Source organism: Anomalospiza imberbis, chromosome Z (assembly GCF_031753505.1).
Source record: "Anomalospiza imberbis isolate Cuckoo-Finch-1a 21T00152 chromosome Z, ASM3175350v1, whole genome shotgun sequence".
NCBI lineage: Eukaryota > Metazoa > Chordata > Aves > Passeriformes > Viduidae > Anomalospiza > Anomalospiza imberbis.
In genome coordinates, this window is record NC_089721.1 from 60,329,489 (window position 1) to 60,473,667 (window position 144,179).

At 42.0% G+C, this 144,179-nt stretch overlaps 2 protein-coding genes and 1 long non-coding RNA gene across 10 annotated transcripts; 2 read left to right on the forward strand and 1 right to left on the reverse strand.

Moving 5' to 3' along the window:
• Positions 1-4,031: 4,031 nt before the first annotated feature.
• On the forward strand, positions 4,032-28,174 carry SLC49A3 (solute carrier family 49 member 3). Of its 2 annotated transcripts, XM_068176879.1 has the most exons (10): positions 4,034-4,223; positions 12,619-12,777; positions 13,639-13,858; positions 19,592-19,668; positions 19,786-19,923; positions 20,486-20,602; positions 22,189-22,341; positions 24,170-24,327; positions 25,342-25,454; positions 26,859-28,174. In XM_068176879.1, the coding sequence occupies exons 1-10, from the start codon at positions 4,095-4,097 to the stop codon at positions 27,011-27,013; spliced, it is 1,419 nt and encodes a 472-aa protein (XP_068032980.1). In that variant the 5' UTR covers positions 4,034-4,094; the 3' UTR covers positions 27,014-28,174. The 2 variants fall into 2 exon arrangements, with proteins under 2 accessions (XP_068032982.1, XP_068032980.1); XM_068176881.1 differs by lacking the exon at positions 25,342-25,454 and having other exon boundaries at positions 4,032-4,223.
• On the reverse strand, positions 4,238-8,135 carry LOC137465117 (uncharacterized). Its single transcript, XR_010994561.1, has 3 exons — positions 8,030-8,135; positions 7,620-7,798; positions 4,238-5,017 (listed from the first exon to the last, which is right to left on the reverse strand). It is a non-coding gene; the product is annotated as an uncharacterized lncRNA (long non-coding RNA).
• Positions 28,175-43,969: 15,795 nt separating the features above from the next.
• Positions 43,970-104,034, forward strand: LOC137464419 (neuronal acetylcholine receptor subunit alpha-7-like). Of its 7 annotated transcripts, none has more exons than XM_068175747.1 (12): positions 44,170-45,056; positions 45,190-45,266; positions 61,547-61,686; positions 72,866-72,988; positions 76,194-76,238; positions 77,923-78,032; positions 80,400-80,479; positions 81,647-81,814; positions 83,496-83,690; positions 84,995-85,081; positions 97,565-97,674; positions 102,969-103,863. In XM_068175747.1, exons 4-12 carry the CDS (start codon positions 72,938-72,940, stop codon positions 103,488-103,490), a joined length of 1,368 nt encoding a protein of 455 aa, XP_068031848.1. In that variant the 5' UTR covers positions 44,170-45,056; positions 45,190-45,266; positions 61,547-61,686; positions 72,866-72,937; the 3' UTR covers positions 103,491-103,863. The 7 variants fall into 7 exon arrangements, with proteins under 7 accessions (XP_068031845.1, XP_068031846.1, XP_068031848.1 ...); XM_068175746.1 differs by lacking the exon at positions 45,190-45,266 and adding an exon at positions 57,639-57,826; XM_068175748.1 differs by lacking the exons at positions 45,190-45,266; positions 72,866-72,988 and adding exons at positions 57,639-57,826; positions 74,987-75,098.
• The last annotated feature ends 40,145 nt before the right edge of the window (positions 104,035-144,179 follow it).

Genomic DNA, 144,179 nt, shown 5'->3' on the forward strand with positions numbered 1-144,179 from the left:
TGTTGGTGACAACAGCCAAGAATTGTTGGTAGTAATACACTGAGAATGAACAGGATGTGGCTGGAGAAGAGGCCAAAAGGAGGTAGGGCAGCACTTTCCTGGGACAAACGTCCTTGTTCTGACTCCAGGAGATGAGCAGTGTGAAAAATGCATATTTTATGATTGGCTTTTTGCAAATATTAAATTGAATACTATATGTATTATGTTATATTGATTAGAAGTGCTGTATTAACATTTTAATAGTATGGTAAATGTATTTTTGTAGTTAAAATAGAGCCTATGTATGTGGGGTTTTTTTACTAACTCAAGCAAGAGATGAGATAATGAAGAAACTCTTCACACAGAGATGACAATGATGGGGGCCCATAAAGAATTACTGCCTCCTTATCGGAAAAGACAAACATTCTTCCACCTTCTCTCCGTCTTTATGGAACCACCAGGATTAAGGGGAAGAAGTTGACAAAAACCAGAAAAGTTCTTAATTTGCAAGGAATTTATGCATCATGTATGAGATACATGAATATGCAACAGGCTATTGCTTTTAAAGATTATTCCTTTGTTCACAAGGTATGCTTATTGGGCTTAAGTGCCCGAGAGCATCCGGACGTCCGTAATTCTTTGCTTTTTATTGTCTTGTAATTGTCCTAACTCTAAATTTTTATTACTCTAATTGTATTACTATTTTTATAACTATTTTATTATTATTAAACTTTTAAAATTTTAAAAACCAAGTGATTGGCGTTTTTCACAAGCAGAACACAGCACAAGTGCAGGGGTGAGGCTGAGAAGTGGGCATGGATTGTAAGAGAGGACTGAGACCACCAAAGATCCCCAAAGCCTTCCAACCCATTTCCAGAAAAGTCTAGAGGAATGGACTGCACAGGATTACTAATTTGCATAGAAAGTGAGAAACTTATCTCCAATATGGAAGATTTATCTGTAAAAGGTACCCCCATAAAGCCTGGGTGCAGGTGCTCCCAGAACCCTGAACATACAATCAGCTGGATCAGTGCTGGAGCCAGGACTGGTGATCTCACCTTCTCCCTTTTTTTCCTTTCACTCTGTCTCCTCCTCTCCAATTCATGCCTCTGTTCTCTGTTCTCATTCAACCTACCCCATTACCCAAACCCAGTGCCATGTGCTTATACCAATTTACACACCAAGAGTGTCATTTACTAATAAACCTTTGTAAGCTTTTGCAGCCCCTCTGACTTGTAATTTCTTTCAACCATGAGCATCTACAAATCTCGGGTACTCCCCTCCCCCTTAAGCTACAATTTCTGACCCTGCTTTGAACCTGCATGATCCTGTAATTACCATCCTGGGTGCTGAATACTTGGAAAGTGCTATTTGTGTGGAATTCTCATCTGACATGAAGTTATTTCACATCCATTTTTCAACCAAGGTAGACTTCAACTACTCCACTGCTGAAAACTTTCTTTCCCTTACTTACTGTGTCAATTGCATAGTTAGATCTGTTCAGTGTATCTTAGATATGCTCACCCATCAGAGACTACAGGTATCCCAGTACAAGTACCTACAAAACAAGAAACTGCTTAACTAAGAAGCAGAAATCTGGTTTATGCTTCCAGTTCATAGAAACAAGAACAGGACGAAAATAGGGTAGGATGTGCTTGGGTGTGGAAAAGAGAGGGTGACACAGCAGAGAAAGAAAGAAACTGATAGAAATATATTAGGAACAAACAGAGCACCAGGAAAAAAAAGAGAAGATGCAGGGCAGACAAAGCCATTCTCCTTCAAAACTAATCCTATTGCTGTCCTGGTTGTGCTCCCAGTACAAATGGTGCCCCTGTTTATAGGGGATGTGGTATAGAGCAGAGGAATGAGGTTGCAAAGAGCTGCTTGAAAGCTACTCCTACCTTTCTGCAGCCCCAGACCAGTGCTTACTGGGTGCATACAGCAAGGCAATACACCTAGAAGGATAAGTGGAGAATAGGATTAATTTTACTCCCAGGTGTGGGAGTAAATTGTTCTGCTCCAAATATCAAAGCAGTTCTCTTCTGCTGCATTGTCCTTTTCCCTTTCTGTAGCCCTGTTTGACACTGGATTTCTGATGTCTGCACCCAAATTGCAGAACTCTCATAGAAAGTATCTCCCTCACCATCCAGCTCCATTTTTTTCTGGGACCCTATTTCAAGTAAACAGCACATGTTATCTTGACATAAATAATACAGAAAGGAGCTAAATAGGGCAGACATGATTCTGATCTGTCCTACAAATATGTGCAATTTGAGCTTTTAATGTATTTTACTAACAAAATGAATCAGTAAAGGAATTTCACATCATGATTTCTGACAGCATTGTTCAGACATCTTTAATGATAACAGAGATTTTAAGCAGAAAAGGGTGCGAGCATGGTGATGTTCATCTACACAGAGTCTTAGTGAAGTTGATTTTCACTTAGGGCTTGTCTGTCAGGAAGACCAGGGAGAGGAGGGAATGATGGCTCTCCTGGTGAACACTGGCCATTGTGCCTTTCTGCTGTCCCACACACCTGGGCTCTTTCCAGCATGTTGGTGGATAAGTTTCTCTGCACGTGACAGCAATGCTGAGTCAGGAGGGCAGCTCAACTCAGATCACTGCATGTCTTTCCAGAGCAGGGCAGGAGCTGCTGTGCATCAGCCTACAACATACAAACAACAGTGTATATTTGTCAGAAGCTCATACACCAGGCAAACCAGGTCAGGCATTTGTAGACAGATGAACATGTCAATCAATAATATTACCTAAATATTCCCACTCGCTATCACAAAATGTCAACTGATATTACTAAATGTCAACCCCTAATTCCAGCTAAGAGAGACTAGAAGGCACAATCTATCACTCAGTAAAGCTGACTAGCTTGCTCACTAGCACACATGACCTATGCTTCTCTCTAGCATGAAACAGCAGGCTTGACATGGGCTAGAAATGGTTTCTTCTTCTTCTTCATTTTCCTCTCTCCATTCTCTACTCCTCTCCCACCCCAGCAAATTTCAGCTAAAATTGTTCATGAGAGAATACTGGCATGCAGGATAACCTTCCTTACCCACTCTTCCAAATATACTCAAAGCATTTGGAATAAAGTCCTTCAACAGTAAGTGACCTCAGCCTCTTACTGAGAGGGTCATAGGGTCTTAGCAGGCTGTGGTGAGGAATGGCACGAGGATTTCAAAGGCCTGAGCAAAAGGTTACATGGTGGATGTTAATATTTTGGGGCCATTTCTGGAATCCATCAGCCTGTTGGCTCAGTACTGCTGAGGCAGAGCCATTGGTGTGTGGTGGGAGTGTGAAGGTGATTACATTTCAGAGTTGACATAAAAATGCCCAGGCACTACCAGTGTTCATCCGATCTGAAGTCACAGGTCTTGTTTGGAAACAGTGGAGGCTTTTCTTTTGCATTCCTTTGCATTTTTTCCCTTGGTGAGTTTTTGGGTAGAAGATAACATCCAGTGGGGTGTCTCTACATGGGGGGAAGAAAATTGTGCTGTCTGCAGCAAAACCAGTCATAAAAATCCATAACCAACCTATACACCCTGCGGCTGCAAGACGTAAGGTAAGAGAACGTCTTACCATTCTCCCCTTATTCTCCTCTAGTCCTTTTTCCACTCCAGTAAGCGATCACCCCTCGGACTGTTCCCGCAAGGCTTCTCCCGGCTCATGCCACCACCAGCACCCCTGGTGCTGCGGCAGATGCTGCTCGGGTGCTGCCCGCAGGCGATAGATAACGGTGACTCCCACGGAAACGCGGAGCCGTCAGCGGGCATTAGCGATGATGGCGACGCTGGTGTTGTTTTTTTTTCGCGACACACGAGCAGGAGAGGCGTCTCCTCGCCAGGGCAACCCCCTTCCGCGCACCTCAGCAGCCCCTGCGGAGCGCCAGGCCTTCCCCTGGGCGGAGCGCAGCAGGTGAAGGGCTGGCGCCCGGCCCGGGGCGGCTCCGCAGCGAGGGCACGCCCGCAGCCCCAGCCCCAGCCGGGCCGAGCCGGGCGGCGGCGCGGCCGGGGCCGCCCCGGGGAGGCCGGGAAGGGCGGCGGGGCGGGGCGGGGCCGGACGGGGCAGTGCCGAGCCGAGCCGAGCCGAGCCGCGCCGCGATGGAGGGCGCCGAGGCGGCCAGCCTGCTGGGGGAGCGCAGCCCGGGGCCGCCGGCCCGCTTCAGGACGTATCGGCGGCGGTGGTTCCTGCTGGCCGTCGTGTGCCTGCTGAACTGCTCCAACGCCATGGTGAGTGCGGCCGCCTCTCCTGCCGCGGGCAGCCGCTCCCCGCAGCCGGTCTGGGACGCCTCTCCGGGGTGGTGGGGAAGGGGACGGCCGCCGGCAGCCCCGGGTGCCCGGGCAGCAGGTGGAGGCGCAGAGCAGGCAGGGCACACAGCCCTTCCCTGCCGCCTCGCCGTGCGGCAGATCTGGAGAGCAGTTCTGGCCGCTGCTGGTGCTGCTGCGGAGGGAAGGCGGGCTGACATGGCTCGCCAGAGCCAAAAGCACCTCCTGCTTCTTCCTAGAAGCAGCCAGGCAATCGTCAGGGCTCTGCTCCAGTGCCCTGTCCCAGATCCACCCCCTCATCCTTGGAGCACCGGAATCGGTTGTACGCGCACAGTTCAGAGAAGCGTCAGCCTGGCCGTGCCTTATGGACAGAATAACCGGCTTTTTCCTTTGAACTTTGTCGTTCTGGTTATGACCTTGGCCTTCATGCTTTCCTTTCTGACCGGTGGGATCCGGGGCACCGAGGGGTGGTGACAGGGGAAGGACAGGATGGGGCGGGAAGGTGTCTGGGATCTCCAAGAGCACAGCAGGAAGTACCGCAGCGTCAAGTCAGACTGGGATGAAGCAAAATGTGTCCTGGAGCACAGCAAAAGTTCCTGCCGAGTCCACTTCCTATGCCATGGGGAGACAGAGAAAGTATTCATCGTCTCTGAGGGTCATATGTTTCTAGCCTAAGAATAGCAGAGCAGTGTTGAAACGCCGTGGAGAGGAACAGGAGTTAACTCTGCCGCATTGCTTGCCCGTGACAGCAGATTTATCTGGTCAGGAAAAGAGGCAAGCTTCCTTTCAGGATCTGTTGCATGTACAGAACACTATAGGAGTGATTATGCACTAAAGAGATGGTTGTAAGACCATCTTTTTGCCTACTCTTAACTGACTTATTCTGAGAGACTTGAAAAAATTGGATGCCAGATCATACCCCACCTGTTGAGCAGATTTAATTTCAGTAGTTACAGAGATAAACCCATGAAGTTTCCTCTTATCAAGGCTTAGTATATGAAAAAGAAGCCCAGATCTTTGCTCATCAAGTCATTGAGGACATCGTTGATAATTATCAGATTGATGTAGAATTATTCATGTTCTTGAGGATTACCATGCTGTGAATGCAGGCTGTCTGGCAGACAAGATCAGGCACTGCAACCTGCAAACATTTAAATGCTTTGAAGGAAGATTAGGTATTTCATGATGCAAGAGTTCTGGAGTAAAGAAATGGAAAAACATAGTGAGAATTTGGCTGTATACGGGGAAAAAAAAAAAGTGCACCTTCTCAATGGAAAATCAGTATATCATTTAAGAGTGTAAAAAAGTGTACTGCAGAAAAGCCCCACTGCTTGCTTGCAGTTAAATTGGCACAGCAGAAGAACATTATGTGACAAGAAATAAACCCACCCTGCTAGAAGTGGACAATGATAGCATGGGTGAAGAAAACTTTACCAAGCCTTTTCCAGGATGTCTTGTCAGATTTTGACTTTGCGGAAATCTTAAAGGTGAAACTGAAGGGTTTCTTGAACAGATCTTTTCAGTACATCTGCAAGTATTACTGTGTCCTCAGTGTTTTGCTGAAAACTTTGTAGCCCTGGAATATTGACCTGTTCAGAGTGGAGTTAATATGATGTAGAGGCTTTTACACCAACGATAAATACAGCCCCTTACTTGTGCTTCTATTACTGATCTGAGTTTAAAAGCCTCTGTCTCTCCCTGCTGTACAAAGTGGGTACTACCTTAGCAGGAATTTGTTGTCGTTTCCTAAATAGGGCTATTCTGGGAATTCCTAGCTGACAGTATAGTGTAAGAAACTCCTGCCTTATCTTAGGAAGGCCATAAGCAGACATCAGCATAATATGCTTGCTGCCTGAAGTCATGCACAGAGAGGATGTTGTGACCACAGCTAAGCTTAGATGATTTATCCCCAGCTGTCTCTTGCAGCGCTGCTAATGGGGGGCTGACATAACTCTGCCTGTGGTTTCTCCCCAGATTTGTTTTGCCAAACTTACGCTGTGGTTATGGGTATGATTTTTTTTTTTTTCATTTGAAGGCTTAGTGTTTTAGGGTATTCATGCTGTGCTTGCAGTTTTTCATTTGAAGGCTTAATGTTTTAGGGTATTCATGCTGTGCTTGCAGCTGCTGTAGCACATAGCTCCTTCCTTTTTTTTCTCCTTCCTGTGAAGCTGAACAGGTGGGCACTTTGTATTTCACAGGAGGGACTTTCTCTTACTTTAGCACTGGGGACACAGAAAAAGACAGAAGAATGAAACCAAGAGTGTTTACTGCCCAGTTCTGTGTTCACTAGCATGAGCAAGCTGGGAAGGAGCAGGGGAGCAGAGGGTTGGTGCTAATTCACACTTGGCCAAGTGGCTACTGACTCACTAAGTGGAGGACTTACACCACCACTCAGTGTACTTGGGAGAAGAAGGAGAGCTGGACAAGTGGAGCCTGGCATGCTCCAGGGCAGGGTGCACACGCTCCTCACCCACGCCTGTCTGCTGCAGCAGTACCCCTGTAGATATGCATGCACACACAGCTGTTGCTCTTTTTTCCTGCTACTTCTCTTGAGACCTGTAGAGACTAAAAGAGACATCTTGGCAAGGATCTGGCCTTTTCTGAAGATCACACCTCTGCCCTAATGTCCTAAACTCCTCTATCAGCATGGGTGCTTTCAGCTAAGCACTGGGGCTGTTTGCTTCCAAACTGTGTGGCCCTTTTAGCCTTGAAGATGAGAACTGTGGTATAAGGGCTTCATCTTCTGGTTTCAGGGGAGAAGGAAGCAGCATACTTGTCACAGAAAGACCTCTTACATCACCTTGTAAGATGTCTTCAGGTGCATGAAAGAAAGCATGGAGTTGGCAGAATTGCTGTAGGCAAAGCCTGTGTGGGGACTGGCGAGCTGTGCTGGTCCCTATTACGAAGCAGAAATTCCCATTTCATGCAAGACAACCCCCTTGGCTCCTCCTTTTAAAACTGTACATAAAAGGTACTGCAGGGGCATTTCTACAGTCTCTTTCCATAGTCAGCTAAACAGTATGAGAGATAATGAGAAGCACACCATATAGCAACCTTTGCTAGCTTATACCACCACTGACATGGCAAAGTGGCCTGATTCCCACCCTGCCTGATTGCATATGCTTGCCTTTCTGCAAATATTTTGCTTTCCACTTTTAGAATCTTGATTTGTGTCAAGCTGGTGTTGATTACCAGCTTGCCTTTTGTGAAGAACATGTCTGGCATTGCTTCTGGTAGGGTTGTACCTGGTTATATGTGTGAGGCATCAATACATCATTGCTGCACTTTGAGATCCAAAAATCTCACATCTGTCATGTATGCTGTTTTCAGCATACATGACAGCTCACAGCTGTTGCTTACCAAAGTGTAGAGCCTATGTGGGGTTCTGCCTTCAGCCACCACCTTTCTACCATTGCAGACAGAGAACTGGTGTCTCACAGTCTACCTCCTGCAGAAATGAGAGGAAGGACAAACACTGGGCTCCCTTTGAATGGGTGGAAGCAAACCAGATCCTGCAGGTGAAATTGGTCCTGGAGAGTCTGTGTGGGAGTGGAAACACTGAAGGCAGTAGGGTGGAAAAACTGAACCAGGAGAAGATGGAGTTATAAGGGGAATGAGTACAGAAGGAAAACAAAAGGAGTGGGGTTGATTCTGGACGGAAGTGAGTGGGATACCTGTAAACCCTTTCCTATCAGCTAAGGGTTTACAAGGATATCAGAAAGGACAACAGAAGAACTTAAAAATGGAATCAGGATGAGAACAGCTGTAACCTGTTTTGATGACAGGAATGCCCATGCAGGCCTGCAGTTGTCATAAGATCGTGATCATAGAATCATAGAACGGTGTAGGTTAGAAGAGACATTAAAGATCACCTAGTTCCACCCCTCTGCTATGAGCAGAGACACCTTCCACTAGACCAAGTTGTTCATCCAGCCTGACCTTGAACACCTGCAGACATGGAGAGTCCATAACCTGTCTGTGCAACCTGTTCCAGTGCCTCGCCAACCTTAAAGTAAATTTCCTAATATCTAATCTAAATCTACCCTCCCTTAATTTAAGGCTAATCCCCATGGTTCTACCACTATATGCTGTGTGAAAAGTCCCTCTCCATCCTTCCTTTCAACCACCTTTAATGAAGATTAAATCTCAGTTAATGGAGCAGGGACCAAGCAAGTCTCTGGCAAGTGCAGGAGAATTATAATGTCAGCAAGAAGAAGATTAAAACAGAAGGCAAGAGACCTGAAAGTGGAGCCAGAACCATTCCCAACATCAGTATTAGTCAGATAGTTTGAGTGTCAGTGCCCTGGCCCTGGTGCAAGCTTCATTGTTAAAGAAGGTGTGGAGGGGCCCTCCTGTAACTGAGGATATGAGTCAACTGTGGGTAGAAAACATTTCTGTCCTTTTCTTCTAGTGTTGAGGTATGGCTCCTCAGTCAGACAGCTGCGTGCAGTGGGAGTTACAGCTGTACTCCAGTGACAGCCGGAACAGGCTTGTGGATCATCAGGGGCCCTTCTGTCCTCTTCCTCAGCTGCTGAGCACAGGTTTTTATACTGAAGAGTGTATGTTGAGGTATGCCTTTCAGACCAGACTAGCATGCACTGGAGCTTTTGCTATCTTTAAACCTAGAAACCACAGTGAGATGAAGGTATTTCTAAGGCTTGAGCTCAGAAGAGGGGTGTAGGAACTAAAATTCCTGCCTTTGGAGAAGAAACGATATCTATTATTATGCTGGCTGTTCCAACATCCTGCTGGATGCATATTTGAAAGGAGGGAAAAGTCCAGACCAAATGGTGAAGGAGCAAATACTGTCATCTAAAACATCAGTGAAATAATGAATGATATTGGATTATACTACAGGAGGAGCTGTAATTTGAAAACAACTAATGCAAAATCTGTGAGAGATTGCTGGGGAAGTGAGTTTTGACAAGTGTCAGGGGACTGAGCTCACAAACTCATTGTGGCTTTTTGGCTTGCAAAGGCAAGAGTCGCTGTGATTTAGTGACTCTGCATGGGCTTCCACGTAAATCTTTTGATTAACATTGCAATGGCCCAGAAAGTGAACTGCTGCTGACTTTCATCATCATCTCCTCTAACTTGTGCCAAACTGAGAATTTTGTCAAAGTTTGGCAAAAGATTTTCATTAATTGTAGCACTGGCAGGTGTTTGAAGGGATATAAGCTGTAGTAGGTGAGTGAAAAATGCTTGTCAGCATCGCAGTCAGGAATTGACATTGTAGCATGAATTGAGCTGCATTCAGAGAAGTGCATGTAAGCACGGATGAAACAGTGCAGTGTGTAGCAAGGACTCATCTTGATGCCTTCTGCAGCTCACACTGAGGCTCTGGTTTTGTGTGGCCTCTTAGGCACTGGAGCAGTGTGCAGCTTGACCAGACCACAAGGGTGTATTTCCTGAAAGTGAAGCTTGTGCAGGGACTGAAAATTGCGAGGACTGAACAACCCTGCAAGAGGTGTCTCTCTGTTTCGCCTTCCTTTATCTGTCCCAGGAGCAACAAGCTTCTGGGGTCTGACATCCTATAACCCCTCACATTGTCTCTCCCCTTGCATCTGTCACTGTGATCTACAGTGGTAAGCTTTGTTACAGGCCATTCAGTTAAGACTTGGACTTGATGATCCTTGTGGCGCCCTTCCAATTCAGAAAATTCTGTCATTCTGTGATTCTGTGGTTTTGGTGTGCCAAAGATGAGTGAAGAAAATGGCCCGTGGGGAGTGGTGGAGGAATCTCCATCTCTGTCCTGCATCTTTGGAGCTTACAGGACTTTGACTTCACCAAGAGAGAGCTGCATTTTCTTTACCTGTTCTACCTGAGGGGCCCTACCTCTGGGCAGCCCCTGTGTAGGTGCCAGCCTTGGCAATGCAAAGTTTCAGAGAGGCATGTTGGAAAAGGGCTCTAGGTTCCAGCAGAAGAGTTTATTAACTGCTGTGGGTGAAGTTACCATAACTGGGAAAACCAAAAGTAAAAGGTGGTATACTGACTGTATTTCCCTGTGTAGGCAAAACTCCACAATGCCGCCTCTTTGTTGCAGGGGCATTTGGTGGCCTCTTTGACTACAGCTGCATCTTGAGCTCCACTGCCCAGTTCTGAATTTCTGTGTTAGAGCAACACATGGTAAACAATGAAACATACTTTTTCTCTCCAGACCCATAAATAGACCTACTTCCTATTTTGAGGGACAAGCTCATTCTTGGACAAGCTGCAACTTTCCATCCTCGGTGCTCTCACATGGATATGCTAGGACTGGAGCTCTTGCTCAGGATAGGAATATGGGTGGGGCAGCCCCTATGCTTGGTTTTCTGCATAAAATGGTTTTACTAGATCTAATGGAATTGTGCCAGTGCTTTATCCCAGATCACTTAGATGCATACAGTCACTGAACAGAAAATGCTGTGCTCTGGCTTGTGGCATCACTTTCCTAATGATGTAATGCATGGTTGAGCATGTTTTGTGGAGGAGCAGGAGGGGTGAAAATGTACCTGAAGCTGGCTTACAAAATGTATCATCTCTTTAATTGTTTCCTAGTAGAGTGTTTAATCAACACCACCCCTATGTAGAAAGTGTTGAGGAACCCAGAAGTACTATTGTGGGAAATACACAGCTGGGATTTGTTAGGCAGCAGTTTAGCATCCCATAAGCAAACTAATGCTCACGCCTCAGTAATTCTTGTAACATCTAAACAGTTACATTAGCATTAAAAAATTAAACTCTCATGCCAGTCTGATGGAAGTCTGGAAAGTGGCCTGGATTCGTCTCTTTGTTGTCTAAGAATACAGTTTCCTTCAGCACCTAGCATCTTCCTTCACTGGGCTGTAGAAGCTGAGTAAACACCAAATCCATCCCCTACCAGACCTTTGAATGATGTCACATAAGTGTGTCTGAGCCCAGCATGCTGATGTGAGCTTTGAATTGAATATAGGAGGTACAGCATGGCAGCTCCTTTCGAAAAAGAAGAAAGGGCTGATGCTAGGAGTCCTTGCAAGGTTGCTGAGAATAAATTCTCTGTTACTACCATTTACTCATTGCATCCCTGCTAGGTGAAAAGCCTAGCTAAAGAATCATTTGCATGTAGCTATTGTCACACGGTGACTCTAGGGAGGAAAAAAGCCCATCTCCCTTCTGCTCCTGTCTAATGTGGTAGTTTTAATGGTCCCTATTATGTAAGAAAAAAACCCCAGGAACACTGGAAACAACAGGAAGCATTTTGTAGGAGCACACGTTCCTCTGAGATTATCCAAGCCTTTTTCAGTTACACATAAACACCCCATCTGATGCTGGCTGCAGGATGCAGACTGTGAAGAGGAAGCTTGTGATGACAGAGAGGAGTACCTGGAAAGTGACTGTGGGTGGAGTTCTTCTGTAGAAAGCTATAACTGAAGTTTTTGTTCACATTTCTGCAAACTTTATAACCTTGAGTATTCAGCAGCAGCAAGATTATCTTCTAACAGTGAGGTAGCCTGTAATTGACATTATTGAATGGTTAGGCCATTTGACAGGTTAGACCAGTCTTTTTGAAAAACATCAGGATGCATCTTGGCAAAGAATCTACAGAAACATCCTCTAACTTGTAGTACCTCATTTTCTTTCTTGTGGATGTGATCTTAGAACCTGTTTTTAGGATCAAGCAGTTCTTGTCATTCCCATAAGACACCAGAAGGAGACAGGAACCATGAAAGCAGTGTCTAAAACAAAGTCTGGGGAGCTGTGTTCAGATATGGCACTGGAAGAAAAATGTGGATAGTTGTTAAGTACCTCTTCTGTGTGTACCTCCCTCTTATATGTTCTAATACATTAAATAATGCAATCTCTAATACATTAAATAATGCAATCTCTAGGTAATTTTCTATCTGTTGAGTGTCTGTGTAGGAAGGCAGGGAATAATGTATCTCTTGGCTGACACATAGTAAAGTTGTTTTTACAAGACCACATCCAGGTATTACAAATGAACTGAAAATACCAGTCCAAGTTTAAGGGGATCTTAGCTGCAGAGAGGAGGTGGCATATTCTATTTTGTTTATGCTAGCACAGAATGAGTCCATCAGGTAAGTAAATGCATCAGGGCCAACCTGTTCAACATGGGAACAGAAAAAGGTACTGACTTGTACTTTTGCCAGCCTCCAGAATCAGGACTAGGGGATTGGAGATGAGGCAGTGAAATGTATGGTGTGCTCTGGGCCAAGTAACTGCAGACACTGAGGGTTTGAACTTTTATTACTAGCCTTAACATCACAATTTCAAGGAGAGACTAAGATAGCGAGCCTCCTCACAACTCAGTTTTGAGGGGATGCTGAATTACTCTTCTGTTGGGGGTGTTCATGCTTACCCATTTTTGGTCTTTGTTTGGCAGCTGTGGTTGACGTTCGCTCCTGTGGCTGATAAGACAGCTGTTTACTTCCACATTTCCCTGGAGACAGTCAACTGGCTCTCAATGGTGTACCTCCTCATTTCAATCCCATTTGGTCTGGTGGCAACATGGGTCCTTGACAGCGTGGGGCTCCGCTGTGCTGTGAGTTGAAGTGTTCTGCTTCCCTGAGGAAGTTTCACCTGGAGGTAGCAGTAGAAGCACAAAGCAGTAACGTACATGCTTTGAATAGGAGTCTTGCCAAATGCTGCAGAGAATTAGCACGTTGAAAGCTCTATCCTAGTTCAGTAAGATTATCTCTGTGACGATGCTGGAGAGAGCAGTGGGAAAAGTAAGAATAAAGTTGCATGCTTGCCTTTTCAGCTTTAGTTTTCATTGTCTTAGCCAACTGATAGGGACAGACACTGTGAGCTGACTCAGTGAAGAGCTTTCTGTAATTAGGTCAGATTTGCTGTGGAAAAGTCTTAACACTGTCTCTGGGCTAGTTTAAAGAATAGCAGGACAGAATGCAAGCAAGAGACCCCTGTCAGGTTAGAGCTTGGCCTCTGCTAAGCCAGCTTGTGATCTGTACACAATCCCAGAATTGTGTTGTGGAATGCAGCACTGAAACACTAGCATGCTAATAGAATAGAAGAACATTTGCAGGATCCATAAGCTGGATGATTCATTGCCATTATCTTTGGATTGTCATAGCAATGGGTGATGGTGCAGACTTGATAACAAGGTGTAATTAGTGAACTTCAGATTTCTCATCAATGTGGTTCTTATATGGGCCTGAGACAGCCACCTTGCTCCCTGTCACCTCAAGACACTCCCTAAGGAGGCGGGTAGGATCAGGAGCATCTTGCAGTGGCCCAGAGGGGTGGGGATGGTCTGCAGGCAGTGATTACTAACACTCAGTGTCTCCTGTAGAGCATTTGAGACCTTGCTCATGCTAATCTATTGTATTAAGTTCTGCCCTTCAGGCTTCAGCACACAAACCCTGTTTGTTTCTGCTCACTGCAGGTGGTCCTGAGTGCATGGCTGAACATGGTTGGTAGCATCACCCGGATGTTCAGTGTTCTGAAGATCCTGAGCTTGGGTTCCCAGAGTTACTGGTACCTGTTTGTTGGACAATGCTTCTCTGCATTAGCACAGCCTCTTATCATCTTTTCACCAACAAAGCTGGCAGCACTATGGTTCCCAGACCACCAGAGAGCAACAGCAAATATGATTGCATCAATGTGTAAGTTATAGCTGCAAAGTAACATTGCTGTCTCGCAGAACTTGGTAGCAAGAACTTGGTAGCCTTTCAGAGGCAGAGGAAGTCCTTTGAACTTCAGCCTTTAGCCTTTGCAAGTACAGCTCCACCCAAGAGTCTTGTAGTCATGTGCAACAACACAGGCAAACAAGAAGTGGATATAAGCCACATCCAAGTGCAGTGCTCAGTATAAGCCACCCAGAGTCCTAATTTCCTCTCTTCCAGGACCAGGTTGTCATCTTTGCCTAAATATCACATAAGTTGACAACAGCCCTTAATGCTACTAAGTGTTTAGTGGCCGTAATTTTGCAGTTTCTTAGGCAGGTGTCTTAAATTGTATTGTAGTGCCAATGGTCACAGTTGCCAAGTTCTGTAACTGGATAGAGATGAGGTGAGGCTGCTGTGGCAGTTTTGCCCACCAGTTCATCCAGCAGGAAGGCTGAGCACATTTTCCTAATTGGTATGTATGCACACACAAACAAAATATACTTGTCTGTCTGCACAAACATGCTGAGGATGCTAAATGACGGGACTATCCATGCAAAAGCACACTTGCCTTGCTAAGTGCCTGGAATCTGGGAAGCTGGAGGAGAGGCACCAGATAAGCTTGTTCTAACCACATTCGTCTCTTGGCTTCTTTGGGCACAGATAGAGACAGGATACTGCACTTGATAGACCTGTTTCCTCCCTTCATATGACATTTTACTCAGCAGCCAAAGAAATCTCTTCTTCTTTTCTCTAAGGACTTGAGAGGTGCTCCAGAAACTGGGCTGGTTCACTGGCTCCAGCTGTGAAGTCTCATAGTACCTGCATGTGTGTGGCAGCCCCATCTGTCCTTCCCTCGAAACAACCAGCAGCTGCCTTGCCTCCCCATTGCCTTGAAGCTGTAAGGAGGGGTTTAGCATGGGGAAAGAAGAGCACTCCTGTGCAGATTTTCCAATGCTGCTGCTAGACTAGAGCATGGGCACTGTTATTTAGGAAGAATGGATCTCTGGTGTCAGAACAAATAAATTATTTTTGCACTGCTTTTCCTAGAATAGGGTGGATATGGTGACTCACCTGGGTTTCCAGTGCTGAGACAGACCTTCACCTTTGCTGCTGGAGAAGGAGCTCTGTTGTCAGTGTGGCATGATACATGCGTTACCAAGGACCACTGGGCACTCAGTGCTTCACTGCCCTGAAGGACTGCAAACAAAAGGCTCTTTTAAGTGAGAGAACAGCCACAGAAGCTAAAGAGCATTTTGTTCACACAGCATCCTCAGTCTTTACAGAACCAAATGAATCTAACTGTGACAAAGAACAAACCTGAAGAGCAAGGAACGGTGGAATCCCAAGACCTGAAGCTATTCAGTGTCTGGCATGTTGGGATGTCCGAGTGCAGGCTGAATGGGCTGTGATTGTTGTCTGCTGCAACACCTGCACGTTGCTCTATGGAAGGCTTCCATTAATAATACCTGGTTTCATCCGTAATGTCTGCTGTACAATATCACGATTTTCATCTCAAGAAAATTTAAATACTGTCTGGAAGGAGCATCTACTGCAGCCCCAGTTGTTTAATCCAGTGGTTAATTAGCTCATGGTAAATGTCAACATCTCAATGCTCTTTATGCCCCATGTATTCAGTCTTGTTGCACCTGTCTGTCAGGTGGTTATGGACAGAATCAGCTCTTCTCTTCTTTGTCTTGAAAGACTGAAAGGCTCCCACCCAGCCACTTTACAGCCAAATTTCCCTTTGCTTCTTCCCACTTGTCTCCATTCTTCCTGTTGCTGATGTGAGCTTTTTGTGTCATCTTGCTCCAATTTATCAGTGCCCACTTCCTGTGTAATTAATGCTGAGCAGCAGTCAGCATTCCAGTACTGTCAGTATGAGTGCTGCATAGAGAAACTGGCTCTACACCTTCCTACTGTTAATGCCCAGGCTTCCCTGAGCTTTTGTGATAAAATATGCACCTTGCACCCAGGATCCTGCTGAGCAGCTGAAATTACTATGACTCAGCTGTCATAATGACTAATGACTCAGCTCAAGTGTTTGTTCTACCCATCACTTGTAGAGACTTACTCAGAGTGAAGCAGTGCAGGGCCAAGAACTCATCCCCTGTGAAGATCACAAGAAATTCTCCTGTGTCAGAAGGAGAAGGAGTTGTCTGAGTCCACTGAAGTGACCTCTGCCTCATCCATAGGAGTCTTCATTTACTGAGGTCTGTTGGTATGTCATTTTCTTCACCCTAAAGAGTTCCAATGCATCAGGGTCACTGACCACAAAACACACAGCCCCACTGCAGAGTACTGCAAGCTAGTCCACCAGGACCCCTTGATAATGATGTATAGTTGATTAACTCAGTGACCTCCTTTCCATTCATAATCTAGGCCAGGTAATAGCTCTTCCTAGGGAAAAGAAAGGCAACTGAAACCATGTAATTACTCAGGTGGTCTCAGTCCTTTCAAATTTAGCCCAATGCTCACCTATACCTTTCCAAGCCTCATCTACACTTTCTGGAACTGCTTCCATGTTGATAGTTCATGGAAACAGCTGACTAGTTTATAGGCAGTCCCCTACAATGTCTAGTTATATTTTACTCCAACAGAGAAGATGTAATCCACCTCCTTGGAAACTGCTGTTTAATTGTTTCTATGTACTTAGAAGCAGGTAATATTTCACCAGCATCATAAGCTAGTACTTTCCCAAGCACAGAGTAGAAATGCTACAGTTGTGTGCTATAGGATTATTAATGACGCCTCAGCATCATTATAGAACAGACAGGGGTGGAAGGCACCTCTTGGGATCATCTTGTCCAACCCCCTGCTCAACCACGGTTGTCTAGACCAGGTTGCCCAGGTTTATGTTGAGTCAGGTTTTGATTATCTCCATGGATGGAGGTGTAGCAGCTTATCTGAGCATCTTGTTTCAGTGCTGAACAGCCATCACAGTAAAGAAGTTTATATTCAAGTAGAGTTTCTTGCATTACACTTTGTATACCACTGAGAAAAGTCTGGTTCCATCTTTATAATTGCTGATCAATGTTCTTTTCTCCAGGCTAACCAGTCCCAGCCTCCTTAGATATGAGAGATGTTCCAGACCTTTAATCATGCCTTTGGCCTTTGACGGACTTGCTCCACTAACTTGGTACCCTGTATCAAGGAACCCAGCATTGGACTTGGCACTCTGTATGTTGCTCAGCAGAGGAGGAGGATCATGATCTTACAACTGCTCTTCCTGATGCAGCCCAGCATGCTGTTGAAAACCTTTCTGCAAGGATTCATTGCTAGCTTATAGTCAACTTGCAATCCACCAGGACCCCACGTCCTTCTCTCCAAAACTGCTTTCCAGCAGCTTGTCCAGGCTGATCAGTCCCACCTCTTTTAGTGGATTCTCACATGACAGAAGCTCCAGTCCTCTAATCATATTTTCCCATTTCTGGACTGGTAAATTCATGTCTGTCTCACACTGGGAACCTGAGAACTGCTCACAGTTCTCCAGATGTGGACTTGCTAGTGCTGAGTTGAGGGTAAAGACCCTCAGCTGTTGTCAACTCCCACTGACAACACTGCCTAATGCTGAGCCCAGGATTGTGGTGGCTTTCTTTATCAGAAGGCTGTGTTGCTGGCTTATGGTCAAGTTGGTGTGCACCAGGACACCCTGCCCTCTCCTCCTCTGGTCCTTCTCTGCAGAGTTGCTTTCCAGTTGGTGAGTCTCAGGGGCTACTGGTGGATGAGTTATTATTCTTCCTCAGGTGCAGCATATTATATTTCCTTTAGTCAAACTTCACTCTGCCTATTTCTCCAGTCTGTTGCAGTGCCTCTGACTGTCAGTATGGCCATCTCTTCTGCAAGTCACTCCTCCCATTGTCACATCATCTGCAAACTAGCTGTGGGTGCACTCTGTCCTATCATCCAGGTAAACTGTATGGCCCCAGTATCACCCCCTGGGGTGCATCACTGATGACGGGCCTCCAGCTGGTCTTCATGTCAGTGATGACAATCCTCTGGTCCCAGCCATTCAGCTGGATTTCAGTTCATCTCGCTGTTCACTTGTCTAGACAGTACTTCATCTGCTTGTCTGCAGTGTCAATTGGTCTTTCCTCATCCATCCAGCAATCATTTCACTGTATAAAAGCTACCAGGTGGGTTAAGCATTTTTCCTTTTCACCTTGTCATCCGTCATGTGCCTGGAAATGGTGGCAAAGATTGGCTGTTCCTTGACCTTCCCAGGGAACAAAGAAAAACTGAAAGGCCTGAAGTTCCCTGGATTCTCCTTCTTGTTCTTCTTGAAGATGGGAGTGACATTTGCTCTCCCAGTCCTCAGGAGCCTCTTGGAATTGCTATGGCCTTTTAAATGTATCCAAAAATGGCCTTGCAACGGAAACAATCTGTTGCTTCAGCATTGATGCATCCTATCAGTCTCATGGATTTCTGTGTGTCTGGCTTATTTCATGTTCTCCAACCTAGTCTTTCTCCATTGAGGATAAATCTTCATTGCTTCAAGCTCTGCCTCTGGTCCCAGATCTGAAGGTCAGTCTTACCAATCACAGAAGAGGTGAAGGCGGCTTTGAATACGTTGATGTTTTCTGTGTCCTTTATCACTGAGTCTCCTGCTCCATCCAGCAACAGGCTCACATTTCTCTAACTTTTGCTGCTAAAGTACTTAAGGGTGCCTTTCTCATTGCCCTTCATCAGACTCACCAGGCTGGCTTTGGCTTTCTTAACCTTATCCCTGCACACTATTAGAAAAGCAGCTTTACTTGTTTGACTATTTGCAGAATGTTGCCTTAACATTAAAAAATTGTTGTCTGTGATTTTGGATGTTCCCCAGGTGAGTCCCAGGAGTGCTGCTTCACACACTGCTCAGCTCCAGCCCCATAATAATGCAACTGCCTCCTCCTGTACAAAATCTGCATGATTCTCTGCTGCCATGTAATTTTTGTACTTGGTAGCAGAGATCAACTTGTGCACCTGCCTGGCCTTTGCAAAGGAAGTATAAAGGCTTAAAAGGTCTCAGGAATGACCTAGTGTCACTTTTCTCTTCATGGCCTTTTGACAAAGAAAAGTAATGGAATCTTGGTGACCCTCATAAAGAGCATTGTCAGCAGCTTGAGGGAGGTTGTCTGTTCAGATTTAAAGAGCTGTGTCTGGTTGTAGATTCCTATGTATAAGAAGGACATGGACGTATTAATGTAAGTGCAGTTAAGAAGCCACTAAGACACTTAAAGGAAAGGAGCATCTGTCATGGCAGCAGAGGCTAAGAGAGCTGTGGCTGTTCGCCCTTGAGCAGAGTAATCCTCTACACAATGTATACATGCCTAATGGCATAGGGGAATACAGAAAGAAAAACACCTCTGTAACTCCTGCTATGTAACACCATGACAGATGACATGGATTCGCCCATTTCAGTTTTGTCCCTTCAGCTTGACATTTACTGAGGCAGCCTTGTGAGAATGAGGACATCATAGTCCATATGATGTTGAAAAACAGTTTACAGAAGTTAGGAGTTGAAGGGAGATGGTTTTATAGAATGGATTTCATGGGGGTGAGACAACAGATGTGGCAACAGTAAGACCACACAGTCAATTTCTCCAAATGTTCCCCTCCTGGTTCTCCCTATATATGCTTTGTTCATTGTAGTGCTGCACACTGCAGCTGTGATGCTGGCAGGCAGTAGGGGTAGATACATGATTCTGACTGCTTGCATGAAAATAATGTTTCTCTTCTATTTCCTTCCAGCCAATCCCTTGGGCATTCTTATAGCAAACTTGTTGTCCCCTGCACTAGTTCCTGAAGGAAAGCACATTCCATTGATGGTAAATGAAAACTGCTTTAATCAGTCAGCTGGGCTGATTTGGGTCCAGCTGATTCATTTGTTTGGAGGTGGTGGAGCTGGAAAGACTGGTAACTTGTCTTGTCCTTCTGTTGCGTAGCTGGGTATTTATGCTGTACCAGCAGTAATAGCCTGTGCTCTGGCAACTCTGGGGATTCACGAGAAGGTCCCACCAACGCCGCCATCGGCTAGTGCCACCAACTCCAACTCACAGCCATTCTTCACAGGCCTCAAAATGGTAAGTGTTGCAGCATAGGGACTGCCATGCTGGAGTGAGGGATGCAGCCCTGCAAGGTGGGGATATGCTGAACAATCTGCTTACTAAGCAGACTCTGAATGCCACTCCTCTAAACCTGCCATCGAAGTCCCTTGAAGGAGATCAGTATTCCTTCCTTCCTCAGGGAGTGGAAGCTGCTCACAGCAAAGCTGCAAGAAATGCTATCTGACCATTCAGCTGTGGGCTGGCAGCCATTCAGATAGCTCAAACAGACAGACTTGGGCTTAGCCAAGAGGAGCACACAACCTGAATCTTCTGAACAGATGTGGTAACAGTTAGGATAGCACATAGCAAAGCAAAAGAAGAATTTGAGCACTGAAGAGTTCTTTCCTCCCTAACATGGTCCCCATTGTAACTTGTCCTCTGGTTGAACTGCCAGGACAAAGCTGCACCTTCATCAATGATCATGGCATTACCTTGTCAGTAATTTCAGCTGAGGAGTCAGAGCCACTGACCCTCAAGTCTGCTGTCACAGACAGGCCTTTTTCCTCCTCCACTTATTTACATTAATTTCTTTTTTTAGCTCCTCAGGAACAAGCCATACATCATCCTGGCAGTGTGTTTCGGAGGAGGAATTGGGATGTTCACCTGCTTTTCAGCTCTGCTAGAACAGATCCTTTGTGAAAAGGGGTATTCAAATGTGAGTCTTCTTCCTTTTCTCCCCATTGTTCACATTGTCTATAATACAATCAGATTGATATTCCCTCATAAAGGACTCAGAGCAAAATTAAGACAGTTGAATATGTTGCAGTCTCATATCTTATATGCTCATGTTATCTAATATAGATTAAGCAGCAGATTAATCCAGAACACAGTCAGACTCTTAGTATAATAGATGACCTGCATTTTCATTACTGCCCGTGGCCAGGCTCCCACTCACAAACAAAAAAATATTTAGGAAAAAAGAATATTGTGATTTTTCTAAGCCACTCCAGAGCACTGCTCTCTAGGCAGCCTTCTGTCACCTACTCCAGAGCAGAATGGGGCCCAGGCAGGTCCTAAAGTGAAGCTGAAGACCGGCTGATGCAAGCACCTTTTCCTCTTTGCACAGATTTACATGAAGCCAGGGCAGCAGAAGAGGCCAGTGGTACTGTGACAGCTGTTTTTTCATCCTTCTCATGACACCAGCAGGTGCTGCTTTTACAGTTCAGCACAGTATGTGCACAGCTGGTTCCTGCTGCTCTCTCCCTTCTGCTTATTATGAGCCTTTTCTTCCCCTCCCCACCCCCCCCTCCCCACCCAGTTCAGGTGTTTCCTCTCAGCAGACTGCTGCACTTCAGTCCTGGTGTTTGTATTGCCATGGGGGTCCTGTTAAAACACCTCTCCAGCTGTTACATATGCACATGAACATGTCTGGTCTCTGTCCACCCCCTCTTCAGCTCCCAGATCTGATATCTGGCTCAGGCCTCCATATCCAGGTCACATTTTGCACGCTCCATTGGCTTTTAACTGGAAACCTCTTAAACTTTGAAGCCTTGCTTTCTGTGCATCCTGATTTTGTCTCTCTCTGACTGGCTTGTCCTGGCCCTTTAGCCCAGAGAAGCTATTCCATATGCCCTTTCCATCCAGTGCCCCTGAGGGTCCTGAAAATGTTTTTCCAAGTTTGTTAAGAGCTTCTCTGCTTTCAGGATTGCTGTCTGCATTTGAATTCTTATGGAGCTGAAGAAATGCTACAAGCAAAGAGCAATCACTGGAGGCAACAGAGCATGTACCCTATCCTAGCCACTGCTCACTGCCTCTCTAATTAGACTTTGACACAGCCGGTGTCTCCTTAACATGTTTTGGTGTGCCAGTGCAGGCCCCTGGTAAGAAAAGGGCCAGGAGGGTAATTATAAACATCAGCAGGTACCAAGGCAGTTGGGCCTGTTGCCACCAGTGTGGAGAAAGCACCTGACTGCACCTGGAAAAAGCCCAGTGGCTCCAGGCTGGAATATTTAATGACAGGGACCTGCTATGACTCTGCATCCAGCCTCCCTTGACAGCTGTACAGAGACTTGTCATCCTTTGGGAGTGCTGTCACCCTGCTGTCCTCACACACTTGTAAAAGCACCTGGACTCTGTCATTTGCTACTCAGAGCCCTCTGAAGGCCTCAGCTACTGCAATAGGCAAGGAAGCTTTTCCTACCTCAGTAAGTGAACCACTGGTAGACAGCAGATGGGTCAGTGACATTAAAACTTCTTTCCTAACTGCTCTAGTTTCTCATTACTTGTTCTTCTGCCCTCCAGGATTTTGCTGGCCTGAATGGTGCACTGTTCACAGTCTGTGGTTTGTTGGGTGCTTTCCTGCTAGGCATGTACGTCGACCGGACAAGGAAGTTCATAGAGTCCACCAAGATCAGTTTCTGTCTGAGTGCACTTGCCAGCATCATGTTCGCAGTGGTGAGTTCTCCCTTGCATTGTGCCATTCCCATGGGCTTATTTCTGTTGCCATCTGAAAAATCATCAACTTAAACCAAGGTCATATGATGTCATAGTGTTTATTAAGCCCTGTGTTATGCTTTCGGATCATCTCTTTGGGCTAGGAATTTCTTGTTTTAAAGAAAAACCCTTTACTGAGGATTTGACAGTCAATGTGGAGCCTGAGACAGACTGATTTGGGATAAAGATAAATAGGCATAATTTTACTTCTCTATACTGGATCACCATGTTTGCTTACTGACTCCTGAGACCATTCTTTCAAACAAAAAAGAAAGGGAATTTTAAGTATTTATATCACAACAAATGAACAAGAATGTAATGTTTTTCAGACTCCTGCCTTTAACAGTGGTGAGTGTTAGGGCTGTAGCATTAGTGGAAAGGACCTAGTTGTATTCTAGTTCTGAAGCAGTTCCTTGAGGGAGACGAGAGAGACAGAAGAGGAGAACACTTGAATTCAGCCAGGAGAGGAATGCACAACCTGGAGACTTTATACCCATGGGGCCAGATTACGAGTACTGCACTTGAGCACAGCCATTGCCAATGCGAGCCATCACACAGCAGGAATCTGATCACAACACACAGCACCACAGAGAACCCAAAATGGTGCAGGTTTCTGCCTTCCCAGCAGCCTTATGCTGTGCATTTCTATTGTGTGATGAAAAGTCCAGACTTTCAGTAGAGGGTGATCATACCTTCCCTGGGGCCAAGGCCACAGAGATGGTAGCTCCATTTGGAAGAGACAGATAAATGCAATCCTTTTGTCAATGTAGGACAAGGTGCCGAAAGCACACCTTGCATTTTCCCCTTTCATATTCTGGCATTTGTTTTGAGGATGACGTGAATACAAGCCAGCTTGCCTGGACTCAGGTGAAGCACTGAGTAGGTAAGAGGCTATGTTAGGAGCAATAAGCAAACCTATTCCTCCTGCCATTCCCTTCTCACTTTCATCCCATACAGATGAACTGTTAGTTCAAAGAAGTAGAACAAAAATCACTCATTCAAATCTGTTTGATCCCTTTGTGCTTTGAACTCAGATTCCAGACACATAGAGTTTTCCTTGACTTAACCAGTTTAGCTGGGCCAGGTTTGCTGCCATGCCAGGACAGACACCTCGTGTTCCTTTGTGGGAATATATTACATGGTCAAGGAAGGAGGTACCAGCAGCATGGCTGCAAAGTCATGCTCAAAGTCATGCTCAAAGCATTGTCCGGGCAAGGTCATGCTCTTTTCTCCAGAGTTAGGGACAAGGCTGTTCTAGGCACTAAACTAATCTCTGGGTTTTGTAAGTATTTCAGGTGTTTTTTGTTTGCTTTTTTGTTTGGGTCTTTTGATGTTAAAATCCTAGTGTTACAAATGCGTTTCTGACTGATTTTCCCTATCATGGAGCTGCAGCAACCCAGAATTCTCACAAATAACCTAATGCAAACATAATTTCCAAAATGTTATTTTGCTTTGGGACAAAGGTGTGTGTTTCACTTAGCCCTAGAGAGATGTTGAACATAGAACTGTTAAGTTACTGACCAGTGAAGTTACTGTAGTACAACCACACCAGTGCTTTTCAGATAATTCTGCTGATCCTCTCCTTACTTCAATTCAACAGATAACTCTCCATTTTGTAGCCTTCTGTTGACTCTAGAGGGCTGAAAGTAAAAAATTGATTTCAGGAAAAGGTAGGGAATACACTGGTGAGTCACCCCCTGGGACTTCCTGCAGGTTAAAGGTTCTGAGACTTTCTGCACAACAGTGCTGACATTGAGACTTTGGTATTGTTTTTTTTTTTTGCCTGTAGACTTCTCGGTTCAGACATCAGGCCATCATGTTGGCCATCACCAGCTCGCTCTTCGGTTTTTTTGGTTTTGCCATCTACCCTATTGCCATGGAGCTGGCTGTGGAGTGCTCCTATCCCGTAGGAGAGGGCACATCTACAGGCCTGATTTTTGTTGCAAGGTAAGCAGGCAGATTAAATCCAGTTGACAGATGAGCTTGGGTTCCAACACTCACACACACACACAGGAGTGTGGGTGCAGATATAGACATCAGTGCTTGCCGTCCTGCTGAATGTCTTTCTGGTGTCTGTGCACATGTCCCTGAAAGGGGACCTGGCTGGCTGAGCCATAGAGTTGAAGAGCTAAATGTTTTAGAACAGGGAGGACTATGTGGAAGAGGTGCAAGAAAAGCAGTAAGGAAGATGAAGGTCTCCCTTGGCTGGCACAAAGTATGATTTAGCCATGCCCAGCACCTCTTGCCTTTGAAGTAGATGGGGGCTGCATGCCTGAGAGAGGCACCCATTCCCACAGCAGCACAGGGACAAGTTCCCAGTGCTCTGCTGAGGGAGATGGGGCTCAGCAGTTAATGAGGGACAGTGACTGTCCTTCCAGTTACCAATTTACCTGCTTAGGGCTGGCTCTGGACTTCAGCAGGAATGACTTGCTGGAGCTCTAAGCAGTGACACCAATGATCTGATGCCATGTGTTTATGTCAGGTGAAGGTGCAGCAGCAAGAAACGTCAGTGAGGGGCATCAGACACTGTGTTTGAAGGCTGTTCTCTCTCACTGGTTGTGGACTTAGTGACTGCTGCCAGCCAGCTGTGAATGAGGAGGAAGCTGAGGCCATAGCCTTTTGTGTATCCTCAGTCCTGCAGTGAGAAGTGTTTCCAAGTCTCTGCCCAGTGAATATGCCTCAGGTTTTTAACAGGTGTAGTTCAACACCTGCTTGCCTTCAGAGAGAGTATATAGTGATCCTACTGCACTGGCCCTGTGTCTGGAGTTGACCTGGACACCCTGTGGGACAGAATCAGTTAACCAAATGCCTGTGCCACAGGAATCCAGCAGTAGCTTTCTGTGCTAGAAGAACAGTGCTGCAGAAAGAGGCATCATTCTCTTCTAGCTGGGGAAGGTGGCCCTGTCTGCAGCTCTGTACCTCAGGCAGGTAACATAACTGCATTTTGGCTTCTCCCCACAGCCAGATTGAGGGTGTGATTTTAATGATTCTTCTACAAGCTCTCACTGTCCATATTTCTGAGGATCCATTTTCCACCTGTGCCCTTGACCAGGATGGAGCCCTGGACTGGACCAGTAAGTATGTCCTTGGGAAATGATGCTGGACACTCTGTTGCACCCCATGTGCTCTGCACTGTCCTCCAGGTCTCAGTGGAGCCCTGCAAGTCTGATTCCTATTGTAGCATATCTTCCAAACCCCTTTCTGAATCTGATGGTGCACTCCTTGCTGCTCTTGCTAAACCAATCCTGCAAGATTGAGATAGAAAGAGCTCTAAGGTGCTGTGAATGCCACTGCTGGCTCTGGGTTAAAATTTCTCTTGCAGAGACTTGAGTTTCATAAAGCTAGAAAGCATCTGTTCTGAGGGGAAGACACTGTCCATGTAGCATAACCAGGGCTGGTTTTCATATCAGAGGTTACAAGTGCTTTGACTGAAAACTACATTCCTTTATTCTGCATACACAGCTGCCTGTATTTGTAACATACTCGTATAGCTTTGTTCTCACTTACTCCATATTTCCCTTCCTTTCTTAGCTGGTCAGAAGAGACAGCAACTGAGATCAACAGGAGCACATAAGTGCTTTCAGTGCAGGCTAAACCCTAGTCTTGATATCTCAGCTGGTTCATGTTTATGTAATACTGACACTTAGGGACACCGTAAGCAAAGGCTGACCATCACCTATTAAATATATCCTGCTTGGCTGAGCTGAAACTCCCCAGAATAACCTCTACTAGCTGTAAGGGATCAAGGCTTCATAATAACTGTCCCCAAAAAGCAATTTGACTGCTTCATCTCTGAAAGCCTGCAATTTGCCATTTAATCAGATCAGAGCTGAATCTTGGGATTAGGTACCCATTCATATTCCTTTTGTGGAGAAGCGGATGAAGATGTTCAATTGGGACAGTGGTGAAATTAGAACTCCTTCCAGGCTTTGTTGCATAGTCTTTTAGAGATACTTTTTTTTCCCTTCAGAAAAGATTCTTTAAACACAAATTTGTCATTAATTAAAGTTCATGTAATGTATTTTTCTACACTTCGCTCTCAGATGATATTACAATAAGCACTACCTGTGAGAACCTTTTCCCTTGTGGAGCTCAATTGATTTGATTCAATCTTTTTTGTAATGTTTTTTCACTACCCCCCAGGACACAAATGCGTACACTTACAGAGGGACACACACTCCTACAAGTACAACGTGTGCTCTGATTTAAGACCTCCACCCTGGGGGGTCATGCAGGACAAAGTGTTCTGGAAGCTTTCCACATTTTACATAAATACTTTTCTTATGCCAGTGTTAGGTAAAGCAATATTTGTCTGTTATTAAACTGGTAATACAATGTCCCACTGTGGTCTGCACCCTGTCCTCAGGGTTATCTGTTGGGAGGAGGTCAGAGTGTGTCATTTTGGGGAGTTGACCTGTATATTTCTGCACCCATGGGGAGTTTTGGTTTCACTGCCTAAAAGTGTATCTCTCTCACAGCTCCGGTACTGGTGCTGGCTGGCCTCTGCAGCAGTATGGCTTGTTTCTATGTCATCTTCTTCCACACTGACTACAAGCGGCTCCATGCTGAGACAAGCAGTGCTGATTTGGTCAAGGTAGAAGATACAGCGACAGCACATGTTCCTGAATCCTAAACAGGCCAAAAAGGGGATGCAAAGGGCCAGGAGTCAGACTAGTGGGCATGGACCAATCCTGAGCTGGTACACTGGGATATCTGTGTCATGTTGCACAACAAGCGAGGACTAGAGCAAATAGCACCTTTGCTGTGCATCTCTCAGTCTTGTGTTTATTTGGGGATCTGGGCTGTTAAGAAAGGCTGTCCTGCCAGAAAGGTCAAAGTGGCAATGGACAACTATGCACGCAGCTAACATTTTTAGCTGACTGGATTCAAGCTAAAGAAATGTCACAGTAGCATCGTATTTCAGCCATTTAAAAATTTTTATGTATGTGGAACAAAGGTGAAGATTTCAGAAAGATGGAAGCTGTGCCTACCACAAACACAGTGGAAAACTTCTATTTAAGGACTGTGGTACAGAATAACAACTCTTCCACTCATTTTGGAGCTAATTGTGCCTTATAGCTAAAGGGCAGTAGAATCTAGAGCATCGTTCCATTCCAGGGGGGATATGTATGTGATGTGTAATACAAGTCTGTTACAATGTCTGTTACTTTGTCTTCTACAAGAAAAGAAAAGCCTTGCCTGTAGTGCTGCCTATAAAAGAAAGTATCAGTAAGCAGTGGAAGTTAAATACAACAGCATTTCTCACCTCTCTGCTTCCCTGCTAAATGCTGAGACATTCAGGATTAGCTTGTTTTACTTCGGATTCTGTTTCTTCACCTCTCTTGCAATTTCAGTGTTTTAAGTTTTCCACAAGAAGACAAACTTGCTGGTTTAGTATTTGTGTGATCATTAATGTGATGCTCTCCTATAGAGCATCATTCATTTGAGAATGACACTGTAGTGCTTGGCATAGTGGAAGCTGGCAGAAGAACTGGCAAAGGTGACACTTTAGTGCAGGGACTTGTTATAAGTTTCTGCAGGTGACAGGGGGTTTGGGGACGAGACCAAGAAACAACATCAAAAAACACCTGTTCTCTCTGCAACTGACATCTGTTCTTTAGTACTAAATGAGATGGGAAGTGATAGAAAAGATCCCATTTGGAGTTCAGTTACACTGACAATTACAGTGGATACAACTGGATTTTTCATTTTACAGTACTTCCACAGTGTAATATCATGCTTTGAGTTCAGGTCTGGGAGTACTCCATGAGAAATTCTTACTTTATAATACTTATGTGGTTAAAAAAAAAAAAAAAAAAAAAGATAGTTGGGATTTTGTGATGCTTCATCTTATACGTATTTCAAGGGAATCTGAGTACTCTCTGATTAAGGGACCTTGTTGCAGACTGAACCTGAGACTAACTTCATCCAGTCCAGCTAGAAGACAATCCCAATGCCAAGAACACACTGTGCCTGAGGAACACCATAAAAGGAACTCTCTCAGTTACTGAATTCTTTTCCCCATTAGCAACTGGAAGGCTCTCCCTTTGTAAAACACATTTGCATCCTTCTAAGGAACCTGCTTGTTCCTACAGCTCCAGCTGTGCTCTCACTAGTAAGTACTGATGTTTGTCAAAAGGGGCAGGAAAGAAGTCTGAAACCAAAGTGAAACAAGATTGTTCAAACCTGTCAGAGGAACGAGCTGTCTTTTGCAAAACTAGGTGGTCAGTTCTGCAGCCCTGGAACTAACACACCAAACAGATTAACACCAAATTTACCTGCCACTTCTGAGTTATATTGTACTGGGAAGCAAGAAGCACTTGATACTTTATAATTTTATATATTTACAAATGTTTATGTTTTTTTTAATAAAGGGTGGTTTAAGAAAGGATTAATCTCTTCTCACTGTATCGACTTTTAAAAAGTATTTTATAGATGCAAGAGTGTGTTGGATCTGCTGTGCAGCACAAAGCAAAGGCCCCTGTATTTGCTAGATGTGCTTACACTGACAATGTGTGAAGTATAATCTCAGATTAATCTCAGATTCTTAAAATGACCATGTGAAATTTGCTGTAGATTAAACTATGGTTAGCTCTATTTTGAAGGATAGGTTAAAGGAATAAGGAAATACTGCTAGCAACTGTCTCCAAAACCTGCTGTTGCCCAGGTGAGAGAGTCTGCCTTGCACCAGCTGAGATACTATATTATCTTCATCCAAGCACATCAAAGAGATGATAAAAAGGGGAGACTTTTTTGTCTGCTAATGCATGAGACATAGAGGTGTGTGAGGCTCTTTTTGGATTCCTAATGAGTAGTTGCTCCCTCACTCTATGGTTTGCCATACCCTGACAGCGTGACACAAAGATGTGATGGCACTGCCAAGCAGTGAGGCCAGACAGCTCATGCAGGTATCTGCTTTGCAGCATCAGCTCCTTCTGCTGGCTCAGCTAACTTCACATTTTGTATTTATAACAAAAGAGGCTTGAGTGTCCGTCCTAGTCTGTAATTACCGCCACAGCTGAAGGAGACTTTCTGCTGTGTACTCTTCTTACAGCTCACTTGTAGATGTGCCTTTCCTTGGAAAACCTATGGAAAATGTGAAGCTGAAATCTTAGGAAAACAGAGGGATTTTGATGTTAAGGCATGGGCCAGGTATGCTGGGGACCCATGTCCTTTCCCTGCCAAAGGAGTAGCCTTCCATGACCCCAGCAGAGACCTCTACAATTAGGTCTGTAGGTGTCACTGAAAAACTGCAGAAAGCCTCCTGCAAAGGTGAACCATCCTGGCTGTGTTTGGGTCTCACTAGAGCCCTTCTGGTTTTGTGAAGTCAGAGGAGAGGTGATGGGACAGTCATGTCACTGGTCCCATCACAGCAGTGGATCAGAGAGAAACCCTCTGAAACAGGCAGGGATACACAATCTTGCTGTGGCTGCAGTCTCAGGTCTGCAGTGCAGCCTCTCCCTACAGCAGTCCTGTCTGGGTGGCGACAGCAGACACCACCAGGATAGATAGGACAGATCTCAGATTGCAGGAAGAGACACGTTTCTCCTGGGGCATGGACAGGCAGCAGACCTGCATGCAGAACATGTGCTCAGGTGGTGCACCTCCTGCAGCAGGTGGCTGAGCTGCAGAAGGCAGTGAGAAGGCTGCATAACATCAGGGAGACTGAGAAGGTGTTAGATAGCTAGTCCCAAGCTCAGCCTGCAGTGGCCCCATAAGCCGACAACCAAACAGCCAGAAAAACTCCCTCACTAGCACATATGGAAGGGAGGAGCTAATAATGCAGAAGAATGGAAGCTTGCAATGGCAAGGACCACAGGGGGAAGAGACTTCCCTGAAGCCTGAAGTGCCTTTGCATAACCACTGTGTGTCCCTGTGGACTTAAGAGGAAAGACCTGTCACATCAGGAGAGGCACTGGAACTGAGTAAGGCAGCCCCATCTGCTCCCTGTATAACAACTAGTAAGGCAGCCCCATCTGGCCCCACATCACAGCCAGCACAACTAAGAAAAGGCAATGGGTGATAGCAGTAGGTGACTTCTGAGAGGTTCAGAGGTACTGAGAAACCTAACACACTCTCTAGAGAGGTGGTGCTTACTGGGGAGTCATAATGGGGATGTCACTGATAGGCTGCTGAGCCTTGTACAGTCTACTGACTATCACACACTGCTGTTTCATTAATTCCCCCCTCAAAGGGAAGGTGTTTAAAAGGGCCAGTCAGATCTGGTAAATCAACAAATGGTTACAGGCTGGTACCACAGTCAGGGTTTTGGCTTCTTGGACCACATGACTCACCTTGATAAACTGGCTGTACTGAGGGCTCACGGGGTCCGTCTGTCAGAGAAGTGGAAGAGCATCTTCCAAAGCCATAGGCTTGCCAGGCGGGTGAAGAGGGCTTTAAATTCAAGGTGTCAGGAGATGGGAACCTCAGTCTCTTTGGTTTTTCCAGTCTGGTGGCAAGTCATCAAGAGATGCGCAGAGCTTGGAGCAGGTCAGGAGGAGAATACATGAAAATTTATTAAGGAATTCCTGACACTCCAGTCAGTAAGTCAGCTTCATCAGGGACTGAACTTAAATGCCTTTGTGCCAACACACACATCACAGGGAATGAACAAGAGGAGTTAGAGATGGGCTAACAGGCACCACAAAGATATGGTGGGATGACTTCTATGACTCAAGTGTTGAAATGAGAGGTTACAGACTTTTAAAAAACCAGGCAGGAGAGATGAGGAAAGAGTTTTGCTCTCTGTGCCAAGAACATGCTGAAGTGGATTGAGTTCTGCCTTGGGATGGTGAGGAGCCAACTGAGAGCCCATGGATCTGGATTAAACGCTGGGCAGGGACAGGTGACATTATAGCAGGAGCCCACTACAGGCTGCCTGACCAGGAACACTGAGCACATGAGTCCCTCTATAGACAGATAGGAGCAGCCTCACATTCACCAGCCATGTCCACAGCAGGGACTTGAACCACTTTGACAGCAGTTCAAGGGAGAATACAGCAGGACATAAGCAATCTGGGGGGTTTCTGGAACTCAATGATAATTTCCTTCTCCAAGTGATAGAGAAGAAGGAGACATGCTATGCAGGATCTTGTTCTCACCAAGAAGGAGAGGCTGGTGGGGAATGTAAAGCCCAGGACAGTCTGGGCTGCAGTGATCATGAAATGGTGGAGTTTGAGATCTTCAGGGCAGTGACAAAGGCACACAGCAAGCTCACTACCCTAAACTTCAGGACAGCAGGTCCTGCTCCTTCAGGAGTGTTTAGGGATAAAGTCCTGGAGGGAAGAGAAGCCCAGGAAAGCTGGTTGATATTCAAGGATCACCTCCTTCAAGCTTGGCAGCAATACACCCCAGCAAGGAGGAAGTCAGGCAAAAAACACCAGGAGGCCTACACAGATGCCAGGAACCCCTGGACAAACTCAAACACAACAAGGAAACACACAGAGGATGGAGGCAAGCACAGGTAGCCTGGGAGAAGTGCAGAGAGTTTGTCCAAACTTCCAGGGATCAAGTAAGGAAAGCTAGTTTTTGGCCTGGTTTTTGGTAGCAGGGGAGACCACAGAGGTGGCTTCAGTGAAAAACTGCTGGAAACTTCCACTATGTCCAGCAGAGCCAATCCCTGATGGCTCTGAAGATGAAAATGCCACTGGCCAAGGCTAGAGATGATGGTAATGCCTCTGTGATAACATTTTTAAGAAGAAACCAAAACAAGGGTGGGAGCACAGTTTTTATTCCAGCCAGAGAAGAGGATGAGGTGAGAACATGTGAGGCACCAAGGTCAGTGAAGAAGGAGGGGGAGGAGCTGCTCCAGGCACCGGAGCTGAGACTCCCCTGCAGGCTGTAGTGAGACAATGGTGAAGCAGCTCTGCCCCTGCAGCCCATGGGGATCCACGGGAGATCCACCTGCAGCCCATGGGGCAGGTGCCAATGCCAGGAGTGGGTGGATGCCTGGAGGAGCTGTGATCCCGTGGGAGACCTGGTGGAGAGAGGGGGCCCTTGCTGCCAGGCTGGAGCAGCCTGTCCTTGGAGGACTGCACTCTGTGGAAGAGTGACCCACGCCACAGCAGTTTTGGGAGGACTGTTTGCCCGTGGGAGGGACTTGCATTGCAGCAGCTTTGGGAGGACTGCTGCTCCTGAGGTTTGGAGCCACGCTGGAGAAGTTCACAGAGAACTGTGTCCCATGGGAAGGGACCCCACGGTCTCACAGGGGAAGAGTTCCTCTCTGTGAGCAACAGAAGAAAACCTTGGGTGATGAACTGACCAAAAACCCATGCCCTATCTCTCTGTGCTCCCAGTGGGCAGGAGGGAGCGGCTGGGAGACAAAAAGGTGTTTTTAAGGGCTTATCTTACTCTTCAATATCCTCTGATTTTTTTTAGTAATAAATTCACTTTGTATCTCTAAGCCAAGCCTATTTTGCTCTTGAAGTGTTTTCTCCTGGTCCTTAACTCATGAACTCATGAACTCTGCCCAGCTGTAGCAGAGGAGGGTGAGGGAGCAGCTTTAATGGGTGCCTGGCACTTGGCCAGTGTCAAACCATGACAAGTCCTCATAGACACAAATCTGACCAGGGACAACAAGGGCAACAAGAAACTATTCTATAGGTATACTGCCTAGGTACAGTAGCTAGGCTGTCTCAGTCACTGTCAAGTAACAACTGTTTTGGCAATGACAAAGGCATGGTGACAGAACTATTGCTGGGGATGGTCCTGATGTGAGAAGGAGGCCGGACTGAAAATGTCCTTCTAGCAGCACAGCTGTAAGTCCCCATTCAGATGAAGAAAACAAGTGGGTGGTATGTATCTCAAATCCCCTCTAGTAACTCAAGCACCATGGGAGCCAGACTTCCAGGATTACTATTTACAGTTTCCAAATGATGTCAAGCACTTCAAAAGGATGACATGCTGACGTGGTTCTTTTGGAGATATTCCCAGCCTAGCCCTCTCCTGGACCGTGCCAAGAGTGGCTGCTCCCTCTCCACCCTGAGGTCGGTCTGGGTAGCGGTATGAGCAGGGCTGATTAGCACCCAAAACAGCTGGGCTACTCTCTACAGTTACTGATCTTAAAAGGCATCGAGGATCAAAATAAAGAAACAGGAGGGGTCCCTTGCATGAGTTCCCAAGAGGTTTATTCTCAAGAGGAGTCAGAGGCAAAGAACCAAGAACAACAGAGTACAGTAACTTATAGAGGAGGGAGGTAACCATGGGAGGGTACAGACTTCAACCAGCTTCAGGGAGCCAGGGGAGGAGTACAAGGTGGGGAATACAGTGCCTAGACAAATAGGGGGTAACAGGAGAGGAGAACAGTTTGAATACACCAATGAGGTCTCAGGGGATATACAAGTGACATGGAAGGTTCTAGGAGCAAAGGTGGGGCGACAGTGATGGACAAAGGAGGAGGGCAGGGTTACCATGATGGGCATGGAAGGAACAAAGGGCAGGTCTTTGGGAAGATGGACAAGGGAGGTGGGAGGATACGACTCAGGGACAAACCATCTACATAGCGGTAACGGAACAAACCATTACAAATTTGTAACAGAAAAGCACACCATGCCATATGTTCTCTGGAGGATATCCAGCTGCATGTGTTCCACCATCAGATAAGAGACTGCAGAATATCTTTAGGTAGGTCAGGGTTGGTCACTTTTGGGTCCAGTTGCATTCTGCAAGAGTCCTCTTGTCTCACACATTAGCATAAAAGAAGCCAGACACAATGGAGGAAAATCAGAAGACATAAGACAAGCTTACTTTAACCTCTCTCCTCAAAGTGCTTTTGTGCCTTAACACCATTCCCTCCATGACTAGCAGCCACTCAGGGCCACAGGCAGCAATGCTAGAGAGGTGGCATCTGCTACATGGTACTCATAGCTTACTGAGCACTGAGCTACATACTCACAGGGTGGGAAATGAAGATATGATGAACAGCATGGAAGAATGAATCACTAGCAAGAACTGTGTTGTTACAGAATAGATCTGCAATTCCTCACCTGATAGATAAATACACATATATTCAGATATCAGTCCTGGTTTGGGTTGCTGTGTTTCTCCAAGCCTTCCTCCACAGGTCTCCATGCCACTTCCCTTTGCAGGCTCCTGCAGGTCAGATTCTCAGAAAAGTTTGAGAAACCTGACAGCCTTCATTGAGCCTTTTCTGGCACTGAGGAAACACAGAGGAAAAGAAACTATAAGAGATGCTGCTGTACCTATCATACAACCTCTTCTTAACCCACTTTTTCCTTGCCAAGCAAGTTGTGAGTAGAAAAGTGGAGGTCCCACTCAGGGGCTGCTGTTTCTGGAAGCATGAGGTATGCCAAGGGGAGACATGGAGGGACTGAGGAAGCACTGATGGGCAGTGCTTGGTGTCAGCACTGACAAGACAAAAGCACTCAGGCTTTTTAGGTCAGCTGGGGTATTGACAGAGGCAGACTTCATTCTACCTTCATCATTCTACTTCTTCATTCTACTCATCTGGGATGAGTGAGCTGTCCACCCTGCAACAGGGCAGTCTTCATTTGGGCAGAGGGGCTCTGCTTCCCAAAGGCATCTTCATCCCTGAGGTGCTGACTCCACATGGATTCAGAAGCTTGCAAGTGTCTTGAAGGTGTCCTCAGCTTCCTGACTAGTCCCACCAGCAAGGCTGCAAAGGAGCTGGGGAGTCAGTCTGAAGCTGTTCCTCTGCTGACAGTCACCAACACTTCCCTGGGTTCCCCCATGCTGTCACAATGGTGAAAGCTTCTGTGGCTAAAGCAGCAGCCCCTCCACATGGATGAGTAGCACATGTATGCACACTGCTTTGTCTCTTCCCTCCTTTCCTTGTCCAGCAGTCTTCACTCCCATTCTTGCCCACAGTGAGGGAAGACTGCACTTCCTACCTGTTCTGACTTGGTGCTTAATGTTTGCACCAGCAACACAGACTATGCATGCCCAGCACAATCCTGTTGATCCTCCAGATGTGGCAGGAATGGGGGATGATGATGCAACTCGGGGAGTTCCTGGCCTGGCCTCCCCCCGAATGAGTGCTCCTCCCCTGCTTGGAGGAGAAAGAAAAGAACATAGAACTGAGAAAGTTACACATCCAAATATCAAACTGTTGAAGCATCCCTTGCCTAAGTCTATCACTTTGTCACTCCACAGTAATTTCAAGATCTTTTTGTAGTTGCCCGTAGGCTAGAGAGAGCTTCCCAAAGGCTTTTATTAAGCCAACAGCATTGCTACTACAGCCAGAAAGGAATGACATGCAAAGCTGTTGTTGTTTAGCAGTATTGCTCTCAGTGCTTGGCCCCAGAGATATCAGAGGATTTTCTCTGGCTGGGGCACTCAGGAGTCACTCTCACAGCAACAGAGGTGATCTGGGAAGGAAAATTCCTTCATGAGGGACCTGGGCATTTATTCTAGCCCTCCTAGGGTCCTTTTCTATCATGACACCCACTGCTGCAGCACTGGTGATGGAGCAGCTCAACATCCCCAGCTGCCTCCAGACCTCACAGCACTCAGCAAGTGTGGCCATGGAGCTGGACAGGAGGTGGACAACTGTTGTCCCATCTGCCTGGACAGATAGGATGAGGCCAGCTATGCACTGCTGTGGCTGCTTTGCTTCTGCTGAGTGTGCCTTCTGCAGTGGAAGCAAGCCTGAATACCCTCTCTGCAAGAGGAGGGTGACCTCCATCCTGTACTCAGTGTGGGGGGATGACAGCTTTGAGGAGCATGTCATTCCACCCCACACGGCACCATCGGACATACTCCACCTGAGAAGGAGGTCCCGGGTACCCAGCTGCCCCCATCTGCACAGCCCTGCAGCACCCTGGCCATCAAGTGGGAAGACAGCCGCCTCCAGCGGCTGAAGGTGAGTACAGCAGCTGGAACTGCAACATGTATGAAGCTGTACTCATTGGCATATGCCTTCATTCAAAGAGAAATTTAAAAAATAAAACAAAACAAACCAAACAAACAAACAAAAAACCAAACAAAAAACCCAACAAAACAAACAAAAAGAAAAAAATACAAAAACCACTAAAAACCCCCGACAGATATAACACAAAAATAATGGACTCTGCTCCAGGTTTGTATTTCTGCAGTTGATACCGGGGCAGATGTTTCCAGCCAGGGGGACTCCACAGTCAGACTCCAGCACTCAACCTCTCAAGTCCTCCTCGTCAGTACACCCTGTGCCCCACATCGCAGGGCTCTGCTCTCCTACCAGCTTGCACTGCCCACTGCAGCCTCACCAAAGCAGTGCCCAAATCCATCCTTCTGCCTGGAGTGACAACTTGCTGCTGCATTGGCCCAGGGTTGTACCCTGCCAAGGCAGAAGCCCCAAGAAATTCAGCATGGGGAAGTGCAGTTTGCAGTGAAAGAGAAGTGAGTGAGTGTTCAGAACAGGCAAATGAGAAAAGAAAGGCCCAAATGATTAATATTTATTTAAGACATTGTTAACCTTTTCCTTTCTTGGCTGGTGAATAAAACTGTATTGAGTGGAAAGGCAGAGGAGCTGTCCTGGGGGAGCCAGGCATTGTGCAAAATCTTTTGGTGTGAAGGTAGCACCTATCTTACACCTATCATAGCACTTATGTTATCTAGAAAAGTTGCACAGAACCTGCCAGGTAGTTGTAAAACTTTATGGCCATTGTGAGTCTATTTTGCAGGAAAGCAGCACACCTCAGTGTTTAAAGCAGTCCATTTAGACAATCCCCCTCGTAGCAAGAACCCAAATTTTGGGTGCTTTGAGTAGAATTGGCAGGACATGGAATATTGTGGAGCCAGCAAGAGCTATGGCACATTGCAGTATATTTGGGGTTTGGTGAGACATGTATGAAACCTTCGGCTTGGCCTTGGAGAAGTCTGAGAAAGTCTTGGGAGGGTTTAGGGTTTATGTTGTTTGTGGACATTTTAGATGAATCTTTGGGGACAGTTGGCTGTGATTTGAGATGTATTCCTAGCCCAAGAGAAAGGTTTCAGGGTGTTTAGTAGCTGCAGACCTGGACACAGGGTATCGGAACTTTTGGGGGCCATGGACAACATTGCAGTTTGTTTTGTGGCTCCTGGAAGGGACTTATGGATGTTTTGTGGACTACAAAAAAGGTTTATGGGGTATTTGTAGGAAATTATTGTTTGTGGGTCTTTGAAGAAGGACTTTCAGGGGTTCAGAAGATGGGGTTGGGAACTTTGGGGGTTGTGAGGCAGGTTTGGGGGGTTTTGAGGGTACTTGGGTGGGGTTTGCAGGTATTCATGACATCTAGATGACATTCTCCAGGTCCCATTCAGAGGACCATTCAGAAGTATTTGGATGCCTTGAAAGCAGTTTTGGGAGTGTACTCTGACAGGATTGGAGAATGCTACAGATACTCAGGTAGGTTGTGTGGATAAGTGGAGGTACCCTGGCACAGGACTTAAGAGGGTTTTGGGCTGCTGGCATGGGCAAGGGCGTCTTTGGGGACGTAGGGTGGGGGGAAGCTGCTGAGCAAGGTTCAGAGGGAGGGGACTAGAGTAGGATTGGGGATGCTTTGGGGACCTGGGATAACTCAGGCATGCTGGGGATTAGTCAGGCAGGGATTTGGGGTCCTGAAGCTCTTGCATCCAAAGGAAGGCTACAAAGATGGTTGAAGAGCCTTGAGGAGAGGCCATATGAGGAGAGACTACTTGATCTGTTCATCTTGGAGGAGACTGAGGCAAAACCTCACCCCATTGTTCAACTTCCTTGTGAGAGAAGGTGGAGGGGGAGGCACTGATCTCCCTGGTGACCAGTGACAGTACATGAGGGAATAGGGTGAACTTGTGTCAGGGGATGTTTAGGTTGGATATCAAGAAACGGTTCTTCACCCAGAGGGTGCTTGGGCACTGGAACAGGCTCTCCAGGGAAGTAGTCACAGCACCAAGCCTGACAGAGATCAAGAAGCATTTCGACAATGCTCTCAGGCACATGGTGTGATTCTCTGGGATAGTGCTGTGCAGGGCCAGGAGCTCGGCTGGATGATCCTCGTGGGTCCCTTCAAACTCAGAACATTTTGTGTTTCTGTGATTATGTGAGGCCGAGTCTTGGGGGCCTCAAGCAGAGCTCTGGGTGTTTGAGGTGTGGGGCTGGTTCGGGCTTTCCTGGGGGCCCCAGCGATAACCAAGAACCCCGAGGTAGTGTGGGGAGCCTTTTTAAACTGAGCACACGCTTGGCGATGGGCTGGCCCAATGCTGCAGGGACATGCTCCGGGAAGGTCTTTGCCGCTCCCCCGGCTCCCGCCAGCAGAGGACATCCCGCCGCCGTCCCTCAGCGCCTCAGCGCGCTCCCGCCGCAGCAGCGCCGGCTCGCCGCGGAGCCGCCGCGGGCAGGCCCGCTCCCCGCCCCAGGCCCTGCTCCCCGCCCCAGGCCCTGCTCCCCGCCCCAGGCCCTGCTCCCCGCCCCAGGCCCTGCTCCCCGCCCCAGGCCCTGCTCCCCGCCCCAGGCCCTGCTCCCCGCCCCAGGCCCTGCTCGGGGTGCTGGCGGCCGCCGCGCAGGAGCAGCGGAGCGGCGCGAGTCATCCCGGGAACAGCGCGGGGAGGCGGAGGTCCCACCGCGGCGGGGAGCACGGAAAGGCGAGGGCGGCCTTGGGGCCGCGGCTCCGCAGGCCGCGCGGCCGCGCACATACCCCTGGGTGTGCCCGCAGCACCGCGGGCGCCGAGGGTGGACATCGCGCGTGTGCTGGGCGCGGAGAGAGGCAGGGATAGCGCAGGGACGCTGCTCCGCAACGAGAGGGAGAGAAGGAGAAGGAGAAGGGTAGGGAGCGAGAAGTGCGGCTGTGTCCGAGAATGGAAGGGAGGGACTGGGAGAAGAAAACGGATGGTGAGACAAGAAGTGGGGATAGAGAGAATGAAATAGGGACGAGGAAGGGAGGAGGAAGAGAAGAAGGAGGGGGAGAGGGCAAAAGGGAAGCAGGGATAAGGAAAGAAGTCTGGGGACAGGGAAATTAAGGGCTAAGAAAATACACAAAAAGGATACAGAAACAAGCCTGGCAGTAGGAGGAAGAGAAATTGGAAAAGAGAGGGCAGAGTGGAAAAACCAGGGGCAGAAGCAGAGAAGAAGAGGGATGGAGAGCAGGAAGGAAGCACAACGGGAAAGCAGGAGGTGGACACTGATACAGAGAAAGAAATGTAGAGTTGGGAAATAGGACCGATAAGAAGATCTGCAGGTCTCAGGGATGCACTTGCTGGTGAGCACAAACCCCATCTTGGCCGAGTCCCTGTCAGCAGGGCCAGAGGCTGGCATTGCTCCCTCACCAGCTGAGCAGCCACCATGCCCAGTGGTGCAGACCCCAGCACCCAAGGAGGGGAAGTCACCCTCTCAGCTGAGCTCTGGTACGATGCCCTATACCTCTATTCTTCTCTTCTTGTGTGTGGAAAGTACAGAGCAGGGACTGAAAAATCAGAGCCTGAGCCCTTGGGGATGAGAGGCTACTGCAGGCCTGCCTGACAGGGCTGGAGCTTCTTGCACCTTGCTTTTGTTGTGCAGCTTTTTCCATGTGTCATTGGATCATGCAGAGCTCAGGTCTCAGCTCCATTGTTACCTCAACCCACCCACAAGGCATCTGCTGCCTGCAAGAGTGGGGAGCCATGAGATCCCTAGTTCGTGCAGACCTTCCTGACACCATCTGCCTCCTTTTGCACCAACAAAAGGAGTGGACTCCTCCATAGCTCTCTTCCTTGTCTTCCTCATCCCAGCATCCAGCAGAATTAGGATCACCCCAATCCAGCTCCCTGCTTAACCAGCCAAGTATTCATATCCTGCAGTACTTTCCTATCCTCCAGCATCCCCAGCCTCACCAGCAAGGTCACTTGGCCTGTGCATGTGTGGCCTGGTGTTATCCACCTTCACTGGAGAAGAGCTGAACCCACTGAGTGGTCTCTGCAGCTTGACATGCATGGTGAAACCCTGGTCATGTAACTTCTGAACAATGCACTATATCCATTCCACCACTTGACAATTTTGGCAGACTTCCCCAAATCACTCATAACTCATCCAAACCATTCCTGGAACCTTTCCAACACGTCCTGCATTACAAGGGCTTTCTTCATCCTTCTTTCTCCATCCTCTTGCTCAGCTGTTAAAGTGTGACTGTGGCCAGTTGTCCTATATCTCTGTTCACTTGCAGCATGAGGTGCTGAGGTTTGGCTTGGAAGTCAAGTCAGTGCTAGGAGGGCTGACTGGGCAAACTCAGCAGCAAGCATGGTGAAAGGTGAAAGGTGGTAGAAGAACTGTCTCACCTGCAGACAAACCCATTCACAGAGGAAGGTTACCCAGCTGAGTTGTACCATTGTGACCCAGAGGAGACACAGCCTCAAGAAGAAAAGGAACAAGTCACATAACTTCAAAAGATCAGAACACAGTCTGAACCACTAGGTAGAGCTTTGACATGGACCTTGTCTATAAGCCCCAGTCTGCAGCAGTCCATCCCAGGTTTCACAGGAAAATGGCAGTGAGAGAAAATGTCTGCCTCCCAGCTCTTTGGTGAAAAATCCTGATTTCTATATTCGTGTCATCTGTTTCTGCAGGAGATGGGGACTCCTACAAATGGAGCAATGAAAACATCCAGAGCTGAGGAGCAGATGTGCATCCTTACTATAGGACCTTAGCCAGAAGGGCCTGGTTTTATCTTTTCTGGGAAAGCCTTTTGCAGTGGCAGCACAGTTCAGGTGAACATGGGAGAGGAGGAGCACAACAGACTTGCACTATAATCTCGTTCTGGCTGTATCCTTCCTAAACAACAGCCTGTGAGAGAAACACACCTCCAGGCCCCTGCACTGATGACAAAGCCTATGTGAACAGTGATCCCAACAAAGAACCTGGTTGCAGCTTAGTAGTGCAAACTCTAGACTCCATGGTGTATATTTGGTTGTCAGACATGCTAATTTTTACCACGTGACATGGTTAAATGACTGTCTGTGGAACAAAGCAGCCCAGGCATTTTGGAGAATTCACTTGTAGCCTAATTTTGAAATATGGTTAAGAGCTGAGGAGTGTAGAAAAGGAGTTGGACTGCAAAGCCTCTGGTTTCTGCCTGTCTGCATTTGCAGGCTCAAAGTGGGATGTTGCAGCACCAAGTGTCTTTCTTGCAGACAGCCATGATATAGGTAGATTTGCCATCCTTGTGAGATCAGTGACCTTCAGCCTGTGCCCCTGTGAGTCATTTGCAAAATAGAGATCTCTGTTGAGGCAGCTGGGGCACTCAGAAGTCACTCTTGCAGCAGCAGAAATTATCTGGGAGGGGAAAACCCCATCCGGGGAGCAGGGAAGGTTTCCTTCCAGAGAGACGTGGGTATTACTTCCATCCATCCTTAGACCAGACAACAACTGTGGCCTCACTTTTCTAGTGCAACAATTGCTGCTGCAGTGTCACTGAAAGGCGGTGAAGTGGTTTGTCATCTCCAGCTGTCTTCAGACCCCAAAGCACATGGCAAGCATGGCCATGGAGCAAGACAACTGCTGTCCCATCTGCTTGGACAGCTGGGATGAAGCCAGCTATGCACTGCTGTGGCTGTTCTGCTTCTGCTAAGTGTGTCTTCTGCAGTGGGCTGGAAGCAAGCCTGAGCACCCCTTCTGGAAGAGAGGGTGACCTCCATCCTGTACTTGGTGTGGGGGCATGACATCTTTTAGGAGCATGTCATTCCACCCCACGAAGCACCATCAGACATGTTCCACTTGAGAGGAGGAGGTCCTGGGTACCCAGCTGCTCCCAGTCCCCACACTCTGGCCATCGGTGGGAGGACAGCCACATGCAGTGGCTGAAGATGAGTATAGCAACTAGAACTGCAATATGTGTGAAGTTGCACATACTGATGAAAGCTGTAATTTTTAAAGGAATTTAAGAAAAACCCAAATCTAAACCAAAAATAATGGACAAAACTATGCTCCACGTTGCTCTTCTGTGGGGATGTGAGGGAAATAGACAAGGAGAAAAAGGAGAAGTTTTGGTTCAGGTGCCCCCCAGTCAGCACCACTGGCTGCAAGAACAGGCATCTCTGCTGTTGGACAATACCTTTTTCCTGATCCAGAGATGGGCCAACTGAGAGGTGTTTTAAAAAACTTTTATTCCATTTTTAGTCTCATGAAAATGGTGAGACAATACAGATGTTATAATTCACACCATCACAATCAGAAGCTATTTCCTAATTGCAATACACTATATGCGTTTCTTGGCCTATCAGGTTTTTGCCATACCATGCTGTAGATACCTTAAAGCCAATCATCTAAAACTACTCCTCGTGGGTCCTACTACAATGCATTGTTCATAGTTCTATTTCTCCAAAGTACCTGGTCTTATTTGCAAGGCCATCCTTTGAAACTTTTTTCTAGCTCCATTTCTCTCTCAACAATATCTGTGTGGCCTTTCTGTGAGGCCCTGAGAACTCTCCACAGATCCATTTCCCACACTCTGCAATGGACTCTGCTTAAGTGATCTTCCCTGCAGGGATCTGTGATCATGTATCAAACTCACAGAAAGTCTGATGCATGATTTCCTGAGCACTTAGCTGTCCCCAATCTCCATTGCCCTGCAGCACTATCAGACCTAGGTTAGAACCTCCTTCTGCTCCTAGTTCCCACAGCACTGCAGTAGTCCTGCCATCAGCCATGTGGCCACTGCCCTGGGGTCAGTGAGCATCTCCTGCACTGCGTCTCAGCATCCCTTCTCTACCTTGCTGTTCTCTACCACCTGCTGTCGTCGTTGCATTGGGAGCTGGGGCAGGTCTTTGAGGATGGTAGGAAGCAGCAATAGTGCAGTGCCTTGTCCCATCCAGCCTGCACTACTTTGGCCCAAAGGAGGCTTTGTTCCAGCTTCTATGGGCCTCCCTGCACAGGCACATAAGGAGCTTTGCCCATTGGCTTATTGACACCATCACACACAGGCTCAGTGGGGAGGCCCAACATCAAATGGGCCCGGAGGTCAGCAGTGCAGCTGGAGAGTGGGAGGGCAACCCCTCTACAGTCCCTGGCCCTGATGCCACCCAAGGGGGTCTCCCAGACCAGCCTTCACGCGCTCCCAGCAGCAAGTCCCATTCTGTCCCCATTCCTACCCATGGGGAGCAAGAAGGGGCCTGGGAGAACCCAGAGGAGGCTGTGCTTGGGTGTTCCACTTACAGCTGGTCAATGAACGCTCACCTGGGGCACCCCAACAAGCCTGCAAAGGGAGGGCCAGCAGCTCTGAGGACCCTTTCTGAACCCCCAGGAACACAGCCCACTATCCAGTGGCAGGATGAGAGGGCATTAGGATACAGCTAAATCAGTCCAGGCTGCAGCTAGGGTATATACCAGCCCCTTGTGGTCCCAGTCTTCCTATTTAACATTTACTGAAAGAAAATGAAAGCATGAAAACTGCAGAAGACATTTGAGTGTTACTAACTAATGCTGGTGGTGTTGCTCTCTCCACTTGTACTGTTTTCCTCCCCTTTCCTGGTTCTTTGACCACTGATTTCTCATGTGTTTCCTGAGCATTATAAGTTTGCAATTCTGCATTTGATCCCAGAGCAGATGTTTCCAGCCAGGGGGTCTCCACGGTCAGCCCGTGCCCCGTCACTTAATCTTACAAGCCCTCCTCCTCAGTGCACCCTGTGCCCCACATCCCGGGGGCTCCTACCAGCTTGCACTACCCGCTGCAGCCTCACTATGGCAGCGCCCAAATCCCTCCTCCTGCCTGGAGTCACGACTTACTGCTGCTCTCTGCGTCCATCCAGGGTTGTACCCTGTCAAGGCAGGAGCCCCAAGAAAATCAGCAAGGGGAAGTGCGAAGTGCTGTCCCTGCTTGCAGTGAAAGAGAAGTGGATCAGTGTCAAATGAGAAAAGAAAGGCCCAGATGATTAATATAATTCATTCAAGACTTTGCCTCACCTTGCCTTTCTTTTGCTGGTGAATAAAATTGTGGAGAGGAAAGGGAGCCAAGGTGTGTACAAAATCCCACAGTGGACAGCTGGGGAAGAAGGCACTTGGAGCAGCTCCCTACATCTGGTGGAAGTGTTTACAGGAAGGGGTGCACCAAAAATGGACAGGAGATTGGCTATTTTCATATTTTCAAACTTTTGCACTATTGAATCTCCCATGCCATCTCTGCTGGGACAAAAGGCAGGTGTATGTGACAGGTGCTTGCTGCAAGTTGCCCTGGCAGCTGGGAGAGAGCAGAGGGGGACACACACTAATTCATTTCACCGGGAAACAGCTCTAGAGGCACTCGAGTGCAAGCAGTGGAAACACTGCAGCCGTGCTGTCTCGAGTTAGGTACAATATGTGGAGATGTGGAAAGCATCTCCAAGGCAGCACACTCCCCCTTCTTGCAGTACACAGACAGCTGTGTGTGAGGATCACTTGCATTTGCTCCTGACCAGGGAAAGGCTCAGTGTGTTGAGCAGTGTGAGTCCAAAGGAATGTAACCTGTTCCTTTGTGTTTGGATTTACTGACCAAGCACTGAGCTGACTTGGGTCCTGGGGACTAGAGAAGCACATGAGCAAATGCACTTTTCTCCCCTGGTGGGAAGCTGGTTTGATGCCTTATTACTGTAATTGCCAAATCCATCAGTCATTGCCGGCTGTCTTCAAGACTTCATCCTCTTTCACCCTCTGCTCAGGAAGGAGAGCCAGCTTATTTTGACAATGCTGACAGAAAAATGCTTGGCATTTGTTTATTCTGCACTGTATCTCTGGTCATCCATGTTCTTCTCACTCTTTAAAGGTAAGCTTATCTGTATTTTTGTTGTGGTTTGGATTTTTTGGTGCTGTTGTTTTGATTTGTTGTTTGGGGTTTTTTTTTATTACTTTTTATTTTCTAAATGCTAGTTACATCCAACCCCAACTTTTATTTTCAGGAAGTCCGGTATCTGCTTGTATTTTGAACTTCATTAGAGTCCCATGCTGGTTTAACTGACTTTTGTAGTCAGTTTGGGTAAGTTTGTGGATCTTACAGTGCTGGGCATATTTTTTTAAGAAGGAAGAAGCATGTGTGTTTGTTTTTGTGGTTTTTTTTAAATTAAAGGTAATTTTAACTTACATAAATTAATTGAAATGTTTGTGTTTCAAAAGAAATATGTTCTTGCTTTCCTTAAAAATGTAACCTTCCCATGGTTTTTTGACAACAGGAGATTATAACTCCAGGCTGGGCAGAATGATTTGGGAACACTGTAGGTGTGTGAGTGCAATGGAGTTCTACAGAGCAATACAAGCAGAAGAAAATTCATAACTGTTTATTTTCTGTGCATCATGTAGAAAGATTAAATCTGTATAAATACATAAATGTACTAATTCTTGTTTGTTTTTATTAAACATACTCTTAGTATGCTTAATAAAAATCAGTTAAGACAGAGATGGATATATATAGCTGGAAATATTTAATAAGAATAATGGGCTTCTGTAGTCTAAGGTGTCAGCTCTGACTAAGCTATCTTCAGAAGTTTCAGCATGGTGCTAACAAAAATAGGAGCTGTGTGATTATTTCAAAACATTCAGGATAGCAAGGCTGACAATAAAGTGTTTTTAAGTAAGAATGTTGAAATAGCCAGTCATGAAAGATATTCAGTATTCTACACAAAATGTGCTTTTATGGCTCCCTTTCAGCTGAAACATAAATGCCTGCAACAATCAAAAATTCTAAAACTGAGTATTCTAGGTGTGAAGGACCATGTCTTGTTTCTCACAATTTATATATAAAGCAGGATTGTCTTTTTAAAGCAGAGAAAGTTGTCCACCTATTTCAGAAGTGCAAGGGCACTGGAAACTTGCATAAATGTGATGTTGCACTGGATAATTCATGCCACATAGATAATTCCTCATTAATTATCTGAAGCTGTAAAACATCTGTTCATTCCATTGTTACAGAATCATATTTCATCTGCCTAATGTAGTAATGTTACTGCAGAAAAACGTTTCCCCAGCTTACTAAATTAAGAACCTTGCTGTCTTCAAGACACTTCTGTGCTACTGTAGGAGCTGAACTAACAGGCAGGTTATAGCATCTAGTTATGATAAGTAATTTTGTGGACATTCGCATTTTGAGAAGTTGTGTAAATCCTGCCTTTTAAATGTCATGTCATAAAGTCATGTAAATCCTACCTTTTAAATAATAAGTAATCACTAATTCATTGGGGGATGCCTAGTTTCTCTCAGCAGCACATGAAGAGAAACTGCTTTTATAAATAATTCAGAGAATTTTTTCAAGTGATTTTACCAACAGCTTAAAAGTATGCACTTTTACAGAAAAATGCTAAAACAGAATAAAATTAATCGCTGATAAAGTTGGTCTGTAACTGACTTCTGCTTTACAGATTTTTTTAACTTTAAAAAAAAAAAAGGGAAAAAAACCCCAGAAAGACCTGGGAACCGAGCAGCTGGCGCAGAAGAGAAATAAGTCAAGATGATATTAGCATGTTATCAGTAGCAGAGTTTTTTAATAGTAAATCCAGATAAACTCCCCCCTGGGTTCCATAGTTCGCTCACATGGAAGTCACGGCAAATTCAAATTGTAGCTAACATCACTCTCGCATAGCACCGAGTTGTTTCAACATTGTTCATAGCAATTTATCAAGTACTGGAAACTCCTGTAGGGCTGTTTGACAGGAAAGTTGTCACAAGAACTAGATAAAAACCAAACACAAACAACACATGAAGAACTCAGTTTTTTTCCTAGTTCTTTCTTTAACTGTCTGCTTCAACCTGACTTTACTCGCAATAATGCTAGGAGCCCCAGCAGTCATGTCATTTAAGCTAGGTCATTGCAGCCCTCCTTCTCGAAGGGCTGATGATCCTTTTTTTGAGACATGAGTCTAAGGAAAAATCAAGAAACTGGTTTTCAACCTTCCTATATCCCAGGTGAATACTCTCAGGGTCAGATATCCCTTCCAGGCCAGGGGCAATCCTTGAAGGAGCATCCAGAACATAGAAGGACCCAGTGAGTCTCAGCAGCTACCTAACAACCTTGGATGGAGGAACTTGAAAACCCTGGTCCAGGGATTGATTGGAAAGGAGAGATCAGACCCATTCCTGCTCCATTTTTTTGAGTGTGGTGCAGTTTGAGAGATAGGATGCAGACAACTGTGCAAGGACATTCTGAGAAACATGTCACAGTGACCACAAAAACGCATAGCCTCTCTGAGGAGTTACCTTCAGCTCAGGGCACAGGCACCTACAGGGTTTGAACAGCCAGGGAAGTTAAACATGTACTTGGCTAGTCTCCAGTCAAACCATGTATTCTTATTACTGTGCCTTTATATCCTTTTTTATTTCTTGAGTGAGACCATTACAGTGCCCACATGCCACACAGAGCAGAGTCAAACCTCTTGGTTTCTTTGCTCTATACAGACTGCCAGCAGGGTCATATCTGGGCAAGTAGATTTGAAAAGCCCAACAAAGGCAAAGGCAAGCTGAGGACAACAACCTTTCTCTGCAGTCTGGTGAGAATGTAAGCTCTATGGGACAAATCCTGTGGCAGGGGATGCTGCAAGTGAGCTAACTAGCTCACAGATGTAAATGATGAAGTAATTCAGCCTGACTTGGTGTACCCAGCTGGTGCAAAGCAGCTTTTCTTTGGCTGACTCACAATAGAGATTTGAATTGCAGTGCTACGCCCAATTTCATGCTTTTTCACACCTTTGCTTATTTCAATGGGGTCTAAGTGATCACATCAGAACAGAAATGATGATCTCTTGGAGCAAATCCTCACAGATTTCTTGGTTCACTTTCATGCAAGCAGATGCTGTTTCTGCAACAGCAGAAGCATTGACAAGATAGCCACAAAAGGCCAGATTCCACTGCCAAGCTACAATTTCTCTAATGTGAGCTAATTAGACTGAGGTGACATGAGTTTAGAGATCTATGTAGTAGGAAGAACAAATAATGTTACTTAAATACCTATATATGGAGTCTAAACTTCAGGCCTCAGCTGTTTAGACCTGATAGACTGCAATGATGTGTTTTAATAAAACTTATTTACTCCAAAGAGACACAGTTGAACAGATAAAAGGATTCCTGTGCCTTAAAAGAGTACAGTGTAATGTCATTGATAATTTAGGTGGTTGGTGAAGTAGCTGTATTTTTACATCTCATAACTGCTATCAGAGTAGAACCAGGTGTGAAAGTTAAATAATTTAGAATCTTTCATACCCTTAATTAGAGGTCTGAAGGTTGTATTCACCTCAGCTCTCCACATTCTCTATGTTGATGCAGTTCATATCATCATACAGTTTTTAAGATAATGCAGCTGCTACACATTTAAAATAGAAAAGATATGAGCTAGGCCTTAGCTTGTACAGGTAGCTCTTTTCTTCCATATTCATGGCATAAGAAGATGCCACACAATTAACTTTCAGACACGGGAAATTGCTGTCAGATCTCTGCCATGACTTTAATATCTAATAGCACAGACAGCAGGGCTGGTCATTCTGAATGCTGAGAGCGTGCTAAGGCATCATATATGCATGGAGCCAAGGGTATAAATGTACTTGTCCATATGTACCTGCACATATGCTCTGTGATCAGGAGCACTAATGCCATTCATATGTGTCAATACATTTAAGATGGGCAGGCAGGGTCCTAAGCAAACCCCTATTTCCTCTGCGTTACCGTCTGCTACAGTAACTTGCTGTCCATGCCTGCTTCTTGAGGTTGACTTTATAGTTCAATGAACCAGACCTTGTGTTCAGTCAGTAATCTTCTATGTGCATTCACTGGCACAGCTCTAAGGCTGATCTGTATTATCATAGGCACAGCTGTGACAGTGGAGCTGGCCCAAGCTTCTGAGAAGTTGCCAGGCTCCAGGAAAGTTGGAGGTATTTCTATGCACATTTGCTGATAGTGATCTGAGCTAAATCTTGTGTTAATTCTTTTCAAATATCACTGGAAAAAGTGGGCAGGTCCAGAAAAAGCAACTGAGTCATGACATCACCAGTGCCTATTGTTACATGTACCTATTGGTATAGCAGTCTTGCATGTAAGGAGGGGTCCAGATGCAGATACAATGCATGACAAAGTAGCATCCATCTGATCTTTGGGATAATGCCAGATGGCACCTTGGGTCCCTTCAGCCTTGCTTCAGCTCATAGAGTTTTCTGATGGTCTCCGAGCAGATGTTCTCGTTCCAGGCAAAGGATTTATCTCTTAAAGGCAGCTTCAGAACCCTTTTTTTCTCTCTTGTTTATTTTCCTAAGGCATGTGGAAAAGAACATGAGTTAGTGATGGTGGTAGCGTATACAATTTAATTTGTATATGACAAGCAAGGAGGGAGATATAGTCTTTTCAGCTCTAGAGTGTGATTAAAGTAGATGAAAACCCTTTGCATCAGTCCTGACATGGTTGTTTGAAGATGTCTACTGCCTAGAGATCCTACATAAACTAATTAAGAAAGAGATCAAATCTGACTGAGACAGGTAGGGCTAGCACTGGCAATCAGTATCAACCCAGGAAATGAGAAAGGCAGGAGTTTATTGCTGTTTTAGAACACAGTCCTGAGAAAATGTGGCTTGAAGAAAGGTTTTTGGTTATCAAATACTTTCTGCATTGTGCAAAACAGCTGATGAGAAGGCTGAAACCAGAACCAGATGGAGTGTTTGGAAGTAAGAATCTCCCCACCCAGGGCTTGCAATTAAGTCAGTAAATTGCCATGGAAAGGGAACCTGTAGTCAACATGAGAACTTATGCATGTAAACAGTGTGGTGCAGGTGTCTCCATCTTGCCTTGCTATCAATTGGCTTTGCTCAATTAGAAAATCTGTGCTTAATCGAGTGCTGAAACAAATTCCTGCAAACCTTATCACCATTCAGAAATGGATATTTTCGACACTTTTGCATTCTGTAGGGTTGAAGAGAAAACCACAGTTCTCATTTCCATTCTTAATGCAACATAGATTTGGGTAGAAAAAATTACTTAGAAGAAACAGGCAGGCTTGAGGAGGTCTTGTTTCTTATTGAGAACTCAAAGAGGTTGAAGTCAGTTGGCCGACTGGACTAAGACAGTTCACTGTGTTTCCTGAAACTCAGCTGTGGTTACGTGGAAAAACATCACTGGTCACTTAGATCTTCACCATACCAAGGGAGAAAATTAAGTTGTAAATTGGAAAAGTTGTGTCTGTGGCAGCTGAGGTGAGAGAGGGTCTGATCTATACAGGTTCATATAGTAGTAGAATAATTTGGCTGGAAGGGACCTCCAGAGGTTGTCCAGTCCAACCCTTCTTCTCTATTGGGTTGCTATCTGAGGAGTCAAGCTCCAAACATCTTCAAGGACAGTGGTGTTCCTTATGCATAGTACCCTTGAGAAAAAAAAGGCTTTCTTACTACTGTGGGAATGCCCCACCATGGATCTTTATCTTAATGGTCCTGTCCCTGTGCACCTCCCAGGAGAGCCTGGCTTCTTCATGATGGAGTCCTTCCTCATGGAAACTGAAGGCAGCCAAAAGAACTCACCCTTGTTTTTTCATCTCCAAGCGGATCAAAGGCATATCTCTTTAATCCATCTGCTGTGTTACAGCAGCCTGTTTTCTGTGGCCTCCACTCTGGTCACTCCAAGGGATCATTGCTGCCCAGTGGAGGCTTCATGACACAGAGCTAACTGTGTGTCATGCAGTGGGTCTCATTGAGTGCAGGCTGGCTGTAGAGAATGATGCTGCTTAATGTTCTCATCACATCTGAGTCAGTGCATTTGGGAAGAAACAAATGTAGGAAGTCATATAATCATGCAGATAATACTTTACATAATTCTTAGCCATCTTGTGGGTTTTTTTGAAGATCCTGCAGAAATAATAAAGCAACTGATGGAGTACTTTCCCTTTAATATTTTGTCATTTTAGAAAGGTAGTCAGCAAACTGAAATCCAGCTTGAGCAATCGTAACAATGGGAAGAAAAGATCAAAACTTAAATAAAAAAGCTGCCAGATAGTTTGCAGTTCTCTCTGTTTCAAGTCGCAAATGGACAGCAACTTTGAATTAAATCTGTTCATGTTCAGGCTTCACACACAATCCATAAATGGCAACTGGGCAGCTTCAGGAGCTCCAAGCAAAAGCTTTGCCTTTCTATTATAACCAAATAACTATCCTGTAGCATACTCTCTGCAGTAGCATTTTGTTCAAGGTCTAAGACTTCTATTGTAATTTCCAAAGGTATTAGGGTCACCCATTATAATTTAAATGTATTGGATTGGTATCTCAGTTCAAGCACTTCAGCACTCCTGGTGCCGTCAGATCTACTTTCATGTTGCTGGATGATATGAAAGAGGGGGCAGCAGGGTAAAGAGAAGGTAGATCTAAGGGAAACCAGTTTGTGGGTAAGGAGAAGAGACATTCTTCTCCAGAGGAGGTCTCTGTCAAGTGGGCAAATTACTTCACCTTTGGGTCAAAATGCTCTAGCAGTCTCAGGAATTATTTTCTGATGAATGCAAGAAGGCAGCCCAGACAGCATAGGATCACTTTCTGACTTTCAGTCTTGTTCTGGTCTCACTCAGAGACTGAGCATCCTGCATCTGCGGCATTGCTACTGTATTACAGGATGACAATCGTGCTCCCTCTGGACGCACAGGGCACCAGTTTTGTTTTAATTTTGTTTTGTCTGCACCAATATAATTCAGGAGCAGTAGACTGAAGTTACCAAAGCTTAAAAGCAACAGAGTAAAGACAGGACAAAAATCACACTCCCTAGATCATCATTCTCTAGAAGTACCTCAATTTCACTGTGATTCATTTCTGCTCTTAGCCAGGATGAGTGACTTAGCCAATGCAGGTTTGGCTGGCAGGGTGTAGCAGGGAGAGACCAATATTTCATATAACCACTAACAAAACCAGGATGTGAGCCATGTACCCAAGGAAAGACAATAGCATCTAGTGTTCTGAAAACAGATCAAGGCTAACCAACACTCAGCTGTCACTGAGATCTTGATACCTTTAAAGTCTGGAGAAAAAAAATCAAACAACAAAATAGATGTAAGGTTTTAAGCCATTGGTTTGCATATAAGCAAATTTGGACTGAGTCAGCTAAAGCATAGTACATACAGTTTCAAGTGTCTTAGGTCAGATCTCCCCAAACCATGTTTGATTGGTCACAAGTCCAGTTTGCTCAGAGCCAGTCATTTACTTCATCGAGACAGTATTAGAAGCAGCTTTTCTCTCCAATGTGAAATAAATTCAGACTCCTTGCTAAGAATTTTCACTCAATTATTTACAGTTCCACTTGTCTTTGAAGACCTCAACCACCAAAGCCTCAGACTTCTTCCCCTTAGAAAAAATCCCTTGATAGCAGCCACTTCTGCTCCAAACTATCACCAGCTGATTGGCAGCACAACATCTCACATAGACAGGCAGCAAGTTTGACCTGACTTAGTGAAAGCTCATTGATGCTGCCTAAAACAGGGCTGAGTCTTATCTACAGGTGTGTTATGAAAGTTCTGCTCCCCAAGTGTGAAACTGTTTCAGATTTAGGAAACATTTAGAAAATGTATCTCTATGTTTCCCAGTTCCCATACTAAGCGCTGAACAACTTAGGAGTCATTCAACGTGCAGTCAAAATTTTCATCAGACTAACCCCCATCCATTTCAGAGGGCTCTTGCACTATGTTTCTCATTATCCATCATTTGACTTCTGGTATTGTAAAGACAAACTTGGAACTTTCTTTGCATTCTCAGATCCGTGTTCACTAAGGATATTTGTGTCTTGCCTGTGCCTTGCAGCCAGTGGAGCTCTCACTTTGTTCATGGGCAACAGCTGTGGCTTGAGTGATGAGGGAAAAAGGCAGGAGAAACCATCTCTACCCTTGCCTATTGCATCCTCAATGCCTTTGCTGCTTAGCTTTGCTATGCAAGTACAGGTGGCAGGCTGGCAAGGCAAAAGTTCATAGTTTGGGAAACTAGCTGTCTCTGGGATCATAACCAGCTGATGAGCACTGCAGAAGGAAAAATGGAGAGAAGCACTGTAACATCTCTGAGCACACTGGGCAGTTCCTTTTCACAGTATTATCGTCTGTATCATTTCCACTCCAGCCTGTCCTCTGCATTGCCCAGAGGAGTTAAACCCTATTAACACTACTTCACCAACAACACACTGAGGCAATGGTTTAGAGCAAGATCTCTCCCTCATCTTTGAACCATAAAAAAGGGAATGAGCTATTTTTCCTATTAATGACATGCCTGTGACTAAGGAATAGCTTTTGGAATCTTTGCTCTCTTCACATCTTGGGACAAAATGATTACGTTTCTCTTCCTGGGAAGTTAGTATATCTCAGTGTATAAACTGGGGGAAACTGACCAGAAGAGGCTGATTGCTGCTCAGGGGTGGGCTGGGCACAGATCAGTGGGTGGCAAGCAATTGTGTTGTGCATAATTTCTCATCTTTGGGTTTTATTTCTGTCTCTCTTTTTGCTGTCTCCCTTTTCATCATCATCATCATTATATTATTATTATTATTATTATTATTATTATTATTATTATTATTATTATGTTTCATTGCATTTTATTATTATGTTTCATTAATGTTATTGTAATTTTTTTCAAATTCTTCTCTCCATCCCCTTGGGGGAGGGGAGATTGTAAGCAAGTGACTACATGGTACTCAGTTGCAGTGTGAGGTTAAACCACAACGTCATTGCAGGCTCCATCACTGCTATTATCTGCATTGGTTTTAGGAAAAAGAACTCCTCTTACCTATTGTTTTTCTCAGCCTAATCAGACTTGCCTATCTGTTTCCATGGAAATCATTATTACACCTGTCCATTCACTTATGACTTCCCCAGACCTGAGGTCTCCACATGTGCCTGGCATGGTGTAGAGTGGGCTTTTGATGGGGAGGTGCAGACTGACTTGACCCTTTTCAGAGCCATCTATTAATGCTGTCCATTATGCCATGGCTGCTGCATTGATGGCACTTAGAGGGTGAAGCTCATAGTGCTTTCCCAAGAAGGGTTTTCCCTGGGTTAACTGCTTTGGATGCTGAAACACATAGAGATGAAGGGATGTGACAAGATGCTCTGCAAGCCAGTGGAAGCAGGGTGTGCAGAAGGCCAGTACAGTGTACTGATGACCATAATACTGGTATCTTGCTTTTATCTTATGGTTTTGTTTCTTTCCTTTGGCCTCCATTACTACTCCTCTCCACAAATCCCAGGAGGGCTGGCAAGAGTTGCTTCCAGACAGCCACAGCACTCTGTAATGTGTAGCATGTCTTCATCACTGCTCCGGATTCCTCCTCCTCTGCTCCTTGTGCATCTAGTATTGTAGCAATGATACTTATATTGCATATAGCTAATGTAAACTAGCATTACACTAAAAGTACATTTTTTTGCCTTTACAGGCTGTAGCTAGTTAGGTTTCTGACCTGGAGTAATGAGGCAGTTTAGATAACAATGATAACTATAATTGAGAGGTATCCCACTGTTAATACCTCAGAGTGTGTCTCTCTACCTTACACACATTACTCAGCCTTTAAAACACCTGCAACCAAGCCAGTAGGGCCAAAACTATAAGCCCATTCTTTCATTATATAGTTTTAGCATGTTGTCACGGGCCTAGAGTCTTTAAGAAGAAACCTTTCCTTGCATACCTTTTTGATGCCTATCACTGCTGGGAACTCCTTATCTGCTATGAAAGAACAGAAATTACCAGTGTCAGGAATATTAGGCCCTTCTTGCTTAGGAAATCAAATAATTTCTCACATTCCTCTGGATAGCTGATGAATTTTGCGTGTAAGATGCAGAAACAATCTGCATAGCGAGAGACAAAGATTAGAGTCAAGGATTACCCAGAAGGGAAGTAGATTAAAAAGAGCTTTTAAATAAGAGAAATATTCAAATATACAACACATAAACACACACACGGACACACACAGGGTAGAGGTAGCTGATGTGATTCCATTGTTTGTTATGTGAATCCACTTCCCTGAAGGCATGATGGCATGCATTTTAAATCAAAGGGCATTGAAAGAAATAGTGCATTTGCAGCCACAGATAAAAGTAACAATGCTGCACATAAGAACAAAAGCAGATGGGACACATCTGTGTCTCTGGGGATTAAGTGACATATGGCAGTGACATGCTTTGCATTCTCAAAAATCTGCAAAATATTTAAAATAAGTTGGTTTTTTATAGCTACCAAATCTTTAGAATATGCCTCATTTCGTAAATGTTCTTGCCATTGCAGTTCTTTATGCAAATGAAATTGTCTGTGAAACAACCTGCTTTTTTCCTGATACTTCTCATGTTGCTTCCCCATAATTCATTATTGCATGTAGTGCATGTTTGTGTGTGTGTGTGTGTGTGTGTGTATGTATGTTTCCTATGATCATTCTGTTTGGATTCTGAAAGCGTTAGCTAAAAATCACTGCAAGAGTACAGTGATAAACTAAAATGAAATTAAATAATAGAAGAGGAGCTGTGGCAGGAAGGTTTTAGGAAAACAGTTTCAAATTCTAGGTTTTAACTCTGATAACCATAGTTTTTAATGGATTTTTCCTCTGTAAATATTCCAGCTATAAGAAAATTAAATACAATCATTACAGAACTAAACAATACTTCACAGTATAATGGCACTGTTTTGTTTGTTTTTATAAATGCTAGAACTTTACTAATTTTCTTTTATGAAAGAACAAACAAAACAAATAACAAACAAACAAACCAAAACGAAAGACACATGTCAAAGTAACAGTGCTGAGAGAAAAAAGTTACATAGTTGTGGTAAAATACCTGCAGAAGGTACAAGGGGAGTGAAAAAATGTCACAACCACAGTATCACTCAATTTTTGAGACTTTTCATGATGTATTGGGGGGCAAAATATATAAAAGCAACAATGTGACAGATCAGAAACATGCTGTTGATTGTAACTTACCATGTTCTTCAAAAAGATTAAAAATGAAAGTGATTCTAGGAACTGTCTTTGAAAACAGAAGAATAAAACAGAGACATTTTATAATTCAGAGGCATGTTAGCATGTTAATATAAAGTGATATGGAAAGAATAGGATATTTTGTCCAAAAGCCATCACGTTAGGTACTAATAATCTTGTAAGAATAACGTAATAACTTGTGTATTCAGACTCAGGTGTCTGCCTAAAGAAATGAGCAACAGCTAGAAAACAGCTAGAAGCTCCCCCTCTCAAAAAGCTGAGAGATTATGAAAACAAAACCAGGGAACACTATGAAACAGAGATAGAATGGTTGATAATACAGGTATCATCGCTGAACTAGTGGAAATCCATGTTCTACTACCTATCATCTTGTCAATATTATGTATTTTTTACTGTGCACAACCAGCCACAATGTGTCTCACATCAGGGTTCTCAGTTAAGAAGTTGACTACTTTGTGAACAAACCTGGGGAACTGGAAGGACTGGACTCTTGCCTTATAGCTTGGGGACCTTGGCATGCAAAGTAGAGCAGGAAAATCAACCAGCCAAGACCAGACATGGTAACAGAGCTCCTGGAAAGGAGAGAGCATCTGTCCTTCCTGGGAATGCCATATGGATAGTCTGGTCAGACCTAGCTGCAGGTTCCCTTGCTGTACAATTCTCAGCAATTACATCCTGGAAGGAAACATGAAATACAACTATAGCATCTATTCTCAAAAGATTGGTAGCAGTTTATAGTTTATATAAATCATTCAATCAGTGGGCTTCTTGCAAACTTCTTTGCACATTCATAAGCTTGGAAGGAATTCAGAGAGGTGTTTAACATAGTGCATGAGTAACTACTTTCCATAGAGCTCTTCACAGCCAATCCGAGGATTGGTTGCCTTGTGCTTCCCAGTTGTCTGCAAACTCCAGGAGCAGTTTAGGGAACATTTCAGATTATTAAAAAGTAAATCTTGAGGAACAATCCAGCCCTTCATCTGGTAATTCCATGTTTCCTTTCTACTGATAAGCCCCGGCACTGGATCCAGCATTCCAGGTATGTATCACCAGTGCTGAGTAGAGAGGAAGAATCACTTCTCTTGATCTGCTTGTGTGGTTCTTCCTGTTGCAACTCAGGATGTTGGTGACCTTTGCTACAAGGGTGCATTGCTGGCTTATAGTCAGCTTGGTACCTGTAAGGTTCCTCAGGGCTTTTCTGCTATCCTGCTCGCCAGCCAGCGAGCCCCCAGCCTGTTCTGGTGCCTGAGGTTACTCCTCAGGTGCAGGAAAACTTTATACTTAATTACATTGAACTTCATGGGGTTCCTGTCAGTCATTTCTCCAATTTTTTTAAGGTCCTTCTGAGTGGCAGAAAACCTTGTGCTGTATCAGCCACTCCTCCCAGTTTTCCACCATCTGAAAAATAACCCCTGCTTGCTAAGGGTGCACTCTGTCCCATCATTCATAACAGTATCTATCCCTGGAGTACTCTACCACTGGCTGGCCTTCAGCTGAACTTTTTGCTGCTTACTACAACCCTCTCAGCCTGACAGTTCAGCCACTTTTCTGTCCAGTGTTCACTTATCTAGCCTGTAAGGCATAGACAAATGTGTGTGAGAATTTTTCCGAGATGGTGTCAAAAGTCTTGCTAAACTTGAGGTAAACATCCTACACTGCTCTTCCCTCAAATTTTAATGATTCTGTATGTTTTCCTACTGCTTCAAAGATATTTTGGAGACAAGGGAAACACTATCAGAGGCATTGAGTCATTAGAACTCTCAGATCCTTTCCTTAGAAAACATGCCCTTTGCCAGTTACTTTTACTTAGCAGTAACATAGGCAAGCAAGTCTGGCACTGGTTTTGGGAGACTGACTTGGCAGCCTTAAATATTGACATCCATCATCTAGCGTAGTTTAAAAGATGAACCAGTGCCACTGCTTTTGGTTAAACTTGCTGTGACTGAGGGGTAGTCAGTGGTAAAGCTTATTCTACCACTAGTCCTGAGAGATTCAGGCTTCCCCATCACCACCACTCCATTTAGCACACAGAGTTGTAGTGTCAAAATGCATTAGCACAAACATTATAGGAGAAAAAAGCAGAAATCTCTCTGGAGTACGAAACATTAAATATTTGAAAATTATAATTTAAAGAAAAAGTCTGTGAACATATAAGTCAGACTAGACTTCAACCTCAGTTCCCTTCTCCAGAGCAGCTGTAGCAGAGAGATGGCAGTGTGATTAGGCTTGCCAGCTCTTTGTGGTACCAGCAGCTGCTGTGGCAGTTTGCCAGGATACCCCAAGGCTCCATCGCTTCTGAATATATGTCATTTTGTAAGCAAAAACCATGCAGCACAAAAATACATGGTCGCCAATACCAACTCGGCAGACTAAGAATAGATCAGCTTCAACTATGTTAACCGTTTTGAATACAAGAGATTGCAAAGTATCAGGATCACATTACAGAGAGGAGAGCTGAAGAAAGGGTGGAAAACTAGGTGCAGTTCTCAGCTACTTCACCTCACGAAGTTTAACAGGGAAAGAGGCTTGACTTTAGCATGGATGAAGCACACAGTGTAAAGACAGCTTTCCAAAGCCTAGAGCAAAGGCTTATGCTTAGATTTCTGCAAGTCAGACCTCCCTTGGTGGGCTGCTTCAATGTATCCCAACAATGGAGGTACCAGGGCAGTCTAGCAGCCCGGTTGGGTCCAGAGACTGGTGAAGGGTGCTTTTCTGCTTGTAAAAGCTGAGGCAGCCAGTAAAAGAAAGGTTGAAGGCAAGTGTTATGTAAGTACTCAAGATGAGAGCAATAGTTCAGGAAGTAATTTCTTCCCTAAAGCACAGGAGCATGGGTGGGTAGGTGAGTGAAAGGACAGCAAATTTTCTTCAAACTCAGAGCACAGGACAACATGTGGTGATTTTCATGGGTTTCCTTCACACAAGACTTTTATGATGGAGTCTAGTCCTGCTGAGGCACTGGAAAGTACTAAGGCCATAACAGAGAACTTAAATCTCTGCTTAAGTAAGCAGGGAAGATTACTTAAGATGCTGAAGGAGAGATACTGTGGTCAAAGCTCATTTTTGCCATTGGTGAAAACACAGCAACCAATACTGAGGTGTCAGCAAGGGCTATGGGAGGCTGCTTACAGCATTTGCTCCTCTGGGTGCCTGTGATCATGTTGGCTATTATGCAAGAGGAGAAAGTGCCCATGAAATTTATGTGAAATTGGTGTAATTTACCAAAGTGAACCAAAATACTCTTCTTTCTTGTTTACTAGGCACTTCCATGCTAGAAAGTCACAAGCTCCCTTGAGTATCAGCAAAAATGAAAAGAACACAATTTAAACAGACTTATGAAGTGTTTATAAACTGAATTTATTATTAGTTTTAAAAGGCATGGCTGCTTTGTTGTAGGGCAGCTTGTCTCAGGCTTGAAGGGTTTGCTAAGCATAGTAAAAGACTGGGAAGGCAGAACGAGTTGTTATATTTTGTTTGCACTGTCAAGAAAAATATTCATCACAACCTCTCTGAGAGAAGTTTTGGTCTCAATGTGCAGAGCTCTGATCAAGAAGTAAAAACCATCATATACAGCGAGTGGGAACTGCAGTGGATAGAAATTGCTTCAGTCCAAAGTAATAATGATTTAGAGTGCAGATTCTCTGCCAGGGATTGAATTTATACAGTTCAGAGAATACACACTCATGCTGACAGGACTGGTTGACCTCAGGGAACCTGCAGTCCATGACCTTCCCTCTCTTAGGTGCAGCTCTTAAGTAGAGCTCAGGCTGCTACTAGCCACAGCACCAAGACTGACACAATTTTGGGGAAACTAGGGTTCTGAGCAGTGTATCCCAGCAAACTTCTTGCTTTGCTGAGGGAGGATACCCAAACCTTTACCATCCATAGTTGTCGTGGCAAGGAAACCTGGTCTTACAGGTTAGACAGATGCTCTCTGATGACGGAGAGCATGCAGGTTAGATGGATGCTCACCCACCCCAAAGGGGGGAACTAGAGCATCTTGGAAATTAAGCTTAGAATGAAGTTCTGCTTATCTTTAACATGCTCAGCTGTTTGCATGACAGACAGTGTGGAGTCTTTTCCCAGCGCAAACTGAGTTAAGAGCGTACTACCAGAAATTCAATATCTCTATAACGGCTGTCAAATACTCTAGCCTTCATACCACCACCTCAGTAGGTGTTAAAAAAGTGTCCTGCCATCAGATGGAAAAAAGTTAAGGAAAGTAACCCAAAACCTGGAAAGACTGCTGCACAAAACTGACGAGGGTGGGAAGAACAGTTGTTACTGTTTCTTGAGCATAGAAAAAGGCCTGATACATCAGCTCCAAGAAATAAGAGTACCTGTTATGCATGCTTGGTAAAAACACAATATGGCTAAGTAATACCAGTGCTGGCTCACAGTAGCCAGTGTCTAGGAAATAAGAGCAAGCAAATTAATGAATTCATTTGCTTGTCTTCTAGGAAGCTGTCTGGTAGTTTTGGAGCCATTACTCTACTGTCTATCATCAGGAGGGACTCCAAGGAATGGGGACATTAGGTCAGAGCCCCAGATTCTGTTCAGTAGTATCTGAATGTTCATAATGAGTTAGAGTGTTAGTTGTAAAGAGATCGCGGGTCTCCAGGACGGTTTGGATGGATGAGAGATCTCTGAAGTCAGGTCTTAGAAAATGTGGTTTATTAAAAGGGGTGAAAGGCCCTGCTTGGAGTTGCCAGGCACAACTTGTGGCAGGCCCAGGGAGATAGGGAGAAGGAGAGAGAGGGAGCAAGGGTTCCAGGTGAGGGTCCCAGGGGAAGGTCCAAGAGAGCATCCGGTCCCTCGGGCACACCTTATCAGGGGCTTCAAGGTGGGCTGGAACAGGACTTGGGCCAATGGGGTCACAGATACCTGATACTTCAGGGGAGGGTCACAGGTGTGAGATGAACCATACATTGGGGTGAGACAGAGCATTCCATGTGACCTTTGGACCTATCTGCAGGTAAAGGGCGTTGTTTAATCAGAAGGGGGGATTGCTTTCAACCTGGCTATACTATTGTTTTCTAGTTATTCAGTAGTCAAGGTTTGCTATTTCAAATCTAGTTCTCATCTCAATGTCTGTATTTTCCAAATCTTTTGACAGGCAATCATATTTATAAGGTTTTCCTATTTCATCTTCCCCAACAGTTAGTAGTTAATTTTTTTGAGAGTTCCTCATTCACATATGCAAAAAAGCTGTGTCTGTCACATCCATGTGCAGAATTTGGGTGGTATCTTTAGGAACTGCTTTCTAATACAAACCTGGTAAGAGGGAGTTTTCAATAAAACAGACAAACAATGGTGGTTGTGTGACAATGTGAATGACAGACACCTTCTTTCTTTTTTTTCTAGTCTCTCAGCAGGGGGAAAGCCAGAGACGCTTGTACAGAGATCTGCTGCGGAACTACAATCGTCTGGAACGACCTGTAGTGAATGACTCCCAACCGCTCATAGTTGAACTCCAGCTTTCCTTGCTGCAGATAATTGACGTGGTAAGTTACTTGCTGTTCTCTCCTCTGTGGCACCCATTCAGCGTAACAAATCTGATCTCTCATCTAGGAGACATACTTTTCCTCTTTATCAGGCTATCAGAGATTAAAGCAGTCTGTCGTTTGCTAAGCATCCTCCCCAAATGCTGGAGTACATGCTTTGACACTTTAGAGGACTGAATATTGTCCTAAAAGCACAGCCATTTCTGACACAACATGAGCTGCAAGGAGATGAATTATGTATTTTTTTTCCATTTGTTTTAAACAGAAAAAATAATTCAATCAATTAGAAGCTATGTGTTACTACAAATTATTAATGATACATTCTTCTCAGAGCTGTTTGGGATGCAGTAACTCAAGACCATGTGCAGCATTCAAAGCTACCATCACTGCAATTACACTTTTTCTTTAGATATTATAATGGCATTGGCCTCTTCTCCCATCATATTTTTACCATGCACTGCAACTGAATGAGTCTGCCGTGAGCTGAGCTTAGAAATAAATAAAAGTAAAACCTGGAGGCACAGCCCTCTAATTGTCTTGACTGCAACATGCTTTTACAGAATTGGAGATTTAACCCACGGAAAGTTTTAACATAATAATGCAAATCCTTTTTTTCATCATGAAGAGGATTCTGTATGATAAACCATGATATATATAGACAGGATTTCTTTCATTTTGTAAGAAAAACAAGCCAGGGGAACAATTTTGACCATCTTCACCCTGTCAGCAGAGCAAACAGATGAACACACTTGTGCTCATCTTCATCCTACCTTTTCCATAAACAGTATTTGGAGCTGGTTTATAATACACTGTCACTGTTATGGAGGGAATGAGGAATAGAGAGAGAGAGAGAGAGATGTGGAAACATTTGTGCAGCTGCAAAGCAATTTAACTGGAGCTTCAAATATTTAAACTTTTTAAAGCTCTCACAATCTTTCTGAAAATGTGTAGTACATCAGGTGCTCTCCCTGGAGAGGCAAGCAGGACCCTGAAGGTGTAGCTGCCAACATGCAAGTGGCAGGTCCAGTCAGCTGTGGTATTCCTGGAGGCAGGCAGGAGCCACTCAGATAGGGTATGCATCTTTCTGTTTTGAAATGTTACCAACTGCATTGAACTGGAAGAGAGAAGAAATCTGTACTGTCAACCAAAGGCCTCTACATGAATGAAAGAGCAAAGATTTCCTGCAGCTAATTTCAAGTACATTTCAGCAAGCAATTCTAGGTTTAGCAGAGGTGTCTCAGCTCCAAAAAATCTTCCTTCAGTCCTTCTTTATCTGTGGCATTTTCTTTCAACCTAATTTGAAAGTTGGGGGTATTAAAGGGCCATAGGTCTGTAACTGTACATTTTCAAAGTCAGGAGGAGTTACATAACACAATTTTCAACTGTGTTTCACATTCATATATAAAACCCAACCTTTCAGGAAATTGGTATTTTTTAAAAGTATTTTATCTACATTAGGTCAATGTCTATTATAAGAAATGTAGTTCCAGTGTTCCCTTTTGGTTGTCCATAATAGCTATGCTATATGTTCATACCTTTCAGAAATGAAGCTTTTTTTTCCCTACATTTTTTTCCCCTACATCTTTGTACCCAGTACAGATGCTAGATGCTAATCTGTTTTAATCAGAACCTGTTCTAGGCTTATGGTCTTGCAAACTGCACCCAAAGTGTTTTAAAAAACACCCACAGTTACCTGAAATTTTTTATCTTGGATGATGTGAAAAGGTGCCAGTCTTCTCAGCAGAGGACAAAATATCACTTGGCAGTTGAATCCCTATACTGAAAATGTCATTGTGGCATCAACAAGTGGCTAAACTAACCAACCTGTAAGTCCTAATCCCCCGGGTCCTTAAATCAGGAATCAATGCAGAAGTATGCCAGCAACAAACACTGTACTTGTCTCATCCTCCATTGCTGGCTGGACAGATTATAGTATCCGTCTGCTCCAGCTGCTGAAGTAAATATCTGTTTAAAAGGAGGCTCATTATAGCCACAATGATGTAAAGAGAAGAATTCAATCTTCTTCAAGAAGAAGTCAAGGAAAAGGTAACTTCTATCAGCAGAGACACCATGAGGCAAACCAAGAGGCCATCTCTGTTCAATCAGATGGGAGTCTGGGATGAGTATACTCTGCCTCCTCAGCTGCCCTGCCTGGCAGAAGACAAAGCAGCTGGTGCACAGCTCTTCATTTGGGGAAGAGGAAAGACAGCATCACAGTCTTGGCAACGTTGTATGCATTAACAAAGTGAAAAGCTACTTTTTTTGAGGACTTGTGTGTCTGGTGTGGTCCATTACTGTAAAAGAGCAGGGTGCTAGGCAGGGCCCCAGCATGAGGGCACTTTTTACATGATACTCCCTGGGGAGGAGAAAAGCAGTCTATGCTCAGGGAAGTGTCATGTGCCAAGGCATACTACAGCATTGCTGGACTCACTGAGATATTTTGCAAGCAGTCACTGCAACGGGCATGAGACAGTAGACCCTGTTCTGGTTTCCCTGCATGAGAAAACAATGTGAAGAAGATGAAAACAAATCTGTTTTGTTGGTGCATGGATATGAGAAGGGGTCTGCCACTGATACTCAAAGAACCTTGTGCCTTACCCATGCCAAGACCTGGATCACATCTAAAGCAATTCTATCTGGAACAGGTTCCATCACATGCCTCCATAAGTCTGTTTCCTACACATACTGTATTAAAATGTAATGAATCCTAAATTCAGCTTCTGCTGACAGGCTGCTGAGAACAGCATTGGTGACAATCTAGTTGCACACTGTTACATAGAGAGAAAAGACTGCTCTGAGATTGCTGTGGTTTTCCAAGCAGTAGTACAAGTAAGTACTTAAAATCTCACCTCCTCTTCTTAAAACCCATCAAAGAAAATGTCAAAGCATGACTTCTTTGGATTATGTTTTCTGCTTCTTTGTGCATGTATTTGCCTACACAGGATATGTATGTTGTTTAGGATTCTAAGCCAGCCATCATACTCAAAGCTGAGAAGAACACATTCTCTACTTTCATACTGTGGTAGACAAATGCAAATGAAGGACTGTGGGGTTTGGACTTTTTTCCAAAATTATATTAATTCATAACTACAGCTATGACAGGCCCATTACATTCAGGAAACAAATGAGCAGAAACAGGGACAGTTACAGCCCCTGTGTAACAGCAGAGTTCAGTTCAGTTTGCCTTGTCCTCTGTGTTTAAGGACAGCTTCATGCTGAGCTGTCTCATGTGTATGCTATTTCTGAGGGTCACTTTTGCTTGGAGCCTGACCTTCAGGCACTCCCTGTGCATCAGGAGGGCATTGGCTGGTGATCTCTCTCACAGGCACTGTCAGACACTGCCAAGATCTGCCAACCCAAGCAAGAGTAGACATCCAAGACTACTTGGACCAAAAATTCTCCTCTTATTTTGTCTGAGAGACCAGTCAATTGGTGAGGGTAATTAAGAAATGAGGCACAGTATTTTCTGTAACAGAGGAAATGCAAGCATTTTCCCTTGGCACAATGTGAAAGGAAGCTGCTAGGTGAAAACTATTTGTCATCATGAATGATTGTTTTCATTTCTCTTGTTGGCATCTGTAGGAGACCTTATCTGAAGGGGTGTATATTTAGTTGCACTGTTAAGTTATTAAAAAAAAAAAAATACAGCTGTTGCGGTCCCTGCATATGGTGGAGTCCTGTGGTACTTTTCTCCTCCATGTTCAGCCTTCCGGCTGCCACTGTCAGAGGTCATAATGACAAAAAAAAAAAAAGGAATTGCAAGTAACCAGTGGGAAGCCACAAAAGTGCTGAAAAAAAATCCCCAGCAACCTATGAGTCATTATGCATTTCCAGAAGCCAAAAAATACATCTTCCTGTATTTTAGGCTGCAAACCCAAAACAAATGCTGTGTCTGGAAAAAAATATTATGGACTGTTTTGATTCAATTGCAGAGCATGTGATATGATTGCACATCCTAGGGACTGCAGGATTATCCCACACCTCATGGTTGGGATATCACAAGGTTGCAAACAAATTCACTTTTAAACTACAGATGTTATTGCTACAGTGTGTCAAAGCTCTCCACATTTTTGGAAAGCAGCAAGACAAGGTAATGTAGGAGTTTAGTAGGACAATAAAAACAAAGATTCACTTTGTGTTTTTTCCCTGAAAACTGGGTCTGAGCCTTGCTGTTCAGAGAAAACAAGAGAAAAGACCTTCACATACCTTCATGAAATGCTCAGGTGCAGTCACTATCATTACAAGCAGCATACTAGCTTAGCAGCATAGATATTTTTGCCTTCTATACCCAGATCTTGTCAAATTGTTGGATTCAAACTTAAGTTTCCACTGATTTCCTCTAAATCAAAGAATACAACCCTGAAGGAGTTGGAGTTTTTTGTTATTTTGGGTTGGTTTGTGGGTTTTAAGAAGTGTTTGACAAGAGACCAACTTTTAAATGCAGACATCTGTTGACATTGAAGCTGCCTTCACCAGCCTGCTCATTTCTCAGGTGATCTGTTCATCATATAATGGAGTTGTTGAACTCAGTCCTCAGGAGCTCAGACCTTTTTGCTGGGGAGTTCTCTACGTGAGTGAGAGTTGCCAGAACTAGAGGCTGCCTGTCAGTTTAGTGTACCAGAAGTTAAAGGTGAGAAGGCAGGAGGAGAGGCTCTGCCTGGCCCTGGGGTGCATCCTTTCTGACACAGCCTTCCTACTATAGGGTTTTCCACAAAATCTCTGTCAGATCAGAATTCCTTTAGCAGTTGATATCCTTGTTTTTAAATTATTTTGTTTCATAAGCTTTCTAGGGCTGGTTCTGCAGGTGTATTGAAAGGCCAGAAAGTTCAAAGTTTATTTTCTAGCTCTAATTCACCTCTTCCTTCTTAAAATGGCCTTACTAGGTCATTCCCTCCCACCTTTCATTCCAGCATTCTCACACATACAAAAATCTATGCTGGGTGTTATGTAGGAAACCCAGATCAACAGACAAGTGATTCAAGGAAACAAATATAAATATGCAGTGCACATAAGCACCTATTCATTTGTTATTCCCAATATAGTATCAGTATTTACTAGATTAAACCATAATCCCTATAGTACATCTCGTAAAATCTTTTACAGATAGATATCTTCAACTATGTAAGCTTGACCATTCAGCTGACTCTTTCAGCTCTTCTAGATTAAAGTATCTTTTTTTTTTTTTTACTTTCCTAATAATGCCTTTACATTATTTGTGGGCTTCCTGGATAGCTTTTTTGAGCAACATTTACTCTGTTTCTCCCTGAAAGACCTACTCTACCAAACCACATATCTTTCTGGAAAGTTTTGTTTCACTGTCATCTTGCAAGAGACAATTTGATGAGACCAGAGCAGCAAGGCTGATGCAAAATGGTGCAACTGAGAAGAAAAACAGACTGGACTCCATTATAAAAGCTGAAAATCAATCCATGATCAAGATCATTAAAATTCCAGACAGAAAAAATTACAGAAAGGATTCTAGACCCAGATATTCATTAGAATTAAATCCCAAAATCTCTCTCTTGGTGACAGAACTCACTTAGTGTGACCAATTTTCAACTCCAGGAAGAAAAAATAAAATTCCTCTCCATTAGCATGGCAGGATATTGAAAATCGGAAATTCAAGGCTAATTGAGCCATGAATTTTGGCTCAATTTTGTCTTTTTTTTTTTTTTTTTGGCTGTCCCCTATGTGCCAGACATTATCAAAATGCTGGTTTCACTAAACCAATTAAACATGCAACATCTGAATTTTTTAGCACAATGAAGTTAAGTGCCATGCGTAGTATGGCTTCCTAACTAATACTACTTGCACATGCTTGCATAAAACATTATGATGGAGTTTTAATTACCTGAACCTTACTGGCATCTTTTTATTTTGTATGACTTCTGCTCTGCTCAGCTCAGAGTGGAGGCAGCTCGCTCACTTAGTGAGAAGAAATGCCATGGTTTGTTTTCTTTCATCTTGGTTCCCCAAGTTGTACTTAGTGGCAGTGGCTCTAACGAAAGAAGGGCTGATTTCCTTCTGAGATATTTGGTTGTGGTCATCCAGCTTGGGCATTTCATTATAATTAAACAATTTTCTATCTGACTGATGAAAAGACTGTACTCTGTTGTTTGTAGATGTAGGAATTTCAATCTTGAGCTCATATATATTCCTTAATTTTGGATAACTAATCTGAGGCATCAAAGATTTGCAATAAAACAGTTAAGCCAAAGCTGTTGGGGTGATCTTGAACCTAATATTTCTTAGTTTCTCTGAGTTGTCTGAGGGTAAATCCTGAGAGACAGAGAGTTCAGCTCCTGAGTGAAAACCTTTCCCTCCATTTTCTATCCCTAATCACAGGCTTTAAGAGGTCACTTGAGCTTTGGAACATACCTACATTCCCTTATTTTTTGCTGTGCTGTCACACCAGCATGCAAATATACAAAGAAAAGTCAAAGGGAACCTAGCAGATAGACTTAGTGTGAGTCTTGAATAAGTACTTAGGGTTGACTTTCTCAACCATCCTTCTGCTGTTTTCCTTGTGATTTCAAATGCTGAAAAAGACAATTAATAATTAATATCCTAGAATAAAGATTTGTGTCTAATCCTGTTTGTTTGAAACACCTGCCAACTGTGCACAAAATACATGGAGGGTTATTTCAGGAGGAGGTATCCACCCTGAAGAATATAAAAACCACCTACATGCTATGTATGGATATTTTGGGATTTTAAGGGAGGACTGACAGCTTTTGTATGGTGACATAACACCCTTTCCCCCAGGAACTAAGCATGTATGTGAGTTTATCCAAGCAGTTAGAGATCAGCACTGTGCTGGAAGGCCTTGTGAGGCGCTCTGACCTAGCTTCTGGGGTTTCCATGAGAATTATCTCTGAAATAGAGGGACAAAGCTGGTGGCTTCACTCTTCCCAGGATCCCATAGAAGTCTGGATGCAGGGAGTCCTGTGATTTGCAGGTCTTTGTGGAGGAACTTGAAATCAAACCCACTCAAGACCTGTGAGGCTACATTGTGTCACAGTTCACACCAGTCCAAATCTTCAGGGACTAGTGAAAAACCACAAACTAGAAAAATAAAATTAGTTTCCTAAGTCAAGTACCTACAGCCCCAGGCATTAGTTGGAAGTCATGTTGCATGTGCAGAGCAAGAACAAGACTGCCTTTTTCACCACAATGGAAATTGGAAAATGCTGGGGGGTAAGGAAAGTAAGACACAAATCAAGTAGGCTTGGGAGACTCTCAGTCACCAGTTGTGCCAGTGAATGGGAGGGCTGCCTACTCTGAGGCCCTAACTGGCAACAGGAACTGGCATTTTTTCCCTTATTTCTTACTCCTACTCTCATCTTTGGGGAATGCATGGGTTCAGTACTTGCTGCAGTGGCTTGGTATCCAGGCCTTTGCATTTAACATCCATGTCTGGTTGGTCTCTGACATACAGGAAGCCAAGGCTTTCACAAGGAATACCTCCTGAGGACTTTTGGTAACCATGCATTACACAGCCTAACGAATATGGCTGGTATCCCTGTGTTTGCTGGCTTCCCTGGCACAGTCCTTCTTTCAGTGCTGTGCTTCTCTGAGTACAGTTTTTTCTTAAACTCTCCACTGTCACCACAAGTGATTGCTCCTGGCTCAGGGGCTTGTAAGGAGAAGAGTGTGATCTGACAGGGGCCAAAACCTCCAATACTTAAAGTTCCTGTTTCAAAAATAAGTGAATAGACTCTGCTGAAAGCAGCAGATAGAGATGCAATGGCACTCCCCCAAACTGGGGGGAGAAGAATGCAGGTGGTTAAAGACAGTGGGACCACACAGCCTACACAGACTACTACACTGCTTTTGTAATAGCTGCTACACAGTGGAAAGACCAAAGGCAGATTGCACTTCTTGTCAACAGTGAAAGAACACAGTCCTCTTCAAGACAGGAGGGAAGCCAAGGAGAAGCATGACCTCAAGGAGAAGCCAGTGGCATCAGATGGGAGTGTGATTCAAAACACTTATTAGACATCACTTCCAACCATTCATAGGAGGAAATCCTGAGCAACGAAGATGTCCAGCTATGAGCACTTGCCCAGATGTATCTTCATCTTGATGGGCAACAAAATACTCAGCAAGTTTTTGTTCTTTTGTTATTCATTTGTATTTTTGTATTTCTCCCCAGTCTTTCACCTTAACTCTGGGCACTCCTGTCTGATTTCCATCTTCCTCCTGAGGGTGCTTTGTTAAAGGGATTGAGATGAAGTATTTAAACTTAAGTTATCCCTACATAGTTGATGTTACCATGAAAAGGTTTATTTCAGGTTTTTAATTGGAGCCCTGAAATACAAAGGCTGTCCAGCTATCGCTTGAATGTTGCCAGGGCAACCTGGGCACTCCTCAAAATTACTGGTTCTGTGAGCCTTCAACCATTCAATGCATTTGAGCTGAGTTTTAAATAATCGGCTGAAAACTGTGGGCAGATTGGTGGCTCAGCAATGGAAAGGAGTGCTTGTGCAGTTGTAGATTGAGCATAAAAGCATTTGAAAGCTTGATCAATTAATTTGGATATTTTGAATAAGATCCCACTCAAAGAGCAGTGTCTCTGCTAACAAAACTTTCCAAGTCTCCATGTTAATATTTTCATGTCACTTGACTGTTTCCCTTCTCATCTTCAGGTACAAAAACATTAGGAAAAAAAAGTTTAAATTACCTGAAATAGTACCAAAGTAGTTGCACATGACCACTGAGAGTCATCTGTTCAATTAGGGACTTTTCTGATCATCGTCTTGAAATAATTCAGTGACTGATTCAACTCCCACTTTTGTGGCTCTGTGAGAAGGCAAGAATTAATGACTCCTGCTGATAACCTGGCAACAAATGCCTTGCTACATAGATGACATGTAATCCTATGATATGACTACTGAACCAGGAAGGGCTTTGGGTTTATTTGTTCAGGTGATATGACCCAGGTAATTATGTGGCTAAGGGCAATTATATTTTATTTAGATGTTGACCTGGCAAGGGAGAATCTGTTGACAGGCAGTGGTGCACAATGCAGGCAGATGTACATACATTGTAAGCTTTGACTTTAGGGCAGGGAAAAGAAAACCAAACTAAAACATTCACATGTCACAGCATGTGCACCAGAACAAAGCAAACTGTCACTTGACATGGGTCAAAGGTGGCTGTAGGAATAAGCAGATATCCAGGGCAGGGGATTAACTGGAGTCAGGCTAGAGATAGAAAGGGCAGAAAATGACCCAGATAAATCCAGGAAGGATTTAGAGAACAAGTGTTGCACTCACTAGTGACCACAGCTTTTCCAGCATTTTTAAATACTAGAAGCAAATTTGTCTGACCTGAACATTTGCGAACCAGGAGAACTGCCAGGAGAATGATGGAAAAGCACCTCTGGGAGCTAATAATTTTCAGTCTCACCCAGAATCTTTTCAGGGCTGCTTTTAATGCTTTACTGCACAAAAAGATGGGAGCTGAGAGCTGGCCAATGCAGAGGGAAGGTCATCCCCAAGGCTGACAGTGCCAAGATAAGAATCTTGAACAGAAAAATCAGTGTGATAGATTATTCAAGTTTTCTTCTGGGAGGAAAGGCATCCTCTCAACTAACCTTTAAACTCCTCTGCATAAACCATCGACACAGAATGAGGGAACTGCCTCCAGCACTTTCCAAGCTCAATAATTACCTTTTAACTTAGGCAAAGCTAAGTGACCAGTTATCTCCTGAGACAGAGTAAAGTACACATGTTCTCCAGGTTATTTGTTTGTGAGTGTCCATGTAACAGAAAAATACAGTCCCTTCTGTGCTGAGGTATTTTAGAGGTGCATACAGCACACAGGTCGTGATGAAGATGGCAAGAGCTGTAATTCTTCTGCAGCTCTGGAAAGGCAAGGTAACCAGCCCACTGCAAAGGCCAAAGTATTTCCTTAGAGAATGCAAAGCTACATGGCTCAGTAGACCACCACAAAGATGGAAAGCTCCATAAACACCTCAACTCTGAAATGCCTCTCACTGTAACAGGGGGTGGACTCAGACTCAAGGTTCCCATGGCCCTCATCTCCTTGGCAGCCCCAGCAGGCACTTTTTCCTCAGGGTCCTTCTCTAGAAAGGACTTAGCAGGAGAGCTACACCTGGACAAATGCCTGTCCAGTGTAAAGTCAGCTTTGCTGCTTCTGCAAACCAGGTGCTTTTGGAAAACTCAGATCCTTTTTTGAAAAATGTTTTGCTCTGTTGTGCAATGAGAAGGACCTATCAGGCTGCATCTGTTGACCAGGCCTACATATGGAAGCATTTTCTGTGTTTTGCCAAAATGTCAGATGCCATTTAAGAGCTCAGCAGCCTGAAGGCAAGTATGAGAATAGTCTCTGAATGGCCAAGAAAACATTCTGAAGTGACTTTTTTTTCACTCAAGCTAAGACAGACATAAGTAGCCCAAAGCCCCAGTTAGACCTTGTGGTTTTGCAGCTATCTAAACACCAGACAAGGAAGAGCATTGTCGCTCTCTACATAAGCATTTCAGAACTCAAAACTGTAAGTTTTGCTTTGGCTACAAAACATATCTAAGCACAGTAGCCCTGTGAAAAGCAGGCAAAGCAGACCCCAGACAGTAAATTTAATGCTATGTGAAATACCTGGCTGATTAATTGTTTGGAATCAAAGCTGGTTAGCCAGATCGTTAGTATCTGACACACAGAAAAACAGATAAGGACAACAAACTGTTTTGTGAAATACAGAAATCAGCCTGAGATATCTTCCTCTGCAAGCTGTCAAGTATAAACTTGCTGTGCCAGAAAAAAATTAGTTTCCTTGTAAATCAGAACCATATATGAAAGGCACCTGATGGAAGGTATCTGCATACGCTGGAAACACCCAGCCTCACGGTTGTACATTGGCCTTTAATGCATTCCTGTGAGGTTTACATAGGTAGATGACAAAATGAGGAATGTTCCCTCTTCCCTTGCCTGTAGGTTTCAGTGTGGATGGGGAAAATCCTTAGTTTTGTACAGCAATGGAATTGGCTGATTGTTGCTGACCAGCTTTTTAATCATGTTGTTCAAGGTCTTTTAACACTACACAGAAAGTCTTGTTAGGAGGACATGCGCAGCTTACAAGTATAAAACAGTATTTGGTAACAACACAAAATATTGTTAGTACTTCATGTGCAGTTCAGATGACCATCATGCTTGCCAGCCCTACAGGACACCTCAGGAGTCATTGGTGGCCAGGAATGCATCAGTCAGATGGGCTGATAGCTAGCCTCTGATGATCCCTGGGACACAACCGCTGTGTTTCTGGGTTGCTTTCATTTTACAGGTGAGTGGACACAGATAGCTCTGATGACTCTATCAATTACCAGCTCTGAGGTTATTCTTTACTTTAGAATTTTATTTTTCAAGATGGTGTTTGAATCCTTCAGCATCTAAAAAACTTGTCTCAACTAGCCCAGTCCTTTTCTTATTTTTCTGCAGATTTTCTTACAAGTGCTTCAACCACAGCAACCAAGGGAACAATAGGGGGTGCAGAAGGACCAGGCCTCTGGAGGTGGGTTGTAGTTTGCATAGAGAGAGGAGTACATTTGCTGGAGCAGCAGAGAGGAGAAAGAGAAATATATGATCAGTATAACAATATAAAATCACGTCAGATATTTGTGTGGCATCTCATAGCAGCAGAAGCAGTGCAGTCAGATCTAAAGGGACTCAAGAGGAGGTAGTGTGGTAGACAGTTTTGTGTGGATCACTATGGCAAAGACCTGTTTCATGTCTGAAGTTTACCTTTCCTGGAGACAGGAGCCTGGTTGCAGAGCCTAACTCTCACCACAGTGCCAAAACAATCAGGAATCCTCCAGGTCAATGATGTCTCCCTGTCGTGGTTTGACACAGAAGTGAATTTTCTCAGGAAGTTTGGGTCAAACCAGTCAGTGGTCAGGTTTGGATATTGGCACTTGGAGTGACCACTGAGGGCATGGACACACCTCTGAGAACACAGGGGGTTAAAAGCAAGAACTCCCAGGCGAATTCTGTCTTTGGTTCTGGTGCAGAGCTCCCCTGCCCAGCCACGGGCTGGGTGGGGAAGGGGAAGCCATGTGGCCTGGTAGAGGTGGGCCAGGGGCTGAAGGACTGGAACCAGGCGGGCCCCCTGCGGACGGAAGGGTGGAGAGAAACGGAGATGCCTTTGTTCCCACCCCCAGAGGGAAAGAGACAGAGAGCCTGACTGCACCTGGAATTTGCTGGCAGAGGAGAAGGAGAAGGTGGGGGGGAAAGTCCCCAGCTGTGGGAGTTGGAGTCCTGGGCAGAGATTTCAGCCATCCGAGGAGTCCGAGACTTTTAACACTTTACTGGGAAATGAAAGTTTGCAAAATGTTACTCCTCCTCGATTTGAAAGAGAAGAGAGACACTCTGGGACCTGAGATGTTAGAAGAAGAAATTTTTAGGTGGGAGGAGATGATGGAGTAGCTTTTGGCTGGACTTTTCTTGTTGGCCATAGACTGAACCAATTCCTCCTGCAATAGAGACTGTATTTTTAGGGGGATGCAATGGTGAGCGAAGAGACCTGCTTCAGCGACTCCTACACAGGAATGGAGTGAACAGAGAAGAGTTGAGGAGGGTGTGGTGTCTTCAGGAAGAAGAGGGTGTGGTGATGCCCTCTGTCTTCAGGAAGAAGATGATCTCTGTTCTTGAGACCCTCGGCCCCAGGGGAGGAGGAAATGGGGGGGATTGTCCCAATAAAAGGAGAAACTGTTGGACCCTCGGCCCAAGGGGAGGAAGAAAATGGGGAGGACTGTGGTCCCAAAATGAGAAACTGAACTGTTTTTCTTTAGGTCCTTGGCAAAGCATCCTTAAAGTAGCCCTATGAGCAGTCTGTCCATGCACGGTGGTGAGAGCACTGTGACATGGAAAGGAGAGTGTCACCATGGCAGATTTTCTCCGGGCAGTGCCATGTGTGACATGGAAACACAAGAGGTGGCAATTGTGTTTCCTGGGGGTCTATGATGCAAGAGAGACTCCTCTCTCCCTTGAGGGACTGAGTATTGATTATCTGAAGGGTCATGCCTTGATTGAGGGTCCAAGTTGGATCTCATTGTGGTTTATTGGAGTTTGGGTGGGTGGAAGAGGAGTGTTTTGGAGGGCTTTCATTCTGGATTTAGTGTATGTCTTTTATCATAGTAGTAGGTTAATAAAATTCTTTTATTTCTAAGCTTGGGCCTGCTCTGCTCTGTTCCTGATCACATCTCACAGCACTTATTGGGGAAGGTGCATTTTCATGGGGCTGCTGGCATTGCGCCAGCATCAAAACATGATACTCCCTTTCTAGGTTGTGGTATTTCTGGAGCTCCAACAATCCAAATGTAAGAAGAGGAGATCATGCTACAGACAAGGTTCAGGAAGGGAGGAGAGGAGGAAAGGCAGAATGAATGTAGCTTGAGGTGAGCAGACCTCAAGCAGACCTCATTATTTGTGAATAAGGGAGTTTAGGTTTTTCTACCTTATTAGAGAGTAAGTACTGCAATAAGGACATGACCAGAGAGGGCATACAAGTCTGGGAAACTCTTTCTATGGTTAAATGCCTACCAAGCAGCTTGCAATTGCAATGTCTACCACCTGAAACACTGCAGACAACCATGTAAGCTTCCTAGGGCATAGACACACACAGGGACAGTGTGTGCATGCAGTGAGCCAGTCCCCCTGAGCAGCACAGCCTCAGCTCCTGGGAAGTGCAGGGCGTGGCTATGGTGGTGTTTGCGTACCTGTGTATCTGCACCACAGTGACTCTACAGCCCTGCTTCTCCATCCCCAGGGTGCAGGGTCCTGCACCTGTAGAGTAACTGCAGAAAACTGGACACCTTGTGACTCCCCAAAAAACTTGGGCACCAACTATGTTGTGAGAGCATCTTTGGTTCTGTTATAAGAGATTCTTCCCCATGGTCTCTGCATGCAGGAATGAACCTGCAGACTCCTGCTCTATGCAGGCGTTGTGTGAGCTCCCTCTCACACAGCATTTGTGTCCTTTTAGCCAAGTGATAGCTTCTGTCCAAGGCCAGCCCTTTCTTTCCTTTAGCCAGACCTAAGTTACATAGCAATAGCACTTGAAAAGGACAGCACTTCCAGCATTATTTCACCATTGCTTTGCAGTGGCAGCAAATACAACATAAAATCTCTCCAACTATGATACACAGTGTGCTAGTGGAGAGCATCTTGTTTTGAGCAAGTAGCTAGAAGGTAAAACTTGGTAAGGAGTTCATCCCCAGAAAAATAAGAGAAATCATCTATTACTTTCCTTTCTATTGTTGATCAGTTATGATAAACAGGGAGTCTGTAGTTTAAAGGATAAGAAGAAGAGCCACTATTGTCTGGGCCAAATAGTGGTGCTCCAGTGAGCTCACAATCTACTCCATGGAGTTTGGTTTATGTACCCCAAAAGTCTGGATTCTCTAAAAGACACAGAAACTCTTCCATCTCTCATCAAACTGTTTCACTCCTTTTTCTCCTGTCTTTTCTTTCCTCCCCTCTTTTGTTCAAAGGATGAGAAGAATCAGGTGTTGATCACCAATGCTTGGCTGCAGATGGTGAGTAACCTCTGTCAGTAAAGAAACTCTAATTGAAAACTACTGAATGTGATTTCTTAGCAGAAAAGCAAGACTTCTATTTTATAGCTCATGTATAATGCAATACAAGAAGGCATTTTGAGTCCTTTAAAATTTCCCTAGTGCTCCTTTTAGAATTGAAAATTAAATTCAGGAGACTACACTAATCCTTTGGACAGACCTGTTGACCTTTTGATCGTGTTTTGCCAGTGGATGTAGTGGTCTTGTAACAAAGAGTCCAGAGTTAGGGACTAAGCTAAGAAGAGTCATAGCTAAGAAGAGAATCTTCAAGGGGCTCAAGGCCCTTTCCATAACCAGTGATGGGGACTTATGAACAAGCCAAACACCCAGTAAGACAGGCACCTGCACTTGACACTTCTGGGAAAATCCCATCTCTGCCTGAAATGGGGAGCCAGGGCATCTGTCCCTGAACACAGATGTGGTCACTAGACCACACGCAGACTACTCATAGGGGGTGGTGGGTAGTCCAGGGACCACAGAGGGCCTGATGCTGCTTTGCTGCTGGCAGCACCCAGGCAGCTTTCTGGAATATTGCCTTCCCTCATGCTTTACAAACCTCTTACATAAACATTCCTCCTCCCTCTTCTGCAACCTGCTCCAGCTGAGGATTCACCTGCATGCTCACACAGAATGAGCAAAACTGACCTTCACTAGGGGAAGGGACCTCCTTTGCAGGACGGAATTTCCTATCAGGTCTGCCTGGCTGCCTATGGTGAGGGATACAGTGTTTTTTTTATGCTGCACAAACAGATCTCCTTAAGGGCTTGTGGTCAGGAAAGAAGCAGTTCTTGAAGGAAAAACCAGTGGGAGACTTGAATGATTAAACTAATTCCACTTTGATTTTCACAGCCAAACACTATCTTATATTAATATGTTCAGCTGAGCAGGCTGTTTCTTCCTCAGCTACCTGCTGGGATTTGCAGCAGAAATGAGCATTTTTATATTGCAAAAACTAACCCAGACCTAACCTGTATGACTACAGGATTGTTAGGTCAGAGCCTGTGGGTGTCCTGTGCCTTGCAGAGATGTTCCACAGGTTCAGATGTTCCACAGAGATGTTCCAGTGATTAAGGTTTCCCTTGCAAGCCTCCCATTGAGCTTCATTGAAAGTCAGAAGGTTCTTTCCAAAAGCTGTTCCTGCACCTTTCTCGAATTAACTGTGTTGAGGTGGAGAAGATGGGATCAGAAACAGCCCCTTGGTGTATGAAGTTCATTTGCCTACCTCTCATGGCAAGGTGGTTAGTAAAAGAGTCACCCAACCTTTGTAATAGATTAAATTATTTCCACCCAATGGAGAGTCTCAGACCATGGTCCACCTACCACTAACTACCTCAAAAACCAATTCACTTCAGAACCAGCAGAGCTCATGGAGGTGCCTACTGCCAGTAGTTCTGCCAGCCCACCAGGAAAGGTTTGGGATGCCTGACTTCTGGCCACAAGATGAAGAGCTAAACACTGTCCTCAGTAGTCACATTGTTATTTTCTCTATATATGCCAGCCTTTCTTAATAATTAAAACTGAGAATTTAACTATTATCATACTGTGGCAATTGCTATTGGCAAAATCTATTCTGTTCCATAATATTCCAAAGAATTTAGAGGACTTTTAAAAGCTCATATAATCTGATGTATGTGTTTGTTAACAGTCCTGGGTTGATGTTTACTTGTCTTGGGATCAATATGAATACCCAGGAGTGCAGAACTTGCGATTTCCTGCCGACCAGATTTGGGTACCAGACATTCTTCTGTATAACAGGTAAGCAAGATGTAAAATGGCTGGTAGGAAAATAGAAATATGTGCTGAAAATCAGCCATGATTCACTGATACTATGCGCCTTTTGCTCTCTATGGATTTGGTCTTACTCTTAAGAGTAACGAAAACAAGCAAGCATCAGATAACAGATTTTTCTAATAGCCAGTCTATTCTTACTTGCTGTAGTTCCCTGTAGTTCCGCGGATGTCTTCTTTGGCTTTTTCTCAGTGAACACAGAGAGAAAACTATTACAGTCTCTTCAAAATTACCATATCTGCAGGAGAACTACTGTCCTATATATGTCATAGTGTTTCTGATTGAAGTAAACAAATGGATTTTCATCTCACTTTTGTTTTCACATATTTTCTAAAACTCTCTGTCATTCTTCTTCTACTCTTAACATTCTCTAATCTGTTTTTCCCTCTACAGAGATGAATCTAGCTCTCTAGACAGCATTGCTGCAGTGTTGAATGAAGTGGAAACTTTCTAGACATCTGTTTCCTTAATGCTTTCCAGGAGAAGGGGATTTGGGGTTTTCTCTAATATCTTAATTCTGGACTTATTTTTTGATCTAATGCAAACCCCAGATGTTATCATTCAGCTCTGCTGTCTTACTAGATTTTCCCTGTTATGTTTTTCTCTGACAGTTTTCAGGGTAATACTTTCTAATTACCTAGATTAAATTTCATTTTGTTAGTTTCCAGAGTTCACCACGATCTATATTCCATTCTAAACCCTCGCTACAAGATATCCAAAGGAGGCCTGGAGAGACCTAGATTGTTTAAGCGTTCTTCTTTACTTCAGCTTTGCTTCTTACTGTCTCTTTATTCCTTTTCTATCTCTAAAAATGAGGCATACAGCTTGGTCCATATTACTATAATTTATAAGAAAATGCTGAAATTCAGATAGATACCAGCCTCCTCTTAGTAAGAAAATTAGATTGATTTGATGCAGTTGGCCCTTCACAAATCTTTGCCAGATGTTTCACCCCATTTTCTTTGAAGTTAGGCTGATATGTCTATAATTTCACCTTTAAAAGAAGTCAGAATTCTCTTTGATCTCCCCTAATTCACCATGCCCTTCCCTCTTCTCCACAAGCTCTCACAGATAATTGTTAATGCTTTGGAGGGTATTTCAACCCATCCTTTCAGTTCTCAAGAGTAAATTTCATCAGCTCTGCTGAGTAGAATCTGTCTTATCTACATTTCCTTAACCTTTTCATCCCCTGTTCTGCCGTGGACTCCTGACACTGTGAGAATGAGTTGCAAAGAGTGAGGCACGCAGGGTGCAGGATACTGCAGCTCTCTGCACCCTGTTGTTTTTTTCCCTTCCTTTCCTCTTGTCCTCGTCCCTTTCTACTTATAAAACCCCTTTTTGTTGGCTTTTATGTCTTTGATAATTATCATTCTTTCTGGACTTAGGCTTTTCCATGTCATCCCCTTTGTTTTGTGTTGGGGACAATACTGAGGACTGAGGACTCAAGACATGGATAAAGAGCAGATCAGAAGAGTAATGGAGGCTCTGAATTTTTAAAATCTGGTTAAAAGACAGGGTATGTAGGATGGTGTAGTCATGCGATATAGACCTACACATAGCCACTACAGGAAAGGCTCTATAAACCAGGGGATCCCTCTGTGGTTAATCTCTTCCTAAGAGACCCTCTGGAACAAGCTCCCAGACCTGCTTCTTTGAAGAACCGTGTCCTTGTCTGGCTCATTACCCCTTTAATTTTCTCAGAATTGTTGTAATAGTAAAGAAATTCTCTTTTCTTGGTCCCTTTTGCTCTTGGAGTTTCAATGAATCTCCTCCTACAAGCCCCTAAAATAGCTTCTCTCCAGTGGTTTCTTCCAATGCTAGAAGCAAACTCTTGTCCTCTCTGCATCTCAGGAGACTGCAGAATTGTTATATCAGACCACCATTGCAGTTACAATTTATCTGTTAGAACAGGTATCTGGGAAAGGTAACAGATAACCTGATTTATGTGGTGAGTTGCCTCATTTTGACAGGTCCCCTAGAAAAACCTCGTTGTCCCAACTGTCCAGTTTTTGGATACAGCTAATGTGACACTTTTGCGTCTTTTCCTCCTGCCTTTTTTCTGAGACATGCAACACTCTGCCTCTCACCTCTTTGAGAATATTGCTGCATGCAAGCAGCCTGCCCAGGTGTAGGCTGACAGCAACTAGGAGGAACTGAAATATTTATCAAGAGTAGATACTTCACCCAGATGTAGGAAATTAATTCAGCCAAAAGGTTATTTCTATGTTGACAGTTAAATCTTTACTCACACATCAGCTTGCTTTTTCTTTATTTTGCTCTGTTTTTTTTTTTTTTTTTTTTTTTTTTTTTTTTTTTTTTTATACTGTGTTACAGTGCAGATGAAAGATTTGATGCAACATTTCACACAAATGTGCTGGTGAACTACTCTGGATCCTGCCAATATATTCCTCCAGGTAGGGCACAGAGAGTCTTTGTTTACTTTTAATCAAGTAATTTCAAGCAGGTTTCCTTCATGAATGAAACCAAGGTGTTTAAAAGCCATCTGTGGAAATTTTGCAACCAGTCTAATAGTGGGACAGACCCACTAAGAAAATTTAAGTCCATTATCAGCAGCCTTTATGAAGTAGTAAAATGTTCTCCTGAGCAGTTTGTTCAGAACATCCAGAGTCCCACCTAAGGTGTTGTGCAACATGTCATCATGTTTCATGTGCAGTCCAGCTGGGTCTCTGTTGTGTGGAGAGGTGTGTGAGCAGAGGTGACCCCAAGAGCAGCACTCGCTCAGCATTGAAGCCTTCTTGTCAGGCTGAGGCTAAAAATCCAGGTGAAAGACAAACCGGGATTGGTTTCACCCAGTTGGGCCCTAGGCTCAGTCTCTTTTAATCTGTGCTGCTGATTCCATGTCTGCATGGTCCAGTATCCAAGGACTGACCAGCGAACACAGAGGCTATCCCACAGTTGCTCACTGTGGTGGACAAAAAATTCCTAGACTTCGTGTCATAGCATAGCACTGTTCCCAAGCAGGTCCACAGGGCCCAGTGGGGATCAGCAATGACTTCCGTGATGGCTGCTCCCTTGTTGCTCCCTACCCATTAGACCCCATAAAGCATCCCAGACCATGAACTAGGCACATCCAGAGTTAAATTCAAGGCTCAGTTACCACACAGATGATAAAGGCCAGCAGTGAGCAAGGTTTAGGTCTACAATGTGTTTTCAAAGGACTGTGGGTCTGAGGCATGGCCTGTCCAGGAACTCCTTTTAAAGAGCTGGTCACAGCACATTAAATCCCTGGGGCATACTCTTTGTCCCTGTCAGACCAAGCAACACTGCCTATAATCTGCCAGGGCCAGCTGACACTGGGAAACAGGCTGGGCTGCTCCTGGATGGCCACAGTGTCCCAGGCAACCTTCCTCAAAGATGCAGTGAGAGAGATCTTCACTAGTGGAGGAAGGGACGTTGTTCCGCTCATGGGAGCATCTTCCACCTGCAGTACTTGTTTGGTTACCCCATGACTATATCAGATAGAATTTTTGAAGAGGAAATTTGCTCACAATCAGAGACTGATAAGGGTAAGATGAAATGCACCCTGCACATGCTTGATTGTGACTGATTTTTATCTACAGGCATTTTGAAGAGCACATGTTACATTGATGTCCGCTGGTTCCCCTTTGATGTGCAGAAGTGTGATTTGAAGTTTGGCTCCTGGACTCACAGTGGCTGGTTGATTGACCTGCAGATGCTTGAGGCTGATATTTCCAACTACATCTCAAATGGAGAATGGGATTTAGTGGGTAAATTTGCCAATCTACAAATTTTCAATGGTTTAATTTTCAAAGGCAAACTTCAAATATATAGAAATAATCAATCAATTGGACATGGAATACAGATATTAAAAATATAGATCTAAGAAGAAGTAAAAAAATAGGAAAAAAAATCACATATCAGAGACAGTCTTTCAGCAACGTTCATTGAACTGTGTCTGAAAACACTGTTTCTGAAGCAAATGCCTGCCACTGACTACATAAATGAACTACTACATAAACTACTAGTCCTGACACATCTGAGCAGTTTGTCAGTACTAAACTTGGATGTGTCTCATGTAGGTGCATGGAACACTACTATCACATTTACTCTAATACATCAGCAAAATCGATTGGTGTAAAAGGTATTTCAGCAACACTTTTACATAAATGGATCTTCCTCACCCAGAAAGGCATGAAAGTGTTTACCAGTTCATAAAATGCACAGATTAGTATGTCTCTCTTCTATGCTTTGGAAGATGCCTGTATTTTCAAAAGAACTTATGTCCAGAACTAGTTATTCAGAGAACTTTCTAGTAAGTTATTTTGAACTCATTTATGTAGCTGTAAGTCACAAGCAATGTTACAGAAATTGATGGAACTTAGACAACTGCAAGGAGGGGTTACAAAAAATACATTTTATCTTCTGGTCTGGATATACAGACAAGGAAATCAGAATTGGGCCCAGCTGCATGCAGTATTTTTACCATTCAGGGCATCTGAGAAATTATATTCAGTTTTATAAGAAGCCAGAAGACTCCATAGTGAAGTCCTTCTAAAGTCCAGCTATTTCAGAGCAATGCTCCCTCCCAGTCCTCCTTTACAGTGGGTATTTTTGTCCAATAACTTTGCATATCTGATTAAGAGTTTGTGGTTTATCTGCCTTCAACCCTGACCGGGGAGAACAATACAGGGACTTATTTAACTCATGCAGCAAAAGCATTAAATAGCACCTCAGGCAAGCCATGGCTATACCCTTTAAAAAAACTTTGCTGAGCCTCTGCCAAAATGCATACATTGTCATATCATCTATCATGTCCACAGAAACAAAAGAGAAGTGAGGAATTTTGGCATGAAAGGTACAAGGTACTGACTTCTTCCATCTCTCCTGACATTTCCAGTGCTCTTGCAGTCCCATCATGCAGCATGTCAGGCAATCTGCTGCAGTGGGATCACCATGGGCAACCCTGCAGTACATCTGTATTGGACAGCTATGTCTCTAAACTTCAGATATGACAGACTTTGAGCTTAACTTGGCAACCTTTTTGAAAAGTAAGCCTGTCTGTTTTTTCTGACAAAAAAAAAAAGAGCAAATATGTATAGAGGATCACAGAAAAGTAAGAAGCAGTGGTACTTGTCAAGCAGAAAATCTGCTACATGTGCTAGGGAATATCACATCAACAGTATGTTGCCATTCACAGAATGTAGAAAGGCAGAATGCACATTGCTGAGGTTATGATGCCCAGGACTGTTTTGTTCTGGCTCAGATGAGCTTTATTAGCTAAGCTAGGTTTGAATTACTCAGAAGGCATGAAAGTTAACCCTAGAAAACACAGAAGGTGAACCAAAAATAGCAGAGATGACACACATTTGCTCATAAACTTAGTCCAGTCCAGGGAGGTAACTGGGAATCCTGCACCTCTCCCCACTGCTCTGATCACCCTCTCTGTAGGTGTCCCAGGGAAGAGGAATGAGATGTACTATGAATGCTGCAAAGAACCATACCCAGATGTGACGTACACCATCACCATGCGTCGCCGCACCCTCTATTATGGCTTGAACTTACTCATTCCCTGTGTTCTCATATCTGGCTTAGCACTGCTTGTATTCCTTTTGCCAGCTGATTCAGGGGAGAAGATTTCTTTAGGTAAGTGCTAAAATATTCATTTGTTTTATAAGCATCCTATAAAGTAGAAAAATAAATACCTCATGGCACTATGGTGCTTGATGAAGAAAGATTTCAGTAGAAGAGCAATAGAAGTACTTTTTTGTTTACAGGAACAAGGATAACAGCTTTGTGTATGGCACTTACACATCCTCTGCTACACATATAATATCTTGTGGACTGAGAGGAAGCTGAACTTGTTGCTGGCACAGGTGGTAGTGATAATATTCTGTAATGCCTGTTGTTATGTACTTTAGTACATCTCAATGCATTTCACAGCTCATTGACTCTCTTTTTCAGATGGAACATATTAGGAAGCAAAGGGTGAAGGGCTGTGAAGGGCTGCCAAGCAGCAGCTTGGCACTAGATTTTCATCTTCAAAATTAGCTCCCAAAACACCTAGCCACATGTCCCCTGTGAACACAGCCATGGAAGGGCTAAATGAGATATACTGTTCGTTGTGTGTGTTGATAAAAATGGGAAGGGTCTCCTTCCAAGAGGAGATAGGGAAGAGCTGTAATTACACAAGATTAGGCCAGATGAGATTTTAAGAGTTAATTGTGCATGATTCTGTCTGAGGACAGAGACTTCTAATCATATGAAGTGTCCTCGGTGGGACTTTTTTTGGTTTAAAAAAAAGGTATCTGAGCAGCCTGCCTTACAAGAAGGAAAACACAGGCTATTGGGGGTACAATTGCTGTCTATGAAATATAGGATGGGGATACAGAAAAGAGTTATTTGAGCTGAAGTACAATGCTGACATAAAAATAGGAGCTAATGTTCATGCATTGACCTTTTGATTTCTCAGTGTCAGGATGGTTAGGTTTAGCAAAAGCCTTTCCAGATAGAATAAAGAGCTTATTTTAAAACAGACTGCATGTCTTTGAGGGATGTTATATAATATGTGATAGCAAAACTTAGGCTGCTGTCTGTGCAAGTCTCTCCTAGCCCTTAACAACCATTTGGGCTTTGTGCAATGTTTTGGGAAAACACTGTAGTTCACCAGTTTTGCAAGCTTCATTTCATTCAGCAAAAAAGATTTCTCCATTACTTTGAGAGAAGCAAGAGTTTGTGTGCATTGGAGAAAAGTGAAAAGAGAGCAGATAGAGTCGCTTCTAAAAACACTCACACTTTGTGGAAGTTCTAATCTTCACTGACAGACATGAAGTCATGGGTTTGGCTTAGCTATATATCAGGACAGTGCTATATTTAACAACAAAGACATCAGAGGAGCAGCTGCAGAGTTCATTTTCCTCATTCTTCCCAAATATGTTCACTCCCTCCAGGTATCACTGTCCTTCTTTCCCTGACTGTATTCATGCTGCTTGTGGCTGAGATCATGCCTGCAACCTCTGACTCTGTCCCACTAATAGGTAAGTTGATTTTCACTGCTTTGTGCACTGTGTATGACGCCTCTCAAGAACTGTTCAAAATCAATTTGAGGATGACTCTCTTTGTTACTCCAGTTTTACATTCAGCAATGTCAGGAATGTCAGCCTGGACTTCACCATGTGCATGTATGAAAAGGACCTACACGATGTTACAAAAAGGTACAGAAAATATTAGATAAGCAGGTAACTGCAAGGATTTAGAGGACACAGAATCAACACTGCAGAAAATTAATTTTTCTTTTTCTGTATCACACCACCTCCCTGCTATGACAACACAAATCCTTCCTGCCTTCCCTCTGAATCTGAAGAGCAAGTCAGGATACAGCAGTCAGAATTCAAGTATATCATTGGAACACTTTTAATATGTACTGAAAACTATGGAACAGATCATCATCTTGGGATTGTGGGCCAGACAGACATTGTTACAGCTTCTGTTTTTATAGGACCACCCCTTTACCTTGGTCTCATGGGGCCTGATTGCAGGGCAGAGAAAATAAACCTGTCCTATTTTACAAAGTAAGAAAGAATGAACACTACCTGAAAGACCTGTGAGTACAAATCATGACTAAAGTACACGTTCTAGACAGTAGATATGAACAAAATAGTCAACAATATATTTAGGTGCTGAGGGAAGATGCACCCCACAATTGTATAATGAAAGCCTCAAAAAAATTATATAATGGTTAGGACAAAAAAAACCCATTTACTCAGACAGCTTCATTATCTTTCTTCAAGGCTTTAAGACTAGACCTGACTCTGAGGAAGGATAAGCATGCAACAGTAAGGACAATGGCAGCCATAGGCAAGAGTTTCTGAAAGCCTCCAAAAACTTACACATCTTAGTGAAAGTCAACAGGACTCTTGGCTTTGAGTCATACGGGAACTTCCAAAAAAACTAATAAAATCTCTTTCTGAGCATATACCTGGGACACAATGGAGACAGAAACAGTTCTAAGAGAAACTTGTGTGCAGGGAGGAGACACAAGTCATCTTGAACTACTGTTGACATAACTTTGCTGTGTATAATACATAACAAATCCCATTTAGAATTTGTAAAAGTCCACTAGCTTTAATCTGAACAGTTTCTACTAATACAGTCTTCTATCATAGAAGGTAGGCTTTGTACCAAGAAAAGTTATGAATAATTATGTATTTTTCTGGATGTTGTAATTTGATGTTGTAATGACAGACAATTTCTGCTTATCAGAGAATTCCTTAAGTTGCTGTAAATGACATCCACTACTCTCTCATTCTCTGCAAATATTCGAATTTGTTATTGAAGGCAATCATGTTGGTCAGACATGATTTATCCATACGTAACATTGGATGGCTGTTCCCAGTCCCCACTCTCTTCCTCAACTGCCCAGAAATATTCGCTGAGGACTTGCTGCCTGATTTACCCAGGGACAGAGTCAGAATTACAAAGGTCTTGTTCTCTGGATTGTCCTTTTGAGAGGTGGATGCAACATCTGTCTTTCTCCATCTCCTTGGTCTTGCAATGATCCCTTTAGGATTCTCAATTATCCCATGGATTTGGGCAGGTTCAGATCTCATAATCAATCCATGAGTCCTTCCTTACCTATTGCTGGCTGTGTTCCTCATCCTTGAACCATCTCTAAACACAGAGATGTCAGAGACCTTGATGGTGCAAACTGAGGCAAAGTATACACTGTCTTGACCTAATCACTGTTCACTGTCACTAAATCATCCCCTCCTTTCAGCAGCAAGTCTGTGTTTGCCTTGTTTAGCTGTTTGTATAGTGTTTGTGTAGTGATAGAAACTCTTCCTGTTGCCTTTGATTCCCACACCAGCCTCAATTAATGAGTTTTAACATTTCTGACACCAACCATAATGACCAGATAATGCTTCCAAATTTTAATTTTGTAGCCTGTCTCTGCCTGCCACAACCCCATCTCTTCTGCACTGAAGCCCTACCATGAGTTCACAGTTTAGCCACACTCATCTACTGGTGTGCTTACCTATTTCTTCCATTTGGAGGCACTGTGCTTTAAGCCCTTGCAGTTTTCATGTGCTGCTTTATCTTTCAGAGCATTCCCTGGTGGGATCCCAGCTACTAATTCCCCCCAAAAATGACAAGTCAGTTCACCTGAAATCCAAGGTCTATGCTCTGCTGTTCTTAGTCCTCACTCAGTTAATGGTCCTGAGCTTCACTATTTCACAATAACTCCAGCCGAGGTTGCCCCTGATTATCATGTTCCCAAACAGTTTTCATTGCTAGTGAAGCACAATGTGTGCCCCCGCTGGTTATACGTTATATATGTGCTGCCTTTTTAGCAGTCATCAGGGTAGATCAAGCCCCCAGTGGCAATGAGAGTTTGTGAGACAGAGGATTCCCTGAGTTGTTTTAAGAAGTCCCCATGTCCATTGTCTTTGGATGGTCTATTATGCACTTCCACCATAGAATCACTCCTTTTGGCCTCTTCACTGAAGCTGATACACAAACTCTCCAGCAGCTCTCATCCATCCAGACAGAAGCCTCTTACATCCAAGTGGCTCCTTCATACAACTTCTCCTGAGGAGCTTCTGGTAGTGAGAAATGTCCCTCAACATCTCAGTTTTCCAGTAGCATTATTTTTTCACAGCTATGTGCAGAGTTTCAGTTGATCCTGCATATTCCCCAGACTTAATACATTTTCTTACTCTGGAGGTGAGTTCTTCCACCTTGTTTCACCATTCTTGAAGTCTTTCTTGCTCTGACTACCCAATACCATTTTTTTCCACACTTGCCTGCTACTTCTGCATTTACATTTGGGTTGTTATTTCACTTCCACAGTATTTCTAGTTTAAAACCTTGCCCCTGTCTTCTTGCTCCACTCCAAATTTGCAGGGAGACTGCTTATTCATTTGGCTTCTGCACCCAAACAGCCCTTTTTCAGTAAGTGCTCAAAGCTGGTCTGTGCCCTTTTACATTATCTTGAGTTCTGAAAACCTTATCTTTGGTCTAACAAAGTGACATAGCATCTTTTCCTCACAGTGATCTTACAGGTGATCCCTAAAAGGATATTTTAGCTGCTGAATTGAATATGCTGGGTCATGATCACAGTTTTTCAGTGTGATCTCTAGGTCAATTAAAATCCTCAGAATTAATATGAGGAGAAGGAGTACATTTGGAAAGCTCGTTCCCGTTTTGAAGAATCAGCATGGTTAGCAGCAGGTCGCAGGAATAAACAAATCTTATAAAGCATGTGATTTGTGAAGGATGCAGATAATTTGATCTTGAAGTAGAAAGATCCCTTGCTGATCTGCTGAAGGGTCACTGTAACTGGTCTTCATGCATGTGGATGCAGAGATGCTTTGAAAATGTGACTCCACATGCTTTAAAAATCTGCATTGTATTTTTAGGGCCTGAGTTTTAGAAAAAAACATGCATCCATACCTCTCTGGATCTGCATGCACTCTCACAGCCTTTGCTATTTCAAAGCCACTAATGTCTAACATGCTGTACTTTCTTCTCCTTCTGACCTTGGCTTTAACTACTGAACTTTAATAATATGGAAAAATATCACAGCTGCTGTTGGAGTGTCTTTATTGAGGTAGCAAAGGAGAACTGGTCTAGCATGACACCAAGAAAAGTATTAGCTTTTGCAATCTGGAACATATTTACAGAGCAATATACAAATCATAAGTTAGTTCCTCTTAGTTAAGGGGAACCTCAAATTATATTAATAACAAACAAAGCACCTATCAGATTAAATAATCTGAAGGATGAAAGTGGGACAAGACAGTTGCTTTTTTGTACCTTTGCAAAGTGGGTCACCCCTTCCTTGGTACATGCACTTCATTCTCTGTCTTTTTATAAAGCTACCCAAAGCAGAGATTCTCTTACTCCACACATGCAACTTCCCCAGATGAGAGATTCCCATTTCTCAGCAGCCTACCAACTATCATGTTAATATATGTTAAAACAGGTCAACTTCTTTTTCTGTAAAGAGCAAGTGACAAGACTTGGCCTAGGAATCAGTAGCTGGCTGCTCAGTACCTTAGAGCACCAGGACCTTTCATAGAGCTTTCGTATGTTCCAGGTGGACAGACTGGCCACTTGCTCTCACTCAGCTTTCTTGGGGTTTGCATCCACATCAGTAGCTCCTTGCCCAGCTGCATGTCGGTTTCCATCCTTCTCTATCACACCCTCCCTTTTGGGGAAAATATTTATTTTCAAAGCCCAGTTTTCAACAGCACACATTTATGCACGGAAAGGCACCACAATATTTCAAAAGTTGAATCCTGCCCTTCCACAGAGATGCCAATAAAAGGAGAAGGCCGAACCAGGGAACGATGTCTCCGTTTCTGTTTAAAACATTAATCACCCTTAGCACAGCAATAAGCTCAACCATTTAAATCAAAAGAGCTGAAGGCCCATGACATCTACAAACACAACTTTGGCTAGAATCCAGCACATGTCAACTTTATGAACAAAGATCCTTTCTCTACAGGGTACTGGAAGTCCCTCCTGGCACTTAAAACCTCTAGAGTGTAGCTCCTGAAAAACTTTCAGACCATGGCTATACAGCAGCAACTGTGTCCTAAACTTACCCTTCCTACTGTAGCTTAATCATGGCTTGTGAGAAGTGTGTCTTGCACGGTCATGATTTTACTTACTTTCAATTTTTCTCTTTAAAGTTACTTTTACCAAGAGTCCAGGAAACGGGAGTTCATTACTTGAAAGTATGTACAGAAGTGCAGAGAATTCCAGATGTGCTAAACAACTAAATTACTGGTCTGACTGTGCTAATCACTGGGTAAAATCATAAAGCCTGTGTGATACAGCTCAGGTATAAGACGATTGTTTTTTCTCTTTCTAAGAACCTATGTAATTATGCAGATTTGTTTTGCACTATAAATGCCAGTAATTTCTTGTGGATTTTGTGCACCTTCCAGTCCCTATTATCAAACTCATTCAGTGCATTACATAGGAAGATGTAACCATATCCCAGTGTGTTGATTTCCTGGTTCAGCAAATAAATCAAAATTAAACAAATATTGTTATTAACAAGTCCTGTTATTTTAATTAGAGCTTTTGTACAATATCAGTTTCTGCCTTTTGAAATGAAAGGACTAGTAATTCATCTGAAAACTACATTAGAGTTATTTAGCTCTATACTGTAAGGACTATTTTTTTTTTTTAAAGACATTGTGATCCATGTTAGGTGAATGGTTGCAACCAATTATGTTAGAGGTATTTTCAAACCTAAATGATTCTATTATTCTAGGTAAATAATAGTGGACAAGGATGTGGTTTGCCAGATCCAGGCCATTTCTCAGGAAAGGATGAGTTCTTACCTTAGGCAATAGATATATGCCTGAATTCCTTTAAGTCTTCCTATCCCTGATCTGTTTCATAAAACTGTGGTTTCTATCCTAAAGCAACCTTATAATTAAGACTAGGAAATCATGCATTAAGAAGTCACTAAGGAAAAAATTCCACAAAGTCAATACAGATTCCTAACTACCTTTCATTACTTGGCTAGAGCCTCCTTAATATTACACATTTGGTGGTCATGTGGTGCCACATCCAGTGGTGCCAAATAAAGCAGTGACCAGAATCAAATTTATCATGCACTGCTGTGGGAAAGTCTTCAATAATGCCTCAGGATAAGTTGCTAGTTTGAGCTCAGAGACTTAAAGAAATTAATCTCCTAATGAAATACTTAGTTCCTACCAAAAATCTGCTGGTTTTTCAGAAAGACAGATCAATCCACAGCCTACGTTAAGTCAGACATGGCCAAAAGCCATTGCTCTGGAAAATTTAGGCCAAGCCAGTGAGGAACCTAACCAGTACACTGTCCTAACTATTCTTTTCCCCTGCCTGCAATATCACCTCCAGAGAGGCAAAATTTTGGGGCAGCTTTTCTTTGTCTTATTTTGCTAAGCTACTCTGCTTTTTTAAAACTTACAACTTACTTGCTGCTTAGGGCTCCATTATGATGATATTTTCCAGCTGTGTCCTCTCCTTGCTGTTCCTTACCACGCCTACGCCATTTCAGTAAGCACGAGCACTTCGCAGTGTAGTTAAGTACCTTTACAGCAGATGCTTGGGGTGATTTAGTCATACAGCAAATGGGACTGGAAATTACTAGGACAGGGAAGCAATTTGGTGCTTTGTCACCTTCAGGAGTTACAGATTGTTTTTCTCTAGTTGCTCTGACTAGAGAGAAAATTAGATTAATCACTATTACATTTTTTGTCATCTTACAGTATATTCTCAGCTGATGCTATCTCACTTTGCTCTGTCCCTATTTGGGACAGATTTTTGGGACACCCCATTTTTGGAGTGCTTTTCTCCCATATCCTTTCATGGTCCTGCCTTGTACCTTGTCAGAATCAGGCCCCTACTCAATCTCTTTCATGAAACAGAAATTCTCATTCATGGCAGCTCTCACAGTTTCATTCCCCATGATCAGTGATGCTTTTCCCAAAGCCAAGAGTCTTGGATGTTGTTTTTCTTTACAGAAAAATACAATCAAATGAAATAAGAGAACAGTTTAACTTTTCAAACTCCCATTTCTATTCTTCAAAAGCATGTGGAATGAGAAGAGTTTCAAAACACAAGTACCATAATTGTATGTCCACTTATGTATTTATTTGCTGTCTGTGTACAACAGTAAGTCATAAAGAGACTTTCTCCTCTATCTTTTGATTTTTTTGGTCTCTAAGTAACTTTGCCATTGCCATTTGTAGACTGTCGCAGCATCTGCCCAGCATCAGGCCTGGTCCCTACCACAGGAGAAAAGAAGAAGGGTGGTTGTGAGCCCCTCTGCCAATATCTGAGGTTTTCATCAACCTGCACAGGCTTTAGTTCTCACCTGGACCATTTCCAGAAGGAGGAGCAGTGAATATCACATTCTGAGCTCACAAGAAGCACAAAGCATTCGGCCCTGAATGACTGAAATTACTGGACTTAGAGTGGCTCTAACCCACTTATTCATTTCACATGCAAAACCTGATGTTTTCTGAAAAGATAGAATAGAAATAGGAACACCAGTGGGAGGCATCCAACATCCAACTTGATCAGTGTGAATACTTGAGCACAACACTTTCCTCCTTCCCCTAGTATTTCACAGGAACAAGAAGACTGTGGCTGGTCACAGTACAGATACACTGTCTTTCTTGTGATTGACTATGTTAACAAATCTGGTCAGATGATAACTGCCGGCATGATATGATATATGATATGATATAATGATATCACTGTTCCCTGACAAAATCAAGGTGAAACATCCATCTTAGGGATTCTGTTTTGTTTACCCTGTCCCTAATCAGTCCTTGAAGTTAATCCAGTTTCACTTCAGCAGCATGTCTTCCAAAATATCTCTAAAATAATCTTAAGGTGCTTCTCTAACATCAGATAATGACACAAAACATCCAAAAATGGTACTGAATGTTCTTCAAATTATTAATTGCAAATCACTGCTATCATTTTGGTATAGGTGACATCAGAGAATGCCCGCAAAGAGCAAATAGCTGTTCTCACTGACTTTTTAGAAGACCTTCTGACTATCTGTGGTTTTATTAGATCCGTATTTGTTATGACAATGACACCTTATCATCTTCTGATTGTCCTGGGACAGATGATGACAACTCCTAGATGTTAAAACTGCTGTCCAGATACTATGTCACATAATGCCTCTGGCAAAGAAAAGGAAAAAAAAAATCAATTGTACAAGAACAAATACTTTGTACTTCTTGAAGATCAGTCAAGCACCCAAACTAGCTGTTCTGCTCACTCACCTCTGCTGAAGAAAGCATCATACTGGTTTTAAAACCTATGAAGAGCATTTAGAAGTGACCGGTACAGACCTCAGTATCCCTGAGAAATGTTGCTGTGTAAGTCAGGGATATTGAGGGGCTCCAAACACAGGTCTTCTGGTGCATTTTTCTGGCCTGTGGCAGCTACCACAGGCAGAGTGTAAATGAGCTACTTCCTCTCCAGACTGTGTCAGACACCTCCAAGTTCTGCCTCAGAGCCAGTGAATTATCAGCAACCAGATCCCTGGTCTTTCACATACAGCCTGATCTGGGATCGCTGTTCCAGATACTTACCACAGTGAAGGGAATTGTTAAAGATTCCAAGCTAATCTAGTAATTAGGAGTTACAAGTAAGACACAGAGGGATGTTTAGTGGGAGTTGTTAAGCATTTTCTTCCTGCAGTTTAAGTGAAAGGGGCTGAGCTTCTTTGTAAAATCAGATTTGCCTTTACCTCTACAAACAGACACATGGGCGTAGCACTTTGTGAGAGCAACAGCTTCAAAGCACTAAATGAATAAAAAGGAATTAGGATGGTTCCTAAAATACTACCAGAAAGGTCTGGTGGCTAGGCCAAGGCAGTTCCTTGGGAGACCAAAGCTCATTACTTGTCCCCTCCATGCCCCATCTCGCAGGAGAGCATTCTGTTTCTGTGCTCAGCAACATCAGTGGAGACCCAGAAATAGAGTTTGCTAATTCAGGGCAGTGTGGGGCTAGGGTAGAATGAATAAAGATTGAAGTCCAGTGGCTCCAAGGGAACTATTATCCATGAGCATTGTAGCTTGATCCTTTCAGCCTCAAGGCTTCTCTCCTCACAGGGTTGCTGGAGAAGGCCGAGTCATAGTCATAATCAGAGAGGATGCCAGAGGTGATGTCAAATTCCACTGTGGGGAACAGCGAAGAGTTCTTTTAATAATAGGTGGTCGGAAACTAAATTAAGCCAAATGAGGCAAACATTGTATCTGAGAACCATTTATTGGTAACAAAAAGACAAAATAAAGAGGATTTACTCTACTAAAGAGGGCTAGAGAAGACAGATTAAGAGGAAATAAAATGGGAGAGAGGGGGAGAGAGAGAGAGGAGACAGAGGGAAAAAGAGGGTGTTGCCTCCAGAGATCGGGGAGTGCCCTTGATGTCCCGAGGTGGGGCTGCACATGCTGCCTGCCTGTGGACAACTCCTGCAGTGGCTGGACACAAGGTGGGGGAGGATCCAGCAGGAGGTCCAGAAGTCTGGACAGGGTTGCAGTGAAAATTGCAGTGGTGGGCAGGCTCAGTTGGACGCAGGTGGCCCAGGCAGGGACACACAGATTAAGCAGGAAAGGAAGGCAGGACAGATGTGAGGGTGAGCAAGAGCTGGCAAGGGCGAGAGAGCCAAAACATCAGCTGGGGCCAGGGCAAAAGTGTAAGCCTCAAGAAGTCCCCAAAAACACAAAAGACAAAGGACAGAACAGACCCCAAAGAGTCCCCAAGGCTTATGATGCAGTTACTTTTTATGCCTCCAGATCCTGCTGAAGTCTGCCTGCTGACAGGAGACCATTGGCCCAGTCTGATGTCCCAGTGCAGTCCATTGGCAGAGACCTTTTGCTGTCGATTGCAGAGTGTCTCTGGGGTACAGTGTCTTCAGTGTTCCCCTGCTGACTGCCTGTCCCATGTGGGACATGAACTGGTGGCCAGGCAAAGTCTCCCCAGAGACAAGGCTTTCCTCCATCTTCTCCTGGCTGTCTCCTGGACATGGCACATGTGCAATCCCTCCCCCGCGTGCCTCTGACGACCATTGCTGAGGCATAACAAAACTGACTTGGCTTCTCACAGGTGAACAGGGACAGCAGCCCTTGTAGCTGTCACCAAGTGATGGGTTTGACCTTGCTGGTGCAAGGGCAAAAGACTGACAGGAACAGAAATGAGCAGACTGGAAGATTAGGCCAAGCTTTTAAGGAGGTTCATGGAGGACAGCACAGAAATTCTCCTCAACAGTTCTCCTGCTGCAGTATGACTATGTTTTTCTGCTGCCAGAAAAGAGAGCATGTAGGATTAAACCTTAAGAAGAAAAGATCCGAAAATGCCGAGTAAGTAAAGATATAATTTCAGAGCCATATTAATGCTTTTTCTCTTCAAGCCAGGTCTTATAAGCTCTCAGAGATAAGCATTATACCCTTGATAGCTCAGCTACCTCAGGTGGCATAAAAGAAACAGGATGGCTCCTGTGACAGTGTTGGAAACAAAAAGTTTTAATAAAAGGCAAAATAAAAAAGCTCTTTACAGAGAAAAAGTGAGCCAGGGCAAGAGGTTCTTGCTCCTGTGAAAACACTTTATAAAAGCAATTACTTATTTTGTTCTCTTATTTTTCTAGTGAATTGCTTAGGCGGGACTTTTTGGCTCCTGTCCAATTAGCTATCCTTAAGTTTGAGGTGAAGTCCCCAAGGTCCTATGAGGTGTCTTTTAACCAAATTGAGGAGACAAACTTCTAGGCTTTTTTCTTTTTTAAGGAGACAAAGGGTAGCTTGTTTACTGCATCAACAGGGGACACATTCCTACACCATATACTTTTTTTTTTTTTTTTTTTTTTTTTTTTTGCCTTGTGGACATACCCACTGGGTTTTGAGGTCTTTTCTTCCCTTACAGGGGAATGGTCACTGAGTCTAGATCCAGGGTCTTGGCCATCCCTGCCTGGTTCTAGATTGTAAGGACAGTCAGGTTTTCAATCAAGGAGATGCATGGGCATGTGATCTAGCAATTCCTTTGTGATCAATGGCTATTAGTTCTACCTTCTCCTGTTGCACAAAAGGAGGCAACAGCCTTTATCATATCTCCAGCTAGAGATGTGAAAGACCAGCAGCTGTTGCAGTCATTGCTATATTTTTCCTCCACTTTTGCTGTTGTCTCTTCAGGACTGGCAAAATCCAGCCTTAGAGCAGTCCTGGGCATTTCCAGGACTTTGCAACTTTCTCTCTGAATACAGCATCTACACCTACCCAGTGGGCATAGATCTACCTGCCAGATTTCAGATTTCTACCTGCCTCATACTAACACATAGAGCTCAAGTACTGTGCATTATGTCCTCCATCCCTACTTTCCTAGACTTCAGTGTACCTTGAACAGGAACACCCTACTCCTCCCCTCAAAATGCAGATGACAAATCTCCAGCATCTTCCTTGCCTACCACCAGGCAAAACTATAAAATATCATTCTTTATGGGTCCCTGGCTCCCCTCTGGTTCCCAGTCTATTCTGGAGAGATCTGTTTTCTATTTAATAGCTTTTCTATACAGCACTTTCCTGACATCTGTTCCTGGGTTTACAGCATAAAAAAAACCCCGGGAGCATAATTCCTCTGCTAATCATTGGTTAGGATCTTGAGTCAGATATCATCAGGTTGTTTTCAAGTTTAACCAGGTGACTAATTTTCCAAGGATATGTGAAAAATCTTAGCTTAAGCCATTTTAAATGGACCATTTCAGGCCTTTCAAGTCTGGTGGTATCAAAATGCATAGAGTTTAAGGAAGTTGTTTACTGACTCATGGCAGTAATTAAACCAAGGGTATCAACACTACTGTGTTTCTTTTACATGGGGCATGTAACAACTTCCATGAAACCTGATTTGCTCTGCTTCTGCCTGCTTGTTGACTCTCCTCTCTGTGAATAAGTGCAATAGAGACCTTTAAATTCATTTCACCCTTGGGACTGTTCTAATCTAGATAGATATTTCATTTTGTCATGAAAAGCCATACCTCTTGAAGCAATTGCAGCCTTGTTTTCAGGAAGGCCTTAGAATCTCATTATCGTAGATTTTTGCTCCTGAAGCTTTTTGCTGCTGAAGCAGTGGGATTCAGTATTAAGAAACACAGGCAGAACAAAACTTGCTTTGGAGCTTTGATTTAATTTTTTTTTTTCCTTCAAGCTGCAAGAGGCTGCAGTCTGGATCAGTGTGATGTGCTCTCCCACACTGCACCATTATGTCAGCCAAAAGTAATGCTCCCTGGTATTTTGCCACTGAAGCCTTCAAATGTCATTACCCCTGTGGGTAATTCTGCTTTACACTCCAGCACATAAACCTCACTCATGGCATGAGGAAGATGTACAGCAACTTAGGAGACGTGGCTTCAAGCCTCAGTTCTGGCTTTCAAGATATTGGGCTTTTTTTCTGCACAGCAGATTTAAATTTAACATTCAAGGAGGCTGTAGTGTACTTTCATAGGAATTGGAAGAAGTGGTCTTGAGGGCACAGAAGAGTAATGAGAAATATGCCTAACCACCTGGAGCTGTAGCGGGGCAAAGGTGGGGAACTGGTGACACTTTTTGAAGGGATCCAGAGGCATCATGATGAGAACATCTCCCTCCAACACCTCTGCTGGTATCACGGAAGGCCTAGGACTGGGAATGCTAGTCCCTGTGAGTGTTGTCAGCTCAACTTCTCACTGTCCTGGCAGCAGGCACAAAGGTGTTCTTACTGTAAGGCCCTACACTCCTCTTCAGGGGCAAAAACCAAACGGTTTTCACCTTTCAAGTGTTCTAGGCCTTCCCTCACAGGAGAGAAGGGAGCTGAGCAGATACACACCTCAAATGCTCCAGTGCAGCAGACCATAGAAGAGAGTGTTCAGATTTGATGCAGTGCTTCCAAATGTAGATCTCGAGGCATGGCCAAGGAATATTATGTGCTCTTTGTATTTCCCCCACTTAACCAAGTCCTCCTTTTGCTTGCAGCTCAGTATTTCGCTAGCATCATGGTCATCGTTGGTCTGTCTGTGGTGGTAACAGTGCTGGTTCTGCAGTTTCATCATCATGACCCACAAGCAGGAAAGATGCCCAAATGGGTAAGCAGCTTTGGTGATAAACATTCAGGAGGTTACTACTGAAATAAAAGAAAATTATCTAAAAACTACTGTAAACTTGTTATAGGTGAGAGGCAGAAGTTGTTTTCCATTACACTGAAAAGTCAGTTACAAACAGCATAGTTGATGCTTATGTTTGCAATTGAAGGGGAAGAACAAGGGAACTAAATGTGCTTTCCCACTAAAACCAGTTTCTCTTATTCTCCATTTAAAATAGTTTCTCCTATTTGGCCTTTGTTTTCAACCTCATGATGGAGTGGTTGAGTCATTACAAAATTATCGCATTCACCACCTACTCTGCATGTGCAAACCTGTAATTTCATATCCAGCAGACACTAGTACTGACAGAATGTGCTAAACAAACGCTAGTCTCTACTGGGCAGTTTCTCTGCTGCTGTCTGATCTCTTCCCAGTGCATTAGCACGTGGACCCTCTTTTTTCTGCAGCAGCAGACTTTGTCAGCTCAGTGAGATCTGGCACCAATGCCAGCTGGCTTTCAAATGGAATGTTTCCTTTATATTTTCAAGTTAAAAGAAAATTATGTTCTTTCTCCTTCTCTCTTTTTTCTAATAGATTTTAGAATAAGCAAGGTATGCTTTTGTTTACAGAATGAAAAGTGACAAAAACAGAAGCAGATAGTCACAGTCAACTATTTACCACCCTGTTTGTAGGAGTCCAGTTCTACAACATCCTCTGATATCTTGTTTACTACATTTTTCATGCTGCATAATTACCCTGACATTTCCCAATTATTTCCCAAAGTGCTGTATGATTAAAAAACCTCTTACTTTCAAGGTAGCAGAGAATGTGAATTCTGGATGAACCTTCTTGTAGGCAAAACTTGAGGGCACAAATCTGGGAAACATGCTTCAGATGTCTTCATGGACAGAATCTGCAGCAGTATAACAGAACCATTTGATTGCTTTTTGAGGAGCCCAGACACAATGGTCCATGTTAGTCCTCCTCACAGGCCCTGCAAGTCAGCTCTTGCTCTCTACCATTCTCATGTTTCCTTGGCTGAAAACGCAATGTGCGGCAAATTCTCATTCAGAAGAAACCTTGTTCAGTGGCCTGACAGCTGAACTGGCATACATTTCAAAACATGCCATCAGGAAGCAAAAACTGTGGAAAGCATTACTGGGAAGTGCAGATGATAGACTGTAAAAGGTATAGACCAGACAGGTTGACAGGGCTGAGGGATCTCAGGAGGAAAAGAGTGAATGCCAAGTGTGTAGGGAAGAGGCTGACCCCACAAAAGTAGGCACTTTTACCCTACAAGCCATGGCCAAGGCTCAGTTGTTAGAATTCATGTTCATCTCTATTCTTTTTGTTGCTGTTTTGGGTTTTTTTGGTTTATTTTTCAGTTTTGCCTGTCCACCCATGTCAAGTGTTTCTTACAGAAACACCTTGAATGACTTTTGCTCAGTAAAAAAAAAAAAAATTCTGAAGTGAAGCAGTAACTTCAGAAAGAAGAAAATTTTTTGCATTACATTTTTCTGCATTTCCAGTACCAGCTGCTGCCTTTACCATTTAATTACTCCCCACAAAGTTCTCTTCATGTCAGAGCCAGGCCTCAGTTTATTGCAAACTCTAACCCTGATTAATTGGATATTGTTACATGATTGTTCTCACCTCTTGCTTAAATAGATTTGTCTGCTGGAGTCAGTTGCAGGGGGAGGCATTGGACAATTGGGCATGTGTGGGAGCTTCTGCAGACCCAGAAGATTTGAATGGATGCATTTCCTAAACACAGCTGCTTTCTAAACCATTTACTGTAGAGCAGTTTATTTTCCCTGCCTGTCTCACAAGGGGCCTGTCCTTGCACTTTGCAACAAAAGTGGGAGGAGAGTGCTTGTCAGTGTTTATCCTCTCTGTAGGTATTCACTTTCATTATTCCACTGCTTAGAATTGTGCCTTCCTTTGTATTAATCTTTGATGACTTACAAACCAGCTTTTTCCAAGAGAGGAATTTAAATCCAAGGTGTTCAGTCAGGGCATTTGTTGGCTACTCAGTTGAGAAATGACAGCTGCTGGCTGGTGGACACTTTTGATAATGTCTGCTGAGCTAGCATGGAAAAAAACACTAACGAAGACCCAGCTAAGGAGCTGTTTGGGAGTGGATTACATCAGGTATGGACTACAGTTCAACTGACCTTTCTCTGCTGACAGACAAGACTGTTTCATGGGAAAGAGATATGGAGAGACCAAGCACTGAGGGAAGAAGGGGTTTTGTGGGAAAAGGCAAGAGAACTCTTGCTCTTTGTTGTGCCTAAGGCAGGTTTGTTATGTGTCAGGATTCTCTTTTGATATACTTAAGACCTGGACGTGCACAGTTCTGCTCAGGTGCAGATGTCCCTTATCAAGAGAGCTTTAATTTGAGACTCTCTGCTCTGGACTAGGCCAGGCTGGTGGCTGTGATGGAAGCTAGCAGTACGGTTGTATTATAGCTAGGAGAGGCTCACAGAAGGGTTGTTGACCTCTGAAGACAGCTGTACCTGTGTACTTCCTTCATAGAAATCCATATATGACAATGCATATGAGAATATAGATTCATATTATCATACTCAGCTGTTATCCAAAAACCTGTATGTTGCAGCTGTCTCTTGAATTAATTGGTATGACAAGAACAGATTGATGTCTGAGTGTCTGTCTTTTCAAGGAAATAGGGCATTTGAAATCCAAGCTAATTAAAAGCTGTGTTACTGTCTTCTGGGTATTTACTTTTCTATGGGAAATGGGTTTGACTGTAGTTATAAATGTAATTTCCCTAAGGAATAAAAACTCTGTATTGAAGGAAAAAGCAGCATTCCTATATAAAAGTGCTTTTTCACCTCACATCTCCTTTCAGAGTTAAGGCATACACATATTAACATTTTCTAATGAGAAAGTTTGTCTGACTAAGTGTTTTGTAATTTCACAGTCCTAGAGAATTAACTTCTCTCTCCCCTTTGCAACTGACACTGTTGACACATTGCTAGCAATTAAGACTTTTATTTTGTTCCATGTTGTCCCATTTTGTGTCCATGAGCAGTCTGAGTGCATTATAATTAAGTTCAATTAAAGGCAGAATCAGTTTTTTACACTGCAATGCTATGGGTATGGTTTGTGGGGACTATGGGGGAAATAATTAAATATTTAAAGCAAATAATATGAATAATGGAAAACAGTCTTTCAGGACTTTCATAGTTTAAATCTAGCTGGGACCTAAGTACCAGACAGCCACTTGCTCGCATCCTAGCTCCCGTCCCTTGTGATGGTGAGAATAAGAAAAACGCCAGTTTTTCTCAACTTTGTGGGTTGAGAGAAGAACAGTTGTGTAATTGAAACAGAATAAAATATAATAGTATGAATAATATTAATTAAAGTAATGAATAACAATAATAAAAAAAAATAGCAAGGATGAGAGAGAGTGATAAAATGCAAGAGAAATAAGTGATACACAATGCCGTTGCTCACCACCTGCTAACTGATGCACAGCCTGTTTTTGAGAAGCAATTGACAGCCTCCAACCAACTCCCCACGCTTTACATACTTTTGGAAGATCCCTTTGTCTAGTTCAGGTCAGCTGTCCTAGCCATGCTTCCTCATGGCATTGTGTGCACCTACTAACTGGCAGAGCACAGGAAACTGAAAAGTCCTTAATTCTGGGTAAGCACTATTTTTCCAACAACCAAAACATCAGTATTTTATCAACATTATTCTCATACTGAATCTAAAACACCACGCTGTACCAGCTACTAGGAAAAAAATTAACTCTATCCCAGCCAAAACCCCGACAATGATGAAGAACAAAAAATTTGCTAGTGGGAGAGAAGTAAAGTGGCTCACAGAAAATGGTACAGGATTGTGACATAGAAGAGCTTACATTGCAGAATTAAAAAATTGTGTAACTGCTTTTCACTCGTCATTAGTTTTGGCTATTATTATTATTATTATTATTATTATTATTATTATTATTCCTATCTGTGATTACTAAGGCTTCCTCCTTTCTGAAATTATGCTTGTCATTACAGCAGTAACTCCAAGTGCTAGCTGTAATTTCCCCATTCCTGTATCTGTTCTGTGCAAACACAGGAGTCAACTTTTCCTGCATCTAAAACAGCTTTGGAGGCAAAGTGTGGTCCCAAGTCAAACACGACCAAAGTAACAGGAGCAGGATTACACGGGGAATCCTTGTGAGTAAAGGCTCAAAAGGGAAACCAGAGGCCACATCTGTTCCCTCCTTGATGTCAGATTATTCGGCTTGCAGCCAAATTTATTTGGCTTGCAGTCATCAAAGAGGCCTATCTGAATAGAGGGTCCCTCTCAAGCACATTGTAAATGCCCTTTTTGTATGCATAACACCTAGAGGATCTTATAATTACAAGATTTTGCAAATTTAGTTTGCTGGTCTGCACATAAGACCTTACAGAATCCACAGCTTTTTTCCTGCCTTTGGCAGTTAAAATATTACCAATAGGAATTCTAGCCGGCTTAGGCACAGACTCAGACCAAACATCTGAAGGTCAGTTCACTGGGAAAAATTTCTGGAAGCACTCTCAGGAGTTAGTTCACTTTATGATCTTGACAAGAAGCATAAGACTCACAATCTGCTGTGTGCACATTAGAGCGTCTTGTGATGCACCAGCACACAGGGAAATGACAGCAGTTAACAGTGGCACTTAGATTTTGAGCTGCTAAATGTAATTGATTTACTATTTTGAAAAAAATCCTGCTGTATTCCATGGTTGAACTCCTCAAAAGAGTATAAAACAGCTTTCAAAAAAACCACGAAAACCCAACTAAGGTCTTTTATTTAGATGTAAACAATAGCAATGGAGATGGGAAATGTTCTAGAATCTGTTGTATAGGGATTTTTTTCAGCAAAATCTAAACATTGGCCCCAAAAGTATTCAACTGCGTCTCTTTCTTTACAATCTGAGAAATGTTTGAAAACCATACAGTCAATTTTGTGCTATCTGCTCAATTGCAGAGATCTTGGAGTGTTTGATAAAGGTGGGTCTCCAAGGACCATTTTGTAAAGTAAAATTTTGCATCTCTTTTGCTTTAAAAGCTAAGTGGGCATTGAACACCTCTGTGTTCAAGAGAGATCCAAAAAAGGGCTATCCTTGGTAAAAAGTTAGACCCTCAAAGAAACATTTTGAAAGCAGATAGCTGGAGAACACAGAAATCCATCAGTATTTCTAAGAAACTGTGCAGACTGACTATAATAGTCACAAAAACTTTTAAAATGCTGAAGAGTGTCCTGTATTTCTGCCGTGGTAACTCTCTTTCAGGTTCGTGTCATACTGCTGAATTGGTGTGCCTGGTTTTTACGAATGAAAAAACCTGGGGAAAACATAAAGCCCCTCTCTTGCAAGTACAGCTTTTCCAAGCAGCAGCTGAGTGTAAACAGCATGGAGGTGAATGTCCTTCCTGGGCACCAGTCCAGCAACGGCAACACCATCTACGGCTACCACACCATGGAGAGCCCGTGCTGCCCACAGCAGAACGACCTGGGCAGCAAGGGCGGAAAGATGACTTGCCCCTTAGCAGAAGATACTGAGCTTGTGCAAAAGAAAGCTTTAATGGACACTCTTCCAGTGATTATGAAAATCTTGGAGGAAGTCCAGTTCATAGCGATGCGGTTCAGGAAACAAGATGAGGGTGAAGAGATCTGCAGTGAGTGGAAGTTTGCAGCTGCTGTCATAGACAGATTATGTCTGGTTGCATTTACCCTTTTTGCCATCATTTGCACATTTACAATACTCATGTCTGCTCCAAATTTTATAGAAGCTGTTTCAAAGGATTTTGCATAAGGTTTTCAAAGATAAGCATGATAATAAAAAAGTGAATATTGCCAGTATTTTACTAGATAACGTAACTCAAATAGAGAAGTGTACTTATATGTGCTAACATACACAGAAGGGGATTAAAATAATTTCAGGACATAATTATTCCTGATGTTAGCGATTGTAGTTACTGAATAGTAAATATATTGAACTCCATTACTTATTTCATAGACTAGTGCCACATGTAATTATGTCATGATCTGTGATAAGTGATAGACAAGAATTGAATACATTACAATACTATAACATATTTATTACAAGTTAAGACTAGTATCAAAGTATTACTTTGAATTTGTGAACTTTTGGATATTGTTAATTTAAATGACCATTGAAGACCATAATTTTTGCATCATTTTATTGTTTTCAGTATATCTGTGTTTTATAATTACTGTTTGGTGTGGCTGTGACATGCACTTCTCAGATTTGAAAGACGTATCTCCACAGTCTCATGATGCTGTATATTGTATTTATGAAAATAAACTGTCATCATATTACCTCAAGCTAGCACAATGACTGGAATGCTTTCTTGGTAAATTTGTCAGGAATGTATCTTTCCCAGAAAATCACTTGTGGGTTTTTTTTTTTTTTTTAATTTTTATTAGGAAATATTGGTTGTGACATTGGAAAGAAAATTATTTCTCCTTGCTGACAATCATATATGTAATTTACAATCCTTGCTTAACTGTTTCTGTCACCTGGAAAGTCGACTTAATTTAAATATCACTGCTCTCTTGGAAGACAGTTGTCAACCTAATACTGACTAACTCTGTGCAATTAGGGCAGAATCTTGTGGCTCCATAATATCTAGGAAATAGTCCACAGATTTAATTTGGCTCAGATTTTTTCCTATCTAGTCTATACCAACAAAGTAGTATTTTTTTTTAAATTCTATTAGTACAGTTTCCTTTCTATGTGGTCACTATGTGGTCCTTTGTTAAAAGGAGTGCATAAAAAACTAATTTTATTTTGCTCAGCTTTAATGTATCAGTGTTTATTATCAATTTTCTGTCCCTAAATATTCTCTAATATAATGTCTATGTGTTAATAAAACATAATTGAACTATACCACTTCCTGGAATATAGGGGGGAAAAAGCACACTATTCTCAATATCAGCTTTTTTCTACCCAGTACTGTGGGTGTGAATGATGCCTTTGTTGCATGATTTTATTTTCCCTACTGATCACTGTAGAGCTACAAAAGAACATGGTCTGATGTAGACACCTTTTCCCTTTGGAGTTACACCACACTTCTCTGAATGTTCACTAGAAAAAAATAAGAATCTATTTTCATCTCTGGTTGACTTTCAACTTCCTGTTCTTCCAGGGTTAGTGAAACATTTACATTTCCCCTGTCTGCATGATGAGATCCTACCCACCCTCACTGTTGGAGAGAAAGAATATGATCATGATTTTACTCAACGGGAAGTACTTCCTTCTAAAATGGATGGTGAAGCTGGTAGTTCTACAGATTGAAGCAATATGCTACTATTTCTTTAAGGAAAAGATCCCTTAGCTTTTCCACTATGGCCTTTATTAGGTGGTGATCACTGGCTTTAAACAGAGACTTCACTGTTTTGAATGTTAAATCTCTGTAGCAGTAACATTAGATCATCACAACCATGGATTTATTGTACTTCTTGGAGTTGTGTTCAAAAAAGCACCTAAGGAGGTCAACCTAGGAAGGTCCTGATTACAGTGACCTGTTTTATATTTCACATAGTTTTCCTGGTTACTTCAGCTCCAGATGCAGCTCCAAATGGTAACAGTGGTAAAATCCCCTACTGAAAATTCTATCCATATTTCAGAGAGATTTCTTCTTTATAGGAGCACTAGTGCTCTAAGTAACTCCAAGCCTGCAGGAGAAAACTCCCGATACCTGGTTATTCCTCCTGCACATTTTGCTGCTTCTGCTTACAAAATTGTCCTTGCTGAGGTACAGAATATAGTTCAGGAGGGTTTTTCCTAATAGAAAAACCTCAGTGAAGAGCAGAATTATTTGGGGGGTTTGGTTAGTTATACCAGACTCTTCTTTAGGACAGCAGCTGAAATACTAATTTCATTTTTCTGTTCGCTAAAAATCTAAATATTCAATTATTTCTGTAACTTGTGATGAAGGATTCTAAATGAATTTTGGAGCACTTGTTCAAGGACCACTAATATTTTTGCTTAAGAAGCATTTTTGAAGGAGATTTTCAGTGACAGTTAAAAAAAGGTAAAAGCTAATGTTAAAGCACACAGTCGAAATAACTTAGTGTCCTCATGCAAAGCATTGTTCCCTTACATGAAATGAGTTGTTGTATAAGAGTATTTTTAACTCAATGCATAGACATTAGGATCAGAAGGAGGATGGAAACTACCTGAAAGCAATAGTGAAAAATTAGTTTAAATAACTTCTTTTCATATATAAAAGTCGATGCAAATTAAAAAATTCCATTTCTAGGCCATGACTTTGTACTGTTAGATTGCCAGGGCTGGATTGTCTCTTACAGATATGTCCTAAAATTCAAATTGCAATTTACAACTCTTTACACTAGAGTGAAACTACTTGCTGATAACTTTTTCAGATTGCATATGAGGTAGATCCTTTTGCTATCCACTTATCGCTTGGCCTTCTGAAAGGTAATAACACAGTTACACAAAATTTGTAGAACAATCTGTGTAAAATAGCACAGAAAAATGGTTACTGTACATCGAGAACCTTGCAGAATAAAGTGTGAACCAATCTAAGATTTTCCTGAGAATTACAGTACGCTTGGAAAAATTGATACATACTGATTCACAGCTCTTTATGGCATCACCAGTTAGCGTTGTGGTGTATTTAATTCCAAGAGAAGGAAAAAATCCCAAATTGATTGCAAAGGTTAAATGGCATCAAGAAACTAACCCACAATATCCTTCCCAAAATCCAGGCACTTACAGAAATGTTACACAAGGAGTGGTGACCTTACTGTCCCCTGGTTACACAGAACATGATAGTAAAGGTCCTTGTGCACTTTATCTTGCTGAGGAGCACCTTATTTCCCAGAAGGCATGGTAAATTTCTGCTATGAAGCTATTCAGCATAACAAGATGAGAATCTGCCCTGATTTATAATTCAAACATAAACAATAGTTCATATAATCAAACATAATCTTTACTTTTGACTCATTAGTTATCTCAGTATATCCAGATATACACATGAAAGTCTGTGGGTTTTTTTTGGTTTTGGTAGAACATTTTTGTCTTGCAGGTTTTCTGATTTATCTGCCACCATGAGAAATGCAGCTGTGTAACTTCCAACAGTGAATATCAAGTATTTCTATATTACAGTAAGGTTGCATACTTCTTTCATTTGAAATTAACTTTTCAGTATTGATGACAATAAAGAAGTAGGGGATCATGATCTAAACCCATTATTCTGAATTACCAAGTGCCTAGGAAAAGAGAATGCTATAAATCAGAAGAAAGTTAATGAAGAACAGCACTAATCTGGGATTTTAGACAATAAGGATGTCAAATACTGAGAAATCCCCAAATACTGTGAAATCCCTACAGAAATAAATAAAGGCAAAATATGTAGGGTTTGAAGGCTGAAATTCCTTCACATTTGTGAGGTTCCTCTTGGCGGAATTTGGAACAAAAATTTAGAACTCTGTTAAACACTTGGTGAGGTTACATCTGGGTTAAGAGATTGGGCTAAGCAGTGATCCTCTGGCTGAAAGGTTTTTCCAGAATTACATACCCAGTTCAGAATTAGATGCTAAACAAGGGTTTCTAGGTTATTTTCCCCTTGATGACAAAGATACTAAGGGAGAAAGGACATGCAACATAGCAAGTTTCAGCATAGGTAAGAAAGCATGTGCTCAGAATGTTGCCTCATTTTCTTTCTTGATGAACAATCTAGAGCATACGAAGGGCTCCGGACTGGCGAGAGTAGAAGAGCATCTTGGATTTCTGCTTGATACTGCAGCTGTTAAAGCTGAACTCCATCACAACTGCTTCCTGACACCATTTCAGATGGTCTTCAGATCTCCGACTCCTTGTCAGGTCTTTTAATCATACAAATAATTCACACCATCTTTGTCCTCTCCCAGTATGGGAGCAAGAGTGGCTGTGTCTCAAGTGCTTTCTTAACTTCCAATAACAGAGAATTCAATTTCCCTGATAAATTATTGGCATATTTATTACTCCTTGTTAATATCTAGCATATAAATGAATCTAGTCATCTCAGTAACTTTAAAAACCCCCATTTCATATGACAAAGCAAAATATCAGGATTGTTAGCTGATTAAGGATGAATAAAAAAAATATTTATGGTGATAATCATGATCATTATTAGCAATCAAAGTCCTAATCATGGCACAGTTTTTTTAATATTGGGAATACCTTGATAATGTAACAGGTACAATTTTGGAAAAGAAAGTTTACTAGTTCTTCAACACATAGAGAATTTATTTTGTAAATGGAAGCCTCTGAGTTGTTACACAGGCTGTCAACACACTATCCCTGTCGATTTTCATTTAGTGGAAAGAACTTATGAAGACCTTCCCAAGTAAAACATAGGTTTGACACAGACCAGATAGACTTGTCTGACTGAAGGAAAAAATTTGTTGAACAAAAAAAAACCAACAAAACAAAACAAAACAAAACAAAACCCCAAACTCCAATACAATTAGGATGCAGGAAAAAAGAACTGAATGCTAGTAAAAAACATGCATTCATTCTCTAATTGTCTGCATCGCTCAAGGTTAAAGCTGTACATTTAGCTATTTTTGTCAACAGAAAACACTGGGAGATTTTTTTACACAGAAATTTCTTGTCAAAAAAAGGAACGAAAAGACCATTTTTCATTGAGAAAAAAGCATAAAAAGTGAAAGAAAAGTGAAAAAAAAAAATAATCCTTATAATGTTTTGTGAAATTGTGGGGGAGAAAATATAGTCTTGATGGTGTTTCAGGCAGAGATTTCTGAAATCTATGAAGTACAGCATTATAGTGGGGCAGATTGTGGTAGGAAAAGGGGGAAGGGTTTTAAATTACAAAAGGAGAATTAAATTAGATGTTGGAAAGAAATTCTTTACTGTGAGGGTGGTGAGCAGCTGGAACAGCTTTCCCAGAGAAGCTGTGGATGACCTATCCCTGAGAGTGTTCAAGGCCAGATCGGATGATGCTCTGAGCAACCTGGTCTATTGCGGGAGGGCTGGAACTAGATGATCTTTAAGGTCCCGTCCAAACCAAGTCATTCTATGATCCTATGATTCTATGGTTCAATGATCCTATGTCAGTAGACACTGATGCAACCTTTCACCCAGCAAAGGTTTAGATTTCATCTTTTGTGCATCCAAATGTTCACTTTCCAGCTTAAACAAGTGAAGGTTTTGAACAGAAAAATGGAATTTCAAAGAAATCCTTATCTGCCTGTCATTGGCAGGTACCTGCTCTGGTTATGTATGCTGAATGTTACACTTCCAGATCAGCTTCACAGCTCCTCTGCATTTCCAAGTCTCTGGGACCAATAGACTCATTTGTGTAGATGAGGACTCTCCTGTGACTGTGTGCTGTGGTTTAACCCCAGCCAGCAACCAAGCACCACACACAGTCACTCTCTCTCAATGACCCACCAGCAGAATAGACAATTGGAAGGGTAAAAGCTGGAAAACTCACAGGTGGAGAATAATTCAGTTGCATAGGGAATGCAGAAGCTACACACACACAAGCAAAAAGCCCCAAAGAACTCATTCACCATTTCCCATGGGTATACAGGTGTTTTGCATCTCCAGGACAGCAGGGCCCCCTCACACCTCACAGTGACTTGGGAGGACAAATGCCATTACTCCAAACGTCCCCTCCTTCCTCCTTTTTGCACGCAGCTTGGAATACTGAGCAGGATGTCAGATGGTCTGGAATATCTCTTTGGTCAGCTTGGGTTTCTCCCCAGCCTCCCATGTACTCCCAGTTTCCTCACCAGCTTGGCAGTAGGATAAAGCAGGAAAGACCTTGGCTCCGTGTAAGCCCTGCTCAGCAGTAACAAAAACATCTCCGTTATCAACCATGTGTTCAGCACTGATCCAAAACACAGCACCATACCTGACAGTGTAAAAAACTAACCCTACTGCATCCAAAAGCAGCATATAGCGCTGTCATTATCCCAAGGACTTGCAGTCAAAAACATCCCATGAACTAATAGAATATCCTCAGGACAGACACTGAAAAGAACATCAAAAAGTGAAAACAATCATTAAAATGTCACAGACAAGAAAAACCAACCAGAAACCGAGAATCCACTCAGCATAAAATATATAAGTTCATGAAGGAAGAGATAAGGTCAAAGCCACACAGAACTCTAAAAATAGATGTACCAATGTTATTCTGAATTTAATTCTAATTAGAAATAATTCTGATGAAAAACTTTCGCTAGTTTTTATGATCTTTTGAGAAGGCATATGATTAGTTGTTAACAATTCATTTTTATTTGGGTAGCACTATTAGTTGGATTGTATGAAGAAAAATTACTGCTAAGCTAAAGCTAAGATTTTTCACTTCATAGTCAATAGAAGAGTGATCCATAGTTAACCTTTGCATCCCGTAGAGTCTGTCAGGCCGTGAGGACTATCCAAAATTACAGGTGATGGCTTCCTTTTTCCTTTTATGTAGGGGAAACAAAAAGGAGACATCTTGACATATGAACAACTAAATCCATGTTCTGGAGCTCTGTAGCAAACAAATGTGTTTCCATTTAGGGCATTGGTTTTTGTTTGTTTAGTTTGGAGGTGGTGCTGCTGTTGCTGTTGTTGTTGGTAGTGGGGTTGTTGTTGGTGCTGTTGTTGCTATGGGGTTTTTGTTTGGCTGTTTAATTGGTTTTTATTGTTGTTTTGGTTTGGTTTTAGTTTTGGATTGTTGGTGGGGTTTTTATAACCTGTCAAAAATCCCTGTGGAAAAGCAAAATCAGGGAACAGAAAGACTTTTGGTGACTTTTTTACAAACTCAGAGAATTTTACTGAATGTAATTTGCCAGTTTTAACACTGTATACTTAAACTGTAGTTGAGTGTTTACAGCTAAATTCAGCCCATCTGAAACACATTTAAATTATGCATAGTGCGATGATGACATGTCCTTCTAGACCTGTGTCTAACTAAGAGGACCAAAAATTTCTATGAACTGATTATGCCTTCCTAAACAGAATTTCATTTCTACAGCTTTGCAGCTAGCAGTACTTGAGGAAATAAAAGACCACATATTATGTGTTGAAAAGAACTGAGAATATAAAACATGTTTATGGTTAATTTGAACATCTCCACATATGACCTGAGTATTTCAATAATGCATTTTCTCAGCACTCTGAATGCTGAGATACTTTGACTTCACAAGGAAGTCAGAGCTGAAACACATTTTTTGCCAATTCAGAAAGTTTCCAATTTTATCATATGGCAACCAAATGTTAAAATCCTATTGAAAAATTATGCGATTATTATATAGCATAGGCATACAGTAATGAGCAGAAGGAAGTGGAAGTGACAAGAAAGAATCTTCTGCATTTGTTATTGGGTGCATAAGATTCTGAACAGGAGAAATTGAGGGTTTAGGACTATGCTAAATACATAATCTCAAGCACTAGCTCAACTCCAAACATAAAATTTGACATGCCCTGTTTGTTAAAGTCCCTTGGGTGTTCTTTGAAGATGTGTCCACTGAACACTACCACTCCAGCAAACCTCTCCACTAAATTCCTGCTGCTGCTGAATTTAAAATGAACATGCTCTGGGATTAACTGTCGCAGCATACTACCCACAGAAGATCTAAGGTCAGCAGAAAAGTCTGCCAGAGATTCAGGTTCTCAGCAGGAGTTTTTTTTAAAGGCAAGTAGTGTTTGTGGTAAGGAGTAGGACACCTAGAGACTTAGTTCTCTCTAATTATGTTAAGATGTCCTCAGCCTTAATTGGAATACTGCTGCCAGAAACATTCTAGACCACACACCCGAGAAAATGGCATTAAGCACATGATATTCAAAGTGGAACAGGAAACAATAGCTCCAGAGAGATCAGACAGATGAAGGGAATGACCCTATCTCAGAGACAGGTGCAGTGCAATGACCTGGAATTCTCATGCTGTGGAGGTGCTGACTACCACATATTCCACAAGGACTGTGTTTCAGCATATTCTCCCCATTGCCCAGAAATCTTTGTCTTGAAGAATAGCAGCAGATTGCAACCAGATGTCCAGGAAAAGTCTCTACTGACAGACTTTTCAGTCAGCTGTGTGAATTTAAGATTTTAATTCCAAATTACCTTTGGAGAAAGGAATACAAAGGAAATTTGGGCCAACCTTTTCTTTAATATCTCTGGACAGGTCTCCTAGTTAAAAGCTGAGAAAGGTTAGCTTCAGCATATGCCATCTAGAATGGCTATCCTGAGGTGAATCTTGTACAAAGCTTCCTAAAGGCTTCAGAGGATATGCTGCACTGGCTGACAGAGCAGAAACCTGTTTAGAAAACTGCTATAGATGTTCTCCATCTCTTCTTACATACTCAAAAAAACAGCATTACCTTTTTTGAGAGTTCCCCCTGAGTTCTAAAACCAAGACTTAAAAGCATTGTCACAAAATCAGAATTGGATCACTTGTGCCTTACTCATAGTTGGTTTTTTGTAATTGCTTCCACAGAATAATACCATGCTTTTTATGCAACAATATAATAATCTCAGCTTTTGATATTTTAGTATTTGAGGGAGATTTTCAATAGCAAAAAGCAGCTAGATTTATACAATGAGCAGGATGGCCAAGCAAAAATTTAGGCTTTTGAAGGGTCAAAGACAAGCATCTGCAAAACACTAAAGATTCCTACGAAATTGTCAGAATTCAGTGGTGAGAGAGAGAAAGATATGTGTTCGTAAGGAGAAATGTCATTTCCACAGTTCCTGGGGATGCATGAAGACCATCTGACATAAAAACCAACTGGTCTTCCAAATCTGGATAAGGCAAAAAATTAACCACACGTGTCCATGCTCTTCTTCCATGGCTGTTAAAAGATGGAAACAGAGGTACTGTTTACAGTTAGACAGCAATTAAATGTGTAATTTTGATGATTTTGATGTAAAAATACTATAATATAGTAGCTTTTGTCATTCCCATGGACACAACAAAAGAGCTTGGCTTTTATCTCATTGACCAACCATCAAAAAATAGTTCCAGCTTTTTGTAGCTCATTTTCTACCACATTCTAGTAGTGTCTTCTTAGCAAGATGACAATCAGTTCTCCACTCAGATATGTTGTGGATTACTTCTCCACTGTGATAGGGTTTTCCAGGTGACACAACTGAAGTCTGTGTCATGGAGTTCCCTAAAAGAAAAATAAATGGAAACAAGGAATTTGTCCAGTGGCAGAAACAGCCATTCAGGGATTAGTCTTCAACATAGGCATAATTTTGCCATAGTGTTCACCACTTTTAACAGACAGAAGGCAAATATTTTATTGCCCCTTCCCAGAAGTGCAACATGTACACATACTTATGGTAAGAATCACTGGTGTGCTTCCTGGTGTTTTCCTCTGCATCAGGAGGAAATCCCTGTCAGAGCCCCATAGTAGCTTGAGGCTGCATATAAAATTGCAGCATGAAATGAGCAGGGCTAATGCCTTCATTAATGTTCATCTCTTTATTGAAAAGATCAGCTGGGCAGGGGGCCTGACACAGAGCTCAACCCCGCTGTTGCAGTTTTACCAGGTAGCTGAAAGGGAAGGAGGCGTGCAGAGTCTGTTGCTGAAGTCCAGAGCAGCAGCTGTCCCCTCTCCTTCCCTTGTGGCAGCCTCCGGAAGTTCTGTCTTTCCGTCTCCGCTTCCCACACCCTACTCTAGTCTAGTCTTTTAGGTGATGGTGATGGGCAAAAGTTGATTAGAGAATGTGTTTCCCTCTTCCTCAGCTAGGGCATTTGTCTAGCCACTTCTACTGTGTTTAATTCTTCATAGGGGCGTCTTTATCTCCTAAAAACACTCCCTTGATCCCAGGGGTTTTTTTATTTGCATTTTAGTCCCAGAATGGCAGCATGGGGGGGTGGGAGGTTGGTTATCTCCAGGTAGTTCAGAGAAAACAAACAGAGCAATTAGCTAATTAACATTTCAATATCGGTACTTAGCTAGAGTTAGTAGTTGTTTCAGTGTTGCCATGGGAACTAGGAAGGCCCTGCCCAGGAGTATCAGGAACTTTGTTCATTACACAGCAGACACCTGACACAGTAGTACTTATCCATTGCACAGTGAATATTTGAAGTACAAGGCACATCTACTGAATATTTAGCAGTGGTTCACTGTGCTCATAAAACATGGCACCCATCAAAAGAGGCACAAGCACCGTTGTCTAAATCAGTTTATTCATAGCCAAGCTCAACACCAATATCACCAAGTTTCTGTAAAACTTCCAAGAAGTACAAATGAAAGTGTCCTGATATGAAAATGCAACAAGAAATTATACAAGTTTAAAAAGTGATGATCTGAAATTAAATCTGTTTTTCCATTCAGCTATCGTTTATAGATGTTCTCTGAGTTTATGAAATAGTTTCAGAAGTAAGGCTAGTGAATACTAGTGGTAGATGTCAGGGAATTATTCTCTCCACAACATACAGAGAAGTAGAACACATATATTCTTTTCTGACTGCAGTGCAGGAGTGTTGCGGTGTGCCTTCATGGCTTACCCCAGAACCCCGGTTTCTCCCCTGAAGTTGTCCTCCCAGGTGTGTCAATCACTCCTCCTTTCCCCACCCTGACCCCTGTTGAGCACTGTCTGTCACTCCTGGAATTCCAGAAGGGCGTCAAGTGATTGGGCAGATTCAAAAGATGCCCTCCACCCCCGGGGGGGCATTGGGCCATCCAGGTGTCCTTTGTCCCCTGAGACGTCCTCTCTGGTACCTGGTCGGTGGGCTCCCTATCCCTTCCCCCCTCCCCTCCCCCAGGTAAAAGAGAGGGGAGCCACGCGGTCTGGGGAGTACTGATGGAGCAGTGACAGGATTCAGAGTTCTGCTTGGAGCTGTTGCTACATTCAGAGGCCTGCGGGCCAGAATAAAAGCTCTGGATTAAACCCTCCATCAGAACCCACTCCTTTCTTTCACCATAGTCTTAAAGGATTCTCCGACAGCGGGAAACCTGAGGAGCGGACCCTCGGCGAGAGGAGGCTCCATCCCGCTGCCACCTGAGCTCCAGCATGCCTGGACTTGTCTCCACACGCCCAGCTGCAACATCCAGCTATCCAAAGGTGTCTCTGGGGTGAAACACCATAGATGCCACCATTTGGTCCAGCACCAGGGGCCAGACAAGCCAGGGCACGTCCTGTTCTCGATATTGGTACCACCAATACAGGAATTGTGCACTTCTCTGTTTGTACTTGGCATAGAGAAGGTAACTCTGAAAAAGTCTGCCGTAGTGACCCATCGTGAAGCTTTAATGGGGATGGACGCCTCCTGATGTACAGATCTGGAGTAGTCTGATACAGACTGACTGACCAAAAAAACCCCCCAAAACCATGCTGCCTATACTCAAAACAGAATTAGTTAGATCTGACTTTAGTAAAAAGGCTACAACTGCAAAGTTACTTTTGTTTACTGATTGAAAGAAGGTTTAAGCTCTCAGTATCAGTTAATTTATTCTCGAACTGCTCTATTCTAAGAAACACTACCAGCACATCTTCTCTACACTTCTTACCAATAGCATGGATGTAATGAAATTTTGATGGTTTTGTTGCTTACAAGCAGGTTTGCTAAAAGTAGCTTTGAGATTGAGGAGGTCTAGATACCAGAGCACAAGCATATTTCTAGTTAAATGTGGATCCCTGCTTTCCTTTATCAAGGGCATCTGAAGGGTGATTGAGAGCTTTGATTCAGGTGTCTGCATTCACACCTCAGCATCTAAATGCACATTGTCATTGTTCTGAGTCATCTTCAGAACCTTTGCTTTCCACAGACATAAACTAATGGTGCAAGTGCATTGACCTCCATAAAATATGCTGGAATTCATTTATAGTTTTGTATGGAAACACTCATCTTGCATTTTCAGCAACAACTTATGGACCCCGTGCAAGCTCACCTTTCTAAAATTAGCTTGGAACATTTGGTGATTCACTGCAAAGTACAAGCTAAAGGATTTGTGTAATATCAAAGCTGTAGACTGAACTCTTCCTGCACTTGTTATATGGACTGGGTGAAAGAACTCTTGGTGTATGATGGACATACAAGTTGCTAAGTCAACGATTTCAAATTATAAGCAGCAGAAAGATTTGTGTAAGAGCAGAGTAATACAACAGTTACTTCCACTCTCTGATTTGCTTTTCAGCTGTTTCAGAGCCATCATAAGAGATTTCCAAAATATTGAGACATCTCTTACAGAAAAAGAAACCATACACTTCAGGGCAATTAAGATTTTCACTACAATGTAGTAAACATTTCTAACATAAGGATTTAATGAAAATTATTAACAATTATTAACAGTGTAATCACTCAGCTGGGTAGCTGGGTATAATGCAGTCTAATAATTATTAGTCACAATGCTTTTCATCATGTTCTACGCAGAAAACAATGTCTAGATAACATCCTTTCAAACATACTACAAAACAGAAACAAATTAAATGCTCTCAGAATTATAGTCATCAATAATAGTATTCCTATAGGCAAATGGGGGCAAGTGTTTTTGAGAAAAACATGACACGAGAGTGAGTGTATTGGCCTTGCTTATGTATCAAGTGCACAATATTACTGCAATGCCTATTTGGAAACATAAAGCAGTATTTCTAAAAGGATTTGGAAGTCTTAAGTGATTAGAAAAATCATCTCTACTGCTCAAATAAATTTTCCTGATCAGGTATCATAGCAACAATATGCAACGTTTGTTCCACTAGGGGAATACCTGGTTTCTGGTGAACAGCTTATATTTTACATTCCTTACATTTTATCACATTTTATATTCTGAAAGAAAATTTTAACATTCACATCACTTAAATAGCATAAATCTCACAGCTGGTTATATGATCACCTATAAGAGGGGCCAGTGAAAAGATTTGCCTGCCTTACACTGATGTATTGAAGAGGCTTGGTGTTTGTCACCATCCAGTCTCAGTGAACTTGGTGAGAATAGTTCCACTGGCTTGTCTTAATCCCTCTTCCCTGTTCCCATACAGGTGGAGGGCCCATCAAACTAGCTTCTAAAAAAGAGGAGAAATGGGAAGAGCTCAGCTAGAGAAGGAGCTGAACCCAAGTTGAACTCAATCTTCATGCACTTCATTTTTCCAAGAAACATTTTCTGAAGTGCAAGAGGTTTTTTTCTGGTTAGGGAGCCAGAGGAAATCCTGAAAGTAGGTGCTTAACCAGCTGAATTTATCACAACCTGGGATTCTGTCCTGATGCTTTTCTGAATTGTGTTCTGCTGATGACAAAGTGCTCCACCCTGCACCTGCAAGGCCAGCAAGGTAGCAGAAGCCAACACAATTTAATTTATTGGTTTAAATGGTTTATCCCACCCACCTGCTCTGGCATCTCTTCATATACAGTGGTTTGCAGCACTGGCCAGCATGGGGCACCTGGCAAGAGTCTGCTAGCAATGCAATTTGTCCCAGCAGAATGTTTTTTTAGCATCAGTCTTTACAATGATTACTGTATGGGGACCTTAATTCTTTAAGCACTTGAGTTATAACTCCTAATATTTATGCTGTGTAGCACCTGTCTATACTTAGCAAAAGAACTTTAGCTTAAAGGAAAAAAAAAAGTGTTTTGCTTAATAATATATGCTTTCTATTCACCAGTCAAAATGTCTTTGTGAAGATGTTCAAAGCACAAATGACCATTCGTGCTCAAGGATGCTTTATACAGCAACTTCTATTGATTAACCATGATTTATGATTGGGATTTCTTCTCCTTTTAACATTCATAGTACAAAAAAATTCTTGAGTATTAGAAACTTTAACTTTTTATGCTATAAGTATAGATACTATTTCATTAAATAAGATAGATCAGGATCACCACAAGTGCACTTTTGTTAGGAGTAAGTTTATTGAAGAGAAAACCCATTTTCATTTTTTTCAGTCAAGAAGGTTCACAATATACAACAGCAGCACCAGGAAGGATGAAAGTGAACCTGTCATACCAGGAGGTTTGGACAAGATTGGACTAGCCAGTGCTTGAACAATTTCATCCCTGTTTTTTCCTGATCCCTGTGCTTTTGTTCATGGCTGCAACTCAAGGATTATTACCATTAGAGTATTTATCTCTTTATGCTGTAGAGAGAAGAGAAAGAAGAAAAAATAGGCATCCTTCAGAGAACTTTTTAGAAGCCTCATCCTGTTTTTTCCTCTTTTTTCTTTGTTCCTAGGACACATTTCCATGGAATATTTGGGATTATGATTTTATTTACATGGCTCACTCCAGAATTTAGTTCTGGTATTCTGCACCAACTTTCTAGTTATGCACCAACTTTCTCAGCTATTTCGTAAAAGAATACCTACACAGGAAAAATGCATTTCCTAAATTTCATACCCAGAAATATAATGTATTTTTTAAAATTCTGCACCATTCTAGTCCATTGAATTGCAGACTAGGAATTCTATTTAAATTCAAAATAGATGCTTACAATCAGATTAAAGTGTTTATTAATACTTCAAGCTGATCGTTCTAAAGACAATTTTCACTGATTTCTACATAAAGAAGCTTATTCTTCTCAGTATGTTTCTAATTTGACCATTAAACTCCTTATATATATTTTATATATATATATATATATATATATATATATATATAAGTATATATATATATATGTAACTAAATGAGACTTAAACATGAGGAAATGCGTTACAATTTGAATGATTTTACTTCATTATCTTAGTACTAGATGTTATTAAATCCTTGTTGCAAGCCCAGAGGAACAAAGTTTATTAAATATTGTGTTATTTATCTTCCCTATTTTCTGTGGGAAGGGTTCTCCTTTTTTTGCTAGTACTTCACCTTATTGCTACAGAAGCTTAGTTGGTATAACTAATTTTAATTTATGAACACATACTGGAGTTTTTTCCACCAAATAGAGAGCTATGAGACCCATATATAGATTTGGTTCAAAAACTGCTTCTAACAGCGGAAGCTGATACCGTCTTCCCAAAAGAACTGGTATATGTTTTGTTGCCTAATGGATTAAGAATAGGAATTTAAATAATTAAAAATCCTGTATAAACTGTCAGACAAATGGCAGAATTATGATTTATAGGTCAGGGTACTCAGAATGATACAATGTGAATGTGACAGTGTTTCTAAATTCAAGAGTGGTCATTATTAAATAGAACAGGTATAGGAAGAAAGCATATCTTATAATCTCTTATGATGAGCAGAAAAAAAGACAAAAAGAGATTAAATTACTTACCCAGAGGGTCTGTAGTACAATCAAGAATTATACAAAATGGCTGCAATTCTACCCAAAAACCTTAAGCATAAACTAGAATTTTTTTCTTCTTGTTAATGCATCCATTAGTTTGTATTTAAGGTCTCAAAATTCTTATCCTGTGTGTTTCTAAGCATATAATATTACTTTGATTCAGCTGCTATAAATGTCCTGCTTAAGAAGATTTTAGAGGATTACTAGGGTACCCGTAGGAAAAATGAATAGGATTTAAAAATATAATATTGAGAACTTGAATATGAATAGCTTTTTAGTATTCCTTCAAAGTGCTCCTTTGTGAATTCAGAAAGTATAAAACCACTATCCCACAAAAAGTGATTGATTTGTACAAAGCCATGGATAATATATATGCTAGCATAGAACATAAAATGAATAAATATTAATAAGTTATTTATTAAAACCTGAGTTGGTAGGAAATGGGCTGAAGAGAACATCCAAGAATCCTCTGTTATGCAAGAGGAGCCAGATCTAACAAGCAGTACAGCCATTTCTCATTATTTCTGCTTAACAAACTGTAATCATTAATTCAAATTCACCCTTTAATCTACAAAGTATAATTCATTTAACAAAACTATTTTAGAAATGTATTTAAGAAAAATCCACAAAACTGAAACATTAGGTTGGCATTTCTGGGCATTTTAAGGAATCCTGATTCTATACGCAAAAGGTTTCAATGTATTCTTTGAAGTCTCAGCAACTGGCATGCACTGAGCAATGTACATACACTCTTGTTGCAGAAACATCCATATATTTATGACATCCATATTAAAGTATTTTTTTGTTAATTATATAGGTAAAATTTAACATCAGCCTATACATATGTTATCAAAATAAACCAAGGATTTTCCTTGAAGTATCTGAAGATATATGTAATTCACCATAAGAAAATATCAGTGGGAAGATATGGATAGTAAACTTTTACACAGGTGGTGACAGATCAGTATCAGCTTTTGATATCCTCAAACGGAGCCTTGAAATTGAGGGATTTGCTCCCATTTAAAAACACAGATGTTATTCTGGAATACTCTGTCTTGACTATGGAGGACAATCTGAAGTTTGACACTGTGTCACACACATCCCCCAACTGTTCTGCAAACAACACAAAAATAACAAAAAAAAAATATTTAGAAATCCTGAAATCTGTTTCAAGTATGAGCACTGAAAATTAAATCACACAGCTAAAGTGAGCCAAGTGAATCACCTGAAGGTGGTCACTGAAAGGGAATGTATTTATTTATTGTTCTTCTGCTCTTTGACGTGAAGAAGGAATTAAATGAAACCATCAGGTCAGTTTATGTATTTGCAGATAATGCTTAATAAAGTAATGCTCAAATAATCTACAGGCATGATTCAGAGATAGATATTGCTAGGTAACGCCAAACTTGGGTCAAGAATGGCTCCCTGCAACTCTGCCTGCTGATCAGAAAGCTTTGCATATTGGAAATGAAGGACATCAGCAATAATTCACCATAGAAAATAATAGTTTTCTATATAAGCACCTGTGAAGACTAGAACTGAATTTTAGCATATTGCTTAGATGCATTGAGTGAGCTTGGTCTTGGATGAAGATTATTGCTTCTCTGTATCAAATAAAACAGGTATGAAAACACACAACTATTCACATTCATGGAGTACAAACATAAAACCTGAGTCTGAATAAATAACTCTACTCAGATTGTCAGATAACAGAAATATTTTCATTCTTTCCTGGAACTATATGTACCTGATTCTGTATATTTGTCATGTTTCAATGTGCCAGCAAAAAAGTATCTTCAAGACTTTATAAAGGCTGAGGCAGTTTCAGATGCAGTATTGACAGATTTCTACTGAACATAAAAATGCACTAAGAAATATTATTTCATATTTCTAAATATTCTGAGTATGCTGATTGATCTAAGATGTTTTTTTATTGCCATGTGCACAAAAGTGGAAGTGCCTTCACATCAGAATCAGTTCTTTTCAGTTGTCAAAGTATAAAGCAATACTGGTAGTACTATAAAATCAAGCAGTAAAAATTATGGAAACATTGAATATTGGACATCATACATAAGCAACTGTATACCTTGACTTAAACATGGTCATGGTTGCAGCTGCATATTTATGCTTTTATTTGCCTCGTCACCCATGTGAACAATCAGCTAATTTGGGTCATCTACTTGTACACATGCCCGATTTCCTATATGAATAGAATCAATGCATGTGCCAAACAAATATTTGTTTTCAATTTCTTCACTTGCAACTTCAAATTATGATCTTTAGTGGGAACATCAATAAACATGAACTATTTTTGTCTTAATTTCAGATAATGATTGAAAGGGTTTAGAATTCTATATGGAAATACTAGTTTCTTAGTAAGAGATAAATGAAACTTCCTAGACATACAAACCTTCTAAAACTAACTTGGTATCAGCACTGTTTGATTACACATGGGCACACAAAAAGACTCTCTGAAAGACACAAAATGCATTTTCTTTTGGCTTGTCAAATGAAAAGTGGAAACATTCTCAAGGGAAGAAGAAAAATTATGTCAGGTATTATTATGTGCTCTGACTTTTATCTCAAAAGGCAAATATTTGTGATACAGTAAACAAGAAGTAAAGGTTAATAAAATGAATATGATACGGCTAAAGAAATGCCATGTCTTTTAAATGTAATAGAATTAATTTTTGTTTTAAGATGACTGCTAGAAGAAGAATAAAAAATAAATCCTTATATGGTCTGTGTGAAACAGAGATGTTTTGCAGAGTTTGTCTTCGAGGGCTGATACAGCTACATCTGAGAATCTAATTCTGTGTTACCTTGTGGTTTCCACACTTTTTTTTCCTGTTATTGGTGGCATTTGCATTTTTAAGGGTCTGGCAATTAATGGAAAACCAGATTATCAGAGTTGATGTTCTCATGACTGTCACATTTCTTTGAAATCCTCGGGTAAAATCTAGAAAGAAAATCTACCTTTTTTCTCTAGAATTGTTTAGGAGTCAGGGCTACATAATACCAAAGCAATACAGTTGCATTTTCATATTTCATAAGGGAAAGGAACAAAATAAAAGGAAATAAAGAAAAAATATTTTAATAGAGACAATTAATTCTGCACAAGAATCATTAGAATAATCAGATATTAATGTATATGCTCTCTCTAATATAGTAAAACAGTTTCAAAGGCAATGTGATGGCCCCTTATGACAGTGTTACAAAGCTGGTGGATGAAAGAGTGACTGAGCTTATCTTGACTTGTGCAACGTGTTTGCCACTGTCCCATACAACATCCTTGTCTCTAAACTGGAGAGATGTGGATTTGCCAGATGGAGCACTTGGTGGATGAGGAATTGGCTGGATGTCACACTCAAAGTGTTGTGGTCAATGGCTCAATGTCCAAGCAGTGACCAGTGGTATCCTCAGGGTTCAGTACTGGAACTGGCACTGTTCAACACCTTTTTTGCTCCATGGACAGTGGGATTGAGGGCAAGTTTGTCACTGAGCTGTGGGGTGCAGTCAACACACTGGAGGGAAGGGATGTCACACAGAGTGACCTTGACACTCTTGGCTGGTGGGTCTGTGCAAACCTCATGAGGTTTAGTGAAGTGCAAGGTCCTACACCTTGGCTGGTGCAATCCCAAGCACAAAATCAGTCTTAGTGGGGAATGAATAGAAAGCAATCCTGAGGAGAAATACTTAGGAGTGTTGTTGGACAAGGAACTTGACATGACCTGTTGATGTGCACTTGCAGCACAGAGGGACAACTGTCAAGTTGGATGAGGCTTTGAGTAACCTGGTCATGTGGAAGGTGTCCCTTCCCATGGTGGGGGGCATTGGAAACAGATGATCTTTAAGGGCCATTTGAATTCAAACCTTTCTGTGATTACATAATTGTAGTCCAAACAAAATCTGTAATCTAAACAAGCATTTACTCTCTTATGCCAAAGAACAAATCTTTGAAACTCATAGTGAGCTGCATTCTGCAGATCAAAATGCATTTTGCTTAGGAAGGATGTTTGAAAACACTTATTTCAACAAATACATAGGGTCTTTATCTTAATTCTTTGCAAAAGAGTTCAGAACAGTATGCCTAGTTTTTGGTTTGTATCTTTTAGCGCATGGGGAAGTTGACTAAATAAAATAGATAGTATTGGGCAAAGAAAGCACTTTCATACTTCAACAGAAAGGAGAAGTTTAGATAGAAGCTCTGCCTCATCCTTCCAGCTATTTTTCTCTGTTATACTACACACAGTTACCTTGGTTCCCTTACCATTACTATCATAGGTGGAAGCTATGACTCCAGTGGAAGTTGGGATAGTAATGATGCAGTCTTAAGCAGCCTGGTACCTTCGTACCAGGTACGAAGACTAATGAGTAATACATCACCACTTCTAGAACACAATATAAGAGAGATATTTGTAAAAGTGAAAAACTTGTAATAACCTTGCAGAAAACACTGCAGTATTGTGAATGCCCTGTTCAGTAACCCATGGTGGCAGAAATAAATTATCTAAATCTGTCCACTGATTCCCTCAATACATTGAACAGATGCCTGGTCAGCCTTGGAGGGAAAACTTCAGGCATAAAATAAGCAGACAGCATTTCTTTGAGAATGTCATGAAGGTATGTAGTCAAGCAATTGTCAAATGCTCCTGCTGCAGAGGGTGAGAGCATACAGCTGCTCTCTGCTCTGCAATGACATGAAGATTCTCTCTGTGGATGCTCTTTCTGTGAAAGCAAGAAGGAGATAATCAGCTGGGTAATGGCCAACACACTCAGTAGACAAGGTAATGGTAGAGTTCAAAGAGGACATCAGTAAAGCAGTTGCATAAGCCAAAGACTGTGACTGTGACTGAAAATGGAGAGCTGTGAAAGCTCCTTACTTTAAGAAAAAGACATTGCATTTTGTGTTAGAAGATAAAAATTGGAAATTTGCTTTTCATCTTGGAAAAGGGATGTATGAGGTAAATGGTCTCTGTTAATATGAGAAATTTAGGGTTTTTTTATGTTCTTGTTTTTGGATAGAAGACTTCAAGAAGATTACCTATGACTTGATAGGCAACATGTAAGAATATTTAACTACTCTGTATATAAGGACTATATGTGGAGCCGTTGAGTTAGAAAGTTCTTCATCTTTCTGAGAAAAAAAGAAAAAGGGGTTTAAAAAATCAAGACCTCTGAGTTACATTAAGAATATTTCAAAGGCACTCAGTTTTGACTCATTAATCTATGAGTCTGAGATCAGTAGTGATCACAGATCCTGGACTTCAGTTACTTGATCCTTTGTTTCACTGGGTGCTTCAGTTTTAGAGAGTATGTGGAATTCAGCCCACTTCATTTTAGCCTTCAGAAAAAACAGTGCCTTTTTGTTAGCCTGCTATCTTGAACCCTCCCCAGTCAATAGAATAAGAAGGGCACCTCACTAAGGTCATAATAAATCAGGAAGAATATCTAAAACAGATGGAATAAACATGTTAAACAGATGGAATATGCTGTGTCTACACAGTATGTGCTTTTCCTTCTTCACCTCCTTCTCCTTGCTTTGTAAGGGGTACTAGAGACAGCTCAGAGAATAGACCTATTAGCTTTATGCCACAATTAAATGCAATACTTCTGCCTGTCAGTAACTAGCATTCACACTACCTTTAGTATCCCATGTCAAGCTGTATTAACGAGAAAAACATCTTTGGGTTCTGCAAATGCTTTACAGCTTCATTTGGCAGCCAGTTGGTTGTGTCAGCTCTGGGCCATGTTACATAACCTACCTTCTGTAGAGCTCTTCTTCTCCGACAAATGCCAGAAGCAGACAGCTGCAACACCGCAGTGCAACTGCTGTGCTTGTTATCCAAGTCAGGGCAGCCCACGGCCTCTGCCTGCCCTGGCAACAACGGCTTCAGGAAAGTATCACCTTCATTAAATTCATGCCAGATGTTCCAAGCAAGAGACGCAAGTGTTTTCCTTTTTCCTGTCCTGTTTTGTTTAAAGTAAAATGCAGTGCATCGTTGTGTGGAGTGGGTTTTGCGCAGTTCTAGAAACATGTAATGAACAGAGCACAGATCACACCTTGTCCCCTAGGGCACAAAGAGGTATATCTGATGATCTGTCTGTGTGCTATGGCTGAAACCACTAGTGCTCAGAAAAATTCCTCTGAATTGCCACTACATTATTTCTTGGAAAAGCTGAACCTGTCAATTCAGCACAAGTAAAATTGCTTAAGCAACCCATTGAATTCCACTCTCTACTTGAATGGTGATGCCCTGGTTTGGACTCTAAAATAAGTTTTCATAATTTTTAATTTTTTCCCCCCAACTTCTAATCACCTTTGTTAGAAATTTTCTTCACAGATGTATTTTTTTAACACAGATTCTTCCAGATTTTTTCCTAAGTGGGATGAATGAGAATGGTCATGCAAGTGTTTTTTAAGTTACAGCATCAATTTTCTCAATAAAATATTTTAAAAATCTAAAAAGAAAACAGATTTTTGTTCTCAGCTTTTGAAATCTATAGTGCACAGTGAGATAGACAATGGGAAATATTGTGAAAACAGGATTTAAGCTGAAACCAATGGCTTTTTAATATGCATTTGTAGTCTTAGAACACATAGCTTGGCAAATTTTCATTGCATGACTGAAGAAATATGAAGTTGTATCTACAAGAATTGATAAAAGAGAAATTGGAATGAAGCTAAATAAAATTTATAACATTGTTTACAAGTAAACTACTGTTGGTTGTAGTGGAAAATGGGATAAATATTGACTTACTGCAAAATCAGTAAAGGAATATTAATAGTATTTTTATTAAAAACACTTTCAAAAATCAGGATGAAAAGAGACTAACAATGGAGGCATATATATCCATATGTCCATTCCCAGTCTATGATCTTATACTTCAGATATGTAGTTTATTAATTGAACTGCTTGGAAACACAGAGATTACATTCTCTTTTTGTGTTTTCTTCCTCTGTCTTGTAATTTTATAAGTTAGTTTTAAGTAGTAACCTTGTGCAGAGCTTTCTTCAGAATCATAACTAATATGATTGATGAGAGGCTTCATAGTAGCAAAATAAACACTGTACTGATTCCTTTTGAGCTAGTCACTATATAAAATCTGCAGAAAATACTATTACAGTTGTGAAACTCTCTTTAAAGAAAAAATCCTAAATACATAACACAGGCATAATAACTGTTTTAATAACCGTCCCTTCCTATATGTTTCAGTACCTTCAGACATACCTGTCTAACAGCTCTAGGAAAAAAAAAAAAAAAAGGAAAAGCCCCACAAATGCCAAAAAATATTTTTCTCTTTTGCAAATGTGTTTTGCAAAAGATATATTCTTGAAAAATTGTGGCTGTCATTTCTGTGAATGCTGGCCATATGTCTGCATGAAGTCCTTTTGCAGGTTCATTAGCTATATGAATTAAAAGAAAAACCACTAACTAAATAATTTTCTTTCCATTTTTTATGATGCTGTGAAGTTAACAGATGGATTCTAGCAACATGGAAACTGGATTTCCATTTTCTGAATGAAATATATTTATCTACAATAGGTTTTAGCTTTAGTCAGATGAGTATGCTGATTACATAAAAAGTGGCATTAAAATTTTGCTACATTTGAATGTGGGAAAAAAGAGATTTAGAGCACAAAAAGATGTAAAATAAACGGTCTTGCAGAGATGGGCATGACCATGCTATAAATTAGCTGAATGTTGACTGGGTACATCCTATTATAATGTAATGGTCTTGCTTAGCTATTATAATATCCCATTTTCAAGCAGCAGTTACCTTTCCTAATGGGCAGAAAGAATAGCCAGGCAGGAGAGCCAGTAGCTTGATTAAAAAGATAAGGGTTGCAAAGGTAAGCAAGTTCAGTAAGTATGAAGAGAGTATAAAATCAGAGAGGTCATAGAATTCCTCATTCCTCAGAACCTCTTCTAGGTACCTTTGATTTGTGGGGTGCTTATGCTTTCCTAACCTAGGGGATGTTTTCTTTCTTTTAGATTTCATATAATGAGGGTTTTTTTTTTTTTTTTTCAATTTGCTAACTAATGGCTCAGTTTGATGCCCATCCTCCTCTTTTAAAGTACACTGTTATTTCTCTTCAACATTCTTTTGATCTTCTCAATATAAAGCTCTGTTATTCACTTCTTTTACAGGATGAAGGTCTCTAGCCTATTTAATTGCTCCTCATTAAAAAAAAATAGTTTTACACCTGTGATGATGCTTATTGCTCTTTTCTAACCTTTTCTAATGATGCAGCTTTTGACAGGGGATGACCAGAATAGCACACAGGACTCAGTGGGACCAATGTGACTTGTACAGAGGCATAGTGTAGAATTGTGCTCCTCTCCATTACTTTCCTTGTGCTTTTTTTGCCTTTTCCTGACTGCTGCTCTTAGGTTTTCATAAAACTGTTTCTCACAACTTCTCAGACTGCCTTGTAGGAAGAAGCATGATTTTTTTTTCACATTAATTATTTAAAGTTTATCTATACATCTGCCACTTTATTATTCATTTTACTGCATGAGATTCTTCAGCAGCTCTTCAGTTTGCTTTTGTTTTTACTTCTCTGTATATCTTCAATAATGCCACTTCATCAATCATCCCCATTACAGCAGTTACAGCCGTAATGGACACAAGTGATATTAGCAAGGAGACTCATGGGTTTTTACTAATTGCTCACTCCACTGTGAATATCATCTACTCTGGTTTTGGATTTTATGTTTAAACAAGTACAGACACTCCTTCTTATTCAGTGGTTTGCCACTCTTTCATTGGAGATTTTGCTGAGTATTTGAAGGCCAGGAGTGTTACCAGTATTACTACTGGTTTGTACCTTTAATTCTTTCAAAGATCTGCAACTGATCTGTGAGGCTTGACTTCACTCTACAAAATGGAATTCCCTTATTCTGTGAGGCTTCCCAAGAGTATTTGCTTATCCATTTTTAGGAAAAATGGGTAATAATATTCCAGAATAAATTGATGCATAAAATGAATCACAGAATGTGTAGTAAATGCTATGATTCCATGATTCATAGTTTTTTCAAATTTTCTCAGTCTCAACAAAGACTGTTGCATAGTTTATAATAATGTCTCTTGAATACTTTTAAAAATTGCAGTCACATTTGCTACAAAGCAAACTGCAGATACCAGGGCAATTTGAACTGGTCTATTTACACATGAGTGAGTAGTACACTTTTTTCATCCTTGCAATGGTCTAAATTTTTGAGGTCAATGCTACTCTGCTCTTGTTACTTGCAACTCTCAAATATATCAGGCGTTGTATCTACATCACTTCTACCAATACTAAAATTTAAGACAGAACAGAGAGGTTCTGGTTGGGAATTACTTAAAGTTCATCCACCAGAATTAAAAATGCAAACTGCAATTTATGCTTTCCGTCATAATCATTCTGTTCTTTGATCATTTATTTAACTGGAGATTTCCACTTCTGGTTTCTGCTATCATTGGAAAAGATCTATTTATGATTTATTTTTTGCAACTGCCTCTCTGGAATTTTGAGTCAAACACATCACATGTTTTTGAAAAGCAAGGGAGGATAGGAGTTTATTCTGTGTTTCTTCAGAACCTACATTTCCATTCTTGAGACTTGATACAGGTGCTTGCTTAACAGTTATATTTACATGCACCACACTATACACTAAGACTAAAATTGCGAAATATCATGACTTGTTGGAACTTGATATTCTTTAAGTCTTCAGTACCTCCAGTTATGACAGTTCATCCCATTTCATGTAGCCATAAGTAAGGCATGTCTTAAAATTTAAAGGAAAATAAGACAAATACATCAGTGTGTGAAACCAACATCCACAAATACATTTTTTAGAAAATAACATAAATATTTTATCTGAGGGATTCTATAAGGAAATGGTTTTTTATTTTGCTTTGTATTTTCTGAACACGTTTTATTGGGAGTATTTGGCAGCACAGGGACAGCACAGGTTTTACAAAGCAGAGAGCTTAAATGGAAGTGGAAGTTCCCATGAACAGAACTACCTGAAAAACAAATAGCTTTTGTAGTTTAACCCCAGCTGTTAACTAAGCACCACATACAGTCACTCAGTCACTGTACCCTTGGTGGGTTTGGGAGAAAGAATCAGAAGGGTAAAAGCTGGAAAACTTGTGGCTTGAGATAAAGACAGTTTAATAGGGAAAACAAAAGCTACACACACGAGCAAGAAAAGCAAGGAATTAATTCACCACTTCCCATGGGCAAGCAGGTGTCCAGCCATTTCCAGGACAGCAGGGCCCCATCACACGTAATGGTGATTTGGATAGACAAACACCATCATGCCAAATATCCTTCCCCTCCCTTGCTCTTCCCCCAGCTATTATTGGCTGAGGATGAGGCCATGTGTTTTGGGACATCCCTTTGGTTAACTGGGATCAGCTGTCCTGGCTGTGTCCCCTCACAGTTTCTCATTCATCCCTGTGAGTTTGTGGGCCCCAAGTTGGGCAACTCCCTGGGGGCTCCCCTGGCAGGGGAGACCCTCCTGGAGCAGTTCTGTGTCAGGAACGAGAGACACATTGGACTTTTTCGGTCTTCAGCTTCTGTTTATTGTTATCTCATCAAAATATCAGCACACTGTCTGCACCAGACTCTGCATGCAGGAAAAACAGCACAAAAATGGCTAACAATCTCTTGTTACAAGGCCTTTTAAGTCTAATAAAAAACTAAGCTACCCAATTAAGAAGTGACACCTAAATTATTTTCCTTTCTAACCCAATAACTATGACCCCTAAAGACCTGCAATGTGGATTTTTCTACCCAATTACAAAATACCACCTAAACCCAAGAAGAAGAAGGAAGAAGATGAAAGAAGAAAGGAACTTGAGACAACACCCTGTACCCTCTGTCTTGAACCCATCTGTAACATACTAAAAATCCTAAAACCTAAATTTCTCACCCATGTGACATACTACACTACTCTCTACAATCTCTACAATCTATTTCACACTTTTGTGGTTTCTAGTTTACCTTGAGGCTTTGGAAGTTTTCTCCATTAATGAGGGTCAAAGTCAGTGCTCCCCTGGGGGTCAGGACACCCCAGAGCAGACAGATAAATATTCCTGGTGCACTGGGTTTCCAAGCATCCCCAGCTCACATACAGTGGGTGTGAGAGACAAAAAAGGCCTTGGCTCTGTGTAAAGACTGCTCAGCAACAGTGAAAGCATCCCTGTTATTAGCACTGTTTCCAATACAAACCCAAAACCAGCCCCATACTCATTACTGTGACAAAAATTAACTGTATCCCAACCAAAACCAGCACATATGAACAGCTTGTTCTCTTGTTAAGTTTGGCTTAATGCTCTAACCCAATTTTTATTTTAAATAACATGGTGTCACAAATCTAATTAAAATGAGTACTTTAGTAATATTTGCTAATTTCTACATGAGTGATTTGGGGGACAGAATAAACAATTTTCCAATTGCATTTAGGAATCCTACTTGGAACTGGGGAGTTTGGAATTGGTTGGAGGTTCAGAAGAATAAACAAAGGCACAAAACCCACAGAAAACTTATGGGAGATAACAGTTAAGAATTAAAACTAAAGGCAGAAGATAATTATTGAAAATTGCAAAGGCAGTAATTATATGTTGCTTGTGCAGCCATATAATAGCAAAAACAATCTCTTTTTTTGCATAAAATTTTATCGCCATTGCTTGAATACTGATATCCTTTTTGGCATCACTGCTACCTATTTAAAAAAAGTACAAGACCAATGAAATTAATAACAAAGAAATCAGAGATTATGGATGTCTAAACAAAGTGAAATCCTGAGAGATATAAAAATGAGCACCTGATGCTGGTAGAAGAGTAGACTCAGCAAAAAATTATGAGGGATTGCCCTATGTTATGTAGACATTTCTATGATTCAGTTCTCAGGCTTTAAAACCGGGTAAGTGTATAGGTTTCCAGTGGATTGTCTTTCATTCTTTCATAAAAGAGCCACATGTACTGTGGTACACCTCAAAAAGCCATAAAAAAATGGGATATAGACTGAAGGCTACTATAGTGTAGGCTACATTTTTGCATAACAATAGAGCAAATAGCAACTTTTAAATCTTAGAGCATCTTTCCATTTATCCTAAACTGTGAGAATTACAAGAGCACAGTTCTGATCTGACATTAACTTTGTGAAAATGTGCTCTAATGAAAATTACATACTTGGCTAGGTTAAACATTTTACAAGCTCTTATACAGCTAACTCCTACGTAAAGATGATTTGTCAGTTTACCAGAATTATTCCATTTCCCTCTTTTATTGCATCCTATATCATATTTTTCTGCTATAGAGCCTTTGCTTTATCCCAGCGAAATTTACTCCAGTCTGCAATAAAGCAAAAGTTTTATGAGAGTTCATATTAAGTACAGTTCTGTATCTGGTCACTTTTGAAATAATTGAAGCTCTTGATTTGCCATTTTGAAAACTCTGGAAGAGTTGAAATCAGGATTTTCAGTCTAATATTTAGACCTAAAATGAAAATGAATTAATTTTCTGAAGAACTAAACACCACCAAATCTGTGAGCACATAATTTTGGCAGTAGTGGCTTAAAAACCAGAAATCAAGGCATCATTAGGCATTTAGTTGTTCCATACAACTTTAGACACAAAAAACCTGCTACTGGTCATATAAAGGTGAAGAATTACATAATATACATAAAATGTGTAGAAATATATATCTGCACTTACACTATGTAGATGAAATCTCAGCTTCTATTAAGGCAGCAGTAAAATCTTGTCAATTGTTACACAGCTAAGATTTCATGCACGCCAATGTAGCATCAAGTATTTTGACACAATAAGGATATGTTTAAAAGAGACTGGCATTTTAAAGGGACCAAGTAGAATTCTTTTCCAAATAAGCCTAAAGATATAATTTCCTAAATATCACTAAAATATTTTGATTTTGACATCTGTAAAAATCTGCCTGACAGCATATGCAATCATGAAATGGATACCTTTCTGAACATCCCTGCTTTTTGTGAAATTGCTCAGAAGCTTCAATTGGGTCAGGACATGTGCTCAAGACAAGCACCAATACAGCTGAGGAAGGTTTATCCTTATGCAGAGGTCAAAATCCAGCCTGGAGATTCTCTATGAATTGTTTTCCAAGATTCGCTATTCCAAACTCTGCAAGTGCAGAGGCAATCATAGGAAATAATGATACAACTCTACGTAAATACAGAAAAGATTAGCAAAGAGAATTGTACCTTACCAGCAAATCCATTGCTTCTTGAAAAATACCCAACAAAATCAGATGTATCCTATTTTTTTTATTGTTATATAAAGAGAAAAATAATTAAAATTATATAAAAAAATCAATCATCTAGGATACTAATTCAAAAATTTATCATGTCTAGAAACAATTGCCTCAGTATATCCACAAGAAAAAGAAAGAGCTCTCTTCAATCTACTAATTCAAATAATATTATCTGCAACTGTCAATGCTTCAAGAAATTGGGGTCAGCTTCTAAAGGCTGGACCTGCTCTGTATCACAGGGGGGAACTACAACAGAGCAGTCTCTCCAAGTAGTCTCATCGAAGCCACTGTTCCCACTGCATTCACAAATATAGACTGCAAATGGCACTGTACAGCTGCAAAAAGCCTCTAAAAAGCAGGACGTACAGACAGAAGCTACATTTCAGATCTATGTTCCTCCATAACAGCTCTGACTCTACGAGCTAGTCTGGGTCTACATTAAACCCATCTTGAACTGTCTCTTAGAGACCTACGCCCTCACTCTTTCAGGACTCATATTTCATAATTCCTTTCACAGACAAGTATTGGAGTTTGGAACAGGTAGAATTCAAAAGGAACCATAACTTTTCTGCAATAAAGAACTTTACCACAATTAATTTCTGAAACCTGATCAGTCTTGAGTATCAGGAGCTTTTGTCACTTTTTTATTTCTTTCTTCCTTGTGTTTCTCCATAGGAAAGGGTTCCTAATCATCATGTCCCCATTCTGGGTGAACACGAATTCCAAAGAACTCTACATATGGAACTACCATTTTCCACGCCATGATTGTCTAGCCCATGCCATATCAATAATCTCAGATCTAGGTCATAAATATGACACAGATAAAAGAAAGAGATTTATTATGCTTCTGAGATAAAAGCCCGTGGAACTTCAAAGTGAACACACATTTTATTACATTCTCTGGGAACACACTACAAGGATTAAAACAGAATCAGAAGACACATACTGCACAAAAATCAGTAAATAAGTCTTTGAGTCTTCTTTGAGAGGGAGGATTGATCTAGGTAATCTCTTGCATCTGCTCTAACTTCAGTAAATATGTGGTAACAAATAGATCATTTTCAGACTGACAGCCATGCACATTTTACTGCTAGAGAAAGTTTTTGTGTGTAGAGGTTACTAAAGCATATCTCATCAAACAAGGGCACAAACACTGACATGGGTCTGGGTTTGGGACAAGGAACAGCTAAGTGTGGGAAGAAGGGAGAAGTACTCCACATACTCTTTTGCATTGCTTTTGTGGTGGTGGAAGAGGAGTTTTGAACTCCCCCATCGAGGTGTGTGACAACATCCTTTTATGCAGGCTGAGGAAACAAAGAAGTGGGTTTTAGGAAAGTACTTACAGGCAGAGTTCAACTGTTGTCTTTGAAATTGTTCAAAAATACATCCAACGAAATGAGACATTGTCACTATGAAAAATCTGCTTTTAAAACAATGGGTTGAAAATCACAGAAATATCTTTCAAATATATCTAGTTTCTTCTGTTACCTAATTTAATGAAGATAGGATTACCAATCCCATCCTTTTGAATTTCTTTCTGTACACCTAATCTCAGTCATGCCACATAAATCACACAGTGTCTTCAAGCCATGGCACATCCAGTTTAACAAGGCATTGCTCTTGAGTAGAGAGAATACTTTGTGAAAATCAAATAAAGAGAATTACAAATAAAAGTTCAGGAAGTGTATGACTTTCAGCAGGCAAAATACAAGCCTAGAAAACAAACAGCATTGATAAATAACATTAATTAAAAGCGATTTTAACACATTTCTTACTTTTCAACTGAAGGAGAAGTTGCATTTAAGCATGCCTAGATATATGTTCTTAAGTTCCACTCATATGTTGAAGTACTGAGTATACTTTCCTGGACTCAGGCATGCAAATGGCAAATAACATAAAACCATGCATGGTTTAGAAGATACTTTATCTTGGAAAAAATATTAATTGTGACCCTACATATCAATATTTTTAAGTCTAACCTCTACAAAATTATCTTTCTCCCTTGTCTTTAAATACCACTATAAACCTCAGATGTCTAGTTTTTGACAGGTGTCTTCAACCCAAGCCTGTTGTAAGGTACTTAAACTCAAGTCAGAAGGCCCCTGGAGGCAGAATTCCATTCCTTATCTCTAAATCCTCCTCTTTGCTGTAGGGTTTCAAGACACAGCATAAAGCTAGACAGGACTTTGTCAGAGACTCAGAAAGACCTCAACAAACATTTGTGCATATTGTGTAGAGAGTCTGACTAAGATGTATTAGGAAGAGGTTTTCTAGATTATCGTTCCCTTCAAAAGTCTTAGTAGTTGTACTAAATAGTTGAAAGAAGAACAGATTAGCTTTAGATGAGCTCAGTAATTACAACCAAATCCTGGAGTAATTCACTAGACTATCTGAAACCATTACTCTTGATTTCATGTGCTAGATCACAGTTTAAACTAAAGATGTCATAGACCCTCAGTTCTCACAAGTGACTCCCTTATTTTTTCCCTAGAAGTAGCAGTGTATTAGATGCCAAACAAATGCAAAAGCACTAGGGAGGCAAGATGACAAGAAAATTAGTGTTTTTTTTAAATGGGGACACCTGCAAAGCAGCATATTCTTATTTTTGTTTTGATGGTGATAAACCAGGGAGGGAAAAATGAAATATTAGGGAAAACAAGAGTAGAAGAACCTGGTCCTATTAAAGAGTTCTTATATGACCTTGAAGAAAGTTGATTTAGTCAAATGTTTCTTGATACTTAGCTTAAACTCATCCACCTCACAGTAAAAATGAGCTGATTTCAAAAGATGATGAACAGTAATCAGTCATGGCAAAAGGTGATAAGAGGAACTTGCAGAATTTCTCAGTCAGTGAAGTTTGCTAATAACAGTTTAAGCAAATGCTTGTAGAGAGAGATCTAGGCATCTGAAACCCAACTTTGGAAGAGAAGGGGATGAGCACTCTAGGTCCAAGAGCATTTTGTAAGATTTATCTAAGCATCTTGACCTTAAAAAGAAATTTATATATACGTATATATGTATACATGCATAGGTATATATATGCTTTGAAAAAGAAAGTAATTTTATTTGTCACCTAAACTAAGACTTAATACAGAATATGCACTGAAAGTAAAGCATGAACATTTTTACAACTTCAGTGACCTCATTAGTTTCTCCTAATATGCATACAAATACAATTAATGCTTACATGAGGAATAGAATGAAGGAGTCTGGCCTACATTGTAGGATAAATTCATAAAATTCATGCTAATCCCCTCTTCTAGCATATATTTTTAAGTTTTTTTTCCTACAAATATTCTAGTTTGTAAGTGTGGAAATTTTATTGCAATTTAATAAGGTGGTGTCTTGGGGCATTTAAAACATGGGTAATGCAAAATGCTATTGTCTTAAAAGATATTCTAAACAAACCTGGTAAAAACACTTCAAAGAAAAACTGATACATAGGATCTGTCTCTGGTAGGCTTGCCACTGCAAAATGCATGAGAGACTGGTGACAACTGAGTATTTCTCATGAGTGGTGCTCATTTTCTGTAACATTTCTTTTGCCTCCTTCAGCCTTGTAGTAATGTAAAAGAAATACATTTTCCCACACTATTTTTGTATGTTCTTTGTAACTAGGAACTGAACACTGGAGGAAACTTTCTTCTTCCAAGGCTGAAATGGTTACAGGGACAGCTTGTCAGAGCGTATTTGGTATGTAAATGTTAAGCCATGCTGAAGGAGACCTGACTCCACTTAAATTTCTCTCTCTCTCTTCTGTTCACCAAAGGCAGAAACTCAGGACAAAGGATTATTTCTACCCTGGGTACTGTGCACTTCTAAAATAATGAAGTAAACTTAAAACCCAGAGGACTCTGCAGCATTTTGTGGCTTTAGAGCTGCAGAAGTTAATACCAAGGAAAGGTATTAGCTAGTATTTTTCTACAGGCACTGTGCCAGCAGAGCATGTCAACTGACTTCCTGATCCAAAATTATGAAGAATTATTTTCTGAAGAAGAAAAAATTATGTAACATGTTCTGAAGGTTTCAAAAGTAATCAGTTGATGACCTTTACTTCAACATAATAATTTCTCTGCTCTGTTTTCTGGGCAGGGTGGAGATACCAAAGTTATTTTCAGCTATAGAGGGACAGCCTACTTAAAATGTCAATTAAATTATGCCACATAATAGAAGTTGAGGAATGTCTTTTAAGAAGAAATCTACATGGAATATGTGCAAAAAGAAGTTGTTTTCTGAGAAAGGGAAAGGTACCCAACTCCTTAAGGCTCCCTTATTTAAAGAATCATAGAATAGCCTGGGTTAGAATGGACCTTAAAGATCACCTAGATCCAACCCCCCTGCCACAGCCAGGAATACCTTCTGCTACATCAGGCCCATCAACTTTACATCCAACCTGGCCTTGGGAGGGCAGCTTCCAGGTATCCACAGCTTCTTTGGGTAACCTCTGCCAGTGACTCACCCCCCTCACATTAAAGAATTTCTCCCTAATATCTAATCTAAACTTACTCTCTCTCGGTTTTAAAGCCATTTCCCTTCATCCTGTAACTGCTGTAACCCAACTGGAGAAGGCCACCAATTTTGTTAGGCATTATCTACTTAGTGAAGGCACATTGCTGATTGGTCATCAACAGTTACCTAATTATTTTTTGTGCACTTCTGTATTTTTCCAGGAGCATCTGACCTATGATGGGTCAAGAAACATAGGTGAGACTTACTGGCCTGTAGTTCCCCATTCCATCCTTACATACCCTTTTTTAAATGTGGGTTATGTTTCCCCTTTTCCAGGCAATGAGGACATCACCAGACTGTCGCAACTTCTCAAATATGCTGGACAGTGTCTTAGTGACTTCCTTTACCAGTTCCTTCAGGATCCATGGATGAATCCCATCAAGTCCCGTGGACTTGTGCACCTTCAGGTTTCTTAGATGGTCTCAAACTGATCTTCTCCTATAGTGGGTGGTTCTCCAGTCCCTTTACTTTCTGTGACTTCTGCAATTTGGGCAGTGTGGCTGAAGCACTCACCAGGGGAGACTGAGTCAAAAAATTCATGGAGTACCTCAGTCTTCTCCATGTTTCTGGTAACCAGGTCTCCTGCTCCGTTCCAGGGAGGGACCATATTTTCCCTCGTCTTCCTTTAATCACCAATGTACCTACAGTAAATTTTCTTGTTGCCCTTGATGTCCTTGGTGAGTTTTAATTCTATCAGGACTTTAGCTTTCCTAACCTTATCCCTGGCTGCTCAGACAGTATCTTTGTGTTTTTCCCAGGCTGTTGTCCTTGCTCTGTGTGCTTCCTTTTTGTGTTTGTGTTTGTCCAGGAGCTCTTCATTCATCCACATATGCCTCTTGATATTTTTGCCTGACTTCCGCTTTACTGGGATGCATCAGTCCTGAGTTTGGAGAAGGTGATCCTCGAATACCAACCAGCTTTCTATGGCCTCTCATCCCTTCAGGGAGTTACCCCATGGTACTCAACTAAGCAAATCTCTGAGGCAGAAGTGTACTCCTCTGAAATCCAGGGTAGTGAGCTTGCTGCATGCTTTCCTCACTGCCCCAAAGATCTCAAATTCCACCATTTTATGGTCAGTGTAGCCCAGGCTGCCCTTGGGCTTCCCATTCCCCACCAGCCTCTACTTGTTGGTGAGAACAAGGTCCAGGATAGCACCTTTCCCTGCTGGCTTCTCTGTCACTTCGAGAAGGAAGCTGTCTTCAATGCATTCCAGATTGCTTATGTCCTGTCCTGCTGTATTCTCCCTTGAACTGCTGTCAAAGTGGTTCAAGTCCCTGCTGTGGACATGGCTGGTGAATGTGAGGCTGCTCCTATCTGTCTATAGAGGGACTCATCTGCTCAGTGTTCCTGGTCAGGCAGCCTGTAGTGGGCTCCTGCTATAATGTCACCTGTCCCTGCCCTGCATTTAATCCAGATCCATGGGCACTCAGTTGGCTCCTCACCATCCCAGGGCAGAATGCTATCCACTCCAGCAAGTCCTTGACATGGAACAGAGAGCAACACTTCCTCTGTAGAAATAATCTCATTCTGGAGAAACACGACACCGAAAATCAGCACATCAATAATTTATTCTGATTTCTGCCCAGGAACTGCAAGCATGTCTCCTGCATTTGGTTGCTGCAGTAGATCAATGAGTTCTTCATTCTCCAGAGTGTTTCCATAAGAATCTTTCTGAGAGTTTTATCTTCAATTGTCCAGATTTTTGTACTTTTTTTGTCAGCATTGGTGCCCACAATGGTTTGAATCCTTTGATCTTCAAGCCCTGATTTCCACAGATGCACGTTATTTCTATGGAAGATTTGTATTTCTGTTGGTTACCCTGACATTTGTAATCCTTGTTTTTCTTTTCTTCAGTTCAGGGCTTTAGAAAGTCTCATTTTATCTCCACAAAACTAAAACAGATCCTTTTCTGTTTATTCACCTCTTAATTGTCATAAAGGGACCACCATAAAGTCTCACACTTCTGTAACTTGCTGCTTTATCCTGGTGCTGTTGCAGGGCTAAAGCTCAGCCCAGTTAGGGGCTTCCTTTGACAGAGCTGTAAACCCTTGACAGCTACAAAAGCACTGCACTTACTCCTCATTAGCAATTCTACAGACAGAATAGAAGCCGTTCTCCTAGTGCCTGAACGTACAAAATTCAGCACTTGGCATAGTGGGAGTGTCTATTTCTCATATCAGACTCTACCTATTCTGCCTTTAGTAAATTTTAAGTTCAAGTTCTTGAAGACAGAATCTTGGAAAAGACATGCTTAATCTTTTCTCCATCATCTCTGCTGCTGCACAGTCTGTGGACCTTTTCCCACAGCTTCTTCATTTGGCAACACCATTTCTCAGCACAGGCACACTTCCTGCAGCATAGGAAGCCTTTCCCCACTGCTCCCACTGCTCCATTCCCAGCAAGAGGCCGTAGGCTCTCCTGGAAGGCAACATCCACCCACCAGAGCTCTGACAGTGCAACAGATCAAGGGCCACAGGGACCATTACCCCAGCAGGTATTGAGGGCTGCTCTGGGGTACAGTGACATCACTGCTGAGGACACACGTGCCTTTCTACGCCAAACTGCTGAGCCCCATTCTGTGCAGCCTACTCTGCAAACTGCTGCATTTCTTGGCTGCCTCTGAGCATTACCTCTGTTAGCTGGCCCCTCTTACCAAAGGACCTCAACTACAGAACAGCCTGGCAACCAGCATCCTTCACATGTATACAAAATATATGCACATTGTGCTAAAAATGACACAGAATTAACAATAAAATCAAAAAGCAGTCACAATTCTATTTAAAAAAATTAGAAATACACAGCATTGAGCAACAAGCAACATTTTTCAGACTTAAAAATTAAAAAGTGACTTATAAACTAGAGTTTGACACAAATGGGCTGTAAAATCTTCACATCGAATGGATTTCAGAGAGTAAACCTCATGATAGAAACTGCTACCCAGTAGATTTTAGTTTTCTGAGTAAAATAGATTTAATTGAATAAATACAGGATTATGGCACTCGAGTATTGCAATTACCTAATCAAACATTTTAGCATTGTTGACTTAGAACTCTTTTTTGTGCTTCCAAAAGAGCAGAAACTATTCTTCTGAAGACTACTTGGATAGTAAAGGCAAATTATCCTGGGTAACCATAACAAAGTATTCTTGTATCCTACACATTTATGGTTTTGAAGCACATTTATGGTTTTGATACTCTACATTTTGGATCCCAAAAACACTTTGGGAAGAAGCACTTTTCTGCTATGCTACTACCTGTTCAAGTTATTAGATTAGGATGCTCATTTATACAATGTCAGTCTTAGTCCAAAGAGGATTTTTTTATCTTTTTGCTGAGTGGTGTGATACAGGGACAGGTCATGCACTAGACAGTCAAAAGTTCTGGTCACAAAAAACTGTTTTCATCTCTCCCCAGGGAAGTAGGTGGAGACAAAAAAATCGAAGAAGTAGTTTCTTAGTTATGGTTTACAGGAAGAAACTAGAAATTTGATGTGGTTTCTGTCTTCTGGATGCCACCTGCTGGGTAGTCAGGGAAAGTGTGAATTCTCTGTAGTCTGTCCAATAGATAACACCAGGAAAGGGGTGCCACTGTGTACTGTTTATCTCCAGATATGTCAGTACGCTTATTTCTTCTTCCAAAGCTTTTCTTTCTTTGACTTTCATAGATCTGGTTTCTGTAGTTTCTCTTCCTCTGCCTCTTTGTCCTTCTCAGAAGGTATCAAGAATCTTTATCACCTTTTTCTCTCACTGTAGTCTTGTCTCTGGGTGTTGCCATCAGTAATTAAAATCAAACAGCAGTGCTATATTGTCTTAAAATTAATGTCCTTCCATCAAGACAGTTTCCAGAATCACAGTTTTAAGCTTTGCAGTTTTCTCATATTTCCCCATCATATGTATTTTTTAAAAAAAAAAAGCATTTTTTGTTCAGAAAACCAAGAAATATGTTTTAGATTAACAGATTGACCCTTTAGAGTTATTAGGCAGAGATAATTATCTTGACTTCCTTGTTTCACATTACCTCAGAAACTGAGAATTGTTCTCTACAAGAAGCAGTCTTCGGGGGGTTTCCCTCCAACTTTTTTAGACAGCATCTCTGATCTTGTTTGTTACACAATGAGTGATTACTGTAGTTTGTTCCCAGAGGGCTGTTAAGAAGAGTTCAAAAGACCCTGAATTTTCATTTCGTTAAGCTATTGACAGTAGCCAATATTTTTTAAGAATTTGGACCATTTTAGGTATGAGGCCTGCTCAGTACTCTTGAAATATTAGGCTTTGAAAAAGAATCATTAAAAAAGTAAAACATTGACTATTGTACAACATTAAGGACAAAGATCACTTAAAGGGTAACTTGTTTTGTCTGCACCTTCTTACAAAGTATTTGCCTACATTTATATACATACACGCTCAGAGATATACAAAAATGTATTTGATTTTAAGGATATGCCTTTGTCTTTCTTTTCCTCTTTAATTCTTCTCTTTTTGTATTGCCTTGTGAAAAGATACATATTTGGGCCTTCCTATTCCTTTTTCTCCTTCAACTAAGAACACTATTTCTACAAGGTAAAGTATGTTAAATTGGCTGCAATATTAAGCTTCAGCCTTTCCAGCTGATTAGTAATCATTCCTCTGATGATGCCAGAAAATAATTCAGTTTTGACTATGAACTTAGGTCACCTTTCTGAAATACTTATTTACCTACTAATTCTCACTAAAAGCAGGCTACCAATATTATATCCAGACCTGACATATCACTGTATTCATCAGAAATCCTACACAGTGATCTTTTCAGTTATACAGCAAATGTAATATCCTTCTCTGTTCAAATGAGCTAAATAAAAGATTAATAATAGACACTGACTAAAATTTCTCTTTTCCTTCTTTTAAAATAAGTATCTTGATATCCATGCAAAATGCTGTCCGCTATAATCCAATCCGGTATTTCTACTTCTCTTACTTTAGGTCTGATAGTTATCTATCCAATCCCTCCTTTACAAATATATTACAGATTCAACAGAATGAAGAATATTTATATCTTTCAAGAATGTCTGTATTGCAATCTACAAGTAAGATTGTACATACATTTGATTATCATTTGCGACAGTGAGAACTGACAAAGTGACCACAAAAATTTGTTATAATGGCATACTCATATTATAAAACATGTGAAAGATAGATTAAAAAATTTTTAAAAGCATGGCAAACAGTTGAGAAGGACCAAAAAATCCATGACCACTCCTTCAAATCCACAAAAATCCCAAACACATTCTTCACAGTTTCCATTTTATGTCCTTAAGTCATGGAGCCAAGGACAAGTCAAGAAAGACCCATAACATCTTTCATATTGTGTGGGTATGGTTCATGGATCACCTTCAGCATGAAAAGATCCTGATAGAAGCCAAAGACACAAAGGTATGAGAATTTTTGAATCCCCATAAAAGTGAATTTAGACTGCAAATGAGAAGCGATTTGAAAATACTTGAATAGAAGGATGGTTGTTGAAACCCTTCTGATTATATAGAAGATCTGAGAAGCTGAAAAAAACAACTGCTTTTGATGCAAATAATCACCATAAACACTTCTCATAAAAATAGTAATTATGGACAGGTAGCCTCCTAAGCTGATTTTTGTTTTAGACAAAGCAGAGCTCCTGAGAAAGATGTGTGCTCTGCATTGTACATCCAAGCCATGGATACAAAGCTATGCAGCATCCCTGGTTAGACTGCAATCCCAAGTCAAGCCAAGCCATGACTATGCAGCTGCTTGAGCTCTTGGCTCCAGCACTCAGTATGGGAGACATTTCCAGTAAATTACAACTGTCTACTTCACTTTCAGGTTGCCACAGATTATCTTCAGTGTCAGGACTAATACAATTTGCCATGTCAGCCACATCTTCATGCAGACTATCAGTCTTTTCTGTTCCAAACTGAGTGTAAATTATCCAAAGAAGATAAAACTGTGGAAAAACTATATAAAGTAGTACAGTTCTGAAACATCCTAAAGTCTACTAGTTCACATTTTCAAAATTACAGCAACACACAAATGAATATATTTATTATATTAATTATATTATATTATATTATATTATATTATATTATATTATATTATATTGTATTATATTAATATTTATATTTATTACAGCAACACACTTATGAATATATATATTTTTATGTGCGGTCACACCCTTATCTCAATTTTCAGTTTAGCTTTTTAGCTCTTTAAAAGCTCCACCCTCTCATCTTTCAATATAGGTTACAATAGGCAATCCACTTATTCTAATTACAATTAAATTATGTTTCATGCCTCATTTTCTGTCAAATCACTCTCACAATGCAGGTGGAATATTTCAGTTATTGTCACCTCTTATCTCATACATATATCCTTGCTTACTTGCATGCGAAATTAATTCTTCCTACCTCTAAAATGAGATATCTTCTGGGACTAGGTAGAAAGGAATTCCTAAAAAGTCCTAAGTTTCCACTTACAGAAGTCAAACAAAGCACAATAAAACCTTTGTTTATTAGAGAAGAGTAAAAACATCTTTGAGAAGGGTGGTTGCCTCTGAAACCTCTTCTGATGAAGAGTTAAGTGATCTGATCTTTTTAATGAAAGTGATCTAGCTTAAATTCCTTAAATTCCTTTTGAGCATAATTGTTTTACTGAAATTCATTGTTTAAAAAAAATTAATTCAGGGCTGGAGTTTAGTGTAAAACGAATGGTGTCAGTGACAGATTCCTTTCCCCTTTGTTCCCTTGGAGCTGAATGATCAAAATGTTGTATGTAATTTACCCTCCCCTGGGACCTGCAAAGAGGCAGGGAGAATAATTAGTGCTCCCAGTTATTGGTATTGTACATGTCTATCTGCTAACTCTTGAACTACCATGGAACCTCACTTGTCTATCCAAGAAATCTCACTGAAGTGGGAATAAATTAATTTCAGCCATTACAATTAAGATGAAAACTGTGCCTTTGAAAGCAGGCTTAAAAAAAAAGAAGTGTATTTTAATATTGTTTTTTAACTGCTTTTGTTAGAAAGGCCTGAATGAACTTACTGTGCAGCTTCACAAACAGGTACCAAGGAAGAAATGGCATATATTAGAATAAGAAAGAGCTGACAGGAAGCTGGGACGTTTTCAGACAACATTGCTGCTGACTAAGTTGCACTGTCAAATCCTTGCCATTGCAGCTCTAAACACATTACTATTAACAGCTCCCAAGCATTAGCAGCTTGCTCTGCTGAAAAACAGATCAGCTACTTCTGTGACAAACAGATCAAACTTCCACTTATCGTTTTATTTTCAGAATTTTTAGCAGGTCCTCTTGAGTGCTTAGACCTCATGAGCTGCAGTGATTACAGTGTTATATGTAATTCAGGCTATTCACAAGGGGAAACTTGCTTTTTGGCAGTCTGAGACCACAGCTGGACAAAACACTCTTTTATTAATACAGTCATTTACAGTCATTTCATGGTAAGTTCTGAAAATTAATTTTCATGCGAAATGT

What these genes read in the sequence shown, in the direction of transcription:
- SLC49A3 (XM_068176879.1), top strand. Translation starts at nt 4,095, where the DNA reads ATGGAGGGCGCCGAGGCGGCCAGCCTGCTGGGGGAGCGCAGCCCGGGG. An exon ending in GCGTGGGGCTCCGCTGTGCT is followed by an intron (nt 12,778 to 13,638) that starts GTGAGTTGAAGT and finishes TGCTCACTGCAG; the next exon opens with GTGGTCCTGAGTGCATGGCT. An exon ending in GGCCTGATTTTTGTTGCAAG is followed by an intron (nt 24,328 to 25,341) that starts GTAAGCAGGCAG and finishes TTCTCCCCACAG; the next exon opens with CCAGATTGAGGGTGTGATTT.
- LOC137464419 (XM_068175744.1), top strand. Translation starts at nt 44,000, where the DNA reads ATGGCAGCGCCCAAATCCCTCCTCCTGCCTGGAGTCACGACTTACTGC. An exon ending in GTTCTTCTCACTCTTTAAAG is followed by an intron (nt 45,057 to 61,546) that starts GTAAGCTTATCT and finishes TTTTTTTTCTAG; the next exon opens with TCTCTCAGCAGGGGGAAAGC. An exon ending in TGGAGAATGGGATTTAGTGG is followed by an intron (nt 81,815 to 83,495) that starts GTAAATTTGCCA and finishes CCCTCTCTGTAG; the next exon opens with GTGTCCCAGGGAAGAGGAAT.